A 121,896-nucleotide genomic window follows, 5' to 3' on the forward strand; every position below is an offset into this window, starting at 1 on the left:
TACTTTGCATATTTAACTTTACAAAATTGAATATACTGCATGTGCACGTTAATTTTACATTCGTCTTTTTCCACTTAACATTATGCTAAACATTTTCGTATGTTTCCACAGTCTTCACATTTCATTTTTATAATGGCTGTGCAGTATTTTTACCTAAAATTCACCTAGTTTTGTCACCAGTAATGTCAACTGGATACCTTATCTATACTAAGACTATGCCACTAAGCTGCTTAACTTGATATACAATAAAAATAAATATATGAAAATATTAATAAATAGTCGCTCTAGGGGATGGGACACTAGGTAATTTTTCTTCTTTCTGCTTTTGTACTCCCTAAATTTTCTATAATGAACATGTATCTTTTTATTTTAAGACTTTATTTAATAATAATAACTACCACTTACCAAGTGTTTACTATATAGCAGGCACTCTTCTAAATCCTTTATACAATATTCCACCTTCTAACATTTAATCCTTATAACTACCCTAAAAAATAAATACTATTACTATCCTCATTTTATACATGAGGAAATTGTGGCACAGAGCAATTAAGGAAGTTACACAAAGTTACAGAGCCAATAAGTAGAGTAGCAAGGATTTTAACTCAGGCAGTGCAACTCAAAGTCTACGCTCTTGCCCTATATGCTATACTTTAAAAAAAAACACAGAGTGTGCTTTCTAAATATATTTAAGGTGTAACCATTTTAAAATAGTTCACTGGCTGGCTTCATGTTGCAATGGGACTTCGTTATGCTTTTTGGTATTTTGAGATTGCTACGTGCCCAGTGTAGCACCATCTGTTATCACCACCACCACCACGATCATCATCGTCATCATCATCACTATCAGTCGTAATACTACCATCACTTAAAACCCTTTATTGGGCTTTCCTGGTGGCGCAGTGGTTAAGAATCCGCCTGCCAATGCAGGGGACACGGGTTCAAGTCCTGGTCCAGGAAGATCCCACATGCCACAGAGCAACTAAGCCCGTGCGCCACAACTACTGAGCCTGTGCTCTAGAGCCCACAAGCCACAACTACTGAACCCACGTGCCACAGCTACTGAAGCCTGTGCGCCTAGAGCCTGTGCTCCACAACAAGAGAAGCCACTGCAATGAGAAGCCTGTGCACCTCAACAAAGAGTAGCTCCCGCTCGCTGCAACTAGAGAAACTAGAGAAAGCCCACAGCAACGAAGACCCAACACAGCCAAAAATAAATAAATAAATAAATAAATTTAAAAAACAGAAACAAAAACCCTTTATTAAGGTTTTAGCATGTGTAGAACACCGTACCAGGCACTTGGGGAAATACAAAGTATGTAAAATACATGTTCTTTACTCTTGAGAATACCAGAGCTAGTCTAAGAACAGCTTCAAAATGAAAAGGCAGTAAGTAAGTATCCATGAAATATGAACTGAAAATTTACATAAATATCTGGAAATTATAGGCAAAAAATAAAACTTCTTCTACCTAAAATACAAAAATAATTGCAGATAATGCAAAATGAAGGGCTTTTATTTATTTAGGATAATAGCTTCGGATCTCCTTTCCATCTTACATATATAAAGTTTTACAAAGAAAAAAAATGAAGATCAAAGTAAGCTGCCTAAAAATATACAAATCAATTTTCTCTGCAAAGTAAAGGAGCTGTTACAGTGGAGGATTACTGGACTGAATGTCAATATTATGACAGAGTATGAGTGTGTTTCGTGTTTGGTAATTGCAGTCATTGTTGCTTTTGTTGTGGTCATCCATTTACAATGCTTGGTGCCAGTTTATTTATCTCTTGTAAAAATAAAACAGAGTCTGTGTGTGTGAAAAAAAATGCAAAAAAAAAGTAAGCTGCCTATACTGCACCATTCTTTATGATATTTTCAGCCTGGATCACAATATTCCCTGGTTCTATGTCAAATTAAAAATAACTATTTTCATATGTAATATGTAATTGTGTACAACAAGCTTAATGAAATAAGATTCTGACCCTTTATCTTCCAAAATATTCTAAATACCATTAGCAAAAGGAAGTTTCTAGTTCTAATCAGTAGGTTGCAAGTCTAAAATTAAGTAATGGCTCTGCCAGTTTATTCAAATGAATGTGCTTGGCTCATATAACCTATCTTGCATTTTTGAAACCCACCTGATTTATATGATATAATACGCTAAAAGTATACATATATTTTGAAGAATAAAAAGCTTCTACTTTGTACTAATTAATACTTTTAAAGATTTTATATATGTACATTTACCTTCAAAATAAATACTAAAGCCAAACTAATAAAAATGAGGCTTAAGCTGCATGGCACAGGGAGATCAGCTAGGTGTTTTGCGACCACCTGGAGGGGTGGGATAAGGAGGGTGGGAGGGAGATGCAAGAGGGAGGGGATACGGGGATACACATATGCATGTAGCTGATTCACTTTGTTATACAGCAGAAACTAACACAACACCGTAAAGCAATTATACTCCAATAAAGATGTTAAAAAATTAATTAATTTATTAACTAATTAAAATGAGGCTTAGAAGATGGCCTTAGGAAACTATTTTAGCAGATAATAAAAATAATTTGTCTGTAGTATATAAATTGTATATAAAATGTTTTTCTGAAACACTTGAAGGTGCTTAATTATGATTTGTATTCTCAAGCACTTTAAATATCTTCATGGCATCTTGTTTAGACTATTAAATTATCTGGCAATCCTTTTTTTCATAGATACAAAAGTAAACTTCCATGAATTTGGAACCCATGGTGTCCAATTAATGAGAATGTCTTCAGATTAGAGTAAAATCCCAATCATATTAGACTTCTCCATCATTTCTCAACTCTGACTTTGGAGATATCCTTGACCCTGGTTCTAGTGAAACCTCCTTAAGTGGAGCAGATTTATTTTACTTTTATATCAGCTGAGTATTCCTTTTGATTTTTCCTGACAATTTGTTTTTTGCTGTGACTTTAATCTTCACCAATCCATACAGCCAGCTTCTCATTTATTCCATTTATAAATCCCAACAAAATAATCTTTCAGGTTTTATACATATTAAAATTTAGTGGTGCCCTTAATTTAACAAGTTTCCTTTCTGTGAAAAACTGGAAGTTTTTCGAGAAATATCCAACCTCACATACTCATTTTTTAAAATAATTTTTAAACTTTAAAGGCTGGTGAATATGATTTCTCATATGGGAATAAAGCTAAAAAAGAAAAACAAAAAAGTCCTGGGTTCACAATTACCCTTTAGATAAAGTCTTAGTATTTCACTTAGTATTCAAAGTCCATAACTTGGCCCCTGATCTGCCTTCCTAGTCTTACCTTCCACTCCATCTCAAAACTATTCTCTTTGATACTTAAGTTCAAGCTATTATTCCAGGGTCCTCAACTGTAAAATGGGTTAATAATCTTTATTTCTGCTAGTTGTAGAATTTAATGTAAATTAAGCACAAATGTACCTAGCATGGAGACTAGGACATGGTAATTGTTCAAAAAATGGGAGGAGGCATGGACGTCACACAGAGTTGGGCCTAAATCTCAGAGGACTGCTCATGGTAACACTACTCTTTCTGAGCCTCAGTTTCCTCATCTGTAAAATATAATTATACTATTAGATAGGGCTCAACATAAAGCACTTAGCACAGAAGCTGGCACAGGCTGAACGTAGACACACATCATGAGTGAATAAATGAATGCTACTATCCTCCAAGGAAAGCAAGAGAAACAGACATAGACTTCCAGAGATTCCCTTTAAATCCCCTGAGACCAGTTCTCCTCTCCAAGTCTGAGAACATGGGCCCTTGGAAGGCAGAGGCAAAGCAACTTCATTGGAATTGCCTTCCAAAATTTATTCTAGAGATTGGCTTTGCTCAGAATAGCTGATCTGAAATCTGGCTGCCTGTGAGTACTGAGTTTTGGCACAGTTAAAAACGAACAGTGAGATACCTTAGTCAAAGCTGGCCTAGACAATTACATGAAACAATAATCAGACAGATTAATCCACTTATAAAGTTTACAAGGGCAATTCTTATCTCTATCAGACCTTCTATCCTTGGCCACCTCTCCATGGAGAAGGAGAAATGACAAAGCTAAATAAAGTAAAAGGTACCTCCTTGTTTTTTGAAATAAATAAGAAACATTAAATTTGCCAGTTTTTAAGTTTAGGATCAAAAGCTTAAGAGTTTATGTAATAAACACAATGTACTCTTAAAATGGAAACTTCATTTCTCTATCAGAGTCCCAAGAGACAGACATTTGGTATCAAGAAGCAGGGGAAAGGGTAAGCAGCTAGTCAACTGAGGGCGAAGAGAGGAAAAGACAGCATCCGAGGGGAGGAGAAAGAGGGACTGAAGGAGGAAAAAGGGAAAAAGAAATGACCATGGAAGAAATAATAAATTCATCTAACAAAGAGGTGAAGTTCCGATGGTAAAGAATCAGATCCAACAGGGAAAGGAAAGAAAATGAAGTACCCGGGACCCAGAACTCAGTACTTTCACATTTGTAATTATGACTCTTATATTTCAGATGAGGAAAATAAACAGTGACTAAATCAACTTTACAGAGTGATTAGAACAAAAATTCAGCCAGTTCTCTCACAACGTAAGAAAAAAGAAGGCAAAGAAAACAAACCACTATATTATGTCATTTGACCCTCACTCATGGTCTTTATCTCAGCAGCAGTATGTCAATGAGAAGGGTTGTTTGAATCAAATACAGTTGTGGGAGAACATACCTCAGCTCTCCCATGTGTTGGCAAAGACAAGATCATTCTTTGTTCATCTTTGTTCTCTTGAACAGTGGCTTATACATAATAGCTACGTCATGAAAGTTAGCTGAATTTAACTGAATAGATTATATATTACTAAAGAGTGTCCATATTCAATTTTTCATAACAACAAACAAAGGCTTAAGGCTTTAGATATGGCGAACTCTCATCTTCCAAGCAAGGACCCCAGAAAATATCCAAACTCCTCTCCTGCCTCTGACTTCCTGCCATGAGTTGCTGATGCCATCAGGATGAATAAAGTTAACAGAATTCTTCTTATAAAAAATAGATGCAGGAAAACCACGCTCCTGGTGCATTTTATTATCTAAACCTTAATTGCATGTTAGTGTTTTATATCCTTGGTTATTTGCCTATGATTCTATGTCTGGTTCTTCAAAATGAATTGTGGCTTTTTAAGTCTTTTTCCTTCCATGTATCCCCCAGGCAGACCGGCACACTCTAGGGGTTCAAGAAATGCTTCTGGATAGTAACAGTCTAACACAGAATTTAGAAAAGTCCTTCCTCTTTCTGTCTGCTTTTTAAAAAATTATATTATGACCCTCATTCTGCAAGTGTTTCTGGCAATCAACCTTTTTTAAACTAAAGGGAAGAATTGAGTAGATTAGGTTAATAAAATAGTCTCGAGTCCCTTTTGTTGTCCTTGTTTAGGCTCTTCTTATCTCTTGTTTGGATAAGCTCCTTACCTGGTTTCTCTGCCCTCGACTTCTTCCCTTCCACTCATCCTTTACATTGCTGCCAGGACAGTGTTTGTAAAACACAACTTAGTTCAGGTCGCTGTCCTCCTCAGAAAACTTTAACAGCTCTCTCTTACCTGCAGAATAAAAGTTCAGATGTCCTTGGTATAGTATTCAAGACCTTCCAAAGTTCAACACCAGCCTTCTTTTCCTACCTCAATACCTTAACTCTATCCATCTGCCCCATATTCCAAGTTCAACTGACCGTTAGCTGAATATGCTATATTTTCAAGCCTCAGTATCATGTTCATTTCATTTCTTCAACCTAGATTGCCCTTCTCTATTCTTCATCTACCAAAGTCCAACTCGTCCTCTAAGACTCAAGTTAAGTTTCACCTCTCTATAAGACCACCACAGAGATCCCCAAGTAGAATGAATTATTCCTTTTCTGGGTTCCCACTGTATTATATGCCACAAATAAATACTGATTTCCTATGTATTTCTATAATGGTTGGTTGTGTAATGGTTGTCCCTGCTCCTACTCTAGAAGTTCCTTTGAAAGCTGGCATCAGGAATTTATTATTTTCATGTGTTTCCTTCACAGTGGTGAGCCCAAGGTCTTGCACAGAGATTGATAAATGAAAATGAATGAATGAGTGAATGACATAATGTAGTCAGGGAACCATCAGCAGTTCCTTAAGCAATGGAGTGAGACATTGGAAGTTTCTGATGGAACACTCGCCTCAGCCCTTTCAGAGACAAGAGAGCAAATCGGTGAGCTTAACTGATAATACACATTTGGCTCAAAATGACGGAAAGGCGTCCCCTGGTGAAGATGATGGCTCATCTTTAGGGCTGGTCTCCTTAAATATTAAATGAAAGAAGGCTGTTTTCCCCTCCTTTTGCCTCCACCTTGTGCTGTGGTTGCCCTTGGCCCAATTTGCTCAGTGCCCAGCAAATGGGAGGTGCTTAGTAAACACTTGCCCTAGCTTCTGCCTGGGCCTGAAGCCCAGTTGGCAGTGATGCTCAGACCAAGAGGTTCTGTGTTTTCCTCTGCAGGTCAGGATCCCAGTGCCAGGCACTGACACAGCTGCCACATACCAGAAGAAATGCTGGACAGAAATGAAGGAGTCAGGAAGGTAGTGGAGAGTGTGGAGAAGACCAGGACAGGGGGCAGCAGATAGCAAAAGCTAACGGAGATTCCTTGCTGAGGGCTGACGGGCTGTGGAACTTTCCACTTGGAGGCTGACTCCTATGGCTGGCTCCTGAGCACACTCCCTGTGGCCTCTGGTGACTCTTGGCAAGCCAAGGACTTGGATCCCAGCTTAAGCGAAGCCTTCCCTTGCTAGAACCAAACGTATTCGACACCATGTGGGAAATTAAGTTTGTTTTCAACCACTCACCATACCTTGTTGTTGTGAGCCTTGGTGAGCAAAAAGCGGGTTGAGGGGAAGGTTGGAGAAATGGGGTGTCTTTAACTCTCTTACTGTGTCAATACAGCGTGGTGTTTTTAAGAGTATTTATTTTAGCAATCTTAAAATTGATGTGACTTTAGAGAGGATTTCCAACAGGACAGTGCCAAGCGAAATCATGATCATATTAAGATCAGGATGGTCAGGGGATTCACAACAATATGGCACCATGGATAAGAAGCTTAGGCCCTCTGCCCCATTAACCCAATCTGAGTGTAAAAGGGAAAGAGTAACTCCTGTTCTAGATTGTAGAATTTTGACTGTAAGTAATTAAATGTACAAGAAACAAACATCCTATTAAACAGCCCCATGACTCCCTGATTATGGGGGAGTGGCTGCTCCTGCTTCCTCCAAACAGACCTGGAAAATAGATCCTCATGAGGCAACAGAAAGGAAGACGCTTAACAGAACTCATGATCAAAGTATCTAGCTGCCTGTTTGGGGAAGCTCTCCAGGCTGTGTTTACCAACTCCTTGACTCCCTTCCTCCTAAACACAGAAGAAAAACAAAGTGGAATCCTGAAGTGCATTTCAGAAAACTGTGCAAATTTCAGGATTAAAATCAGGGACAGTCAGAGCTATAGAAACCATCAAGTGACTAGGTCAAGATGGATGCTGACACAGAGGCACAGGAAATGTGGGAGACAAGATCCGCCATGTAAGCGGAAAAAAAAAATAGGCTTCTTAAAGCCTATTTTTGACTGATATTTCCCCAAAACCTTTGGGAGCTGTAGTTATCTATTTAGATGAGTGTTTTCCCTCTCATTAAGGAAGACAAGTCATCTATAAAAATAACCAACAGGGGGAGGTAAGTTCTCTAAGATTTATATGTAATTTGTGTTTGATGCACAGAGGGAGAGACTTTCCTAGCTGGGGGAGTGAAGATGACTTCGTGGCAGGGGTAAGGGGGCACATGGACTGTATCTTCAATGATTTTGACAAGCAGAGGTGAGGAAGGGCATTCAAGGAGAAGAGAATGTGAATAAAGGCATAGAGACAGTTCAGATTGGCTGATGGGTAAGGTTTGTGATTTATGAGAGTAATGCAGAATGAGAATGGAAAGGTGAGCTGGGACCAAATCATGAAAAGGCCTTTAGCACAATAAGCCTTGAGCACAAGAAGCTTGGGCTGTACTCAGGAAGCAATATGGAGTCATTGAAGGTTCATGGGCAGTAAAACCATGAGTTTTTGATTGGTTGATTATTTGCTTATTTTCCAGGTGAGAAGGCAGGGGATAGATTGGACCAGGGAGGAGAAGGAGGCAGAAAGACCATTTGGGAGACTATTGCAATAATCTGGTGAAAGGGGATGATGGTTTGAACTAGAGAAATAGAAACATCTGATGATGCTACTGACACTGATGGTCTGGAATAAGCAAAGAGACCTTTAAAGTGATTAAATCAAGCAGAACTGTCAGTATGAGCATCTCAGTGGGACCCAAAATGCTTTTGCAGTTCATGGAACTAAAAGACAAAGTCCACAGTGATTGGTTTTCTGAAAGGCTAACATGGCTATTCATGGGACAGCCAAATATCCACTCTCTATTGGGAAAACAGGCATTCTGGAAGCCACAGGAGTACAGGAGCATCTTTGAACATAAAACACAATAAACGTATTAAGAAACAGATGGTTAAATAAAGAACTGTCCTAGAATTCACAAAAGGAGAAGTACCAGTGACCTATAATATTTTTTAAAAATATAAACCTCATTGCCACCAACTCTGATTCCTCACTGCCTTCCAGAAGAGACCCAGGAATAGTGGTTTCCCAGCTCTGACCACAGTGGGTGGGTAGAGGAATAAGTAAAAGAAGAAGGGAGGAAAGGAGAATGTCCAGGGGGAAAGGGGGCTAAAGCTGACTCAGGTAGGCTAAAAGAGCACAATGAGAATAGTAAAAAAAAAAAAAGAAAAGAAAAAAGAAGTTTGCATCATAATCTGGACTCTGAGAGTGTTTGCAGTCAGCTACTAGTAAGACTGTATTTTTTTCCTGGCAATGGACTGTGCACGCATGCCTCCTCAGACGTTACAGACTGTAACACAAGATTACAGGTAGAACGTGAAATAAACTGCTAAATGTTCAGAAAATAAAATCTCCTATTTTACACAGAGCAAAAAATATACATATATGTATATAAACCTCACTAACAACAAAGCAAAATAAATAAATATATAATATTTCTTACCTATCACTTTTTCAAAGATTTAAAAAACTCTTTAATACTCGGGTTAGTGAGAGTGCAGAGTCATTGGGCAAGAGTCTTGAAATTGTTCATACTCTTTGGTTCAACAATTCTATCTCTAGGAAATGACGCTAAGGAAATAGTAACTGTGATTTGTAAATATTTTTGTTTATATTATTGAAAATTGGAAGTAACGCAAAAGTCCATAATTGGGGATTTCTTAAATAACTTTTAGTTCATCCATACAATGAAATACTATGTAGCCATTTAAAAGTATGCTGCAAAACATTATGTAGTGGCTTGGAAATTAGTCTGTTATACATTAATTGGAAAATTTGTGAGCAAAACAATATATGAAATACAATATCATTTTGAAAAATATATATGATTGAAAAACTATACGATATACCATGGCTAAAGTTAACCATGCATACCTCTGAAGGGTAAAGTAATGAGTGATAGTTATTTCTTTCTATCTTTTTAAGTAAAGTTTCTATAACAAACATTAACTACCATAATAAGAAAAAGGGATATTTTAAAAATAGAACTGGTCAATAGGCCTCATCACTATGATTATTGTAACAAATATTTGTTGAGCACCTCCTATGGGCCAGGCACTGACCTTGATGATCGGAAATCAGGCAATATCCCTGCTCTTGTGGGACTTACCATTTAGAAGATTTCATTTTTATTGCTTAGTCAGTTAAAGTGGGGAAGGTTAAGTGCCTTTATATCAAGACTCCATTCGTTGCAAAAAACAACATCCAGTTCAAATTGGCTTTAGCAAAAAGGAAAATTCAGGAGTTCACAAAACTGAAGTCCATGGGTAACTGACTTCACACATTGCTAAATCATTTGGAATCTTCAGAACTTTATATCTCATGAAATTTCAGCCTGCCTTTCTTTGTGATCACTCCATTATCAGTAAGGCTTTCCTGATAGTGTTACGATGGCTGCCTACCACTCCAGACTTGTATCCAATGTCCCCAACAACCACAACAGAAATACAGATACTAGCTTTCCAACAGTTAAAAAAAAAAAAAAAGGATTGAGTCCAGTTGGTTCTAACAATATCACGTGGCAGCCCTTGAACCACTCACTGTGGCCCGAGGAGCGTAATGCCCTGATCAGCCAGTCCTAGGTTCATATAACCTCCGCTGGAAATGGACCGAGAGTAGAAGAGACATTGTCCCCAAAGAAAATCACAAGGCTGTTACCAGAACAAAATATGGATGCTGAGATGGTAAAACAACTGAGATGTCCACTATGGCCTTGTGGTAGAAGCCCAGAGGCAAGATGAACAGATCAGAGTCCTGGCTTCAAAGGATGAAACTACCTCCGAAACGCCAAGCTGCCTTTTGACACTGTATCTGATGCAAGCAGATGATGTGAATGTCACCAGGAAAACTTACTTTTAGACTGACATCAACCTGATTGTAGATGTATTTTGAAAACATATGTATATTTTGCTGTAAGAATTCTGATCTCATATACATTACAGATAAACAGAGAATCAAGCATATTAGAAATCTGCTCGTTTGACAGATGATGTGAGGGGAACCCAAAGTCTTGTTGCTACTTAACAGCAAGGCCAGGCTAGAAGCCTAACTCTTCTCTTTACTCCCAGTGTTTCTGCTGCACCTTGAGGACTCTACCCCACATAACTCCAGCCAACGATAACTCCTCAGACTTTTAAGATTTCACTGTGAATGAAGCACACTTAAACCTTTAATAGATCAGCTCGTAGACACCTCATTTTTGTTCTGGCTGAAGATTAAACAGTGCCTATCCATAGGGATAACTGGCTAAGTGGCAACATATGTCCCCCGTTTATTCCCAAAGCTCACTTTAAGTAAGTTCTTCCTTTATTAATTATTTTTCATAAGTATTTTAACATTTCAAATCTCGCACTTAATACTAAGAAACCAGGCTTGCCAAATACACTCACAGTAGAAGATCTGTCACTCTATACCTAGCTCTGCCCTCTGCTAAACTCGTCTCTCCGTAACTGGGAACAAGACTAATATTCAAATCTAAGACTTGGTTACATGGAAGGCACTGGGTTTTGGGAAAAAGATCAAGATCCAGCAACTAGGATTGGGCACAAGATCAGAACTGGTCCGATAGAAAGTCTGATTTGATGCTGAGCGAGTGAATCTAAGTCACTGCCCTTAATAGCTTCCTTTCCACCTGTGCACTTGGGCAAAGATCCTATAAGCAGCTGTATCTACGATTCCACGGTTCAGGAACTTCCTCCAGCTTCCACCTCCCATTCTTTACTTTGAACCCTATTGTTTTGGTCTGGTTTCCCTTGTTCCTTCCTGTTTCCTTGAACCTGGATTTTCCCTCTTTGCCTATTCTCTTTGGGTTGATAACTGAGTTGCCTGGCTTGCCTTGCTCCATCTTGGACCTCCATTGATATGCTCTGTAGCCCTTGGCAAGTCCTTCCTACCCTTCCCTGAATGTGGCCATGGTGATTCCAGCTGGGCCGGAGCAGCCTGTGTCCAGTGACCTGGCCTCTTGCTTGGCTGGGAAGAGAGACTGGACACTGAATTCTCTTGGATGGAGTTCCTGGTGTCCCTTTAGTCTAAGATGAGGACTGAATACATCTTCATCAGGGGAACTCAGTGACAAATACTAATTGAGCACCTCCTATGTGCCAGGCACTACCCTATGTGCTGAGAATACAGCAGAGAATCAAACAAGGTCTCTGATCTCAGGGAGTTTAGAATCTAGATAGAGGGTGGGAAAGACAAATGTATGAACAATTAAGACAAAATAATAATTACAAGTCGGGTTAGGATTATGCTCTAATGAAAATAAAACAGGGTGGCATAGACAGATTCTGGGGTGATTAGGGAAGATCTCTTGAGGGGAAATATGAGTGACAATAAGGAGGAAGCCTTGGGAAGATTTGGAAGAAGAGAGTTTTGTAGAAGAGGGAGCAACAGATATAAAGGCTTTGAGGCAGGAATGAGCTTGGCATCTTCCAGGGATGGAAAAAAGACCAGCGAGGTTGGAGTCACAATTGACAAATAAATAATTTGCTTTAAACATGAAAGTGGGCTCAGAAAGTCAGCTTAAAAACATGCCAATTTTTCCTCCCAATTCAACCAGATTTGCTACATAAATATGATGCATAATTGTACACGTTTGTATGGGCACAAATCTTATTGGCAGTTCTGGTAAATAAATGTAGGATCAGTTGAGTCTCCTTGACGCCTATCACAACTGTGAACACGGCCTCTGATAACATTGTTTTGTCACTTTTCACTCCCACCAGCAAAGAAGACAGATAAATGGCTTCCTGAGACAAACGGTCCCACTTTCCAAGGCCTGGGGCTCTGAAGGAAGGAGACGTGAGCCTTGGAACATTTCTCAGGGTGCCTCCTTGAAAAGTTCATGGCCACAACCTCTCTGAGTCTGCTTCAGAAGGAGCTGCTGCGTTAAGTCTTCTGAAAAATTATATTTTGTTTGCAGTCCATTAAAATTTCAAAAGACTTATGAAATGAATTCCAGACTATGCGCCATTGCAATCTGCAACAGAAAATACCTGATTATAGCAGTAATAGGAATTTAAAGTGAAAAATACCTTATGTTTTGCCTGTATCTCACCACAGTGCCCTAGAAAAGACAAAAATGTACCCTTTCTGGGAGTGGATTCTTATGCAGTAATATTCTTTCCAGGTATAACAGCTGTGGAGGGTTGAATCGTAGTCCCCGCAAAATTCATGTCCAATCAAAACCTCAGAATGGGATCTTATTTAGACATAGGGTCTTTGCCGAGGAAATTATTTAAGATGAAGTCACACTGGATCAGGGCGGGGCCTAAATTCAATGACTGGTGTCTTTATAAAAGAAAAGAGAGGGAGATTCACACACACATACACACATGGAGGCAGGCCATGTGAAACCAGAGGCAGAGATTGTAGTGATGCAGTTATAAACCAAGAAACACCAAGGATTGCCGGGTAAGCATCAGAAGCTAGCAGAGGCAAGGAAGGATTCATTCCTACAGACTTCAGAAGGAGCAAGGCCCCCTAACACCTTGCTTTCAGACTTCTAGCCTCCAGAACTGTGAGAGAACAAATGTCTGTAGTTTTAAGCCACCCAGTTTGTGGTAATCTGTTACGGCAGCCCTAGGACACTAATATGCCAGTCATGGGCGCCTTTGCCCCAGCACTGGAAGAGAGGGAAACTACCAGGTATTGGGAAATTAACTGAATCTACATTAGCAAAGTAGAAAATTGAGTACGTATTTGATGAATTTGACCACCAACAATTTGGGAAAAGTGACTTAAATTGAACAGGGGTTAAAAGTTGGGGCTTTGGGGCTTCCCTGGTGGCACAGTGGTTGAGAGTCCGCCTGCCGATGCAGGGGACGCGGGTTCGTGCCCTGGTCCGGGAAGATCCCACATGCTGCGGAGCTGCTGGGCCTGTGAGCCATGGCCGCTGGGCCTGCGCGTCCGGAGCCTGTGCTCCGTAATGGGAGAGGCCACAACAGTGAGAGGCCCGCGTACCGCAAAAAAAAAAAAAAAAAAAAGTTGCGGCTTTGGAATCAGAAAGTCTGGATTGGGCCTTAACTGTATCCTTCACCTTGTTCAAGTTACTAAACTCTAAGCCCCAGCTTTTCATACGTAAAATGGGAACTTACCCCATAAGGTGGCTGTGAGATTTAGAGGGGACACCTCTGTGTTGAGTTTGGCAAGTGCCCATCCCATAGTAAGCCCCCACTAAAACGTAACTGCTCTATCATTATTATATTGTTATCACTCTTCCATATTCAGAAACACCTCCTATCCCTTTTTTTTTTTTTTTTTTTTTTTTGCGGTACGTGGGCCTCTCACTGTTGTGGCCTCTCGCGTTGCGGAGCACAGCCTCCGGACGCGCAGGCTCAGTGGCCATGGCTCACGGGCCTAGTCACTCCGTGGCATGTGGGATCTTCCCAGACTGGGGCATGAACCCGTGTCTCCTGCATCAGCAGGCAGACTCTCAACCACTGCGCCACCAGGGAAGCCCACACCTCCTATCCTTGAAGGAAGGAATGAGTGGTTATAGTCAGATGTGCTTTTAGAGTCCAGTCCTCTTCTGTCCTTTGTTCAGCTACTACTCAGCAGGACCCATCTACAAACTAAAAGCACTCAGTGTTCACCAGCTCTGAATGAGAGACAGCCTTGCTATGTGCACGGTGAACCCAGACTCCCCCAAAACATATTTTTAAACAATTTCTTGCCTGTCTTAAGATATAAATATTTTTCAAAAACATGGGTTCTCAGGACCACAATATATTCAACAACAATATTTATTGAAAGCTCATCATTTGCCAGGCATTTCCTAAAGGTCACCTCATGTAGACCTTACCACAGCTCTGCAAACCAGGTGATAATCATCTGGTTTTACAGATGAGGAGGCTGAGACTCAGAAACTTCTGAGGATTCCAGACTGACTTGAAATTAAAGCAAGAAATAGAAGAAATGTTGGAGAAGAAGTGGGGAGGTGGGCAGGGGTGCTGTCGCAAACACTCATCTTTCCAAAAGGCAGAAGGAAGTACAGACAGAAGAGCCAGAGCTAGGCACCGCCTGGGCTCTGGTCTGGGCTCCGGTCTGGGCTCCACCCTCACCCGGCGGAGTGAAGCACTGTTTCTCTCTGGGCCTCAGTTTCCCTACCTGTGAAATAAGGAAAGTGAACTAGATGGTCTCTAATAACACATTCTGCTGTTAACCAAAATCAAGATTTTTTTAAAAAAATCAAAATCATAAAATAAAAATCTTCTGATATGCAGCCTCACGAATCTTAGGCAATTTTTTTTTAAGGGACGTAACGTGGAAAAAAGATGAAAGATGCTGAGGTTGAAGTTTTCCAAATGAATTCATAATATTTACAATATGGTATTGTAATTTTAGTTTTCATAACACTGATCCTACTCCTTTATTTCTGTAGTTAGCTCATATCAAAACAAAAGCTGGGGCATTTTTCACTAAAATCCTATTTTTTTTCTTTTTTGGTAGGAAATTCTGAGTAATAGAAAAAATAAAAATAATAATTCTTCACATTTAAATAGTATCTTTGATCTGAGGCCTTCCTGTATGGTATTTTTATAAGCCATATGTGTTATTATTTTTTTTGGTAGGTCACATTAAAGTCCTAGGATGTCTAGACCACTGATACTATGGGAGCTCTTCAAAGTAACACAATGACATTTAATAATAAACTCAGCTTTTTCTTCAGTTGTACCTTACATCCAGGAAGTGCTGAACCTTTTAGTTTTAAACAATGTTTCATCACCCTATGTATTTTAGTTTTTCAGCTAGAAAAACTGAATCCAGGCAAATTCTAAAGAAGAATCCATATATTTGTGATGTTTATTAGTAGCAGTAGCAAGTAATTATGAGGTGTCTACTCTGTTCTGGTCATTGTTCCAAGTGTATTACAAGTGTTAACCCATTTAAGCCCCTCAACCCTATGAGGTAGGTTATGATGCCCCCATTTTACAGATGAGGAAACTAAGGCAGAGAGAAGAGAGTAACCTGGTTCAAGAGCTGACCACTGGTTACTCACAGAGTTGGGACTTGACTCCAGCAGTCTGGCTCCAGAGCCCACAATCATCACCTCCACCCTCATGTGGGGAAACTGAGGCTCATTAAAGGTTAGTAACTAGAACATTTTCCAAAAATTCCCATATACTCACTCCCCCATGGTAACATTCCATCAGCATGCCCACTCAAGAAGGAAATAAAAAGCTCTCTCCATCAGTATTGTTGACTGGCTCCACTAACTTGCATTGGTCTTCATTTTTAGTGAATACCAAGCTGGAGATTCCACTAGACCACATTACTCTTTTGTACCTGATAATAAATGCTTCAGCTGTCAGATACTGGATCCTCACATATATTAAAACACACAGCAAGAAAGAGCAAAGTGTATGCTAGTCTTGATTTCTGAGCAGATTGAGTTTCACATCAAATATTTCATCTTCTTCCAATATATAATCCAATTACTTCCAAATCCCCATTATTATTTTCATTGTATATTCATGCATTGCAAGAAATTAAAAACAAAAACAAAAACACCTGAAAAAACCTTCAGGAATGGGTCAAATCCATTTCTGAACCACTTATTGCTATTTTTTATTGGATTACTTGAGGTCACATTGGTTAAAACTGCTATCATCTGTGAAACATTTTAAATCCCTTGACTCAGAAGCACACTGGTCAAACTTGATTTTTAGTGAGTTCTTTTACCAGACATTACCTTACCCCTACGATGTCAACTCTAGCTCAGGGAAACAGACTTCTTTTCTCCCCCAGAGGAAGATGGAATGACCTCTGAAGCTGATGTAACCGCAACTTAGGAGCAGTGATAATGACTGCTCTAGAATCATTCTTTATGAAACTTGTAAGGACACAGAGTTTAGCAGCAAAGCAAGCTTCTGGGGTATTTAATTATTTTAAATTTATTTGATCACTTATTTCTTTATTTCATGCCTTGCTCCACCAAGGATTCAAAGTTCATCTTTTTTTTTTTTTAAGGTATGCTGCTTAAGAATTTTTATCTTCCAAGTGACAGATTTATTCATAACTATAGGCAATGCTTCCCTTATTTTTCTGACGTTCTTCCACTCTTATGACAGGTAAGATCTTAGATCCCCCAAAATATGAATGTTCCTCCCAACAGAATCCCTCTCCAACCCTGCCTCCCCACCACCAATTTCCTAGGCATCTCTTTAAAGGAGTCCAGAAATTAAATTTAGAACTATTACGCCAAGCACAATAAAACAACAAAAAAGCTTATTTAGTGTGTGGAAATTGGCTTTATCTCTCATGCATTTGCTTCTTTTATTAAGGAATCCATGAGGCCTACCTTCTCCCCATCTGCCAAAAAGGCCTGACATCAGTTTGAGGCATTCAAAGTTATCAAGGGGTGTGAGGGGAGGAGGGGCGCCAGGAGGAGGGGGCGGACCGGCGGGCTTGCAGAGCCCGGCCATGTCATAAGCATTCTTTCCAAAGGAAACCAAGCTAAAAGGCTGATAAACCCCAATCTCTCTTCACAGCTTGCCTTCGGAGCCCCTTAATGCAACTCCCTCATTTGTTCATCAGCACTTTATGAGAAAATAAACAAAAACACGGCCTGTTTCCTCATTGTCAGCACATCAGAACACTTCCTGCTCAGAGAGGCCACCAACCCACCCAAAGAGTCAGGGGACCACTCTCTATTTTGCCTCAACTTTTTAACAGCTCGTTTTCTAAGCTGAATTCCAAGGGCCTAATCAAATCTGAAGCCCCCTCTGGGTGGATTAGATGTCCTAGATTCCAATGCTCTGAAGGACAGGAGGCTCCCCTGGAAGGATCAGTGGGTGAGCTACGCTGAAACCACGAGGTTGCTTCCTGTTTCTCCAATCTTATTTTACCTTAAAAAAAAATTTTAAAGTGGGCTAAGGAAAAGGAGAAACGCTTAAAATAATTAACTTTTCACCGAATCACCAGTTCTATAAGGTACGGTAAATTCTATAGCTGTTTTAACATTCTCCAATAAATTCAATCCTTCCAGATTTTTCACTCAATCTGACGGAAAAAAAGCAAGCAGGAAAGAAAGGGAAAGGAAGGAGAGGAGAGGAGAGGGGAGGGGAGGGGAGGGGAGGGGAGGGAAGGGGAGGGGAGGGAAGGGGAGGGGAGGGAAGGGGAAGGAAGAGAAAGGATAGTCACTGAAAATATAAGAGCTGTTGGGTTATGACTCTTACGTTTAAATTCCCAACGGGATAAACAGTGCCTGAGATAGTCCTAGCACTGATATCTCCTTCTTGAAAAGATGTGAACATTTGAAAAGGAGAAGCACAGACAGTCTAGCTGGAGGGTGCAGCCAAGATTCCAGATGGATGTTGGAATGCTCCAGTGGCTCGGAGGTGTGGTGGGTTCCCACCATGCCAACTTTTAGGGGTCTGGCATTTAAAATGCACGAGTACTGTGGAGCTGCAGTTCAGGCCACGGGCTCTGGAGCCTGACTTCTTGGGTTCACACTGTAACCCCAGCACATGCTATCTCTGAGAACTTAGATGAGTTTCTTAAACTCTCTAAGCCTCCCTGTCTGCCTCATAGGGTGATTATGACGATTAAGTGAGGTGGTGGATGGAAAGAGCAGGGGCCTGGGCCACTGGGCTCAAGAAATGTTTACTGTTAAATATCAGATGACATGCATGACTTCCAACATTTCTTACACTGTGCAGATTATGGGCATAATCCTAAGGGGCTGTTTTTCTTTAAGAAAGAAAGAAAATACAGACACAGTGGAAACTAACTTTAATATATTTGCTAAGGAGTAGAATTCAGGGTAAGTTGCATCTATCTTAGAACCCACGCAATAGGGGCTTTATTATCACAAAACAAAGCCTTCGTTTAGAAACAAAGCAAACTCTTGGCATGAGCCTGGGGCCCTAGCATACTTTGGAACCAAAATCCTAGAGAAATAAGTGAAGATTGCCACTGACTGTGTAATCATGTGCTCTTGGACAAGACACTTAACCTCTTGGTGTTCTCATCTAAAAAAAAATGAGCTGGATGAAAAGGTATCAAAACTCCTGAGAGGTCTCATTTCACCCTAACGTTCTATAATTCTACTTAATGCTATGAACTGTCTGAAGTGGAATAAAACCAGATGATGAGAGTAATAGCCCCCAAGCTCTCACACCCTAGGATAAACAATTTAGCATTATATCATTTAGACTATATCATTTAGACTCCCGTGAATATGCTATTGTTGAAAGTCTTTTAGTCCTGTCTCCCCATCTAGGTTAAAAACTTTGAAGACAGAGATCATGCATCATTCTTCTCATTCCTCATTGTCCTCTGCCCAGCATTAAATACGCAGTAGCCATCAGGAATGTGCATAAGTAGAGCCTAATTCCAAAAGCCACCCATGATATGACTTCATAGGCATAATTCCATAATCCATCCATGTTATAACTTCACAGTCATGCTGGATACCTGTTGCTCAATCACAGCAACTTAACCCAAAACAGGCATCAGTGAGAACAGCCAGGCATGTGACGCAGTAAATCATATTTCTAGCCTTTTATTTGTTCACAAATATTTATTTAATAACCGTGATTATCAGGCACTGTGCTAGACATCAGGAACGCTCTACACCCCCATCACAACCCTGAAGGTTCTCACGTAGACAATGCAGAAATCACAAATGTGCACCAGTGGAGCATAACTAGAAACCAAACTGGGTCAACAACGCTTTTTTCTCAAACTATGCCCCCCGCCCCGTGCAGATGAAGGGGCTTCCCAGTTCATCCCTGGAGTTTTATTAGTATTTACTATGTCAACAGGTACCGTATTCCTAAGTTTAAAGAAAAACAAGCATGCATCTACAGGGCTTTGTACAGGTCTAAAACCTAGTGTTTATCAACAATATTTTGATCTTTCTTAAAGCGGAAATGTAATACTGCAGACTGGCGACTCTTATTCCTAGAAGCCTTCTGAACTTAGCATTTCCTGCTGCTGTGTTTCTGGTCTTAAGTACATCAGCAAAATACTCTGTGGTCTGTAGATTATCTGTAAACCAACTGACAGGTATCCAATGCAGACCATGCAAGGACATTACTTCACCCCTATCGCTGCCCTCAGATGATGTTGTGAAAAGTAAAAGTTCATCAGATGCGACTGGGTTCACGATAGGCCCGCACTGTGAATTCCTAAGGCTGAAAGGCCGATTGCAATTTATCACTCCTCCTGCTTATCAGCCATAGAGTGACTTTCCTCCATTTAAATAGCAGCCGGCTTCCCTCCTATGGCTCCATCCCTGTTGCCAAGGTTCTCTAAATGCTAATGAGGAGATAGAGAACACTCTGTGATCTTGTAAAGTGCTCACCCAGCAATTTGGCAAAAACAGAGTGTAAACATCATGCCTGGATACCTGCATTTGTTGGTCAAGGATCAATGCAGAAATGACCACCACAGAGGCTGTGTTTGCCACCACAAAAAGAAACAATATTCAAATGTTTTTCTAGAAGTTTCAGATGTGTTGAACATAATACTAGGAAAACCAATATACTTATATCGATGATTATTTGTGGCAATAAACAAGGACAGGGGATTGAAATTATAATTCTCACAAACTTAAGCATATTATATAAAGACATAACTTGGTTCTATGGAAAATATTTGAGATAGGAATATGTGAACGGATCCAAATGATGTGAATAATAGCATCTGGATGCTTAGTTAGCAAATAAGGGAATCAGCAATACTATGTTTGACAGCTGCTGTGGCTTCCTGGATAGGAAAATCAACTGGAATTGAGAAGTCTCTGTTTGATTCAATAAATGTTCATTGAGAGCATTCCCAGCTTCATCACAAATACAATGAGTGAACATTATAAAGTCATACCTAATCCCTAAAGTCTTCAGTGAAAGGATCCAGGCTGAATAGGTTTCTTAAGGCTCTGAGTCATCAGCAGTATTTATAAGAAGTATGCAAGATAATCAACCAACAGATTATTCACTTGAAAGCTAGAACAGAATTCTGTGTGATGACTTCTTTGAAAACTCACCTGCAAATTTTAGATATACCTCAAGTGTCGCAGAATCTCAGAGCTGGAAGCATCCTCAAGAGGTCACAAAATGAAGTAACACTTGACATATAGCCATATATAAGTAAATCCACCTAGACAGAACAATTAGGAAATCATAAGGGACCCGAAACTGTGCAGAAATCAAGATGAGATGATTCCCAGAAGGAAGCAACAAAGATAAAATGCTGAGCTAGGATTACAAAATCAAAGTTAACCTCAAAACCATCAGAGAAATATGTCCTCTTGGGAATGCTTGTAATTTCAATTCAGCATAACTTCTTTTGAATTTTTATTCATTAATGTCAAGCCTGGTTTTAAACTTAATGGCTAAGGGTCAAGTTCAGACACAAAAAGCATAGGCGTGCAAGTAGATACAACCTGACGTGTTTATCTTTTCAGCGCACACTTTCTGCTGCAGGCGTGTGCCAGATGTAGCAGCAGCTGTAGGAAGTTGTTTATCTACCCTCTTGACCTTTGTGAAGTGTTAGGAGATGGTAAAAATCATGTTTTTAAATTATAGGCGTCTCCTTTTAAACCAGCATCTTCTTAGCATCAGTCAAAACACATCAATAAAGGCATAAGAAGGTCAAGAAGATACGATTGCATCCCAATGATATCTGTAAAAACATACTTCTGCAATGATTTACAATGCAACAAGGGCTCTCTGCTTATTTCCAAATTCAGTTCATTTATTCAACATTCAGTAAATATTTATTGCACTCCTACTGTCTGCGAGGCACAATTAAAAACTGCAAATCAAATGAATTCTAATACCTGTAATATTTGTGTCTTGCCTGAATTTTTACAAATGTCATTTGTGCTTTGCAAATTTATCCTTTAAAATTTTCAAAATCTATTCATATTCCAAGGATGAAAGATGCCTCAAAATCTTTAGGTGTACTTATTAAGAAAACATTATTGGGGGGCGGGGGCAGTTCACAGCCAAATGTAAAGATTTCAGAGGCAAATGCCACATCCTTCTTACAGAGAAGAGCGCTTTGGCCAAGCTTCAGGGCCACACAGCTTCTGTACTGATGGGTCACCACTCAGGTCTGGAGGGATTACACTAAATGCAAGTGGGACTGATCTATCAACCTAATCACTCATGAGAAATAATAACAATGTCATTAGCTAAGTTTCCAAAACAACCTAGTTCCTGCTTGAAAGTCAATCCCTCAGAAGCATGCTAAGACTTACTTTTGTTATGACATTTGGATGAAGTCACAAAAGTTCCTTTGGTCTTTCTCTGTCAACGTCAACGTCCTCTGGGGAAACCAGTGTGGTGATATCAAAAAACAAAAGGAAACAAATCAGAGTCTCCAAAGAGAAAGACGCAAACAATAATTATTTTTAAGAAACCCAGTTAGTTTTTCATTTTGGCCAAGGAATAATTAGAAAATATACTGCTTTCCCCAAAAGGTTAGCTTACAACCAAAATCAAAATGTATTCTCATACTTCTTTCAATCACGGTTATTTATTTGCCAGAATTCTCCTAACCCAATAAAATATTTGTGAACATGGACATTCACATTAAACTATATTTAGACATATTTAGTATGTGTATATAATTTAATTATATAGGTACAGATAAATTCTTTGGGACTCTAAGTTAGAGAACTGACACAAAATTTTATTTGTCTTTGAGATGTGTACACATACGTGTGTCTATGCATGGCTGCGTGTGTGTGTTGGCAAGGATTGACAGATATGGCCCTTGCCTTCAAGGAGCTCTTAATCTAGTAGTTGCATGTTAAAGCTGGTTCACTTGACATGATTTTCTCTGACAATCTTTGTTTATACAGTAAAAGGCCATTCATTCACTGAGCAGTGATAGGGTGTAAGATTTTGAATTTTCATCTTTCACAATGGGCTGTCTTGTTTTCCATTCAGTTAGCCTTAAACTGAAATCAGCCTTAAAACTCTCTGAGACTCAACTTTTTGCTATCACTTCAACTTGCCTTAGAGAGATGACATAAGTCTTTCAAAACAACAATTTTTAAGCATTCTGTGGCAATGACAACCTGTTGGACTGAATTTTCAGTTGTGCAAATCGTAGCTGCTCCATCTGAGGGAATGACTGTGGTAGAACTAAAAGAAACATGAAATAAATTCTGAAAATATTTTCAGATGCCAAAGAATGAGACTATCATTCGATCATTCAATAAATATGGCCTAGATATCTACTTGGTGCTAGTTGTTGCACCAGAAAATTGCTTCCAAATGTCCTCTTCACTCACTTCAGAGCCACAGTAAATCATGATGACCAAGTCTTGGCCATGGTCATAGAAAAACAGCCCAAATTGCTGTCCTGTGAATTTTTTCTTAGGATTCCTATGAGTGTGTTGATGGGGACAATGTTGAGTGTTACTGAAGGCAAAAAATATGTGTATGACTGGAGTGATATATAGACTATTCATATGGTGTGATTTATATAAATATGGTGTGATTTTAGAAAAAAGTTAATGGTCCCTATGACACCAAAAGCACAGACAACAAAAGAAGAAAATAAATAAACAGGACTATATCAAAAGTCCAAACATCTGTGCCAAAAGACACAATCAACAGAGTGAAAAGTCAAACCATGGAACAGAAGAAAATACCTGCAAATCATAGATCTGATAAGAGGTCATTATCTAGAATATACAAATAAATCCTACAACTCAACAACAAAAAACAAACAACCCAATTTAAAAATGGGCAAAGAATTTGAATAGGCATTTCTCCAAAGGTGATGTACAAATGGCCAATAAGCATACGAAAAGATGCTCAGCCTCACTAACCGTTAGAGAAATAGAAATCAAAACCACAATGAGATACCACTTTATACCCATTAGGATGGCTATCAAATAAACAGAAAATAACAAGTGTTGAAAAGGATATGGAGAAATTGGAATCTTTGTGCACCACTGATGGGAATGTAAAGTGGTCCATCCCTTACAGAAAATAATATGGTAGTTTTTCCAAAAAATGAAAAATAGAACTATCGTATGATCCAGCAATTCTACTTCTGGGTATATATTCAAAAGAATTGAGAGCAGGGTCTCAAATATTTTTATACCCACAACCATAGCAGCATTATGCACAGTAGCCAAAATGTAGAAGCAACCCAAATGTCCATCAATGAATGAATGGATAAATAAAATGTGGTATATACATACAATAGAATAGTATTTAACCTGAAAAAGGAAGAAAATTCTGACAGATGTTATAACATGGATGAACCTTGAGGACATTATGCCAAGTGAAATACACTAGTCACAAAAAACAAATACCATATGATTCTACTTATGTGAGGTATCTAGAGTCATAGAGACAGAAAGCAGAATGGTGGTCTTCAGGAGCTGTGGGGTAGAGAGAAAAGGCAAGCTGTTGTTTAATGGGTATAGAGTTTCAGATCAGCAAGAATAAAGGAGTTCTGGAGATCTGTTTCACAATAATGTGAATATATTGAACACTACTGAACTGTACACTTAAAATGTTAAGACGGTAAATTTTATGCTACATGTATTTTATCACAATTAAAAATAATGATAATAAGTGAATGATCCCAATGCAATTTTAGAAAGTTGATTTCTTTAAACAAATACTGTTCTCAATGTTTTTAAAATCTGCTATGTATCAACTGGAGTCAACAGAGGGCCATCAACCCAAAGGGAATATGGAGTCCTAAATCTAAGACAAAGTCAGCAAGCATCTCTCCTCACAATTGATAATAGTAAAAATACCACACGACAGAAGGGATCTGGGAACAACTGATAATTGAATTATTCAGGGTTCACCAGAGAAGCAAAACCAATAGGATACATAAAGAGAGATTTATTTTAAGGAGATGGCTCACAACTGGCTCATAATTGTGAGGCTGGCAGGTCCAGAATCTATAGGGCAGGCTGCAGGCAGGAAATTCTGGCAAGAGTTGATGTTGTAGTCTTGAGTCCAAAGGCCAGAAACTTGGGCAGGGTTTCTATGTTACAGTCTCAAGGCAGAATTCCTTCCTCTTTAGGGGACCTCCACCTTTGGCTTTAAGACCTTTGACAGATTAGACGAGGCCCACCCCATCACAGAGGATAATCTGCTTATTCAACTTCTACTGATATAAAATGTTAATCTCACTTAATAAGAATAATCTCATTTAAATGTTAATCAGTTAAAACTTAATGTTAATCTTATCTAAAAAATACCTGTCACAGCAACATCTACACTGGTACTGGACCAAACAACTGGTACTGTAACCTAGCTAAGCTCACAAATAAAATTAACCAACACAGTTATGACATAGATTTTCTTTTAAATGAACCTATCTGTATTTGTATAAGTGAATTTTTAATTCCAAGTAGTGAACTTGGGAAATTATACACTATTTCACTGATGCTTTCTTTGTTCTCTTTTGCTAAGTCTCTGTACAAGGCAGGGCCAAACCCAAGCAAAAAAAGAAAATTAATCTCTTTGCTTATAGTAATTTTTAAAAATAGCCAAAATGCTATTATTCAGTTTATTTAATTATTTCGTTAAAACAACTTTGTTCCAAAGAAGTTGGGACCATTTTTAAAAATCAAATTCACTTTCAAAGTTGAAAATTTACCACCCTTGAGAATTTTTAAAAGCATGTGTCACTAGAAACCACTGCACAGGTGGCATTTAAAAAACTGATTCAAATATCAGCATCACTGGATTTAGTGTAGTGCTCCCAAAGGTAAAATCTTCCAAAAGCTGCCCTCACTCTTCCAGATGTATAAGCTCTGGTCATTTATACTTAAACCTTTGAGCTAAATTGTAACTATGAAGTTGCAGTATTGGGAATTGTGATGTGAAAGAATATCATAATAACAAATATAAAAGATCTCAATCACCCTGTTCATGATAGGGAAAACTATCTACAGGAATGTGATTAAACAAATGATAGTACTAACTTAAACTGGATAGAATACTGTGTAGCTGTCTAGAATGGGATAGGCAGGGACAGGGAATGTACAGTCTCTATTCAGGCAGTGAAACTTCTAAGATTTATATGCAACTTTTGCATGCATGTTCACTTTTCTAGGGCAAGAGAGCCTAACTCTGAATCAATGTGTTATAACCTCCCAAAAAAGTTAGGAAACAGTGTAGCAGAAGAATATTTAATGCAATGGTAAAATGTTCAAGTTATATTGCTAAGTGAAAAGGCAAAATATTAAAGAGCTCATACAGTGAGCTCATACAGTACTTAAAACATTTTGATGTATGCTTTATAAGTAATAATGGAAAAATATACACCAAAATGTTAGTAGGAATAATCTCTGAGTAGTGGGATTACGTATAATTTTTGTTGTGATTGTCTTATTTTGTTTTGCTGTTGGCTTGTCTGTATTTTCTCAATTTTCTACAATGATATGTATTGCTTTTATAAAGAAGAAAAAGTAAAAATTTAAGTTGGAAATGGAAAGTTGGAGAATGATTTGTCAGTATGTCATCAACACAGATCAGACTACATGAGTTCTAGTAGTCAACTGATCCTTGTCAACTGATCCTTGTTGATATTAATAGTAGCTGTAATAATAATAAAGTAGCAATTATAATGATAATAATAACAAACCATTTTATAACAACCTCTGTAAATGATCCCCCTGTTACTTGATTGGGCCTGGTATGTGTATAAATATAAATCAATTCGCTGGCATTTGGGTTTATAAATTAGTTTAGTGTGAATGTAGTTGACACAAATCAATCTCCCCTGGTCAGTTCATCCATGTGTCGAAGAAAATCAAATTTCTGAACTTGCAAAATTAAAATACCCATATAGTTGTACCTGTGATTCTCTTGTGATCCCTCAAGTTTGAAAAAGGTATAAGATACAGAAAATAATGGCAGTCTCTCTCAAAAGAATCAGATTCATGAATAGATTAACTCCATTGCTTTTTTTTTTTTTTAGTTTCTGCTTTATAACAAAGTGAATCACTCATACATATACATCTGTTCCCACATCCCTTCCCTCCTGCGTCTCCCTCCCTCCCACCCTCCCCATCCCAACCCTCCAGGTGGTCACAAAGCACCGAGCTCATCTCCCTGTGCTATGCGGCTGCTTCCCACAATCTATCTACCTTACGTTTGGTAGTGTATATATGTCCATGCCTCTCTTTCGCTTTGTCACAGCTTACCCTTCCCCCTCCCCATATCCTCAAGTCCATTCTCAGGTAGGTCTGTGTCTTTATTCCTGTTTTACCCCTAGGTTCTTCATGACAGTTTTTCTTCTTAAATTCCATATATATGTGTTAGCATATGGTATTTCTCTTTCTCTTTCTGACTTACTTCACTCTGTATGACAGACTCTAGGTCTATCCACCTCATTACAAATAGCTCAGTTTCGTTTCTTTTTATGGCTGAGTAATATTCCATTGTATATATGTGCCACATCTTCTTTATCCATTCATCCGATGATGGACACTTAGGTTGTTTCCATCTCTGGGCTATTGTGAATAGAGCTGCTATGAACATTTTGGTACATGACTCTTTTTGAATTATGGTTTTCTCAGGGTATATGCCTAGTAGTGGGATTGCTGGGTCATATGGTAGTTCTATTTGTAGTTTTTTAAGGAACCTCCATACCGTTCTCCATAGTGGCTGTACCAATTCACATTCCCACCAGCAGTGCAAGAGGGTTCCCTTTTCTCCACACCCTCTCCAGCATTTATTGTTTCTAGATTTCTTGATGATGGCCATTCTGACTGGTGTGAGATGATATGTCATTGTAGTTTTGATTTGCATTTCTCTAATGATTAATGATGTTGAGCATTCTTTCATGTGTTTGTTGGTAGTCTGTATATCTTCTTTGGAGAAATGCCTATTTAAGTCTTCTGCCCATTTTTGGATTGGGTTGTTTGTTTTTTTGCTATTGAGCTGCATGAGCTGCTTATAAATTCTGGAGATTAATCCTTTGTCCGTTGCTTCATTTGCAAATATGTTCTCCCATTCTGAGGGTTGTCTTTTGGTCTTGTTTATGGTTTCCTTTGCTGTGCAAAAGCTTTGAAGTTTCATTAGGTCCCATTTCCATTACTCTAGGAGGTGGGTCCAAAAGGATCTTGCTGTGATTTATGTCATAGAGTGTTCTGCCTATGTTTTCCTCTAAGAGTTTGATAGTTTCTGGCCTTACATTTAGGTCTTTAATCCATTTTGAGCTTATTTTTGTGTATGGTGTCAGGGAATGATCTAATCTCATACTTTCACATGTCCCTGTCCAGTTTTCCCAGCACCACTTATTGAAGAGGCTGTCCTTTCTCCACTGTACATTCCTGCCTCCTTTATCAAAGATAAGGTGACCATATGTGCGTGGGTTTATCTCTGGGCTTTCTATCCTGTTCCATTGATCTATCTTTCTGTTTTTGTGCCAGTACCACACTGTCTTGATTACTGTAGCTTTGTAGTATAGTCTGAAGTCAGGGAGCCTGATTCCTCCAGCTCCGTTTTTCGTTCTCAAGATTGCTTTGGCTATTTGGGATCTTTTGTATTTCCATACAAATTTTGAAATTTTTTGTTCTAGTTCTGTGAAAAATGCCAGTGGTAGTTTGATAGGGATTGCATTGAATCTGTAGATTGCTTTGGGTAGTAGAGTCATTTTCACAATATTGATTCTTCCAATCCAGGAGCATGGTATATCTCTCCATCTATTTGTATCATCTTTAATTTCTTTCATCAGTGTCTTTTAATTTTCTGCATACAGGTCTTTTATCTCCTTAGGTAGGTTTATTCCTAGATATTTTATTCTTTTTGTTGCAATGGTAAATGGGAGGGTTTTCTTGATTTCACTTTCAGATTTTTCATCATTAGTGTACAGGAATGCCAGAGATTTCTGGGCATTAATTTTGTATCCTGCTACTTTACCAAATTCAGTGATTAGCTCTAGTAGTTTTCTGGTAGCATCTTTAGGATTCTCTATGTATAGTATCATGTCATCTGCAAACAATGACAGCTTTACTTCTTCTTTTCCAATTTGGATTCCTTTTATTTCCTTTTCTTCTCTGATTGCTGTGGCTAAAACTTCCAAAACTAAGTTGAATAAGAGTGGTGAGAGTGGGCAACCTTGTCTTGTTCCTGATCTTAGTGGAAACGATTTCAGTTTTTCACCATTGAGGATGATGTTGGCTGTGGTTTTGTCATATATGGCCTTTATTATGTTGAGGAAAGTTCCCTCTATGCCTACTTTCTGCAGGGTTTTTATCATAAATGGGTGTTGAATTTTGTCGAAAGCTTTCTCTGCATCTATTGAGATTATCATATGGTTTTTCTCCTTCAATTTGTTAATATGGTGTATCACGTTGATTGATTTGCATATATTGAAGAATCCTTGCATTCCTGGAATAAACCCCACTTGATCATGGTGTACGATCCTTTTAATGTGCTGTTGGATTCTGTTTGCTAGTATTTTGTTGAGGATTTTTGCATCTATGTTCATCAGTGATATTGGCCTGTAGTTTTCTTTCTTTGTGACATCCTTGTCTGGTTTTGGTATCAAGGTGATGGTAGCCTCATAGAATGAGTTTGGGAGTGTTCCTCCCTCTGCTATATTTTGGAAGAGTTTGAGAAGGACAGGTGTTAGCTCTTCTCTAAATGTTTGATAGAATTCACCTGTGAAGCCATCTGGTCCTGGGCTTTTGTTTGTTGGAAGATTTTTAATCACAGTTTCAATTTCAGTGCTTGTGATTGGTGTATTCATATTTTCTATTTCTCCCTGATTCAGTCTCGGAAGGTTGTGCATTCCTAAGAATTTGTCCATTTCTTCCAGGTTGTCCATTTTATTGGCATAGAGTTGCTTGTAGTAATCTCTCATGATCTTTTGTATTTCTGCAGTGTCAGTTGTTACTTCTCCTTTTTCATTTCTAATTCTATTGATTTGTGTCTTCTCCCTTTTTTCTTGATGAGTCTGGCTAACGGTTTATCAATTTTGTTTATCTTCTCAAAGAACCAACTTTTAGTTTTATTGATCTTTGCTATCGTTTCCTTCATTTCTTTTTCATTTATTTCTGATCTGATCTTTATGATTTCTTTCCTTCTGCTAACTTTGGGGGTTTTTTGTTCTTCTTTCTCTAATTGCTTTTGGTGCAGGGTCAGGTTGTTTATTCGAGATGTTTCCTGTTTCTTAAGGTGGGATTGTATTGCTATAAACTTCCCTCAGAACTGCTTTTGCTGCGTCCCATAGGTTTTGGGTCGTCGTGTCTCCATTGTCATTTGTTTCTAGGTATTTTTTGATTTCCTCTTTGATTTCTTCAGTGATCACTTCGTTAGTAAGTAGTGTATTGTTTAGCCTCCATGTGTTTGTATTTTTTACAGATCTTTTCCTGTAATTGATGTCTAGTCTTATAGCATTGTGGTCGGAAAAGATACTTGATACAATTTCAATTTTCTTAAATTTACCAAGGCTTGATTTGTGGCTCAAGATATGATCTATCCTGGAGAATGTTCCATGAGCACTTGAGAAAAATGTGTATTCTGTTGTTTTTGGATGGAATGTCCTATAAATATCAATTAAGTCCATCTTGTTTAATGTATCATTTAAAGCTTGTGTTTCCTTATTTATTTTCATTTTGGATGATCTGTCCATTGGTGAAAGTGGGGTGTTACAGTCCCCTACTATGAGTGTGTTACTGTCGATTTCCCCTTTTATGGCTGTTAGTATTTGCCTTATGTATTGAGGTGCTCCTATGTTGGGTGCATAAATATTTACAATTGTTATATCTTCTTCTTGGATCGATCCCTTGATCATTATGTAGTGTCCTTCTTTGTCTCTTGTAATAGTCTTTATTTTAAAGTCTATTTTGTCTGATATAAGAATTACTACTCCAGGTTTCTTTTGATTTCCATTTGCATGGAATATCTTTTTCCATCCCCTTACTTTCAATCTGTATGTGTCTCTAGGTCTGAAGTGGGTCTCTTGTAGACAGCATATATATGGGTCTTGTTTTTGTATCCATTCAGCCAGTCTATGTCTTTTGGTGGGAGCATTTAATCCATTTACATTTAAGGTAATTATTATTATGTATGTTCCTATTCCCATTTCCTTAATTGCTTTGGGTTCGTTATTGTAGGTATATTCCTTCTGTTGTGTTTCTTGCCTAGAGAAGTTCCTTTAGCATTTGTTGTAAAGCTGGTTTGGTGGTTCTGAACTCTCTCAGCTTTTGCTTGTCTGTAAAGGTTTTAATTTCTCTATCAAATCTGAATGAGATCCTTGCTGGGTAGAGTAATCTTGGTTCCAGGTTTCTGTCCTTCATCGCTTCAAGTGTGTCCTACCACTCCCTTCTGGCTTGTAGAGTTTCTGCTGAGAGATCAGCTGTTATCCTCATGGGGATTCCCTTGTGTGTTATTTGTTGTTTTTCCCTTGCTGCTTTTAATATGATTTCTTTGTGTTTAATTTTTGACAGTTTGATTAATATGTGTATTGGCGTATTTCTCCTTGGATTTATTCTGTATGGGACTCTCTGTGCCTCCTGGACTTGATTAACTATTTCCTTTCCTATATTAGGGAACTTTTCAACTATAATCTCTTCAAATATTTTCTCAGTCCCTTTCTTTTTCTCTTCTTCTTCTGGAACCCCTATAATTCGAATGTTGGTGTGTTTAATGTGGTCCCAGAGGTCTCTGAGACTGTCCTCTGTTCTTTTCATTCTTTTTTCTTTATTTTGCTCTGCAGCAGTTATTTCCACTATTTTATCTTCCACCTCACTTATCCGTTCTTCTGCCTCAGTTATTCTGCTATTGATCCCATCTAGAGTACTTTTTGTTTCATTTACTGTGTTTTTAATCGATGCTTGATTCATCTTTAGTTCTTGTAGGTCCTTGTGAACTGTTTCTTGCATTTTGTCTATTCTATTTCCAAGATTATGGATCTTGGAAATAGAATCTTGGATCAGCTTTACTATCATTATTCTGAATTCTTTTTCAGGTAGACTGCCTAGTACCTCTTCATTTGTTAGGTCTGGTAGGTTTTTATCTTGCTCCTTCACCTGCTGTGTGTTTTTCTGTCTTCTCATTTTGCTTATCTTACTGTGTTTGGGGTCTCCTTTTTGCAGGCTGCAGATTCGTAGTTCCCGTTGTTTTTGGTGTCTGTCCCCAGTGGCTAAGGTTGTTTCAATAGGTTGTGTAGGCTTCCTGGTGGGGGGGACTAGTGCCTGTGTTCTGGTGGTTGAGGCTCGATCTTGTCTTTCTGGTGGACAGGTCCACATCTGGTGGTGTGTTTTGGGGTGCCTGTGGCCTTATTATGTTTTTAGGCAGCCTCTCTGCTAATGGGTGGGGTTGTGTTCCTGTCTTGCTAGTTGCTTGGCATAGGGTGACCCGCACTGTAGCTTGCTGGTCGTTGACTGAAGCTGTGTGCTGGTGTTGAGATGGAGATCTCTGGGAGATTTTCTCCGCTTGATATTATGTGTAGCTGGGAGGTCTCTTGTGGACCCGTGTCCTGATATTGGCTCTCCCACTTCAGAGGCACAGCACTGACTCCTGGCTGCAGCACCAAGAGCCTTTCATCTGCTATATATCAGGCATTGTCCGTGACACCTGAGATCCAACAGCAATCCAAAGAGACAGTGATGCTCCCCCAAGTGGCCTGGTATTCTCTCCAGGGTCTGAAGCTCTGGAGTAAGGTTGGAGATCGCCGCTAGCCTGCTGGCCTGTAAACCGGGGCTCCCAGCCTTCGCTTTGCCTCACCTCGCCTCGCCTCCCCCGGACTGTGTAGCTTAAACCCTTAACTCCATTTTTAAACTGTGTATCTCTTTCTAACTTTTTCTTAAAATGTTGGTATTATCACCTATCTGCTAGCAAATATTAGCAGCTAACAAAACAAATGATAAAATGGCAAATAAATATTAATAAATAATACCTAGTTCAATAGCTCATTGTTATTTTTTCACAGACAATAATGTTTTAGGTTCTGCATCAGTTTGGGACCTCCAGGAAATGGGACTTACAGGAAACGGGACTTCCAGGAAACAGAAACATAACAGATTTACTGGGGGAAATGTTTATGAAGGACAAAGGGGAGTGGGGGCAGGAGTAGCCCAAGAGCGACTCAGACCGTGTTTCTAGAGAGGGAGGGAAGGAGGACATGGTACAAGAGCCTCAGACTGCAGTGACCTTTGTGAAGGTCTCAGCCAGACTTGTGGGCGCCTCAGAGAGACTACTGCCCATTAAGAAGTTTCACATTGAACAAAAATAGCCCAGCTCTAGTACCTCCATTATGCCCAGCCATTAGCTGGGGAGAACGTGGCCTCAGGGTGAAGGCCAGAGCAGACCCCAAAGGTGCAAGAGCTGACAGCTCACCGTTTCTCTGCAGCAGGCTCTCTCTCGAAGGGAGAGCTGAGTGTCATATTTAGGTCGTTGCCACAGGTTGATTTGTTTTATAATCATACATGTAGATTTATTTTTTGCTACTGAAATTGTTCTTTGTTCTTGTGTTGGAATTAAATATACCATTCTGCCCCCATGTCCCAAAAAAGAGCATGATATTTCCTAATTGAAGTCTACAACAACTATGATTTCCAGGTGTGTTAGCACTTTAACAATTTTCAGACTCTATTCTGATTTCAAGTCAGAAGATTTGGACTCAAATCCTAGCTTCATCACTTTCTACCTATAATGTCTTGAGCAAGACACCTGACCTTGCTGAACCTCAGTTTCCTTATCTCTAAGGTGGGAATATCCATGCCTTACTCCAGAGGATTGTTTTAAAGACTAAATATAATAACATATGTGAAATCCCCTGGCATATAGAAAGTGCTCAATAAATGTTTGTTTTTAGAATGGAAAACAACAACACTAACAGGTACTATTGCATGTAGCTTGTCAACATTACCTTACTTTACCTGGACAAGTTACCTAACTCTTACAAGCCTCAGTTTCCTCATCTATAAAATAGAATAATAGTTCTCCCTATGGCACTGAGTTACTGAAATGATTAGATGAAATAATGTAAAGAGAGGATTTATCACATTACCTGACACACAAGAAGTCCTCAGCAAATGGGATTAGTAAATAATTAGGATTACTTACTATCAGTAATTCATTTTCATTTTGAAGTTCAGAAAAATTCGATTTATTATATTATAAATTACATGACAATCTTAGTCTCATAGGAACTAATAATATCTCAATTGTTATTCTCAGACTTGACATTTCCTTTGAAGTAAGTGCACACAAATACCCCTACTGTCGGCCCTTGGTATCTGTGGGTTTCATGGATTGACTGAATCCACAGATCAGAGGGCTGACTGTATTAATTGTATGACACTATTTTATATGTAAGGGACCTGAACATCTGAGGATTCTGGTATCCACAGGGACCCCTGGAACCAATCCCCCACAGATACTGAGGGACACTGTACTTGCCAAAGATGACCCAGTGCTGTAAGATAATAACTAGACAGAGATAACAAGCAGCCTTCCTTTCTTGATCATCTGTTTTCAAATTCACTCCTCTGACAGAAAGACATGCTTGGTTTTTTCCACATAGATTTTGACATCTGTTAGTCATGGATTGTTATTATTACCATTAAAAATAATAACAACAATGATATATTTTTTTACCTGAAAGCCTCAATTTCTTTTAGGTATTTTTCTCTAGTTTTGGAGCTTCAGCTGGACGTTTAAAACATAAATTGGATCTATTTTTCCTTCTATTCATCTATCAATTTTCCCCTGCCAGTTTATCACTTGAAACTTCAGAGAGTTAGGGACAGGGGAATATTGGGGGATAGGGGACAGAATGGTTTAAAATAAAGACTATAGAAACATATATTCTATAATCACTTGAAAGTAGGATGAGGATAGAACAGGAAATAGCAATGGAAGCTTCCAAAGCCAGAACTACAAACTTTCACGTTAACCACTGAGTCCTGGAAAATGAAAGATGGTTATAGATAAGTCATGTTTTTTTCCATGTATTTCACAGATTGACAGTTCCAGACTTCACATGGCTAGTAGACCAGACGAGGCTAGTCTCTAGACTCCAGGGGGGAAGCCTTTCTTTCAAAATTGGAAAAAAACAAAAAACAAAAACAAAGGAAATCTCATTATGTTCAGTCTTTAAGCTCTTGGGTAAAATTGTCAATAAAACATGCTTGTTCCTGATAAGGAAATCAATTTGATTAAAAGTGCACTAAGACCATAAGTTTTTCCCTCCTAGAGCCAGTAAGCCATCACCCCTTAGTGAGTAATGATTTTCCACACTAATCAACAGAGCTTAAATACAGCAACTAACTCAGACATAAGCCTTTTATTAAATTAGTTATTGATTCAAAAATCTATTACTCAAAATCTAGATTTTCAAATTTTTATTCCAAGTGTATAATTTTCCACCATCACACACACCAAGAATTCAGAAATATGGGTCACCGTTGACAAACATGCAACAGAATTATACCATTACAAAGCATAGATAATTTTTCATGAAGTAAGAGTCAGGACTCATCTTTCATTCCACACCACAGTCTATGAAATGCAATTACCTGGCCCTCTGTCTCAGATAGATAATAAGAATGTGGGCTTTGTCTCCAGACATAAAAAAGAAAAGGAAGCAGCTAGAACTACAGAGGTTGATGCAAGTTTAAAAACACAAGCACAACTCATGATAGAAGTCGACCTGATGAGCAGAAGAAGCCACAGTTGGTTTGAGTGACTGCCAGATGTGTATCATTCCTTCATTCTATTATCAGACATTTATGGTATGCCAACTGTATGCCAAGCTCATGTGGAGCCGGACAGTGTTAACCACAGTGCAGAGTTTCAGGCAACCCCAAAAAACTATCATTCAAGTAACCAGTGTGCTGCTGATAAGTAGTTTGATTCATGGTAACTGGTCCCTGGGATTTTTCTGCTGTAAAGTGTCAAAAAATAGGTCACTGCCCCCCCAGCCCCCCCATATCTCAGATGATAAAATTTACTTCAAGATTTCTGTGGTTTAGATTTCTTTCAGGTACAAATTGAAGATCTAAACCAGATGTTTTTCTATCAAGGACAAAGAAACAAAGCTAAATGAAATATAGCAATCTTTCTCCTTATCTATCTCACCCCTACATGCAGATTCCTAGTGTGCATAAAATTCCCAACATAAGTCACTTGACCCTCTCTTCTAAGTCATGTCCTGACTGTAAAGAAAAAAAAAAAAAAGAGCAAATCTAGTGAGAGGTAGGAGGTAGGTTAGGTACAGAGCACACCACTCAGAGAGCTAAGGATTCAATGCAATTTTGTGGTTGAAGCTTGGCATCTACAGTACAGGCATGGGAGGAGGTAGGATTCCTGGTGGTCATGGTGCACCCCCAGGTCCCAGCATGAACATAATTACAGGAGCTGTAAAGTCACAGGAAAACGCTTGCTATTCTGGAAAGCCTCGCTCATCTTGGCATTTCAACAAACCCTAGTATATGTTTGCTTCCCTTTTATGGAAACAGCATAATGCTCTTAGCCACAAGTCATTAAGAGACCACAGAGGACAATTTTAGTGTCAGTTTTCATTTTCATCCCAATGACCCTCATTCTTGTCATCTTTATACATCAATTACCCACTCAATTCCTTCTGCTCCTCAGATCAGGAAAAGCAATTCCCTGGAGGAAACTGAAGGGAAAGCAAAACTGATAGGACATTTGAAGAAGAGATGAGATCAAAATGGGTGAAGAGAAGGTTCATATTCCCTCAACCCAAGAAATAATCAGGTCAACTCAGAAAATCCGCCCTTCAGTTAAAATCTGTGGCAAAAATAGTTCAAGGCAGCTTTGCCACAAAGTTTGCATGACTGGCTTCCAGGGGATCTGGTAGGTTAGGACTGGTAGAAAAAAGACTAAGATAAAAATAAAGAAAAATGTAATTAATGACTGTGTTTAGAAGAAGTTTTCCATAAAACCACTAATTTCAATAATTATTTAGTCCGTGCTTAGTAAAAGCCAGGTACCACATTAAGTCCTTTACACAGATCGTCACATTTAATTCTCACAGAAATCCTATGAGGAATGTACTATTATTGTCTCCATTTTACAGATGAGCACACTGATATACACAGAAGGGAAGGAACTTGCACGAGGTCAAGACGCTAATAAGTTCCAGATTCTAACTCCCAAGCTCCAATGGTCAACTCGAGCCTAGGAGTCTGGCCTCTCCCCAGAGGAATTGTTCCAGTTATCTTCTGCTATGTAATAAACCACCTTAAACATAACAGCTTAAAACTCTATAATTTATTCTTCTCTCTCATTGTTCTGTGGGTTAAGTGAGCTCAGTGAGGCAGTCTTTGCTTAAAGTCTCTCATATAGTTACAGTCGTATGTGATGGTTGGGCCAGAAGTTATCTGACTGCATTGGCCATTTAAATGATGGAGCTGGGCTGCATATCCAAGATGGTGCACTCACATGGCTGCCAGGTGATGCTGGCTGTCAGCTGGGAGGCCAGGGAGGGCTATTGGCAGAGCACCAATATATGACCATACACGTAACTTAGGTCTTTCATGGCAGGTGGGTTCCAACAGGGAGAGTTCTGAAAAGGGAGCATCCTAAGAACAAGGATTCCAAAAAAACCAAGCAGAGGTTGCAAAGTTTCTTATGATCTAGTCTCAGAAGTTCTGAAGCATCATTTCCACCAAATTCTATTGGTCAACAGTGAGTACAAGGCAGAGCCAGATTCAAGGGGAGAATACTACAAAGGATATGAATTCTAAGAGCTGTTGGGTTGATCTTTGGAGACTAACTACTATTGTCATATCTGTGAAGCACAAATCTTTATGTTGCCCTCTTGGGAAGAAGCAAAAGAAGGGAGTCTGGCCCCCATGAGGCTCTGGGAATGGGGACGTTCTTACAAAGATGTTAAGCCAACTACATTACTAAGAAGCAGACACGAAAACAATAACAAGAAAAGCAAACACCAATTATAGACACAAATTTTAAATCACACAAATAATGAACTCCTCAGTATCTTCCCCAAAGCACTGCCATAAGGATAGTCTTCTGAAGGCCTCATATGTTTTGTGGAATACATGTAATTTCGTCTTTTTTAACTTATCCTCCCTTTACGTATCCTACTGACTTAGAGGCATTATGGTGTGAGTAAAAAGGTAGGCTTTAGAATCAAACAGCCCTGAATTCAAATTCAGACTCTTACCAGTACTCTGAGTCCTTAGGTAAGACTTAACCCCTCTGACATTCTGTTTCCTCATCTAAATAACAGGAATAATAATATCTGCATCTATAGCTGAGTATATGTATATCTCTCTATGTCACTGATACACACAGTCATTGTATAATTCAGATCCTTTTCTCTAAAGCTCACAATTACCAAATAGAAAAAAATCTGAATTACATTTATATCTCATTTTATAAATTAAAAAAACAAAGAGGAATTAAATTACTTATTAAGAACTTCAGGAGCTCAGCAGCCTCAAAACTCTAGCCCCTAGGGATCTTCCCTGGTCCACTTTGCTCAGTAATGGGGCCTCTGCCCGGCAACGTATCTAGGAACACATGGTCCTAATAGTTCTATACCTAGACAGGAAGATCATATGAGGCAGGATAGAAGGAGAGAAAAGTCATAGCACAAAGATTATTTTCATTAGTAATGAAAATAATTAAGTACCTGTCTCAGAGTAGACATATAATAACACCGGTTGGGTGGATGGGTGGGTAGATGGATGCACAGACAGTTGGAAGGGTTTTAGTTGTAAATGTTTTTCCTCCTGTGGTGTCAGAAGATGGAATCTCACTTCCACCTCAGGAAGCTCCCAGCCATTCCATACTCCTTAAGCAGAGAGAGCAGCAGACCATCTCTTTCTTCCCCGCAAATGGTCTCTCTACCTCGATTTGTTCTCTCAACACATATTTTCTTCTTTCCTTCTCCACCTGCCATAGAATATTTAAAAGGAGAGACCAACAGCCAACGGAGATAATTGTGGGCTCTTAGGCTATGGAGGGGGAGCTTTCCTTTCCTCTTTGTTTACTTCTGAGAATGTGGTCCTATCCTCCAGTTTCTACATCTGGCATCAGGCCTAGTGTCAAAACTCTGGAACTTTTCCCCTAGCAGGCTGTTCTTATATCAGAAGACGTTGAGTAGGACTTTTCCTGTTGCCCTGGAATAGGGACAGGGTTCATGGCCGAGGACAAAAAAGGACCTAAATACACCACCCGTTAAAGTGAGCTGACAAAGGGCTTTCTGAAAATCGCCAGAACTACTAATTTTCTACTACCATTACCAACATCACCCCAACCTCCTCACCCCCTGCATGCACAGAACCTTTTTCAAGGTAATCTAAAAGAAAGAGAGGGGATACAGAGTTGGAATTGAGGTCTACCAACCTCATGGGTTCTTAGGGAGAAACATTTTTAGACTATACTGGAGAGGTGTGCTTCCTCATAAAGCCAAGAGATGGGCAGGTTGCAAGATAATCACGTTTAGAGACTGAGGGTATATGAAAAAGGGGAAGCTGGCACCTCACCCTTACAATCTTAAGTCCCATACTGGGATTGCCATCCAAGTAGAGTGATGTAAGGTGTCTCCTGGGAGAGCTTGATGTACCTGACATGCTTCCCCTAGAGTTTGGAGACATCCATGAAAGTAGAGCTTGGTGTCTCATGCTCTTCTGGAGATTTATGAAGGCAAAATCCTTGCTAGGAAGAAGATGGAGACAACCTATGAGAGGTTTCTCAAGCGTGCTCTAGAGGTTCCCACGGCTACTGCACAGGACATAGAGTTACAGGAGCATGGAGTTAGATGGAGGAGCAGAATTTGGGGGCTGCTCAAAGGGCTTTCAGGCGAAGGGAAGTGAACCCATTTACCCTAGGGCTACCCCTTCCCCTGAGAAAGTGCTGGAAGCATGGATCACTTTGCTGGGAGCAAAGGAAGACACAGCTACCCTCTCTAAGTTCATCCTCAACAATAGAAAGGTCCAAAAGAAGAAGAACAACAGCCTTAGATTTTCAATCACAGCGTCTTTTACAGAGACTGACGCACAGAAGCAGAAAGATCCATATGAAGCCAGACCCAACCAGAAGACAAGCAAGATTCCTTCCCACCCCTGACTCAGGCCCAGGAATCTAAGATCTTGTTCCTCCGTCTCTTCTCCTTGGCCCCAACCCAAGAAGGTTCCAGTGGTTCTCAACCAGGGCAGAATGGCTCCTGTAGGAGGTGTTTGGGAAAGTGTTGTATGTCATAAAGACTGAAGGGTGCTATGGGAATTTGTGTGGAGGTCAAGGGGGAAAGTGTTAAGTATTCTGAAATGTACAGAACAGTTCTATGCTACGAATTGTCCCACCCCCAAATGACAAGACGACTCCCTATAGAAAAGCATACTGGTAGACCCAGGAAAGGGTCAGACTGTAGACTGTAGACTGTAGACTGTTTCTCCTCCATTGCCCCCCTACTCCTGCCTATCAGCCCCCTCTCTATTCCAAAGTGCTGGATTTGTGGGGAAGTGAAAAGACAGTTTATACACTCCTGCCCCAGATCTCTCAAGCCTCAGCTCAAACCCGTGTTTGGGACGAGGGAGGAGATTAGACTTAAACTGAGTCTGAGATTCTGAGATTGACACTTTAAACCACAATGGACTGAAATTTTTATTACCGAAAGAGAGCAGAGAGTTATGGAATCTGCCAAAGATGCTAAAGGGTGGGGAATGGGAATTCAGCTGAACACTTCAGAAATCAGTCACTAGAAGAAACACAAACACTTCATGTTTATACCCCACTTTGTTACAACTCCTCAGTTGCCTCCTCCATAAAGGGGGGTAGGGTCCTGGTTTTCAAACACGCAAAGGAAGGAAGGTCACAGAGAATGTTTCTGTCTGCCTCACTGACCACTGCAGATAAGCCATTGCTGCTCACCCCACTTGGAAGCATTACATCCTGTTTCCGCCACGGGCTCTGGGTGGAGCCCAGGGGTTGCCATCTAGGGCTGTGGCAGTTGGATGGAAAGCACATCGGAAGCCTGGTAGGGGTGCCGGCCCACGGCACAGATGCTGCACTCCTGCTAAGGTAACAATGGGTAAGGAATAATCATGAGATGGGTTTTCCTCTCCCCCTGCCATGGCAGGTGCTTGATGTCAGAGCCCACTGCCAAATGACCCAAGAGGGAAATGCCCAGGTCAGGAGAGGCTGGGCTGGGATGAGGAGGCCTGGGGAGCATGTGCCTCTCATACACATCAGACATTGCTCTGTCAGGGCTGTCTCAGCTCACACAAAATGTACGGCTCAAATCCCATCTTTCCTTAGGATTCTTCCTAACTCCCTTCCTCTCACTCCCTTTCATCCACATTTAGAGAAACAAATAATTGGAAAGTGCCCCTATTAATACCACATCAAAAATACCTCACCTAATAAAAAATACCAGTTGGTATAGACATTTTCAGGACAATTTAGCAATATCTATTAAATTTTAGTTGTGCTTACCCTCTGACCCAATGCTTCTTCTAGGTATTTATCCTGTGGGCGTGTCATTCTATATAGCTGTATTCCCTGTGCTTAGAGCCCTAGAACTCTACCAGGTATATATATGTTGAGGAGTGGATGCTCCATTAAAATGTGTTAAATATTAAACAAATGAACATACAATTAAAAAAAATTGGCAAGCAGAACAATACATAAGTTATGTTTCACCTAGGCTTATAAAAAGCACAAATTATATTTTCCCTGCTGTTTAAGAAAAAATGTTGTAAACTTCTTCAGTTCACAGCACATCATCAGAGGTACAGAAGTTGGCATGCTCTCTGAGCACCATTGTCTCTTACCTTATTCTATTGTGCCTCTTCTTCCCCATCACATCCTCACTCCCATTCCCTGCCCACTCTAATGTGTATAGTAAATCTTTGCATCTGTATGTATTCCTGAAAGGTAATGTTTTTACATATGTATTCTTATTTTTCATATTGCAAGTGATATTGCATAAATCTTATTCACTTTCTTCCCTTTTTCACTATGTTTTAAAGTTCAATCCATGTTAAACCATAGGTACATCTAGTTCATTGAATTGTGACTGATATATAGTATATATCCCATACTAGATGTCCACCTTGGTTTACTTACTCATTCTCATTGCAATAGACAAAGTCCCTTCCAACTGCCTACCACCACAAACGACTGCAAAAAAAAAAATAATTCTCCTATGCCGTCTCCATAGACCTGTGCAAGAGTCTCTCTGGGGCATATGACTAGAAAGGGAATCGTGTAGTAGAGAATATGTATTCTTCTCAGTTTCACTACGGAGCCATAGACTGGTTTTCAGAATGGCTGTGACAGCTCACCTTCCCGTCAGAAGCACATAAAAGCTTATCTTTCCCCGTGTGAAACTGTCTGACCAACACTTGGAATTACCAAGCCTTGCAATTTTTTGTTCATTTTATCACTGTAAAGTGGTATCTCATTGCTCAATTTGCAGTTCTCATTTCAAGATTCATGTTCCTTTGTATGTGATCTGCTTTCTCTTTCTGGAAGATCTTAGAATTTTTTATCCTAGTCTCAGAGGAGCTTTACTTTCACTCTTTTTTTTCCTTTGGCCACGCCCTGCATGCTTTCGGGATCTTAGTTTCCTGACCAGGGATCGAACCCACGCCCTCGGCAGTGAAAGCACGGAGTCCTAACCTCTGGACCACCAGGGAATTCCCTTTTTTTCTTTTTTTAATTTTCACTTTAATATATCTGATTGATGGGTGTCCTATTCTCAATGATCTTGAAGAGTGATAAGTGGCCGAGATTATCCACACATTTATTAACGGTGAACAGATAGATCTGAGAAGGCATTCATCTTCCATGCAAACTGCTTGCCTTATGTTGAAATTCCTTCTACAAGACCTTAGTCCAGCACTAACGGGGTCTCTGTTTGGTATGTCCAGTTGCCCACTCTGAGAGAATTCCTACCATAATGATGGACATTTCAGCTTTTTGCCCATCTTCCTTAGGTTGAGTTCAAATACTTGTCCCAGCGCAGCGGCTGGTACACAGTAGGTCTCAGTAAATAAGTGCTTCCTTCCCTTCCTATTTTTCGATCCACTGTCTTGGGTTACAAATCCTTTACATATCTGAAAACAGCCACCATGTATCTCTTAGTGTTCTCTTCCTCCAGCTTAATATCTGCTGCCCACAATACACCTCGCGCATCAGATTTTTTAAACCACCAGCTTCCTATTGGTTCTTTTAGCAAACACACTGATTTGAAAGTCTCCTAGTATCACTTGAAATACGGTGACCTGGACCTCCAGGTAAATTCTAAACAGAACAAAGCACAGTAAGTCTATGACCTCCTACAATTCCCCTGTAATTCTATTCTGCCAAGTAAGAACACTTTCCCTTCTTAGTAGCAGCAGCCGCCTGATGACTCGCTGAACTTGAGGTCAGCTCAATTCCCCAGGCCTTTTTCACATGAACGGTTGCTTATACCCATGGAATTTAGTTTGGGGACTGCTTAGATGGCTCAGAGTGCAAAATGGAATCAAAATCTGTGGCAAGTGTTCTCCTCCAATTTAATTAATTTAACATCTGACTTTTCTCCCTTCTTTCCTCCTTTCAGCTGCTGTATGGTTGATCAAACTATAGAACTAAATAGACCAGGGTTCAAATCCTGCCTCTGCCTCTTCCTAATCCTGTAGCCTTCGAAAAATGCTTTATTCTCTCTGAATTTTTGTTGCTTTGATTGCCTTGGAAATAATAACCTTTACTTCATAGTAGTGTGAAGTGCTATAAAAGTTAAATGAGATCTAATATTATAAAACATCAGACACATAGAAGCCCCTCAGCATTCTAGTTCCCTTCTTCACACTCCTTGCCTTTCCTGCCTGGATCTCAAAAGGGAAGAGAAAGCACCCAATTCCTCCCAGATAGTCTCGACTCCTGATTCCCACAACAAAACATACCCATCTGCTTTCATACTCCCTCAACTCTGTGCACTCTGGTACAAAACATATTAACTGACCCCAGAGGATGCAGGAAGAAGTCCCAGTGGATCGAGGTGTTCCTCTTCCAGGTGACATTTGCAGCTTCACAGAAGTTTCCCAGATTCTCAATGCCTTAATGCTTTTAGGATCAAAGTCAGAGTGTTAGGGTACAAAGTCAGGCAGACGGGATTCTTCCTAACCTTGGTGGTTTGATGTTGGCATAGTGTGGCCGTGATATGGCTCAGTGGGAGACGGCAGAGATGGGGGCAGCAGACTGGAGAGCCACACTGGGCCAGTGGCCACCACAGATGTGAGGAGCTCTGTGGGGCTCTCCCATCAGCTACTACTGCACAGGCCTCTGGCCACATGTTTGCAATCACACATGAGGTTGCCCTGCACATTATCAGAAACTCCTGAGGGGGAGATGGAGGTCTGCAGCAAATTGTTTCTGCAGTCCTTGACACTCCCTTCAGCCCACCAGATTCTGTACAGTTCCGTGCAACGCCAGATTCCAACTCAAGCTCCTACCAAAGCATCCCCAGCTTTTCTGCCAGGGATTTTCTCCAAAACCAAGGAAGATGACTGAGCCTGCATGTAGCCATAGCCCAGAAGAGAAAGAGAAATAACACCTCTCAAAGCAACCCTCAACAGTTGGGGCCCCAGGGTCAGTGGATAAATGCCCCAGCTTCCTGACCATTAAAAAATTATTCTGAGGTGCTTTCTACAAATTTCTTCAGAGCCCCAGTTGCCCACAGCAGCAATCAGCTCAATAAAATACCTGTACTAGATTTTCTTCCTTTCCTGTCTCATCCTCCCTACTTCCTCACTGTGCTTCCTGGGATCATCTCTCCCAAACTACCTGTACCATGGTTTGTGTCTCACTCTGCCATTGGAGCTACTCAACCGAGGTCTTACATCAGCTAGAGCAGGGGTCCCCAACCCCCACCCCCCTGGCCGCGGGCCGGTAGCAGTCCACGGTCTGTTAGGAACCGGACTGCCCATTAGGAGGTGAGCGGCGGGCAAGCGGGCAAAGCTTCATCTGCCACTTCCCATCGCTCCCCATCGCTCGCATTACCTCCTGAACCATCCCTCTCTGCCCCCTCCCCCCCGCTCCCATCAGTGGAAAAATTGTCTTCCACGAAACCGGTCCCTGGTGCCAAAAAGGTTGGGGACAGCTGAGCTAGAGAAATGGTGACTTTTTTGTTCCTGATAATATGATGCCACTTTGTCTTCAGACTGCTGTGGCCTGAAAGATATAGAAACTTCTTAAATGGTATACTTGGTTATTCTGTAACCTCCCTTCTACTGCCGACAGAATTAACTGTTCTTCCTTCTGCGATCTTCATCATCTTGTATGTGCTTTTATTACTCCCTTTCAACACTGCAACACACAGTTACTTGTTAAACATCTGTCTCCTTCTAGATCTAGAAACACTAGATCTATATCTGAAAAACTATATCTGATTCCAATTTGTACCTCTGGTGCCTAAGCCAGCACCTGGTATATAGTATATGTTCAACAAGTATTGGTGAATTAATAAACTCCAAAAGAGAGTGAGCTTCCAGTTCAAGACAATAGGTTAAGAAAAGTTATTTCCTCTCCTTTCTGGACTCCATTAAAATGAAAAGAAAAAAGTATTAAAATGATATAAACTCGCAATAACCAAAGAACACTGCAAAAATCATGAGCACTCAAGAGAGTTCAGCAAAAGTCTAGAAGATGGAAAATACACGAAAGTCTGGTGATTGAAGAAGGAGAGAAAAGAAGCCACAGTTTGGGATTTATGCTACAGGTGGGGTGGGAGCAACCCACCCAGCAGAGCCCCAAGGAGACTCTGGATTTAAAGAAGGCAGGTACCAGGATGATGGAAGTGAGAAGTGCCACTAAAAACAGCTATGACGAAAGATCTATATAGAGAACAATTCACACATCCCCACTTTTTTCCTGCCCCTTCACAAAGAACTGCCCATAGCTAAACCCAGGCAAAAATCAGAACGTTCTCCTTCAAGGAAATCGGACAAACTGTCCCGGGAGAATTAAGTTGACTAGTTCAAGCATTAGTGCTCCAAAATAAAGGCCTCCCAGAGCTGGCATTTACTCTCCACCCCTGTACTGGCTAGCTCCCTAGGGACTTGCTAGAGCAAAGCATGACAGTCAAAAAGCCGTACTGATATAAAAGGAGCCTTTCTGTCCCCCAATTTGAGAAAAGTCTGTACCATGACAGAAAAATATTACGACAGACAGAGGGAAAAAAGAGAGGGGGAGGGAGAGAAAGAAAGAGAAGGAGGGAGGGAGGGAAGGAGGGAGAAAGCGGGTAGGGGAAGAGGAGGAGAGAAAACTCAGAGCTAATAAAAGAGACCTTTTTTTTGTTTGTTTGTTTTTGCAGTATGCGGGCCTCTCACTGTTGTGGCCTCTCCCGTTGCGGAGCACAGGCTCCGGACGCGCAGTCTCAGCAGCCATGGCTCATGAGCCCAGCCGCTCCGGGGCATGTGGGATCTTCCCGGACCGGGGCACGAACCCATGTCCCCTGCATCGGCAGGTGGACTCTCAACCACTGCGCCACCAGGGAAGCCCCGAAGAGACCTTTTTTTAAACGTTGGCACCTTTTCAGATTTTAGAAGAGGCTGTATCTTTATAAAAAGAACAAGATGCTATTTTTCAAAGTATAACTAAAGAATTAGTAGAAGCCAGCGTTTAAAATATAATTGCCGGGGCTTCCCTGGTGGTGCAGTGGTTGAGAGTCCACCTGCTATGCAGGGGACACGGGTTCGTGCCCCGGTCCGGGAAGATCCCACATGCCGCGGAGCGGCTGGGCCCGTGAGCCATGGCCGCTGAGCCTGCGCGTCCTGGAGCCTGTGCTCCGCAACGGGAGAGGCCACAACAGTGAGAGGCCCGCGTACCGCAAAAAAAAAAAAAAAAAAAAAATATAATTGCCAATATAGAAAGTTCAATAGAAGAGTTGGTAGGTGAAGTTGAAGAAAATTCTCAGAAGGTAGAGAAATACAGACATGTACAATACACATAAAATATGAATACATATGGAAGAAAATATGAGATGGAGACCAAACAAGAATGTCCATTACCCAACTAATACAAGTTCCAGAAAAAGAGAACAAAGAATACAAAAAGGATATAATTATTAAAGAAAATCTTCTGTAAGTCAAAAAATACACAAGTCTTCAGACTGAAAGGAGTACCACATTCTCAGAAGGATGACTGAAAATAGACTGATTAACTAGACATATCCACATAAAATTTTTAAACACTAAAAATAAATATATATTTATATAAGATAAATAGATTTATACATTTATATAAAGATATTTTATATAAATATATAAAGATAAATATATTTTTATATACATAAATTTCAGAGAGAAAAAGCAGGTCACTTACAAAGAAATGAGAATAAACATAGTATCAGATTTCTCATCAGCAATACTGGATGCCAGAAAACACTAGGGTAAAGCCTTCCAATTTCTGAGGAAAGATGATTTTCAACCGAAAATTTTATGCCCCACCAAATAATCAATCAGAAAAGAAAAATAAAAGCCATATTCAGTCATGCAATGATACATCAAAGAAAGGAGCACCTTTACTTAAGAAGTTACTTGAGAATATACTCCCATAAAAGAAGGGAATAAAAAAGAAATGAAGGTTTTGCTTTTGAAGTTGAATATAGATATACAACTATATTGAGAGGAGACGAGGCATGCATGAGGTAGGTGGTGTAAATGAGTTAAATTATCAACAATAGAAAATACTAAATTGGAATTAAGAACTATTTCTAGGAGTACATTTTCTAGGTTCATGAACACACTGCCCAAAAGAATCCAAAACATAAACTGTTGAAAGCGATTGCTTCTGGAGAGTGAGAATGGAGTAGGGAGAAGTAGACAAGAGAAGTACAAGTAGACTTTTTATTATAAGCTCCTAGTTCTATATTAATTATTTAGCAAGTGCATTGAACACTTTGATGAAGTTATTTTTAAATACTTTCAAGATTTAACAGTACCTCAACTATGAACACCATTCATCAATATGCTGATAAATGGTTGAAGTACAAGTTAATGAGTCATTCCAACAATTATATTGCCTCAGTTTCTACGTCTCTAAAATGAGGATAATAATGCCTACTTCACGGGGATGCTGCAATAATGTTTGAACTGCACGTAGCATGATGCCCGGCACATTATCAGCTCTTCATTGAATGGTAGTTACTAGAAGACACATGATACAGTTGTTGATACTAATCCCATCTCTGCCACTAACTACAAGCTGTGCAGGCTTCTATAAGTCTTATTTTCCTTATCTGTAACTTGAGAATATGGTAGCCCTGCCTCGAGTCAAAGCATGTAAAACGCTTATCACAGTACCTGTACTAAATAGATACTCAATAAATGGTGGATTATTATTATTAAATAAATCTTTATTGCGATTATTTCATTTTGATAGTTTTCCTCATTAGGTGCGTCTTAAATGACAGGGCATCTCCAGATGCCTTCAGATCCACAAGAAAGTGCCTCCTCTGTTAATTCCCTTACACTCAATATACTCTACTCTGCTTCTTGGACTAATCACCAAACTTAATATTCTGTTTATCAGTCTTTCCCATCCCAAATTTAACAACGAACCAGGAAGAAAACCAAGTAAATTATCTTCCGTGTATTCCCGTGGGCCCCCAGTGTAAGGAGGAAGAGGAGTAAAGGGGAGGAAAACTTGATAATGCCCCAACTTCCGTTATCAAGGATGGGAATGGGGATAAGTAAAAAGTGATTAAAAACATGCATTACTGGGCTTCCCTGGTGGCTCAGTGGTTGAGAGTCCACCTGCCGATGCAGGGGACACGGGTTCGTTCCCCGGTCTGGGAAGATCCCACATGCCGCGGAGCGGCTGGGCCCGTGAGCCATGGCCGCTGAGCCTGCATGTCCAGAGCCTGTGCTCTGCAACGGGAGAGGCCACAACAGTGAGAGGCCCGTGTACCGCAAAAAAAAAAAAAAAAATGCATTACTGCTTAGTGGGAAACCTTGCTCTAGTATATGTGATACAGGTATTTCATAAATAATGCCATAGAATATATTACTTAAAAAGCCCACGAGAGCATGCAACAACAATTAGTTGGACATTTTCCCTTAGCTCCTGAGCAGGATTTTTTTCTGAGTGCTCAGAATGAGAAAGATTCATCCTCTGTCAGAGAGGCATACATGTGATAACTAACCAGAAACAGGAGGAAGAGGGCACCAACAGTTCATGTGTGCTCCATGCTGGACACTTACAATTACCTCATTTAATGCTCACAAATAACCCCCTGATGGGCGTATGTTGGACCAATGAGGTAAGCAAGGCTTAGAGATATCAAATAACTCATCCAAGTTCATGCAGCTAGTAAGGGGTAGAACAGAGACTTGAACCCATAACTCCAGAGTCTATACTCTTTTCACCAGGCCTCCCAAGATGTCAACCAGACCTCCGCCACCTCTCAGGGTGCCCTGGTGAGGGAATCTGGAGACAAGGGTTTAATTCCTGGCTTGACCAACCAAGTAATTTAGGCCAATATATCCTTTTAAGGGTTTTTCTGACTCCACTCAAAATATAATTGTACTCTGCATAGCATCATAAGAACTCAGAAAGAATGAATTCATGTTTATAAAGTACTATGTAAAGCCTAAATATACTCTTATTTTTAAAATATTCTTATATACAGATAAAAATTATACTCTCAAACAGACATTCTAGCACCCCAAACTAAGATTAGATTTCAGTGTCTCCATTTCTTGACTAACCAGACACCAAATAATGTCGTTCCAAACAGCATAGATAATGGTTTCTTGGAGCCTAGAAAATAAATGTCAATACTTGCGGTAGTTTCTGAGAATTTAAAAGTGCTAACCCCAAAATAAATATATATGAGGGGGAGAGGTAATACAACCCAGGCCAATAAATATTCATCAAAAATGCTCACATAGAAAACGTGTAGGAATCTAAGTGTGTTGATTCAAAAGAAAGAAAATAACTTGATGCTAAGATTGAGCTGTGATAGGACTTTAACTTAAGGCCGTCCCGACTGCCTGTGATGACACTGTTCATCTTTGCTCAGAAAGTCAGGGCCAGGCAGGAAACTCACACGTTCGTAGGGAGATGGAAATGCACTCCCCATGTCTGAAACAGCCTTCTTTTTACGATCATGATAAATTGGAGGTGGGTTGCACTCATATAGGTGCTACAACCACAGTCGTGTCATTCTATATTCCCAGAAACATTAAATATGCCTGGAAACTATAGCTAATCCATAATCTTCCTTATAAAAATTAGGCAGAGTCAAACCACCACTAGAGGTCTGGTTCTAAAGGTCCTAAGTGTTGGTAATCCAAGCCTAGAATGTTCCAAATTCGCCAAGCGCTGAGTCACACTTCCTCCCGTGTCAGCAAGGCTACCTGCAGTGTATGCTGAGAACCTGCCACAGTCCTTATTTTCTGAGCCTTAGTGTGATGGTTAGTTTTAGGTGTCAACTTGGTGAGGCCATGGTAGCAAGATATTTGATCAAACAGTACGCTAGATGTCTCTGTGAAGACATTTTTAAAGCAGAGATTAACAGTTAAACCAGGAGACTTTGAGGAAAGCAGGTTGGCCTCCACAATGTGGGTGGGCCTCATCCAATCAGTTGAAGGCCTCAATAGAAAAAGACTGCCCTCCCCAGAAGAACAGGGAATCTACCAGCAGACTCAAATATACCAGTCCCAGACTTGAGTTTGGATTCAAACTGCAACTCTTCCCTGAGTCTCCAGCCTGCCAGACTACCCTGCAGATTTTGGACTTGCCAAACTCATGTTGAGCCAGTTCTTTAAAATGAATCTTGATACGATGATAGACGGATGGATGGATGGATAGATAGATAGATAGATAGATAGACAGACACACATCCTATTGGTTCTGTTTCTCTGAAGAACCCTGACTAACACATTGGTTAGAATCACAGAACAGACTGTGACACTAAAAGGGCCTGAAGAGCATTTGCAAAGTGGCTTGTCTTCCAACACCTGCAGGATTTGGCCACACGTATCTCACAGATATCTCAAAGGTAATAGGTCCCAAACCAAGAGGCAAGGTTCAAATTCTGGCTGTGCCATTTCTTAGCTGTGTTACTTGAGGATATTACCTGACATCCCTGTGTCTCAGTGTCCTCTTCTGCCAAAGAATAATAGTACTTACTGTGTAAGGCCATCATAGGGACAAAATAAGTTATACATGAAGCATTTAGAAGCACACCTGGCATAGTATAAGGGCTCATTAGATGTTGTCATAATCCCCTCTCAAACACCACTGGGCAATGCTCATTATTGCCCAAAAAGTCAGGGCCAGGCAGAAAACTCACTTACTCCTAGGAGGATGGGAACGCACTCCACAGATCTGAAAGAGCCTTCCTGTTACCTTCCCTTGTACTCCTGCCCTAGTAGGAGCATCCCAACCATACAGACACAACACCTAACTCCTCATCTTATCTTCACCTTCTCCCTTTCTCTCACCAAAGTCCGCTCAGCCTCAGAACTTATTGAGTCTATGTCCCCAAGATCTTTTCTGTCTGTGCTGTGTTTATTCATTCTACAATCATCTACTGACCACTATTTCTGAGCCTGATACTGGTTGTGAATACAAAGATAAGTAACCAAAGGCTGAGTACTGTACAGTGGAGGGGACTTTGCATCCCCATTGCCCCTGCCTTTGGTCATTCTCAACCCTCCTCTCCCTTGGATTATCAATAGAGCTTCTTCCTAAGCAGGTTTCCAGTCTCTCTCCCTACAAGCCATCCTTCACTGTAACACTTCCCAAAACTCAAGTCAGTTGCTTCTCTTGGCCTCGAGAATAAAGTCCATGACTGTCCCCAAACAATCTTTCTTTCATCATCTCCCAAGATTATTCTCCACAGTGGGCTCTGACCACTGTCCCAGAACACTGTGCTCCTAGGTGCCTTGTGACCTGCTCCTGCAGCTGGCCCTCACTCTGATCACCTGCCCAATGCCTTCCTTGACTCTCCCAGTCAGAAGCCCCTGCATTTAACATTCCAGCTGTCAGTTATGTAGCTGAGGCCTGGCTTGAACCCAGGCCATCTTCACTCCAGGATAAAGACAGGGCCTGGGCAAGTCTGGAGGGCCCCTGGGATAGGTCTGCCAAGGTTCTAGTACATGAGGGTCTGGGGAGCCTCCTGGGAAATGAACTCATCCTCATGGGAGAGAGGCCAAGTCACACAAATCCGTTCCAAGGACAGTCAGCCAGTGTCCGAGGAGGGGCTCAATCTGAGTACAGCAGGGTGTCTGCCACTCAGCTTGCCCTTGGCCAAGATCACAGGGACGCATGCCTGAGTCATGCAGTAATCCATTTGCACTTAACAAACATTTAGTGAGTTCCTACTCTGAGTCAGGCGCTGGACTGGGCACTGGGAATACACAAGTGAGCAAGACAGACCCATTTCCGACCTTAGGGAACTTAAAGCCTAGTGGGAGTTCTAAATAAAGGGGAGCTTCAATGTCAGAAGTGGGTGGTTTTTGTTTGTTGTTGTTGTTTTTTTTTACAGTTTTTTATAATTTTGATTTTTATTTGTAATTTGAATTCCTGTAGGACTCGGAGAATAGAAGGCACCTCTGATTTGTGGTCTATCCGTGAGAGTGTAACAGAATTAGGGATAAAGGATGATTTTCCCTCTTGATGTGAAAGTTGGGGAAGGCTGAGGCAAGAAATGGCTCAATGGTGTGAGACTGGAGCTGGACCAGCCAGAGGAGAAACAGGAAATGGCATTATCGTCCGCAGCATCCAAGCATCTGGGGTGACCAGCAGCCCACCTCCACAGCAGGAGCAGAGGAAGCAGCATTGGGAAGGGGTGTGTCTGGAAGCTCTGTGATCCTCTGCAGGTCAGGACCCTATTTCCCCCTCAAGAGCACGTCTTAGGGAAATCAGCATTTTTTTCACTTCTCATCCACCAATTTGTCATTTCTATAAGGGCAGGTACTGTATCCTATTGTTTGAAGAATCAAATCAGTAACTAGCCAAAGTAGGTATGGAACAAAGTTTTGTTGAATTAAAATGAATGTGAAGGATGTTCGTAGCAGCACAATTTACAGTAGCCAAGATACGTAAGCAACCCAAGTGCCCATCAACAGATGATTAGATTAAGAAGATGTATTGTATACAGAGAATGGAATATTACTCAGCCATGAAAAAGAATGAAATAATGCCATCTGCGGTAACGTGAATGGACCTAGGGATTATTAGGCTTAGCAAAATAAGTCAGACAGAGAAAGACATATACTTCAAATACTCTACAATATCACTTATATGTAGAATCTAAAAAATAATACAAATGGATCTATATGCAAAACCGAAACAGACTCACAGATACAGAAAAAAAAAACCTAGTGGTTACCAAAGGGTAGAGGGAAGTGGGGAGGGCCAAATTAGGGGTATGGGATTAACAAATACAAGCTACTATATATAAAATAGATAAGCAACAAGGATATACTGTAGAGCACAGGGAGCTATGCCCAGTATCTTAAAATAACCTATAATGGAATACAATCTGTAAAAACACTGAATCACTATGCTGTACACCTACAACTAACACAATATTGTAAATCAACTATACTTCAATTTTAAAAAAGGAAAATAAAATGAATACAAAGAACTTTCATTTAAATAAAATAGCCAAGACTATACAAACATGTAGAGGAAGAAATGTAGAGAATAATTAGAATTACGTGGGGTTTTCCACCCATTATATCATAAAGCAAATTTTGCACTCATTCTTCATTCCACTTTGGAGGCTCAAGTCAGAATTAAAATAGAGTCAATTTGTTGCTGGCCATTTTACATTAGCTCTTTGTTGTTACTATAAGAATAATACATTCTCATGAGGAAAAAATTAAAAGTCTGGTGAAGGATGGAGTGGGGACGGTAAAAGTGGATGCCACACAAATCCAGGGTAGAATATTCAGTGGTGGGATTGAATAGAATTATATCATTTGGAAGCCCCAGAACAACATTTCTCCTACTTCTCTATACTTCAGGTACAGTAATCCACCCCCATCACCTGGGACAGAGACGGAAATAGGAACAAAGTGATAAGGTGACTTTCTCACAGTCTCACAGTTGGCTTCAAAAAGTGTAAGACTAGTGCAAGAGTCAGCTTGATTTCCAGACAAAAGGATTTGAACATCCCCGGTTTAGCACCCAAAGCCTTGGCCCTTCTGAAGTCACTCATCACAAATTCCAGACATAACCTGCTGGAATTTGTCAGTGAGAATGAAGGTTGCAACAAGAGCCAAGCTAGTCAACGGGGATGCCAAGTTCATTTTCGTTCATTGTTTCCTGAGGAAGTAACAAAACAAAAACAAATTATTAAGATGGAACATGGTCTTTTTTTTTTTTTTTTTTGCGGTACGCAGGCCTCTCACTGTTGTGGCCTCTCCCGTTGCGGAGCACAGGCTCTGGACGCGCAGGCCCAGCGGCCATGGCTCACAGGCCCAGCCGCTCTGCGGCATGTGGGATCTTCCCGGACCGGGGCACGAACTCGCGTCCCCTGCATCGGCAGGCGGACTCTCAACCACTGCGCCACCAGGGAAGCCCGGAACATGGTCATTTTTAACCATTCTCTTCTTGTACAATGATAGAGAAAAAGGGTGCTATAGTGAAAATAGAACAAGGAGACAGAAATACTAGACCTGCTTCACTGCTTAGTAGCTGGGTGACCTACAGCAAGTGGTTTAACTTTCTAAGCTGCTGTCTTCTCTTTGGCAAAAAAAGAAGCACTAAGTCCTACCCGGCCTAGCTCATTCATGAAGCTGCTGTAAAGACAGATGGCTTTCTGTTTTTGAACACTCTAAAGAGTGGTAGAAATGGAAGGTATGAAGCCTCCATCACTCTGCAATATTATACCAAAGGGTCTTAGACCTTTTTCCCCTGTATTTTCCCTTAGAGGCTCCCCAACATGCTCCACCCTAAACTTAACCCCCACTGCTTCCTACTATCACAGCATCCTCCCTCTGGCAGGATTCTCTTATTGCTGGAAAAAGCGCTCAATACCCAAGGATCACTCAACACAAGGTCAAGAGCTGACTATCAGCAAAAAAGAAAGGCAGACCAAAGGAACGAAGACCGCATGAAAAGAAAACATTTTGCTTTCAAGACTTTGCCTATACAGTCCACAGGAAGGTGAGTATAACATTAAAAACTCTGGCTGCTAGAGTTAGGATGGTGGGGGGGTGCAGGATATTTGCTAGTGTGACACAGAGTCCAGAGGGGAAGTTGTCCCAAGAAAAATCCAGGCAGGTGTAATGCATTGGCCCTAGAGCCAGACTACAAGGGTCATTTAACACTATGTGACCTTTTGCAAATCAGAGTCCTTCCATGCCTTAAAAGGAAGATTATAGGGCTTCCCTGGTGGTGCAGTGGCTGAGAGTCCACCTGCTGATGCAGGGGACACGGGTTCGTGCCCCAGTCCGGGAAGATCCCACATGCCACAGAGCAGCTGGGCCCGTGAGCCATGGCCGCTGAGCCTGCGCGTCCGGAGCCTGTGCTCCACAACGGGAGAGGCCACAACAGTGAGAGGCCCGTGTACCACAAAAAAAAAGAAAGAAAGGAAGATTATAATAACGGCACCTACTCCTTACGGCTTCTGTGAGGATTCAGTGAATGAACATGGATGGGATACTTAGCACTGCAGCTGAGCAAGTTAAGTGACATGTGTTGATGGTGCTGATGGTGGTGGTGGTGGTAATGGCGTTGGTGGTGGTTTTGACCACACTGGCCCTGCTCCCATGTAAAGCTAAGAGACAGAGTGGAGCAGAGAAAGGAGTGCCCCAGGAAGAGGAAACCAGCCTCTGCTTTCTGCAGAGGGCACACTGAAGGAAACCACATGTCTTAGTCCATTCAGGCTGCTATAATAAAAATACCGTAAACTGGGTGCTTAAACAACAAGTATTTGTTTCTCACAGCTCCAGAGGCTGAAAGTCCAAGATTAAGATGCCATCAGATTCAGTGTCTGGTGAGAACTTGCTTCCTCGTTCATAGATGGCTATCTTCTCATGTGATGCAAGGGGCCCATATGTGTTCTCATAGGTACAAGGGTGAGGGAGCTCTCCAGAGTCTCTTTTATAGGGCACTGATCTCACTCATGAGGACTCTGCCCTCATCGCCTAATCACCTACCAAAGGCCCCTCCTAACACCATCGCCTTAGGAGTTAGGGATTCAGCATATGAATTGGGGGGAGGGGAGGACAGAAACATTGAGTATAGCACCAGGCTTCCTCAAGATTAGGGCAGGCAGAGGTCTTTTTTTTTTTTTTTTGGCTGCACTGGGTCTTCGTTGCTGCGTGCTGACTTTCTCTAGTTGCAGCAAGCGGGGGCTACTCTTCATTGTGGTGCGTGGGCTTCTCACTGCCGTGGCTTCTCTTGTTGCGGAGCATGGGCTCTAGGCACAGGGGCTTCAGTAGTTGCAGGACGCAGGCTCAGTAGTTGTGGCACACAGGCCCCAGAGCGTGCGGGCTTCAGTAGTTGCAGCACATGGGCTCAGTAGTTGCAGCACACGGGCTCTAGAGTGTGTGGGCTTCAGTAGTTGCGGCTCGTGGGCTCTACAGCACAGGCTCAGTAGCTGTGGCACACGGGCTTAGTTGCTCCGTGGCATGTGGGATCTTCCCAGACCAGGGATCGAACCCGTGTCCCCTGCATTGGCAGGCGATTCTTAACCACTGCGCCACCAGGGAAGTCCCCGGCAGAGGTCTTAAAATAACAAATTAGAAACAACAAGAATCCAGGTTATAGAAATAGGGTCTTTTTAGACTGTGAGCTTTGCACAACTTCATTCAGACAGACTGAGAAGTCCTGGTGATTTCCACTGAAACCCTGATAAAGGGAAGAGCCCATTCCGATGCACACAAGCACAGGGTACAGAGGAGTCTGGCTCAGAGAAGAGCCTCTGGGACAAGGAAAAGCCAAAGCCAAGAAAGAAAATAAACCAAGGCACATGGAACCAGGGAGAATGATTCGCCTGACTTCTCTCCACTGAAGGGGTTCCTGCATTCACAGTGAGGAGAGACAAGTTAATACCAGGCCCATACTCTTCACATACTTAATATTGTTCTTTTGTTTTATTAGGACATTTATTTAAGCTAACTGTTTAGTAAAGTGTTTACAGCTTATCCCATAGTTTGGGTTCTTTCATGAATTGCTTTCATTCGTTCATTCAGCTGGTATTTATGGATTGCTACAGAATTCCATACCCTGTGCTCAGGAATGGGAGTACAGAGCCTACAGCTTAGCAGGGGAGATAGAATGGTAAACAACATTTACAATGCAGACTCAAGTTCTACATGGGTACTAAGTACCCGGCTAGGGAAGCACTGGAATGCTTAGAAGGGTACATCATGAAGGGCCCTGAAGCCTGATTAAGGAGCTTACACTTTATTCTGGTTAAGGGAGCCATTGAAAGATATATTAATTAAATGTTGCACCAATGTAACATTCTCACATTGGGTGAACCCCAAATACCTCACCTAGATTCTGGCACTCAGAATGAACTAAATTAAAACCTCCCCCTTGAAAAATCACTACCACCCAAAGATTATGCCTTTTGGGGATAAGTTACATTATCCTCACCCAACAACAGTACAGAGCCAGGCAACGGCTACCCTGAGATCCCTGAAACAGGTAAAACTTCACTCAGGTAGACTGAAACCCAGAAAAATTATCTTTTTTAAAAAAACAAGAATCATATTCAGGCAAGAAAAGCCTTCATTTACTGTAAGATTCCCAAGATTACCCAAATCATAAGATCAGAGATGCCCAAGGCCAGGGCTTTGAATAAAAAAAAAAAAAAAAAAAAAATTGACTACTAAAATTTTGAAGGCAAAAGGAAGGAATTTGAGTCATTTTAGTAGTAAAAATAGAGTATGCTGGATGGAGGCCAGCCACCCATTGTAATAATCAAGACATTACTCTTTCAGTGTTTGAGGGATCATGTCAAAATTCATGCTAGAAATGTTTATTTTCTAAAATCCTATGAAGGAGTCTTTCTCAACTACAGAGTTTCTACAAAGAAGGGGCTTAAGGCCAATAACCTGCTTGGAAGAGATTTGTCCTGAAGCTACATCTGTGCAGCTAGGACACTGTTTTTATTCAGATTGTATGTTTATTTGTAATGGCTTGGAGATTAAATAAAGGCAGCTAGAATACTCCTAAACTACCCTCTTGTGATGTCACCACCACTCAGTAAATGTGGTATCTCCCACTGAGGGTAATTAACCTGTGAGGCTAATAAATATGACTGATGGGGAAATTAAGGCTGTTCCTGGAAGAACACGTGACCATACTGAAGTCATTTTGTCCATTGATACCTTCTTCCCATTCTATGGGGATAATCTCTGCATCTAGGAATGAAATGAAAGAACAAATGCCATTAGCTGTGGGTGAGACATTCAGTGTGAAGTAAATGTGAGCAGCACTGGGAGAATTCACTTCATCTCATTCCACCCTCTAAGGTCTGCCTGGTGCTGAAAATTCCCACATTTTTAAAAACTTTTTTGAGTGAAGGTATTAAAAGCTACTATGGAAATGCACATTTTATCTGGGAGGGGTGGCACATTGAGTCATTAGTAATAACAATTACTCAAATGACTTCATCAAGTTAAACTACCGTCCAATTACTGGGCAGTTTCCAGGGTAACAGTAAAGATGCCTTTTGATCCTGGGGAGAAGGCCAGAGGATGTCTGTCTGAAAGACAGACTCTGGGTGTGGGTCCAGGAACACATGAAAAAGAACCTTACTGCTTCCCCATTTTGCTGGGACTGGCCCAGTCTCATTGTTTGAGTGGTTTGGGCTGAGATCATGAGAATAATTCTGGCTAGAGCTAATTGCTTTATTGTAAACTTCAGGCCGCGTGAAGAGACTGGATTAAGAAGTGCCTGGGTTACACATCCACCAACTATGTGAATTTATATGTTTTACTTAAAGTCTTAGAGCCTCAGTTTTGCATAAAAAGTGGGAATAATAATACAGGCCTCACAACTTCAGAGAGCTCCTGTGAAAATCAAGTCAATTAATGAATGTGAGAGTACTGTGCAAATAAAAGAGGGTTAGTCAAAAGGCCATGTTTGATCCGGCAATCACCTTCCTTGGTATTTAACCCAAGTGAGTGGAAAACTTATGTCCACCCAAAAACCTGTGCACAAATTGGCAATCATGAAATTGCCAATATTAGGAAGCAACAAAGACGTCCTTCAATAGGTGAATGGATAAACAAAATTTGGTACATCCATACAGTAGGATATTGTTCAGCAACAATATCCTACTGTATGAGCTATCAAGGAATGAGCTATCAAGCCACGTAAAGGCAGGGAGGAACCTTAAATGCATATTGCTAAGTGCAAGAAGTCAATCTAAAAAGGGTACATACTATACGATTCCAACTATCTGACATTCTGGAAAAGGTAAAACTAGGGAGACGGTAGAAAGGCCAGTGGTTGCCAGGGGTTTAGAGGGAGGAACGGATGAATATGTGTAGCACAGAGGATTTTCAGGGCAGTGAAACTATTTTGTATGACACTGTAATGCTGGATACATGTCATTATGCATTTGTCAGAACCCACAGAATGTACAACACAAAGAATGAACCTTAATGTAAGCTACGAACTTCAGTTACTAATAATGTATCAAAGGACCATGTTACTCCTGATTAAAACCCTTCAGTGGTACCCCATTGCCCACCTAAGAAAGCCCATGCTCTGCACAAGAGCATCCAAAGACCTCCATCATCTGGTCCCTTGCTCTACCCATCCAGGATTACTAGTTCCCTAAATAAACTCTCATGTTCATCTGATGTTTTTGCCTGCCTGCCCAACATCCACTTTTTCTTCTTCTGCTAACATCACCCATTTTCCTTCAGGAAACAGCACTCAATCCATCCTCAGTTTATGTGGTTTGCTAGGAGATGCACCACCACACTCATATTCTGCGTTGGACATATGTCCAATCAGAGGTCATCTAGACATTTTAACTGGAACCATTAGGGAAAACAAGCTATCTTTTCATGCGGCATCTCAGAAACTAGATTGAAACCTGAATTTTTGTTGCCATCTCTGCCAGGATCTGGGAAGATCCTGCCTAAATGAAGCCAACAGAAAGAATGAATCCTGGAGAAAGCAAGAACCTCAGGCATAATGGCATCCAATGAGTGCCTGGATCCAGCTGCTTCTGAAGCTGGCCCTGCATTTCCCACCCCTTTAGACTTTTCAATTGTGCAAGCCAACAAATACGCTCTTTATGTTTAAACCCATTTGAATTGGTCTTCTATTATCTTACAACCATGAGTCACACAAGGAGGATGCTTTTCTGTGTTTCATTCTGTTTCTTCTCCTCATCACACCCTTGTGGTCTGATAAACACCTTTTCACTCTTCAAGATTAAGTTCTAGGGAATTCCCTGGCAGTCCAGTGGTTAGGACTTGGTGCTTTCACAGACGTGGCCCAGGTTCAATCCCTGGTCAGGGAACTTAGATCCCACAAGCCGCACAGTGTGGCCAAAAAAAAAAAAAAAAAAAAAGATTCAGTTCCAGCACCACCTCTCTATGAATCCTTCTAAACCAGTCCTCATTTCCACTCTAGTTAGAAAAAGCTCCTCAATCCCTGGAGCTTCCACAGTACCCTGTGCTGACTTCCAGCAGAGTATGCTATCTCTTATTTACACTAATCATGCTTCATTGTCTATGTGACTGTAAGCCCCTCAGTCCTTCAAAGGGAGGTGTCATAGTTTGGCATCCCCAGCACTTTCTGAATGCTTATTGAACGGAAAAGACATCATCAAAACAGGAGTTTGTGGGAAGAAGGGCAACAAAAAGGAGTGAAAAAGAACCAGCAGGAGAAATTGTGTCCAATCATCTAGTTTAGAAGAGAAACTGAATCTAAATGAGATGGAGGAGGGGTGATATACAGGCAAATGTGATTTACACCCCTAAGACTTTCATTGCTCTGGCAGCAGTACTTACTCTCGTTTTGCCCCATTATCACCCACACCTGGGATCGTTTCAAGTTTACTTTTTGTATTAAAAAGAGACAGCTTTTTAATGTGGCAGAGATAGCTAGTTCTCCTTCAATATCAGTTCTCCTCTTCTTCTATAGAAATAGAACCCCTGATATTTTTCTGGGTACAAGGATGCCCAGAATTAGAACTACATACCCCAGACTCCCTAGCAGCTATGTGTGGCCCTATGATTATTTTCTGGCCAATGGAATATGAGCTGAAGTGGTGCATGCAACTTCCTAAAGAGTAAACAGTTGCTTTCTTCCCCATTTTTGCACTCCCACAAGCTGGATGCATGAGCCATTCTGGACTCTGAGGATGAGAATAAGATGAAAAGAGGATGGGTCCCTAAAGCCACCACATCAGTCCTGGACCATGAACGTGAGAGAGAACCAGAACCATTACGTGAGAGAGAAAACAAACTTCTAACTTATTTAAGCCTATGATTAGAGGGTCTCTATTTCAACTGGCAAGTTCATATCGTTATACAACTTCTTGGTCTCTCCTGTGTTTTTTTCCTTTTGCTTTGTTTGTTTGTTTGTTTTTTAATAAATTTATTTATATATTTATTTTTGGCTGTGTTGGGTCTTCACTGCTGCACGCAGGCTTTCTCTAGTTGTGGCGAGCGGGGGCTACTCTTCATTGCCTTGCGCGGGCTTCTCATTTCTCATTGCGGTGGCTTCTCTTGTCGCGGATCACAGGCTCCAGGCACGAGGGCTTCAGTAGTTGTGGCTCACGGGCTCAGTAGTTGTGGCTCTTGGGCTCTAGAGAGCAGGCTCAGTAGTTGTGGCACACAGGCTTAGTTGCTCCACGGCATGTGGGCTCTTCCCGGACCAGGGACTGAACCCGTGTCCCCTACATTGTCAGGCAGATTATTAACCACTGTGCCACCAGAGAAGTCCCCTTCCTTTTGCTTTGAATTGAAACTATTAGAATTCAAAGTTCCCAGTGGCCAGAAGGAGCCGTCACAAGTGAAATCCATGATGGTTCTCCATCTCCCAGTCTTTCAACTGTCTTCCAGCAATCACATATATCCTCTGAAAAAAGCCCCAGTGCTCTTCATGATCAGATTGGTTTCAAAAGTGCATTTGCCTAAAATACATTCATAGGACCATCAGACTTGGATACGAGGAAACCTACAAATACTAACAAGTTGTTCATGACGATATACTTTTATAGTAGTTAAAGATCAAAAACACCCCCAATATCCAACAACGGGGAAATTGTCAAGTAAATGTAAGTACAGGCAATTCCTATCTTACGATGTTTCGACTTTACAACGGTGCAAAAATAGGCAGTCAGTAGAAACTGCTCTTCGAATTTTGAATTTTGATATTTTCCCAGGCAAGTGATTATGCTGTACCATCCTCTCTACAAATCACTATGCTGGGCAGGGCAGCAGCTCCCGTCAGCACACGATCACGGGGTTGAACAACTGATTCACTTACAACCACTCTGTACCATTACGACCATTCTGTTTTTCACTTTCAGTACAGTATTCAGTAAATTACACAAGATAGTCAACACTTTATTATAGAATAGGCTTTGTGTGAGATGATTTTGCCCAACTGTAGGCTAACGTTAAGTGACCTGAGCACATTTAAGGCAGACTAGGCTCAACGACGATGTCTGGTCGGTTAGGGGTATTAAATGTGTTTTCAACTTACAATATTTTTAACTTAAGATGGGTTTATGGGGACATAACCCCATTGTAAGTCAAAGAATGTCTGTATATTTCCTGTGTTTAATACAATGTAGCCATTAAAACTAACATTTACAAAGAGTGTGTAATGGTACAATGAAAAGAGATAAAAGACAGGATATGAAACTGTAAACACAGTATGATCTCAAATATGTAAAAAAGACTGAAAAGAAAATAATAGTCACAACAGAATACTATCATGTGTTAAGCACTTACTGCCTTCCAGGCACTCTGCTAAGCACTTTACATGCATTTTCTCATGTAATCCCCAAGGACCTATGAGGTAAGTACAATTATTATTTCAATTTTATTAATGAGAAGACAGACTTGATGAGATTAAGCAACTCTCCCCGAATTTCACAGAACACAAACTCCAGTGTATCTGACACCAAAGGCCATGCTCATTATCCCTCTTGCCTGCAAACTTCTTCACGAGGTTTTAAAATAATTTTTAAAGCATCTTTCTGCTTTTCTTTCGTTTCTGAATTCTCTAAAAGCAGTATTATCTTTCTAACTGCAAACATACATACGAAATGCTTAATTTTTTCAAAAAAGGAACAAGCACCCAAACACAAACAAAACGTTTTGCTTCTTCCTAAAATGGACTGTTTGAGTGGCACTGCAGAGCCTCAGAGAAGAGCCAGGATAAGTGAGCTGAAAACTGAGTGGGGTCAGAATTCTCAAGTTTCTTCATTCACCTTTCACCAAAGTCCCATTACCATAAACAAGGAGAGTCAATAGTACTCCACCTTTGAGGGGTCATGACTCCTCTGAGAATCTGCTGAAAGCTGTGGACCCTCTTCCCAGGACAATGTGAAAACCATGTGCATGCCTCTGCACACACCAGGGCTTCCCTGGTGGTGCAGTGGTTAAGAATCTGCCTGTCAATGTAGGAGCCCTGGTCCGGGAAGGTCCCACATGCCACGGAGCAACTAAGCCTGTGTGCCACAACTACTGAGCTTGAGCTCTAGAGCCCAGGAGCCACAACTACTGAGCCCATGTGCCACAACTACTGAAGTCCGTGCGCCTAGAGCCTGTGCTCCGCAACAAAAGAAGCCACCGCAATGAGAAGCCCTCGCACTGCAACGAAGAGTAGCCCCCGCTCGCCGCAGCTAGAGAAAGCCGCGTGCAGCAACAAAGACCCAATGGAACCAAATAAATAAATAAAATATGGAAACACTGAAAAAAGTCCTAGCATTTCAAAACAGCCACTGGTTACATTTTTTTAAAAAAAATTGTGTGCACACATTCTGCACACAATTTTAGTAGATCGACAGATGCAACATGCCTATGGGTGTGTCCCAGGTAAAGGGTCCCTAACGTAAGGTAACATAAGAAGTCCACTTTGTTGAAACTCTGCTCCAACCCTTGCATCGTTGTCCACACAATAAACTGTGGATGGCGGTGTTGATTACCAAGATGCCTTACCATCAGTAGAGATGTGCTCTGAGGTCTTTTGTTGGTGGGAAGAGGAATTTCAGCAGATATATCTACATTCTTGACTGATTCCCTGATAAGTGCCTGGGCGTGATGCAGAGGAAAACTAACAGGCCTACACGGATATGAACTCATGAGGAAAGTCATGAGAACACCACAAGGGTACCTCTTAGGGGTATATCCCTTTACAGTTAGAAAGTCTTTTCATACCCTAGATCTCAACTGACGCCCAACAGTCCTATGAAGATAAGGTCATTAGCTCTGTTTTATATATAATGGTGGTCTCTACTCTCAACTTCATCTACAAGAGCTGACTATACTTTGGCCAAACCCCAAGCTTGATACAAACACAATTCCTTCACCATTCCAAACAGAAATCCAGTTGATTTAACCAAACATATCATATTTCTAGAATTATCAGATTCATGAAGCCCCTCAAGGGTCATCTTACACAGTACACAGCTCTGCAAAATCTCAATTAGACCTCTCCTGAGTCTCACCTCATGCTCCACTCATCAGATCTTCCCCCTGGAAACTTTCCTTTCCCTCCTGTATTACATAGAATAGCTTCCTTCTTTTACATGAATAACAGGCTTATTAAAGCAACTTATCAACAAAGCTAAAGTAGTAGATATTTGTGGAGTTTTAAAATTTGTTTTGTTTTGTTTCCTTATCTTGCCACCCAGCATCCACTTCCCTTTCTTGTGGGACTAGCCTTTATTTTAATTTGGGGAGCCATTTCTCCCCAATTCCCAGTGCATGTGGTCCCAGAAGAGCTGACACCATAATCATATGACTCAGGCCAAACCAATTAGAGCCTCACATTCCCCTGGTCACAGTGACAGGTTTGGGAACAGATGAGTGACTCCTCAGATACAAGGATGCCCCATGAGACTTTCACTGACACTTCTGGGAGAAAGGATTTGATTTCAACAGATATGAAGCAGAGAGGATATAAAATCTACAGCTGCTGCCATCATCTTGCAATAAATGGAGCCTGAGACCGAAGCCACACACCAAAGATAGCTGAACGATGGTACGAAACCAAGTCTTGATGATGTAATTTGGGCCTGATGTCAGCAATGTCTGAAGCCAACTCCAATGGGCTGAATGGTGGCCACAAAGATATATCCACCTTCTATTCTCTGGAACATGTAAATTATACCTTATATGGCAAAAAATTAATATTACTTTATGAGGCAAAAAAACCCTGTCGTTAAGTTAAGAATCTTGCAAGGAGTTTATCCTGGATTATCCAGGCCCTAAGTGTAAGCCCACGCATTATTGTAAGAGAGAGAGAGAGTAAATGCAGACAGAAAAAGAGAAAGCAGACACAAAGAGGCGAAGCTGGTATGAAGATGAAGGCAGAGATTGGAGTGACACCGCCATAATCACTCCAACTGTGGTTCTAGTTGTGGTTCCAAGGAACACCAAGGAATGCCAGGTAGCCATCAGAGGCTAGAAGAGGTAAGGTCTCCCAGCGTGTCTGGAAGGAGTGCAGCCCTGCCAACACCTTAATTTGGGCTTCTGCCCTCCAGAACTATGAGACAATAAACTTCTGTTATTTTAAACCATCAAGGTTGCAGCAATTAGGAAACTAATTCATGAGCCATATCACTGGACTTTTCATTTACTGAGTCAAAAGAACCCTCCCTTTTTTCCTTAGGCTTTTTTTTTTTTTTTTTTTTTTTTTGCAGTACGCGGGCCTCTCACCGTTGTGGCCTCTCCCGTTGCGGAGCACAGGCTCCGGACGCGCAGGTTCAGCGGCCATGGCTCACGGGCCCAGCCGCTCCGCAGCATGTGGGATCTTCCCGGACAGGGGCACGAAACCGTGTCCCCTGCATCGGCAGGCGGACTCTCAACCACTGTGCTACCAGGGAAGCCCTATTGTATTTATTTTTTTTATACAGCAGGTTCTTACTAGTCATCAGTTTTATACACATCAGGGTATACATGTCAATCCCAATCTCCCAATTCATCCCACCACCACCACCACCACCCCACGGCTTTCCCCCATTGGTGTCCACACGTTTGTTCTCTACATCTGTGTCTCTATTTCTGCCCTGCAAACCAGTTCATCTGTACCATTTTTCTAGGTTCCACATATATGCGTTAATATACAATACTTGTTTTTCTCTTTCTGACTTACTTCACTCTGTATGACAGCCTCTAGATCCATCCACATCTCAACAAATGACCCAGTTTTGTTTCTTTTTATGACTGAGTAATATTCCATTGTATATATGTACTACATCTTCTTTATCCATTCGTCTGTCGATGGGCATTTAGGTTGCTTCCATGATCTGGCTATGGTAAATAGTGCTGCAATGAACACTGGGGTGCATACCACATAGTTTTGATGTCGGCTGCTAGCCACATCTCTTTAAAGATGATTCCTTCCAAAAGAATTAATATTTACATAGCACTTTACACTTGACAAAGCTTCCATACCCTCAAACTTTATTTTAATCCTCACATTTTCCATTTTCAAGCAAGGAAAACGAGGCTCAGAAAGTTCAAGGAATACTCCCAGCCCCCTCAACTAAAAAACATCAGCTCTGGAGTCTGAACCAAAATCTTCTGAAGCCAAAAGATCCTTGGACTGGTTGGAGGAAGTACTGATCCAAGAGAACAGAATGTGATCCTTACCTTTTAAGGGAGCCCCTTGATACCACCTCAAGTATAACAACCCTCAATTCGAGTATTACATGTGCTTGCATAACTGCCCGTAACAGAAAATAATAAGATCTTTGAACCTCTGGTCACTTTCTGGTTCCACAAAGGAGCTCAGCAATGAAGCCAAGGGGCCTTCATTGCTCATCCCTCCAGGGCCACACTAGCGTAAATGGAACTTTCCTGAGAATTAGGAAGGCTCTCAGGGACTTGAGGTGCCCTGTGTACTGGTCTACTTAGCTGGTGAGTAAAAGCAGGGTGACCTCAGGCCCCATGTGCCCCAGCCAGAAGTCTTTGCTAGTGCTAGGCAGCCTTGACATTGAACTTCACCACCCTGAGCCCCTTTCATTCTCTTCCTCCTTCCTTTCATATTCTTTCCCTTTCTCCTCTCTCATTGTTTCCCTTCCTACTCCCCCATCTACTTTAGGGTGGTCCTTCCAAGGCCACAGCTACACGTGACATCCAGTTGTCTCTCTGACCTTTATCTACTATGCTCACCCTGGAATTTAGAGCTTTCTTCTGAGGGTGGTAATCCCAGCACAAGCATCTTAGTCTCAAACATTGAGTCCTCCCTTGAGAATGCTGCCAAAATTATAAGCAAAATAAGAATCTTCACCGGCTCTCCTAAAAGCTAGCCCCTGGCCTGTACAATCCACCTCCATTCTTGATGCACTGATTGGGAACCACTGCTTTCAGCCAACTGATCCAAAGATATAATGGCACTTTTAAGTGCCAACAAATATTGGGAAATAAGTCTTAATTGTTAAAATAATTGCTGCCAGGAATCACAGCGCCAGTTCATAAAGCTGGAGCTTTCAGAACACTTTCTATATAATAGCATGAAACCATCTGTTCTGAAGCAAACCATTTCAATCATCGCTGTGTGTTCAGAGTCAATTAAATAAACCAAGGATCAAGAAAGGAAATAAGTAGCAGCCAACAAATAATTTTCACAATAGAACTGAAATGAATCAGAGCATTTAATTCAACATTCCTCCTATCCAACTGTGAAAAATTATGCAGCCTCGTGCATTTACCTTAGCCATAATATGAAGAATAAGCTTCTGTGTTTATGGAAGAAGAACTCTCCCCAAGAATTCGGTGTGCATAATTAACAGCCAGTTGACTCTCCCTTTGGCTGCACTGGGGAGTGGGGGGCAAGAAGGAGTCTTTGTCTCCCCAGCTGGCACAGTCTGGGAGCTCAGCAGAAGGGCTGGGACACCGGGCAGGCTCCGGCTCCTGTGAAACTTGGAGACACTGCTCTCCTACATCCCATCTGGCCACATGCTAGACTTCTTCCCAGGGCCTCGGGCTTCTGCTTAGGTCATGCTCTCCAACACCAGTTGTGGAAAGGGTTTGCGTTCTTGCCAGTTGGGGTTCTCGGCCCTTGTGCAAATTAGGTGTTGTCCCTGAGCAAACTGTGAGATAGTAATGAAGTTACCTTATCACTCAGGGTAGTTTAAGAGGCCTGTCTACCCTGAGGACACACACAGACCCTCAGGATCTGAAGTCCCACTCAACCAAGAGAGCCTCATAAGATTGATGAGCTTTCAGTAGACATATGAGAGGAGTAATCACCTCATGCCAGCTTTAAATGGTAAGTATAAAGATATATTCCAGGGGGCTTCCCTGGTGGTGCAGTGGTTAAGAATCCATCTGCCAATGCAGGGGACACGGGTTCAAGCCCTGGTCCAGGAAGATCCCACATGCCACAGAGCAACTAAGCCCGTGCACCACAACTATTGAGCCTGCACTCTAGAGCCTGCGAGCCACAACTACGGAGCCCACGTGCCACAACTACTGAAGCCCGTGCGCCCTAGAGCCCGTGCTCCACAGCAAAGGGAAGCTACCACAGTGCGAAGCCCGCGCACCACAACAAAGAGTAGCCCCCGCTCGCCGCAACTAGAGAAAGCCTGCATAGAGCAATGAAGACCCAACACAGCCAAAAGTAAGTGAGTAAAATAAATCGTTTTTAAAAAGATATATTCCAAATGAGCGACACAGGAATACACTCATAAACAAAATAACAGAGGAAATAAAGAGAAAACGACCTCTCTGAGTGGTGAAAAAAATGAGTATAGGAGACACTTGTAAAATCTGGATAGAAGACTGATATGCTTCTATCTGAAAACTTATTTTCTTCAAAACATGTATTTTCACCTTAACCATCGTTGCCTTTGAGTGAAAGATAGTTTTATACTTCTTTATACTTCTTTAAAACTTTTTCAGGTGTTAAATAATGCACATGCAGTATTTTCATAATCAGAAAATATATGCGTACTGTTAAAATGCCACAGTGCATGTCCCCATGTTTAAAAACAACTGACGTATTAGGTATAAAATATAACACCTACAATAGGTAAACAAACAACACAGAGAAACTGAGCATGTGATCATCTTACAGCATCTCTGAAGAACTTCTAAACACAGCCTAATAGTCCAGAGCTGGACTGGGATGCTATGAGAATTTCCAATATAGAATCCAGAGCCCTGGGAGAGAGGAGGTTGTGTGTGGAACTCTGGACCTCACCACTGCTCCAGGCACTTTCTCTAGCCCATACCTAGGGGTGCTGGGATGGAACAGATCTAGGGAAGGGACTCCCCACTGCTTAATGAGGATGTAAGAATTCCCTAAGGAGGACATTTCTGCCATACAAGAAAATTAGGTCAAAAATGCAAATTAAAACAATAATAAAATGTCATTTTCACCCATCCCATTAGATTGGCAAAATGTTTAATGTTTGAAAATATCAGGTGTTGGTGAAGATTTAGGAAATGGGTTTTCTTGGACAGTGCTAGCAGGAGCATAAGTTAATTATAGCCATTTGAGAGAGCAATTTGGATGACACTATTAATTCCTTAACTGCACACACATAAACACACACACAACTCAACCATGTCAAGTGCAGAGCTGATTATTGTAAGAATGATGCAAACAACAGTTTCCAGTCAGTCTGTTATATCACAAAAGCACAAAAATAAAGATCATGAAAATTATATCATACGAAACTGACAATCTGCTGAAATGAGAAAATGCAAAGTGATCATCGTTAAGAGGTTTTTAGTTGACTGCCTTTTGAGAACAGGAGTTAGATGGAGGATGGAAGCCAATCAACCAATTTCATTATATTCAGATTCACATTATAGTATCTACCCTAGAGCAACACTCACATATGAGTACAAGATTGCTCATTGGAACACTGTTTGCAATAGAATGGAAACCACCTAAAAGTCCATCAGTAGGGGAATATTTAAATTACCAAGGCTTCATACTATGAAGCAGTAAAGAAACAAGGCAATTCCTGAAACTAACACAATATTGAAGTATAAATTAATTATACTTCAATAAAAGAAAGAGGTAAATACATATGCCAGACATAGGTTATCTCCAAGATATGTTATTGAATAAAAATTTTTAAAACAAGCCACAAGATGATAAGTACAACTGATGCCACACATGTAAAAATAAAATACATAAATATTTGTGGCTAAATATGCATAAGTTAATTTTTAATTTAATTTTAGAAAATATAATTTAAAATTATATATATAAGATATAAAATATAAAATTAATTTTTATAAAATTAAGAAAAATAATTCAATTTAAATATAATTTTTATATACAATTAATTTTTATCAGTTTTAGAAAAATATATACTAAAATGATAGTAATAGTTACATCTGGGATAGGAAATAGGATAAAAGGCATCAAAAGAGAGTTTAACTTGATCCGTAATGTTCAACTTTTTAAATTTACAATAAAAATGTTCCTGTGTAATTAATAGGAACAATTTTTTTAAATGTAGTTATGTTTGATTTGGTCTGTTTTTTTTTATATCTTTATTGGAGTATAATTGCTTTACGATGTTATGTTAGTTTCTGCTGTACAACAAAGTGAATCAGCTATATGTATACATATATCCCCATATCCCCTCCCTCTTGAGCCTCCCTATCCCACCCTCCCTATTCCACCCCTCTAGGTCGTCACAAATCACCAAGCTGAGCTCCCTGTGCTATGCAGCAGCTTCCCACTAGACATCCAGTTTACATTTGGTAGTGTATATATGTCAATGATACTCTCTCACTCTGTCCAGCTTCCCCTTCCCCCCCCGTGTCCTCAAGTCCATTCTCTACATCTGCATCTTTATTCCTGCCCTGCCACTAGGTTCATCAGTACCGATTTTTTAGATTCCATATATGTGCATTAGCATGTGGTATTTGTCTATCACTTTCTGACTTACTTCACTCTGTATGACAGACTCTAGGTCCATCCACCTCATTACAAATAACTCAGTTTTGTTCCTTTTAATGGCTGAGTAATATTCCATTGTATATATGTGCCACATCTTCTTTATCCATTCATCTGTCGATGGACATTTAGACCGCTTCCATGTCCTGGCTACTGTAAATAGAACTGCAGTGAACATTGTGGTACATGACTCTTTTTGAATTATGGTTTTCTCAGGGTATGTGCCCAGTAGTGGGATGGCTGGGCTGTATGGTAGTTCTATTTTTAGTTTTTTAAGGAATCTCCATACTGTTCTCCATAGTGGCTGTATCAATTTACATTCCCACCAACAGTGCAGGAGGGATCCCTAGGAACGATACTTTTAAAGCAAGAAGCTCTTACAGAGACAGGCATACACCCATGTAGGCTGTACACACCACAGAAACTCCATGTATTCAAGAGTTTACTTCTTTGGCTCTTTCCCTGAGGACTCTGGAAAAAGCCACATTTAGCAGAGTTTCTACTCCTGCTCACCTGTATTTTCATTCCTTTTTAAATTTCCTGTGTTTATTTAGTAAAGAAAGCTTCATACCTCAAGAAGGAGAAGACATGGGGAAAAGGAAGAGAGGGAGGAGAGAGGAGGATGATAAGGAGGAGAGGGAAGATAAGATGGGGAAAACTAGGGAAAACCACACTTGTCCCTGTGCTCTGTGGGGAGAAAAGAGCTCCTGCCTTAGAATCCTGGCCCTCCCACTTAACAGCTGTGTCAACTTGAGCAAGTGTCTTCATTACTGGATCCTCCATTTTCTCTTCCGCAAACCAGAGTTAGTAACAAAGCCTAGGTAAGTTGTCTGGCTTGGGGTCTGGTACACAGTAGGCAGTACGGAAACATGCTTCTGGTCAGGGCTCTAGGGCAAGAGAGCCTAAGGGCAAAGTGTTGGCTGGCTCTTCCACGTTGGAATATGATTAATTCCATCTGATGGAGGCTGACCAAGTCCTCCCACCTGTTATTTGACAAAGATAAGGGAAGGAGATTTCATCAGCGAACCTGAACCTCAGATCTGCAGAAACCCACAGACATGAGATTCATCAGTTCTGTGGGTTGTTGTTATCACTAGACTACATTTGCAGCACTTGATAATTTGCACAGCACTTTCCTCTCCATTACCTAATGCGATTCTCACAACAACTTGGTTAGGTTATTGGGAAAGATATTATTTGCATTTCCAGAGGAGGAAATTGAGGCTCTGAGAGCTGAGTGACTTGTCAGGCTCAGGAGTAGAGCTGGGGTTCACACTCACTTTCTTGTGCTGACAACGCCTGCACTATTGATACTGCGCTGCACCTCTGCACCGTACCCTTGGCCGTTCAATAATGCAAGGTTGGGGGTGGGGTAGAGGCTAAGGGAGACCATTTCTGGATTGTCTCCCACCACCAGTTCATCACACGTCACTATCTACTTCAGAGCTGCTCCACAGAAAGGACAGCAGATCCCAGCTTCCTTTGTGGGAAAATTCTCTCTCAGTTCAACCTTGTATACAATTCTAATCACCATGCTTGAATCTTCCTTATCCATTTTAAGATATCATTCACGTCTGGCCATTGTCTGCCTTTCTCCTTGATAAAGTTTTCCTTCTTTCTCCAACTCTCCACTCCTTTCCCAAACACATGACACAGGGAAACTTTTATACTCCATATTTGTTTGGGCACCTTCTGAGTCCTTGGAGGATATTCTGAGATCATCCGTTCTATCCGTGAATCGTTTTTTCCAAGATCCCCTTCTAGTGTAAGAAGTAGATTGTCTCTGAATCTTCAGGGGATTAAAACAGATTTTTCTTCTCCTTATGTGTGAAGTGAACTGTGACCACTTGGCTTAGGTGGCTTTGTTCCTGACCAGCAACAGAAGAGGGTATTTAAGGAGGAAAATCATTTGAGCCTGTTTTCAAGAATCCAGTGTAATGTTTCAAGATTTGTATGTTCTTAGATGCAGTCATACACACGAAGGAGGAGGAGGAAGAAGAAAGAGAATAAAGAAAAGAAAAAAAAAAGAAAATAATTCCTTTTATAAAAGGAAATGCTGACTTTTTAAAACAATGTATTTTTTCCACCTGTGAACTTTAAGCACTGCATCCAAATCAGAACCTAAAAAGTCAGCCCAGAGTAACGTTTCTGTAGTGTCTCTTTGCTTCAATAATATGCTAAAGTAGTTATAAATCCTTTGTCTGAAAGATGGGAAGGAAAGACCAATTTTTCATCCAGGCAACTTGGATAAGATAGGGAGCCAAATACCATAATGTCTTCATAAGCCCTTCAACAAGATGACTTAAGAGAGTGGTTTTCATTGCCAAGGCAATGTAAAGAACTAAAGCAGTTTGCTGCATAAATTAGATGAACTTGGCCCAATTTCATAAAAAGTTGAGAATTGGGGGAATTGTGGGGAGTAGATTTTCTTTGCCTGGGGAGTAGCCTCACTGTGCTGCTCCATTTGTTAGCAGATATCAAGTTCCTCTAAAAAGTAAAGTAAGCAGGTATGGATGTAGCTTGCCAATATTTCTATCTCATCATTCTATAAAATTAACATTGTTGAGTATTAACTAGACTATATGCTATACATGCTATATGCTATATATGCTAGAGACTTTGCATATACCATCTCACTTAATTCTCATGACGCATCCTCAGAAAAAAAAAATACATCAACCCTGATTTTCAGTTGGGGAAACTGATGTTCCAAGAGAGCTTCACTAAGTTGCCCAAGACAACAGAGCCAGAGGGTGGCAAAGAAAGGTTTGAACTCAATTATGATCTCTCTCTCTCTCACACACACACACACACACGAGCGTGTGCACACATGCCATTTTGTATTATATGCATCAAAAAGAAAGCACAGGGCTTCCCTGGTGGCACAGTGGTTGAGAGTCCGCCTGCCGATGCAGGGGACACGGGTTCATGCCCCATCCAGGAAGATCCCACATGCTGCGGAGCGGCTGGGCGCGTGAGCCATGGCCACTGAGCCTGTGCGTCCGGAGCCTGTGCTCCGCAGTGGGAGAGGCCACAACAGAGAGAGGCCCGCGTACCGCAAAAAAAAAAAAAAAAAAAAAAAAGCACATAACTGTTGGGAAATCTATGTATGAAACAATATAATGAGTATATTTTTACAATGGTTAAGTGGGAGGAGTTTATATTTGTGACATGAGTTGTCATGAAATCATGTAATGAATTCAACCTATATATCCGTGAAAGAGACTCGCCATTCATTCTGTCTTATAGAAAATAGAGTTTAGGTGACGTGGTATAGAGAATCACAAGTCAAATGAGAACTAAGACCAAAGATACCTGAGCTTTTGGCTCTCTGACCTTGTTTTAAACTTTTATGGCTTATCATTATAAAACACAACCTCATTATAAAAGACAACCTCTCAGATATTATAGATTTGGATATTGTAGACTGTACTTTTTATTGACTGATCAGCAAACTCAGCTTAAGACAGAGGAAGAGAGCCTCCCCAATAAGTATGGTAGGCAAGGGAATGAACTTGAGGGTCCAACAGACCGGATGTGAGTTCACACTCTGTCTCTTCTTAATGGTCATGTGCCCAGGACAGATTATTTAATCTCTAGAGCATCCATTTCCTCACTTGAAATGTGGGGGTAATAAAAGTATCTACCTCATTAGTTTACTGTGAGGATGGGTTAACACATTTACACTACTTGTTTGTGATATACCTGACATTTTAGTTATTAGAGCCACAAGCAGACAAAAGAAATAATACCAAGCTTTTAAAAAACTTGGGCTTTGGACATACCTTCTTAAAACTAAGTCTGAGTGTTAAAATTATTCTTCTAGAAAATGTAATCTCTAAGTATATAGTATGCCTGGAGTATAGGCAAAATTAGAGTTGAAATAGAGATTTTTGTATTCATCATTTCCCTTCCAGAAAATTAAACACCTAAATCACCGTACAGAGCACGAGTCATCCTGTATTAGGTAAAACTGAAGGAGGAGAAAGATTTTCCTCCTCTTCATAAAACAACCATGTCACAAAGTTATTATTTAAAGCTTTTGTATACTAGTCAGCAATTTTCCTGTTTCTACGTTTGCTCTGTTAAATAGCTGGTCACCACCCTGTGTCTAAAAATATTATATAATCAGGGATCAACTTTATATAGCACCTCCCCCCAAGAATGGATCACATTCCTAAAAATGACTTTAAGCATTCCTTCTGTAATTTACTTTGGCATAATTAATGATAATTTATTGCACTTTATTGGACAAAGTTATTGGACAAAGTTACAGAGAATATAATATACTAACCATTAGTACAGCCTGTAAATATATATTATAGGATGAATGAATTAAGAGAAGGGACTAGATGAGTAAATAAGTAAATATATTAAGTGACCTTTTGTAGAGCTCTCACCCAAGTGGAAAAAAATAATTTTTTCCCCAGGGATGAAACAAAGAACGTTAGCGCCACCTGGAGGCAAGAGTCAATTTGAAACGTAAGGAACATAACTTTATCAGCACTTAGACTGGCAGCAGAGATGGTCTAGCCTTGCATGGTCCTAAACGGTAGCACATGTGTGGCTATTGAGCAGTTGAACTGTGGCTAGTCCAAATTGAGATGTGCCATAAGTGTAAAATACACACCTGATATTAAAGACAATATGGAAAAAATAATGCAAAATATCTTGTTCATAAATTTTATATTGATGACATGTTAAAATATTTTTTATTATATGAGATTAAATAAAATGTTATTAAAACTAATCTCACCTATTTATTTTTACCTTTCTAATGTGGCTTCTAGATGTTTAAAATTACATACATAGCTCACTTTATCTTTGTATTGGACGATGCTGCTCTCACCCTTACCACTCAGTATGTGGGCCATGGACCAGCAGCAGGGGTGTTCATTACCTGAGAGCTTGTTAGAAATGCAGAATCTCAGGCCCCATCCCAACGTGCTGAATAGGAATCTGCATTTTAGCAAAATCCCCAGGTGACTGTTATTTATATTAACTTTGAGACTTGCTGCTGTAATCCAACTGGGCAAACTGAGACCCACAGTGGCTTGTTCATGGTTACCTAGCTGGTTACCTAAAGCCTGATTCTCCAGCGGTATTGAAACTGCCAAATACCGCACCCCACACTGCATCATCCTGAAGACCCTTCTATCTTGTAGAGTAAAAATAAAACAGACTGCTGCTTCACTAGCAAAAAACAAAACATATTATTGCAAATATATAAAAAACAGATGGTGATCTCAGGAATATTCTAGGGTATTCAGTCCTTGAGCAAGTCAGTCACTGTAAGTCACTACATAAGATTGTAGAAAACCTGTGCTTTCTTAACTATTCCTACAAATAACATCCATGACCGTGAAAAGGGGTCAGAGTTTAAAATCAATAATGTGCATTCCAATCACTGAGTCAGTTTTGTAACCCACCTCCTTGCAGGAGGGTCTTATTCATTCTTTGAATGTCCAGCTCCTCACAATATGTTTAGCTCATAGCTTTGAATAAATGTGTTGAAGGAACACATTCATTTCTGTTGCTTAGGTTCTATACCTCAGGAAATGTTCCTTTCTTTACATTGTCTAACAACAATGTAAAGAAATTTAGGAAAACACTTAAGTTGGAACTGTAGCTAAAATCAGTCGTGCTTTTATGCCAAAATCCCTTTGTAATTAAGCACATTGTTAAGAAAAAATTCAAATAGATACTAACTTTGGTCATGAAAATGTAATTCATCGTATAGAAAGAGGAGGTTCCAGGTAAAACAAGATAATATTGGTAAGGAATTCCAAGGAGCAGAAGTTGTTAAAATATTTTCACTCATTTTCGTAAAGATTTTTGTAAGACAGATTAATCAGACCTAATCAATTTCCAGTGTACCGTGTGTATGACCAAAATGTTTTCTCTCATAAGAAATTACTTTTTGTGTATGCCAACTGGAAACTGTAGATTTAACTAAGGAAATGAACTTCGGTGCTATACGAATTGACTATACTAACTAGAATAGGAAGCACATTAATGAAATGATTTTTTTAATGATGTAAGTCATATAGGAAGGAAAGTTTAACTCCCACTCTCTTCCTTTCAATTGTCCCATTTCCTCATGTTTTATCCATTACTCATGTCAGGTTTTGTTATTAACCTAAATAAAATAATAGGACATCAATCTTGCCTGTTATATATAATAATGAACAGATGACTGTTGCATATAATTATTGGAATGGTAATAACAATAAAAATAATAGGCAATTTGCAGCAACATGGATGGACCTAGAGATGATCATACTAAATGAAGTCAGACAGAGAAAGACAAATACCATATGATATCACTTATATGTGGAACCTAAAGAAATGATACAAATGAACTTATTTACAAAACATAAACAGACTCACAGACATAGAAAACAAACATGGTTACCAGAGGGGAAACTGGGGGAGGGATAAACTAGGAGCTTGGGAATAACAGATACACACTTATTTATATAAAATAAACAACAAGGTCCTACTGTATATAGGTCAGTATATACCCACAGAGAGCTATATTCAATGTCTTGTAATGACCTATAATGGAAAAGAATCTGAAAAAGAATATATATATAATAATAGGCAAAAATAGTATATAAACCATTAAATTACATATCATTAATATCCAAAAAATGTATATATCATTTATTTGGCACTGCGATGTGCACTGCCTTACAACATTTCTTTTACTGAAGTCTTGAACAGATATAGAATGATTCATTCATTCAACAATATACACAGGGAATAAAATAATCATTGCCCTCCTGGAGCATTTGTTCTCAAACACACAAGTAATGAAATACATGGTACATCATACTGTAATGAGTGATGCGGGGATCATTAAGGGTGGTCTCTCTTAATTTTGGGTGGGAACCTGTAAGAAGCAAGGGAGGAGGTCATGCAGATATCTGGGGGAGAGCTGCCTGATCAAACGGAACGAAGTACAAAGGCCATAAGGCAGGAGCATGCTTAGTGGGTTGAGGAGCAACGTGGAGGCCAATGTGAGGGGAGAGGAGTGGACATGAGCAAGACTAGGAGGAGATGAAGTCAGAGAGGGAGCAAGGGCCAAATCAGGTAGGACACTGTACACCAACGTAAGCACTCTGGATATTCCTCTAAGTATGAGGAAAAACAACTAGAGGGTTTATCATGACATGACATGATCTGACTTAACCTTTAGAAGGACTCACTCTAGCTGCTGTGTTGGAAATAGACCTTAGGGGTCAAGGTAGAAGCGGGAATTAGAAGATTATAATAATAATCCAGGCAAGAGATGATGATGACTTGGTCCAGGATGATAGTGAAATGGTATAAAATTCTAGACATATTTTGAAGGTAAAACTAGCAGGATTTTCAGGTGGATTAGACATGGTGCATGAAAAGACAAGATAAGACCTCAAGTTTTTTGACCAATGGAGATACCAGTTCCTGGGAAAACTGAGAAGTGAGCAAATTTGGTTGGGGAGAGGCGGAGGGAGGGAGATCAGAGATTGATTTTAGAGATGAATTTAAGATGACTTTTAAATATTCATTTTTAAAAATTAGACAGACTAGAACAGAATTCAAGGGAAAGGTTGAGGCTGGAGTCCTTGGCATTATTTCAGTCCCAAGATATGGGATCAACAAAGAAGAGAGCGGAAATGGAGCCAACAAGAATTTCAGAACTGAGCTTTGGAATGTCCAATACTGAAAGGGGCTGACTGCTGCTTAACTGTTCAGATGTTTAGTGTTGTCATCCCCCAAACAAAATGCTAGCTCCCTGAGGCTGCAGCCCAGTCTTTACATTTTTCATTATGTACTTTGCCTATGGTGGGTGCTCAATAAATACCTGGTGAATGAATGAATAAATGAATGTACCATGCAATGTTTAGAGGGGTTGCCAAGACAAAGGAAGAAAAAGTATAGGAGGACCATATCTGGCATATTTCTCCAGTCCCCATCACTCACTCCTCCCCATGGGGGAAAGAATGACTTACCTACTTGATGAATCTGGGAAAGGAAATTGAGACTGGGAGGCTCAGAAGTTTCTGGGCTCTTACTTTTCCAGGGAGAGTTCTCAAGTTGTAAGATTACCATTTGGGGGCTAGGAGAGGGAGAGGGGAATGATAAATTATCCCCTCTTCAAATCTCAGTGTATTGCTATATGGTCTTTTGTGATTGGTTTCTTTCACTTAGCATACATACTTTTTTCAAGGCCCATCCATACTGTAGCATGTATCAGTCTTTCATTCCTTCTTATGGCCAAACATTATCCCATTGTAAGGATGTACTGAATTTTGTTTATCCATTCATAAGCTGACAGACATGTGGATTGTTTCCACCTTTGGCAATTATGAATAATGCTGCTATGAACATTCGTGTACAAGTTTTTGTGTAGATATATATTTTCAATTCTTTTGGGCATATTCCTAGGAGTAAAATTGCTAGATCAAAGAGTACCTCTATGTTTAACTTTTTGAGGAGCTTCCAGAGTGTTTTTCAAGCTACATGCTCACTTGTACATTCCCACCAGTAGTGTATGAGGGTTCTGATCTCTCCCCAACACTTGTTACTTGATCACAGTGGTCCCACTGGGTATGAAGTGGTATCTCATTGAGGTTTGGATTTGCATTTCCCTGATGGATCACAATGTTGAGCATCTCTTGATGTGCTTATTGGCCATCTGTATATTCTTCTTTATTCTTTCCTCACCACACAGACTGGTTTGGATCCTATTTCTATTGTACTGGTTAACCTTACTTTTTTTTTTCTTTTTGAGCCTTTAAGTCAAATATAACAGCTCTTATCCTTCTCCCAAACACAAAGACCTTAAAAAAATTTACCACTTCATCCCATTTTCACTGTTATATAGTACCTTACTCCAACTTTATTTCTTATACCTTACAAATTTGTCATTATTATTATTTTACAAAGTCAGTGCTTACTTGGTAATCTAACTAAACACTCAAATTTGCTAATTACATTGTTTACCATTGTTTACTGCATCTCACTCTTTCCTTCTGGGTTCAATTTCCTTCTTCCTAAAGGACATGCTCAAGTAATTTTTTCAAAAAGACTCTATGAGTATTAAATTATATTTCTTCAGTTTTTTTATTTTCTTATTTTTAGATAATAGTTTATTTTGTATAGTTTCTAATTGACAGCTACTTTGCTTTAATATTTTAAAATACGATTCCATTGATTTCTAGATTCTATAATTGCTGTTGTTGGTCTAGTTATTACTCCTCTAGATAAATGTCTTCCTTCTGTCTATGGAAATAATCAATAAACCAATCTATAATAGGAATAGAAAAGAATTTTATTTGAGCCAAACTGAGAACTATAGCCTAGGAGACACAGATTCAAGAAGCATGTGAATTATGTTCCACTGGACTACCAAATGGGGGAGGCTTATACAGGCAAAACCCACAAAATTACATAATGTGTTGGTCAAGAATTATAACTGTAGCTGGCAAAAAATAAGGGTGCTTGTTAAGTAAGGATCAATTGGGTGCAAAATGGTTGCATAGTTACAAGCGGAGACCTTCAGACCATAAGGGTGCAGCTGGCAGCTGCTAGCAGATATTGTTTTGAGAATAGTTGGTGGTGTCCTTGAGTCTGATACAGTTCAGAAAATTCAGGTTCTTGGTGACACAGAACATGTCTGAAACCACATCCACAATGGCCACCCAGCTCCATCCTGAATGCCTGAACCACAGTTACTCCATTTTGATTTTCTTAATGCATTCTTTTCTTTAATGGTTAAAGCAGATGAGCAATGCATACCTGACAAGCCACAAAACAGCCTGTTGAGGTTACCATAAAGTTTAAGTGAAATCACATATAGACCAGAGTGACTTCCCCATACCTCAATATGTGAAAATTTCTTCCATCACTTCTCTAATTGCATTTAAGATTCTGTGTGTGTGTGGTTTGCCTCTGATATTCATTTTTACCTGTGTCTAAATGTCTATTTTTATTTATTCTGCTCAAGTTTCATTATGTTTCTTAAATATAAAGATGCAAAATTTTAATCAAATTGGAAATTTTTTCAAACACTACCTTTTCAAACTTTATCTCTTCTGCATTTCCTCTTTTCTTTCCTTCTGGCATCCTTGGTTATATGTTGGCTCTCTTTCTTCTGCCTTGTTCTTTTCTTTCATTTCCCATCTCTATCAATTTTTGCTGCTTTCTGAGTATCTACCCTAGATTTACCTTCCAGGTTTCTTGTCAGCTATCTCTAACTAGCTATTTATCACTTTTCTTTCCTTTTCTAGAAGTTCTATTTGGTTCTATAAAACTTGCCTGGTCTTTCCCTAACAGTGCATTCTTTTCTAGGATTTAAGCCCTTCTATTGTGTCTTTGACCACTGCAAACATATTTATTTTATATCTTTCAGACTGCAGTTCAATTATCTCAATTTCTTATTGTTCTGTATTCCTGACTTTTGCCACTCATAGTAGATTGCTTCCAAATGAGCTCTGTCTTCTTTTAGGACATCTTTAGTGTGAGTTCTTTTTCTCTGACAATTTCTTCCAAGTGTTTTGGCATTTGTTATGCCAGGCAGAAGTATCAAAAGCTTAGACCAATTTTTATATTACTTGCTCACCTAAGAAAGACAGCTAAAGGTAAGACAGAACACCTAGAAAGCAGACAGGTTGACATTTTTCCTCCCATCCAAAACCCAAACTACTACATACAAGCTTTTTTTCATCTATTTCTGCCAGTGGGTAGATTTTTTTGTCTAATTCATCTTTATACATTTTCACCATAGAAAGCTACAGAGAAACTTTATAAGCTACTTGTTGTTGGTTAGGTTGTAAACGATAGCAGCAGGCTATTACTCCTGCCACAACAAATAGAAAAAATGGAAACAAAACAAATATCTCATTTTAGACATATTTCAGACACTGAAAGGTTGTAGAAACAAAGTTTAGATGAGTTTAATTCCAGAGAAGGAAAAGTCCATCCAGGCAGTTGTTTCTCTCCTGTCATGATCGAATAAAGGGCAGGGTTTCTCTGAGGGAAAACACTGACTTCAATATCTATGGTCCTTTTATAGGCACACCCAGGTCACCCACTCTGCCAAGGACAAGCCAGGCATCCTAAGGAGTTGCTCTCTCATACACAGGATGGGTGCTAACACCACTTCATAGAGTCATGGTGCTGATTAAACCAGAATGCACTTTTAAAAAAAGTCTGATATATAATTAAAAATTGTAAAGTGTGAAGCACATAAAATGTGAACTACAATCAAAAGAAAAATACACAATAGAAGCAGACACACAGACGATTCAGTTAAATAGAAAGACACAATAATCCTTAATGGGTACATACCTAATAACATAGCTTTAAAATACAGAAAGAAAATTGACTAAAAATAAAGAAATAAAGGGAAATACAGGCAAATCCATAAATGCCCCTATATATTAACACATCTCCTTCAGGAAATGATAGAGCAAGTAGACAAGGACATATAAAATATTCAAATACTGCCAACCAATTTGATCTAATTGATATTTATAAAATACTATGCTCAACTACTACAGAACACACTTTCTTCTCAAGTACACTTAAACATTTACAAAATACCATGTACTGGAACATAAAGTAAGCCTCAACACATTCCAAAAATTGAAACCACACAACAATGTTCACTAGCCACAGCAGAATTAAACTAGAAATAAATGACAGAGAGATAACTAAAGAATTGAGGGAAGAAGTCATAATGGAAATCGGAAAATATTTTTAACTAAACAATAATAAATAATAATGTATCAAAATTTGTGGGATGCAGCTAAAGCAGTGTGTAGAGGCAAAGTGACAGTTTAAATGCTCATTAGGAAAAAAAAATTTTAATTAAGATCTAAGTTTCCATCTCAAAAAGCCAAAAAAAAAATTAGCAGTTGCATCCAAGAAATTAGAAAGAAGGGAATAAAGATAAGAACAAAAAATCAATGAAATAGGCCTGCCGAAGATGCAGAAGAGTAAGACGCGGAGATCACCTTTCTCCCCACAAATACATCAGAAATACATCTACATGTGGAACTCCTACAGAACCCCTACTGAACGCTGGCAGAAGACCTCAGACCTCTCAAAAGGCAAGAAACTCCCCCACATACCTGGGTAGGGCAAAAGAAAAAAGAAAACACAGAGACAAAAGACTAGGGACGGTACCTGCACCAGTGGGAGGGAGCCGTGAAGGAGGAAAAGTTTCCACACACTAGGAAGCCCCTTCGCGGGCAGAGACTGCAGGTGGCAGAGCGGGGAAGCTTCGGAGCCGCGGAGGAGAGCGCAGCAACACGGGTGCGGAGGGCAAAGCGGAGAGATTCCCGCACAGAGGATTGGTGCCAACCGGCACTCACCAGCCCAAGAGGCTTGTCTGCTCACCCGCTGGGATGGGCGGGGGCTGGGAGCTGAGGCTCGGGCTTCGGTCGGATCACAGGGAGAGGACTGGCGGCGTGAACACAGCCTGAAGGGGTTAGTGTGACAACGCTAGCCGGGAGGGAGTCCGGGGAAAAGTCTGGAGCTGCCGAAGAGGCAAGAGACTTTTTCTTCCCTCTTTGTTACCTGGTGCTCGAGGAGAAGGGATTAAGAGCACTGCTTAAATTTAGGAGGTCCAGAGACGGGCGTGAGCCGCGGCTAACAGGGTGGACTCCAGAGACGGGCATGAGACGCTAAGGCTGCTGCTGCCGCCACCAAGAAGCCGGTGTGCGAGCACAGGTCACTATCCACATCTCCCCTCCCGGGAGTCTGTGCAGCCAGCCACTGCCAGGGTCCCGTGATCCAGGGACAACTTCCTCGGGAGAACGCACAGCGCGCCTCAGGCTGGTGCAACGTCACGCTGGCCTCTGCCGCGCAGGCTTGACCCGCACTCCGTACCCATCCCTCTCCCTGGCCTGAGTGAGCCAGAGCCCCCGAATTGGCGGCTCCTTTAACCCCGTCCTGTCTGAGCGAAGAACAGACGCCCTCCGGCGACCTACACACAGAGGCGGGAACCAAATCCAAAGCTGAAACCCGGGAGCTGTGCAAACAAAGAAGAGAAAGGGAAATCTCTCCCAGCAGCCTCAGGAGCAGCGGATTAAATCTCCACAATCAACTTCATGTACCCTGCATCTGTGGAATACCTGAATAGACAACGAATCATCCCAAATTGAGGAGATGGACTTTGAAAGCAAGATTTATTATTTTTTTCCCCTTTTCCTCTTTTTTTGAGTGTGTATGTGTATGCTTCTGTGTCAGATTTTCTCTATATAGCTTTGCTTTCACCATATGTCCTAGGGTTCTGTCCGTCTGTTCTTTTTTTTTTTTTTTTACTTAAAAAATTTTTTTTTCTTAGTAATTATTTTTTATTTTAATAACTTTATTTTATTTTATCTTACTTTATTTTATTTTATTTTATACTCTTTCTTGCCTTCTTTCTACTTTTTCTCTCTTTTATTCTGAGCCATGTGGATGAAAGGCTCTTGGTGCTGCAGCCAGGAGTCAGTGCTGTGCCTCTGACGTGGGAGAGCCAACTTCAGGACACTGGTCCACAAGAGACCTCCCAGCTCCACATAATATAAAATGGCTAAAATCTCCCAGAGATCTCCATCTCAACACCAACACCCAGCTTCACTCAACGACCAGCAAGCTACAGTGCTGGACACCCTATGCCAAACAACTAGCAAGACAGGAACACAACCCCACCCATTAGCAGAGAGGCTGCCTAAAATCATAAGGCCACAGACATCCCAAAACACACCACCAGACGTGGACCTGCCCACCAGAAAGACAAGATCCAGCCTCATCCACCAGAACACAGGCACTAGTCCCGTTCACCAGGAAGCCTATACAACCCACTGAACCAACTTTAGCCACTGGGGACAGACACCAAAAACAACGGGAACTACGAACCTGCAGCCTGCAAAAAGGAGACCCCAAACACAGTAACATAAGCAAAATGAGAAGACAGAAAAACACAGCAGATGAAGGAGCAAGATAAAAACCCACCAGACCTAACAAATGAGGAGGAAATAGGCAGTCTACCTGAAAAAGAATTCAGAATAATGATAGTAAAGATGATCCAAAATCTTGGAAATAGAATAGAGAAAATGCAAGAAACATTTAACAAGGACCTAGAAGAACTAAAGAGGAAACAAGCAACAATGAACAACACAATAAATGAAATTAAAGATAGAAGGGATCAATAGCAGAATAACTGAGGCAGAAGAACGGATAAGTGACCTGGAAGATAAAATAGTGGAAATAACTACTGCAAAACAGAATAAAGAAAAAAGAATGAAAAGAATTGAGGACAGTCTCAGAGACCTCTGGGACAACATTAAACGCACCAACATTCGAATTATAGGGGTCCCAGAAGAAGAAGAGAAAAAGAAAGGGACTGAGAAAATATTTGAAGAGATTATAGTTGAAAACTTCCTTAATATGGGAAAGGAAATAGTTAATCAAGTCCAGGAAGCACAGAGAGTCCCATACAGGATAAATCCAAGGAGAAACACGCCAAGACACATATTAATCAAACTGTCAAAAATTAAATACAAAGAAAACATATTAAAAGCAGCAAGGTGGGCTTCCCTGGTGGCGCAGTGGTTGAGAGTCCGCCTGCCGATGCAGGGGACACGGGTTCGAGCCCCGGTCTGGGAGGATCCCACATGCCGCAGAGCGGCTGGGCCCGTGAGCCATGGCCGCTGAGCCTGCGCGTCCGGAGCCTGTGCTCCACAACGGGAGAGGCCACAACAGTGAGAGGCCCGCCTACGCCCAAAAAATAAAAAAATAAAAAATAAAAATAAAAAATAAATAAAAGCAGCAAGGGAAAAACAACAAATAACACACAAGGGAATCCCCATAAGGTTAAAAGCTGATCTTTCAGCAGAAACTCTGCAAGCCAGAAGGGACTGGCAGGATATATTTAAAGTGATGAAGGGGAAAAACCTACAACCAAGATTACTCTACCCAGCAAGGATCTCATTCAGATTTGATGGAGAAATTAAAACCTTTACAGACAAGCAAAAGCTGAGAGAGTTCACCACCACGAAACCAGCTTTACAACAAATGCTAAAGGAACTTCTCTAGGCAAGAAACACAACAGAAGGAAAAGATCTACAATAACAAACCCAAAACACTTAAGAAAATGGGGACAGGAACATACATATCGATAATTACCTTAAATGTAAATGGATTAAATGCTCCCACCAAAAGACACAGACTGGCTGAATGGATACAAAAACAAGATCCATATATATGCTGTCTACAAGAGACCCACTTCAGACCTAGGGACACATACAGACTGAAAGTGAGGGGATGGAAAAAGATATTCCATGCAAATGGAAACCAAAAGAAAGCTGGAGTAGCAATTCTCATATCAGACAAAATAGACTTTAAAATAAAGACTATTACAAGAGACAAAGAAGGACACTACATAATGATCAAGGGATCGATCCAAGAAGAAGATATAACAATTGTAAATATTAATGCACCCAATATAGGAGCACCTCAATACATAAGGCAAATACTAACAGCCATAAAAGGGGAAATTGACAGTAACACATTTATACTAGGGGACGTTAACACTCCACTTTGACCAATGGACAGATCATCCAAAATGAAAATAAATAAGGAAACACAAGCTTTAAATGATACATTAAACAAGATGGACTTAATTGATATTTATAGGACATTCCATCCAAAAACAACAGAATACACACTTTTCTCAAGTGCTCATGGAACATTCTCCAGGATAGATCATATCTTGGGTCACAAATCAAGCCTTAGTAAATTTAAGAAAATTGAAATTGTATCAAGTATCTTTGCCGACCACAACGCTATAAGACTAGATATCAATTACAGGAAAAGATCTGTAAAAAATACAAACACATGGAGGCTAAACAAAACACTACTTAATAACGAAGTGATCACTGAAGAAATCAAAGAGGAAATCAAAAAATACCTAGAAACAAATGACAATGGAGACATGACGACCCAAAACCTATGGGATGGAACAAAAGCAGTTCTAAGAGGGAAGTTTATAGCAATACAATCCTACCTTAAGAAACAGGAAACATCTCGAATAAACAACCTAACCTTGCACCTAAAGCAATTAGAGAAAGAAGAACAAAAAACCCCCAAAGTTAGCAGAAGGAAAGAAATCATAAAGATCAGATCAGAAATAAATGAAAAAGAAATGAAGGAAACGATAGCAAAGATCAATAAAACTAAAAGCTGGTTCTTTGAGAAGATCCACAAAATTGATAAGCCATTAGCCATACACATCAAGAAAAAGAGGGAGAAGACTCAAATCAATAGAATTAGAAATGAAAAAGAAGAAGTAACAACTGACACTGCAGAAATACAAAAGACCATGAGAGATTACTACAAGCAACTCTATGCCGATAAAATGGACAACCTGGAAGAAATGGACAAATTCTTAGAAAAGCACAACGTGCCAAGACTGAATCAGGAAGAAACAGAAAATATGAACAGACCAATCACAAGCACTGAAATTGAAACTGTGATTAAAAATCTTCCAACAAACAAAAGCCCAGGACCAGATGGCTTCACAGGCAAATTCTAACAAACATTTAGAGAAGAGTTAACACCTATCCTTCTCAAACTCTTCCAAAATATAGCAGAGGGAGGAACACTCCCAAACTCATTCTACGAGGCCACCATCACCTTGATACCAAAACCAGACAAGGATGTCACAAAGAAGAAAACTACAGGCCAATATCACTGATGAACATAGATGCAAAAATCCTCAACAAAATACTAGCAAACAGAATCCAACAGCACATTAAAAGGATCATACACCATGATCAAGTGGGGTTTATTCCAGGAATGCAAGGATTCTTCAATATACGCAAATCAATCAACGTGATACACCATATTAACAAATTGAAGGAGAAAAACCATATGATCATCTCAATAGATGCAGAGAAAGCTTTCGACAAAATTCAACACCCATTTATGATAAAAACCCTGCAGAAAGTAGGCATAGAGGGAACTTTCCTCAACATAATAAAGGCCATATATGACAAACCCACAGCTAACATCGTCCTCAATGGTGAAAAACTGAAACCATTTCCACTAAGATCAGGAAGAAGACAAGGTTGCCCACTCTCACCACTCTTATTCAACATAGTTTTGGAAGTTTCAGCCACAGCAATCAGAGAAGAAAAGGAAATAAAAGGAATACAAATCGAAAAGAAGAAGTAAAGCTGTCACTGTTTGCAGACGACATACTATACATAGAGAATCCTAAAGATGCTACCAGAAAACTACTAGAGCTAATCAATGAATTTGGTTAAGTAGCAGGATACAAAATTAATGCACAGAAATCTCTGGCATTCCTATACACTAATGATGAAAAATCTGAAAGTGAAATTAAGAAAACTCTCCCATTTACCACTGCAACAAAAAGAATAAAATATCTAGGAGTAAACCTACCTAAGGAGACAAAAGACCTGTATGCAGAAAATTATAAGACACTGATGAAAGAAATAAAAGATGATACAAATAGATGGAGAGATGTACCATGTTCTTAGATTGGAAGAATCAACATTGTGAAAATGACTCTACTACCCAAAGCAATCTACAGGTTCAATGCAATCCCTATCAAACTACCACTGGCATTTTTCACAGAACTAGAACAAAAAATTTCACAATTTGTATGGAAACACAAAAGACCCCGAATAGTCAAAGCAATCTTGGAAACGAAAAACGGAGCTGGAGGAATCAGGCTCCCTGACTTCAGACTATACTACAAGGCTACAGTAATCAAGACAGTATGGTACTGGCACAAGAACAGAAATATAGATCAATGGAACAGGATAGAAAGCCCAGAGATAAACCCATGCACATATGGTCACCTTATCTTTGATAAAGGAGGCAGGAATGTACAGTGGAGAAAGGACAGCCTCTTCAATAAGTGGTGCTGGGAAAACTGGACAGGGACATGTAAAAGTATGAGATTAGAACACTCCCTAACACCATACACAAAAATAAACTCAAAATGGATTAGAGACCTAAATGTAAGATCGGACACTATAAAACTCTTAGCGGAAAACACAGGAAGAACACCCTTTGACATAAATCACAGCAAGATCTTTTTTGATCCACCTCCTAGAGTAATGGAAATAAAAACAAAAATAAACAAATGGGACCTAACAAAACTTAAAAGCTTTTGCACAGCAAAGGAAACCATAAACAAGACCAAAAGACAACCCTCAGAATGGGAGAAAATATTTGCAAATGAAGCAACTGACAAAGGATTAATCTCCAAAATTTATAAGCAGCTCATGCAGCTCAGTATCAGAAAAACAAACAACCCAATCCAAAAATGGGCAGAGGACCTAAATAGACAGTTCTCCAAAGAAGATATACAGATGGCCAACAAACACATGAAAGAATGCTCAACATCACTAAACATTAGAGAAATGCAAATCAAAACTACAATGAGATATCATCTCACACCAGTCAGAATGGCCATCATCAAAAAATCTAGAAACAATAAATGCTGGAGAGTGTGTGGAGAAAAGGGAACCCTCTTGCACTGCTGGTGGGAATGTGAATTGGTACAGCCACTATGGAGAACACTATGGAGGTTCCTTAAAAAACTACAAATAGAACTACCATATGACCCAGCAATCCCACTACTGGGCATATACCCTGAGAAAACCATAATTCAAAAAGAGTTATGTACCAAAATGTTCATTGCAGCTCTATTTACAGTAGCCAGGAGATGGAAGCAACCGAAGTGTCCATCATCGGATGAATGGATAAAGAAGATGTGGCACATATATACAATGGAATATTACTCAGCCATAAAAAGAAACGAAATTGAGTTATTTGTAGTGAGGTGGATGGAACTAGAGTCTGTCATACAGAGTGAAGTAAGTCAGAAGGAGAAAGACAAATACTGTATGCTAACACTTATATATGGAATCTAAGAAAAAAAAATGTCATGAAGAACCTAGGGGTAAGATGGGAATAAAGACACAGACCTACTAGAGAATGGACTTAAGGATATGGGGAGGGGGAAGGGGAAGCTGGGACAAAGTGAGAGAGTGGCATGGACATATATACACTACCAAATGTAAAATAGATAGCTAGTGGGAAGCAGCCGCATAGCACAGGGAGATCAGCTTGGTGCTTTGTGACCACCTAGAGGGGTGGGATAGGGAGGGTGGGAGGGAGGGAGATGCAAGAGGGAAGAGATATGGGAACATATGCATATGTATAACTGATTCACTTTGTTATAAAGCAGAAACTAACACACCATTGTAAAGCAATTATACTCCAATAAAGATGTAAAAAAAAATCAATGAAATAGAAGACAAGCATGAAATAGGGAAAATCAACAAACCCAACAGTTCATTCTTTGAAAACATTACTAAAATTGATAAAACTCTAACAAGACTGGTAAAGAAGGAAAATACAAATTATCAATATTAGAAAAGAAAAAGAGGACATCACTATAGATCCCTATTGATGTTAAAAAGGATACAAGATTATTATAAATAATTATAATTAGTAAATATAATTATTCTGAATAACTATTCAACTTAGAAGACATGGACAAATTTATTTCCTAAACTGATAGAAAAATAAACATAATTCTCAGTCCCAAGGAAAACTCCAGGCCCAGATGGTGTCACTGGTAAATTCTGTTAACATTTAATGAAAAAATAAACCATTCCTATACAAATTCTTTTAGAGAAAAGAGGAAGAAGGAACGATTTACAACTTGTTTTATGAACTAACAGGACACTGGTACTAAAATTTGGCAAGGACATTACAAGAAAAGAAATTTGTGGACTAGTATCCCTCATGAGAAAAGACATCAAAAAAATCCTTTTCAAAATATTAACAAATCAAACCCAATTAAATATAAAAGTATGCCAAATTGTAACCAAGCAAGATTTATCCCAAGTATGTGAAGTTGCTATATTTTTCGTAAATCAGTGACATTAATTACATTAAGAGAATACAGTTGACCTTCAAACATGGGTTTGAACTGCAAGGGTCCACTTATACTCAGATAGTTTTCAACAGCAAACAGTACAGTACTATACAATCCGCGATTGGTTGAATCCTCTGATATGGAGGAATAGCAGATACAGAGGAACCCTGAATACAGATGGGTTGACTATAAATTATACGTGGATTTTCAACCTCACAGAGGGTTGGCATCCCTAATCCCCCGTGTTGTTCAAGGGTCAAAACTGTAAATGGAAAAAACATATGATTATCTCAATAAGTGCTTAAAAATTATATAATATTCAGCACCTTTCATGACTTAAAAAAATTCTAATAAAACTTGAAATAAAAGGAACTTTTTCAACCTAACAAAAGGTATTTATGTAAAACCTACTACTAACATCATGTTTAATGATGCAAGGCTGAATCCTTTGCCCTTAAAGTCAGGAATAAGGCAAGAATGTCTGGCAACAAGACAAAGATGTTTCCTCTCACCACTTCTATTCAACATACTGGAGGCTTCACCCAGTGCATAAGGCAATAAAAATAAATAAAAGCATCCAGATGAGAAAGGAAGAAGTAAAACTCTCCTCATTCACAGATAACACAAATGGAAAATTCTAAGGTAGCTACAAACTCTTGAATAACTAAGTTTTGCAAGAACAAAAGTTTTCATTTTACCTTCGCTTAATCCTTTTTAGATGCTCTTCACTTCTTTATGTAGATCCAAGTTTCTGACTTACATTGTTTTCCTTCTTTTTAAAGAATTTTTTTAACATTTCTTGCCAGGTAGGTCTACTGGTGGCAAATTCTCACCATTTTTGTTTGTCCCAGAAAGTCTTTATTTCCCCTTACTCTTGAACAATAAGTCCATGAATCATTTGAATGAAATTTTGTGTATGGTTATTAGGTAAAGGTCAAGAGTATATGTTTTCCTATGTGGATGGCCAATTGCTCCAGCACCATTTACTGAAAAGACCTTTTTCTTCACTGTATTGCAAGCGGCCTTCATCATAAATCAAGTAACCAATATATGTTGGTCTATTTATGGAATAATTTTTATTACATAAATCTATGTATCCTTACACCAATACTACACTATCTTAATTACTATAGCTTTATATTAAGTCTTGAAATATGATCACTTAAATCCTCTACCTTTTTTCTTCTTTGATCTTATCTTGGACTATTTTAGATCCTTTGTTTTCCATATACATTTTATTTTTTTTTCTTTTTTTTTTTTTTTTTGCGGTATGCGGGCCTCTCACTGTTGTGGCCTCCCCCGTTGCGGAGCACAGGCTCCGGATGCGCAGGCCCAGCGGCCATGGCTCACGGGCCCAGCCGCTCCGCGGCATATGGGATCCTCCCAGACTGGGGCACGAACCCGTATCCCCTGCATCGGCAGGCGGACTCTCAACCACTGCGCCACCAGGGAGGCCCTCCATATACATTTTAGATTCATCTTGTCAGTTTCCACAAAATTCTTGCTGGGATTTCAATTGTAGTTATGTTGAATAATTAGATCAATAAAGGAGGAATTAACATCTTAACAACACTGAATCTTCAAAAACAGGAACATGATCTATATCTCCATTTATCATGTCATATTTGTTTATCTCAAGCTCACATGGAACATTCACTAAAATAAACTGCATTCTGGGCCATAAAACACCCCTTAACAAATTTTTAAAAATAGGAATTATATAATGTCTGCTCTCAGATCACAATGGAATTAAGCTAGCAGTCAATAACAGAAAGAAAACTGGAAAATTTCAAAATACATGGATATTAAACAACACACTTCTAAATAATACATGGGTCAAACATGAAATCTCAAGGGAAGTTTAAAAATATTTTGAACTAAACAAAAATGAAAACACAACTTATCAAAATTTGTTGGAAGCAGCAAAAGCAGTACTTAGAAGGAAATTTATAGCATTGAATGCATATATTAGAAAAAAAGAAAGATCTAAAATCAATAATCAGGACTCCCCTCGTGGTGCAGTGGTTAAGAATCCACCTGCCAATGCAGGGGACATGGGTTTGAGCCCTGGTCTGGGAAGATCCCACATGCTGTGGAGCAACTAAACCCATGCGCCACAACTACTGAGCTTGCACTCTAGAGCCAGCGAGCCACAACTACTGAAGCCCGTGCACTTAGAGCCCATGTTCTGCAACAAGAGAAGCCACCACAATGAGAAGCCCACACACCGCGACGATGAGTAGCCCCTGCTCTCGGCAACTAGAGAAAGCTCCCGTGCAGCAATGAAGACCCAGTGCAGCCAAAATTAAATAAATAAATTTATTAAAAAATTAAAAAATTAAATCAATAATCTAAGTTACAACCTTAGAAAACTAGAAAAAGAATAGCAAATGAAGCCCAAAGTAAGCAGAAGAAAAGAAATAATAAGAATTAGAGCAGAAATCAATGAAATTGAAAACAGGAAATCAATAGAGAAAATTAACAAAATCGAAAGCTGGTTCTTTGAAAAAATTAATAAAACTGATAAGCCTCTATCCAGGCTAACTAAGAAAAGAAGAAAGAGAACACAAATTACTAATATCAGAAATTAAAGAGGGGACATCACTACAGATCCCATGGACATTAAAAGGATAATAAAGGAGTATACGGGAGTTGTCTATACTTTGCTCATTACTCTATAAACCTAAAACTGCTCTAAAGTCAAGTCTATTAATTAAGAAAAAAACCCCTGAGGCATGTCCCATCAGCAGGGTTGAGCACGGAAGGGTGGGGAGAAGAAGATTATTCTTAATGGATGGGGAAGAGGGCATATGGTAACAAAAAGTGCTTGTGCTTGAAAAATATATTGAATGAATAAATATGATCTCCAAATAATGTTACATTCTGAGGTACTGAAGGCTAGGACTTCAACATACAAATTTTTTGTGGGACACAATTCAACCCATAACATGGGATGGAATGGAAGGCATAAGACAAAACTGGACATTAGGGCAGGAAAGGCATTGACCTAGAACAGCTGAGAGCAAACAGGCTGAGGGAATGGGAAGCCATGGGCCCCAGGCTCAGTTACTGGGAAATAAAGCCAGAGACCTTCAAGACTCTGGCAGAATGCTGATAAGAGGTAAAGGAGCAAGCCCAGCAGCTGTGCCACGATTCAGGCAGTCAGATCATAGTCACCTGCTCAGGCCTGATTGGCAGAAAGGAGGTAAAGACAGGTGTGGCCATCAATATAACCACAGGTGCATAAAGTGCAACCCAAAGACCTTTTTTGTGAAGTAGGTATTCAGATAACCTTCTGAGAGTAAAGGGTGATACGGCAAAGTGCCAGGTGATTTGGATGGAGAAGGTTGTGAAGACAGTGCAGGATGATGGGCTTGGAATTTGACAAAAAGCAAATGAAAGGACCGTCAGGTGGCTCAGGTTGTCCCATGAGTTCAGGTCATAATCCTATAATGAGCCCATCCTGCTCAGTAGCTCTGATACAAAGTGGGTGATTGGGTCCACACAGGGTTGGGGATTTGCAGGGCCACTGCAAGAGAACAGGAATGAGAACTGATGTGTGTGTGTGTGTGTGTGTGTGTGTGTGTGTGTAATAGGAAGTAAAAAAAAAAGCACCAATAGGGGCTTCCCTGGTGGTGCAATGGTTAAGAATCCGCCTGCCAATGCAGGGGACACGGGGTTCAAGCCCTGGTCCGGGAGGATCCCACATGCCACGGAGCAGCCAAGTCCGTGCGCCACAGCTACTGAGCCTGAGCTCTAGAGCTCACGTGCCAGGACTGCTGAGGCCTGCGTGCCTGGAGCCCGGGCTCCGCAACGGGAGAGGCCACCATGGTGAGAGGCCCGCGCACCACAGCGAGTAGTCGTCCCCGCTCTGCGCAACTGGAGAGGGCCGTGTGCAGCAGTGAAGACCCAACACGGCCAAAAATAAACAAATAAAATAAATAAATTTATTTTTAAAAAAAGAAAAAAAGCACCAATAGAGCGTGAATTCAGGCTAGGAAGGAAAAGCAGCAAAGCATACATGTCTCAGAAGCATTCACTCCTCACACCCCACGGGCACAGTTTTCCTTTAGGCCACAACAAAACTTTTACAAAGGCTTCTACCTGCTCTCCTGCCTTTCATCTCACCCACCCTTGCCCCCAGCCTATCCCCATCCATTCTCCACCCTGCTGCCCGAATGAACTGAAAGGTCTAATCATGTAACTCCTTTGTTTAAAATTCAGTCACTGTCCGCTGACTAAATACAGCAGACATAGTGTGCTGTACACCTAGGTCTTCTGTTCAGCAGGGGAAGCCAAATCATGTAGTCAAAGAAGCGGTGGCACCAAATCAGAGACACTTGCAGCTGATGTCAACACTGCATCTGCTTGCAAAGGTTGAACAAAAAGGTAACTTTTTTCACTGGGATTTGATGTACCACCACCACCAAAACAGGACTTTGTTGATGCCATTTCCTTAGTCTAAAAGGTTCTCTTTCCCTTTTGGCTCTTCAATTATTAGGAACTCTCACCATTCTTCAAGATCTAGCTTCCTTCAGGAAGACTTCACTGACCACAGCAGCTATAAATGACCCCTCCACCCATTTAGCCCTTTTTCTCTTCTTCATTGTGGTTATTTTTTCAAATGTATGTGAAATTAGCATTTTTGAACATCTGTGTGACAGGTGGTACGTGGGGTGTTTTCATTTGGAAGAATCTTATTGCATCTCCTTAAGGAAGATTGAATCGTGCCCAATGTACAGATGAGGAGAATGCAGAGAGGTGTTAACGCTTGTTGAGGACCTATTCTGTGTACAAAGCTTTCCATACATAATTTCACTCAACCTGCACAACAACCCTGTGCTTCTATTTTAGAGGTGACTGTAAGTTACACAGCTGATTGTAAGTAATGGAGCAGTCAGTCTAATGCAAGTGTGTCTGCTCCAAAGCCCCCAGGTTTTCACTCTGATATGCTGTTCAAGGAGCCTATGATCATGGCCCTGTGGACCCCACCCCATAGTTTACTGTATAAAACGTTATGCATGGTGGAGGCTCAGTAAGTTTGTTCATTCATTCAATCATTCCACAGATAATTACTGAGCATACCCTATGTACCAAGAGGTACAAATGTGCTTCCTAAATTAAGAAATGAATGCATATGGCATGGCATGGCATGGCAAAAGCTATGGAGAAATATAAAGGGAGCGTGGGAAGCGGGGGGAGGTTCTGTTTCTGGACACTCCAATATGCTCCACTGTCTTTTTGTCTATCCCTGCTTCCACACCACACTGACATAATTACTACAACTCTGTATTAGTCTTGTTATCTCATGAAGCAAGTCCTCTTTTTATTTTCGAGAGTACCTTAGCTATCTTTAGCCCTTCCTACTTTCATGTAAATTTTAGAATCAACTTCTTAAGTTCCATAAAAAGCTGGGGTCTGATTGGTACTACATTTATTCCATAATCAGCTTGGGGAGAATTGTCATTTTAACTATATTGAGTTTTCTGATCTGTGAGTTTAGTATATCTCTCCCTTTAAATGTCTTCTTTAATACCAGTAACATTTTATTTTCTTTGAAGATTTACATACCTTTTATTAGATTTATTCCTAGACACATAAGTTTATGTCACTGAAAATGTTATCTTTAAAGCAATTATTTTCTGTTTGTTGCTCAGAAATAGAAATGATCAATATTTAGAAACTGATTTTTGTATCCAACCTTACCAAACTCTATTAGTTCTAATATGTTATCTGCAGACTCTCTTGGAGTTTCATATTACCTTCAAATAATAACAGCTCGTTTCTTACTTTGTAGTCTGTGGACCTGTTATTTCTTTCTCCTATTTATTGAGCTAGCTAGTGCCTTCAGGAAAGCACTGACTCCAAAGGTGATTGAATTTTGGTTTCATATTTTGAAGGTAGAGCCAACAGGATTTGCTGACAGATTGTATTTAGCAAGAGAGGAATCAAGGCTGAGTTCAAGGTTTTTGGCCTGAACAACTGGAAAAACGGCATTGTCATTTACTGCAGGCCAAGCCAGAGGTTTGTTGATTATACAGTGCAGGTAATTAAATGAAGAAAGACAAAAACTGATTGATACTTCTTGGCCATGATCTGTCTAACAGGCTTTAGCCTGGTTTTCCACTTTTGAAATAACTCACTCCAGTAAGGATTTAAACATTTACAAATGCTTACAGTCGGGTTTGACTTGTGGCTTCCTGTTCAGCCACTGCCCTCTACAGGGGGCTTGTCTGAATATGAGCTGTGAACTCTAACTAAAATTTAAGCCAGAAATTATGGGATAATTTTTCCGTCCAGCTTCAGTCTTTCCTGTTTCCACCACACACACACACACACACACACACACACACACACACACACACACACACACACACACACCACATCTTGTTTTGTGGTCCTTCCCCAGATCAGGTAACTAGAAGAGAACCTCCCACTCAGGAAGATCCCTGCAATGAACTTCCAGGTAGCTTGTCTGGAAAGATATTCTAGAAAGTCCAGCACCATTTCTATGGGGTTAACCTAAGAACAGCGAAGAGACAATGAAGAGGTGACCCCTGCAGATGAAACCCTGGGTCATACAAAGAGACCTCACTGTCCCAGCTGGAAGGCCAATTTGACTAACCTTTATCATGTGTTTCTCAAGTCACTGGTAAAGGCTGAAGTGTCCTTGAACAAAGAACCAAAAGTCTTAAGAAGCTGGCACATTTAACATTCCAAAGGACTGTTCAACCACAGTAACCTTCCCCCCCAGTTCCCTGTGGCTCATTCAACACAAATGTAGGGTATCACACTGGGGTAAGGACGGCCTCTCCCCTCTCCTACCCCTCACCTGCCACCCAACCTCAAGAACCCAAGCTCCAGAAGGGCAGGGACATTGTCCTGTAAACGTCTCTGTCCTCGGTGTGCAAAACAATGCCTATCATATAATAGGCATACAATATTTTCTGGCACTGACATTTTCAAGGCTTTAAAAAAATTACCTAAAAGAGTTAAATTTACATTTGTCCTAACTGAACACCAATGTTGTTTAAAATTGATGAGTCAATAAAAATAGCAGTCACTACACGGAGTAAATATCAAAGAAACGGCAGATGGTGTTAAAAACTTTGCCTCTAAGAAGTGGAACTCTAGTAGGGAGAGGACTGCAGTTTTTAAAATAGAATTCTTACCACTTTCATTTTTGTATGTGCAATTGCCTTGACTTTCTACTTTACGTGTTTAAATTATACACATTCCTAACATCCTAATACAACTATTCATTTTCTTGTATGACCCGCCTTCTTCATCCATATATTCATACATTCATATTAATATAGTTGTTCGCAATCATAGCTATATATTTTAGTCTTTTTTTCGCTTAACCTACAGTTTCAGTTATCATAAACAGTTTTCCGTGTTTCGACCGTCTTCATAATTATGTTAATGGATTCATGATACTCCAATGTTATTGTACCATAATTTAGCTAGATACCTTAACGTGGAACATTCTTGATTGTTTCCACTTTTCCAATGAAAACAGTGCTGCAGTGAAGACTTGCAGACGTGGTCTTGCTCGTTCCGCTGCTTTGAATCATACTGTTGAGTCGTATTTCTGGGGTTCCATATAGGAACCCCCGACCCAGACTAGTGATAGAGCGACCACCAAGCTCCAGTAAGACCCAGACCAAGAATCCCGCGCGGCGGGGCGGTGCCTCCTCCCGGGAGGCGTGTCCTGGGCGGGACCGAGCGCGTCCCAGCCCTGCGCTGTGTCACGCACGTCCCGCCCGGCTGAGCCCGGCGCGCCGCGCTCGAGCGGCCGTTCCTTCGCCAACGGGTGCCGAGGGCCCGGGGAGCGCGGACGCCGGGCGTGCCGGCCATGGCTCCCTGGGCGGGGGCCGAACTCTCGGCGCTGAATCCGCTGCGTGCCGTGTGGCTCACGCTGGCCGCGGCCTTCCTGCTGACCCTACTGCTGCAGCTCGTGCCGTCCGGCCTGCTTCCGGGCTGCGCGCTCTTCCAGGACCTGATCCGCTATGGAAAAACCAAAGAAGGGGGGCCGTCGCGACCGGCCGCCTGTCGGGCCTTTGATGTCCCCAAGAGGTAACTGCGCCCGGGCGCGAGTCCTGGCTGCCTAGGCGCGGAGAGCCGGGGGCGCCCCGCTCGTGCAGCCGGCAGGGGGCAGCAGAGGCGTGCGCGGGGCCGGCGGGGCCGGCGCGGACCGGCCCGGGAGGCCCAGGCGGGTTCCTCGACGCGGCGCAACGCCGGCCAGCCCTCCGGCTCTGCCCGCGTCCGCTGCGTGGCCCTGGGGGCTGAATGCCGCGAGTGTCCGCCGACACCGAGGGTGCTGAGCCTCGCGCACCTTCGGGGGCGCAGAAACGTGAACTTCTCGCCCCAGGAACGTGAACTTCTGGCCGCACGTAGCCTTTCCTTCGGGGGAAATGGAAGCGCTTCCCAGTTTAGGCCCGGTCACCAGGCGGTAAATTAAAGTTTCTTTTGTCCCCAAATTCTCCTCTTTACCCTCTCCTGCACTCTAGGTGCTCATAAGCTAACTTGAGGTCGCCGGAACTCCCTAGAAATGAAGGCAGGCCCTCCTTTCGCGCCTCTGTGTCCCCTATTTGTTTCCCAACTCTCAACAGTTAGGATGAAGGGTGAGACGCGGGTCACCAACTGGCGCCCACCTCCTTCGATCGCACTGACGCTCCTTACCCGCATCTCGGCAGGTGCCCCTGGAGAAATGTTGCCCAAGATGGCACATTTTAGGCAAGCTTGGTCCCTAGGCCCCATTTGACTTTCAGCAGATTTCATAACTAAGTTCAACGAGATATTAAATCGTTAGGACTTCAATAGAATTCTTTCAGAAATTGTAAGGCTTGTTATAGTTTCGGTTTTTTGTTTGCTTTTCTTTAAATTCAGAACATTACCGGGAAGAGTCAGCCAAACACTGCTAGACGGTAGGAATATAGCAGTGGCTTTTCTTGGAGATATAGCCTAAGTTGGCGTTTAGGAAGGAATCTGGAGAAATGTGATAGGGTTTCTGATGTATTAAAACACCTTGGTTCTCACTTAAACTTCGCATAGGCGGTGCCCCAGGTCTGCAGACAAGAAAGGGTCTAAATAAACTTGGCTTCCCACTTTTGACTGTTGGAGAAATATTCATCAGGTATTAACACTGAGAAGCGAGCACTAGGTCATTCTGAGGAGAGGTAACGGGAATGAGGCTCTGGGCAGAAGTAGACGGATTCACACACAGTGATTAAGCCTCCTATTTCTTAGAAGCTCTTTGTAAGCTAAAATTTCCGGTCATCCTATTTTTAATCAGGTTTTGAGTGTAGTACTTTTCTATTTCATAGCAGGGACATTCCTAGATTGTCTTTTTTTTTTTTTTTTTTGCGGTACACGGGCCTCTCACTGTTGTGGCCTCTCCCGTTGCGGAGCACAGGCTCCTGACGCGCAGGCTCAGCGGCCATGGCTCACGGGCCCAGCCGCTCCACGGCATGTGGGATCTTCCCGGACCGGGGCACGAACCCGTGTTCCCTGCATCGGCAGGCGGACTCTCAACCACTGCGCCACCAGGGAAGCCCCAGATTGTCATTTTTTTAGTGTTACAAGGTGAAGAAAAAAATTCTTTTGAGAGTGTGAGTTGTAACAATTTATTTTCTAAATTTTAAAAAAGGTACTACTGTTTCTGGAGTAGAGGGCACATTTCAAATCATTCCCTGCACTTACCTGTTTCTTTGGCTCCCATACACTAGCTGTTACTACTCCGGTCTGTCATTATATTTGACAGCCAAGAAACAGATTTTGTACCTTTCCCTTACTCTTTACTACAAAATTGGTACTCTTTGGGCTCCTTGTAATTTCTACTATACTATGAAAGAATTTATGTGTTTTTCTTCTTCCAGAATTCTAGAACGGACCCTCCCATGGTGTTTTGTTTGGTCTTTTTTCTAAATTTAAACTAAAATTTCTTTCCATACTAGAGAAGGTGCAGCAAATCCAGACCAGTCATGAAAGGCAAAAATGTCTAGATGCTATATTTAAATATTTTTCCTTGTTCAGAATTCAGTAGTACTCTTAAAGGCGAAAATAACCTGTAATTTTTACACTTAGAAATAGGCAGCTGTATATCACGTTTCTGCACCCAAGAGCTTAGGTGAATTTGTTTGGGATTATTTTTTCCTAAAGAGGAAAGAATTAAACCTTAATTGAGTTCATGGAGTGTTTGATTCCATTACCTCTGCCTGGTAGATTTCTTTTTTTTTTTAAATTAAGGTGATAGTTGCTTTTCTCGTTTTCTTTTGGTTCCTGGAGTTTTGGTTTTTGTTTTAATTTTTTTTTAAATTCATTTTTAAAATTATTTTTTGCTGCATTGGGTCTTCGTTGCTGTGGGCGGGCTTTCTCTAGTTGCGGCTACTCTTCGTTGAGGTGCACAGGCTTCTCACTGCGATGGCTTCTCGTTGCGGAGCACGGTCTCTAGGCCTGCAGGCTTCAGTAGTTGTGGCACGCGGGTTCAGTAGTTGTCGCTTGCAGGCTCTAGAGCACAGGCTCAGTAGTTGTGGCATACGGGCTTAGTTCCCCCGTGGCATGTGGAATCTTCCCGGACCAGGGCTCGAACCCATGTTCCCTGCATTGGCAGGCGGTTTCTTAACCCCTGTGCCAGCAGGGAAGCCCTTCCTGGAGTTTTGATTTCCCAGTAAGTCTGAATAAATACATGACCTCGAACGTGAGTCACAGTGCTCCTGACTTGCATAGTGTATATGGAAGTACTTCTGTTTCTAATATTTCAAAATGTTATAGAAACATTGCAATTGAATTGAGCTGTAGAGACAGAGAGAACCATCCAGACTTTCCCTACTAGGGTTCAGGGGTCCTAACCAGCAGTCCAGGGGATCTGTGGATAGAATTTGGGGCAAATTGGATTGGAAACGTCTTTATTTCACTAACCTCTAGCTGAAATTCGGCACTTTCTTAATGATGAATGTAATCAACAAACCACAGTAGAATTAGCAATTCCTTCAATTTTGTGGCAAGCTTTTTAATGTTATATTAAAAATATTGAGGAGACCTCAAAACATTATTTTCATCACTATAAGAATACTGTATTATCCTCCACTCTGTCTTGTTATTTAATACATTAATTAAGAAGCACATATATCACAAATGTTTCTTAGTGGTTGTGTTACCTATATTTCAGCATAATTGGTTTCGTTTATCCCTATGTCTTTTAGGCATGTAGCCTTCACCAGACTGCCAAAGGAATCCATGGAAGAAAAATGTTAGGAATTCCTGCTCTAGACTGTAAACTCCATATGTTTACATTTGTCTTGTTTGTTGCCATATCCTGGGCTCAATGCCTGATAATAATAAGGTCCTCGATCAATGTTTTGAATGAATCAAAAAAAAAAAAAAGGTTTTAGGTTTAATTGGTTTGTTGATTAACTTGACTGCTTTCTCTGAGAGTAACTTTGGACGTGGTACCTTCTCTTTCATTCATTTATTTAACCATTGTTTATAGAGTACTTACTATTGCCAGGAGCTATTCTAGGTTCCTTGGAGCCTTTGTTTTTGTAAAAAGATAAATATGTAAACAAATCTTGTAAAACAAGCAAAATAATTTCAGATGGTAATAAGTGCTTCAGAGGAAATCCAGCCTGGTTACTTGATCATGAGCAAGATGGGGTAGCCAATGACAACACTGGAAAGGATGAACAGAAAGGGGCAGGGCAGGAGATGAGTTCATTTTGGGAGGCCAGGACAGACAGCGGGCCTTACAGACCATAGTGGAGGTTAGATTTTATTCTGAGTGTATGGAAAGCAGCTTTAGGATGGGGAAGGGGGCATGGCATTATGTGATTTATGTTTGAGAGGATGACTAGCCATTGTGTGGAGAAGACTGGGTAAGAGGCCGCTAATGGTGCTCCAGGCAAGAGGTGGTGGTATGGATTAGAGTGTTAGCATAATAGCACCTGTTCCTCATACAGGTGGTGATGATATTAAAGCACTTGGCACAGGGCCAGGCCCCTCGTCAGAACTCAGGAACCATTGGTTTCCTTCCTTAGTTAAAACCTATAACTCCCCTTACTGGTCCTGGGATCAGTTCTTGCAATCAGCAAGTAGTGTTAGATCAGATATCTCCTGTCTCAGAACCATCTAGTGGCTTCCAGCTCACTCCCAGGAAGAGCCCAAGACCCTGTACAGTCTTGTCCCCACCACCTCACTGAGATCCTATCGTTTGCCCCCTTTGTGGCTCCAATCCAGTTTTCTGGGTCTCTCTGCTTGTTTTCTGTCCCCTCAGGGCCTTCGCCCTGTAGAGGCCTTTCCTCTACCTGGAAAGCTCTTCCCCCAAATAGCTAGATGGTTTATGCCCTCAGTTCCTATAATTCTGCTCAGGTATAACCTCCTCAACGAGGCCTGCCCTATCCACCCTGTTGAAAAGTATACTACTGCCATCCCCAGCACTCCTTCGTCTCTTCCCAGCTTTCGTTTTCTTGTTAGCAATTACCACCTACTGACATGGTGTAAATTTTACTTCTGTGTGTAACTGTGAGTATAAGCTCCATGAGGACAGGAACTGTTGTCTTTTGTGTTCATTGCTATATCCCCAGAGCCTAGAGCAGTCCCTGGCTTATACTAAGCACCAAAATGTTTGTTAAGTCAGAGGAGTGCTTGCTCGGTGCCCAGCCCTGAGCTACCATAAGGGTCCCCATATCCCTGCTCCCAGGGGTTCACTTCAGTTAAGCAAAGTGCCAAGGGAGGAAAAAGAGGGAGAGCGTCTAGAAGAGAAGGAAGTAGAGTTTTCAGATCTGCTTTTGAGGCTAGAGCTGGGTCTTTTCAAAAAACAGATGTAACCACGAATAAAGAGTAGGACACGTTTCCTGTAGCAGGAAATCAGGCAAGCAAAACAAGAGATAGAATGTGCAAAATGTAGGAATAAGAAAAACAATCTGCCTGTGAATCAAAACCCCATCGCACAGCAAAATGTGGCTTAGCATCTTATCTCAAACATTCTTGAGTAATTTGGTTGATTTATGTTTTGGTATAAATTGATACATGTAACATAGGGCTGGAAAAGCAGGTTCAGGCAAGTTTAGATCACATGAATAGGAGCACAGCCATGTGATTTAACTTCAGAGTCATCAGGGCTGAGTGTGGAGCCAAACACTACCACTTACTGCATGACCTTGGATAAGTAACTTAACCTTCTGAGCCTTAGTTTTCTCAGCTGCCGCATGTAAATATAATACAAACTTGACAGTATTGTTGGGATGATGAAATGAAATACTCTTTAACTGGTTTCCCCACAACTGGACGATTCTCTTTCCTTACCAGGGGGATTTTTTTTTAACTTAAAAAAGACCAAAATGAATGAATGAACAATGCGCTCTCTCTCTTTTTTTTTTTTGATTGTGATAAAATCAAATACATGACATACCATTTTCCACTTTAACCCTTTTTGCGTGTACAGCTCAGTGGCTTTAAGTACAGTCACATTGTTGTGCAACCATCACCACCGTCATCATCTCCAGAACTTTTCCATCAGCCAGAAGGATTTTTTTTTTTTTTTTTTTTTTTTTTTGCGGTATGTGGGCCTCGCGCTGTTGTGGCCTCTCCCGTTGTGGAGCACAGGCTCCGGACGCGCAGGCTCAGCGGCCATGGCTCACGGGCCCAGCCGCTCCGCGGCATGTGGGATCTTCCCGGACCGGGGCACAAACCCGTGTCCCCTTCATCGGCAGGCGGGCTCTCAACCACTGCGCCACCAGGGAAGCCCAGCCAGAAGGATTTTTAAAACATAAAGTATTACTTCAGGTTGCTGTGTTCAGATGCCTTCCCATCCCACTTAAAAGCCAGTGTCCTTACAGGGCCCTGTAGGGTCTGCCCTTCCTTTTCATGCCTTAGCACCCTCCACACACGTGTCCTTTGTTGTGCCTCAGGGCCTTCGTGGTGGTTGTTTGCTCTGCCTAGAACATTCTTTCCTCAGAAATTCACAAAGGTTACTCATTCTAGCCAAGTGTCACTTCCAGAGAGGCCATCCTTGACCACTCACCCAGAATGGCCTCCCCTCTGCACCGTCTCTGCCCCCTCACCCAGCACTGGGCTAGATGTCTACAGGTTCATTTGTTGACTGTCTGCCGAAAGATAAACTTCATCATGGCAGTCAGCTGCTCGGTTTGCTCCCTGCTGCGTCTCCAGCTCCAAGAACATCACCTAGCACGTTCTAAGTGCTCAGTAAATTTTTTTGAAAACATGAAGTAGGTAAAGCGGCTTAAAGTTGCTCCTCAGAAGCCGGCCCCTCCTCTTTCCATGGGAGCCTGCAGAGCACCTTGCAGCTGCCATTCTGCTCTGCTGGCTCAGACCAGAACTGGGCTCAGTTCTAGGAAGTGTGTCTTACGGAAGACCCTGGGAGGCAACCAAAGGCCAGGGGCCCGGGGGTGGGGACAAGGGGGTAGACTTGACACTCATGCATGAACTTTGTAGGAAACTAAGCTCTTGAGCCTAGAGAAGATGAATCCAGAATAACAGGACATCTCAGAGAGGACAGATCCGGTGATAGAATTTGTAACAGTAGTGGGGAGAATAAGTGGGTTGCTATGGAATGGTCAGCTTAGATCGGTGTTTGTCAGACGGGTTGTGGGCATAGTCTGGGGGACTGTGGGGTCTGGTACATACAAGCATATTTCTGAATCAACTGGAAGAGTCCCTGAATCTACGTGTAATCCTATTGACTCCAGGCTGTCTTACTGCATCACAGATTAATGAGACAAGGAGGGCTTAATATAGATGTGATGCATTGAAGACCAGGGAAGGCCAGGTGACCTCCAGGCACCCTGCAGAGTCAGAAAGATTTTGCATCGATTTGATTAGAGAAAAATAGTAGAGGTATAGGTAAAGAGACCTCAAAAAACATGTTAGGCCCTGGTGCCATATTAGGTGATTCCTTTGCAGCAAACCAGCATAATCTTTCACGTTAAATTGACATTGCTAATTGCTAATTTCAACTTTTATTGGTTTTGTGGTTTTATTTATTTCATCCATTACTATGTTGATTGCAAAATATGTATTGTATTTGTGTGAGAGCGGTAACCATCAGGAGTTGATAGCTAGTTTTATGAGTTAATATTTGTCATGTTATTATAAAAGTAATTTAGGTCAACATAATTTAAGAAAACACTGAATCAGAAGACCTTTAAGGTTTCTTGCAACCCTGAGAGCCTGTGACTGTACAAATCTTATGTAACAGTTGTATGGCTATTGCAGCAATATCAGTCGAGATTTAGAAATCTTCCACAGATTTGGCTAGTGTTAGCACAATCTAGGCTGTCTCTGCCAGGCCCTGGGGCCCCCTATTTTTGAGTTTGAGCCCAATCCTGTTACCTGGAGATAAGAGAGAGAGCTAATTAACCCTACATCTAAGTTTAACAAGGTCATTCATGTTCTTGTTAACCTTAGGAAGCCTCTTTTTCTTATTAGTTAACCAGTCCCATCATTTGAAAGGAAATTTCAAAAATCTGAACATCTGTAGGATTCAGGTTCTATTAAAAAAGCAAAGTTATACTTGCAGAATGGAGGAAAGAGGATAGGGAAACTAAAAATAGTCTTCCTGTATAAAGGCTTAAAGTGGATCCACTCTGATTATTACCTAACTTGTTTTCCCTTCGCAGGTATTTTTCTCACTTCTATATCATCTCAGTGCTGTGGAATGGCTTCCTGCTCTGGAGCCTTACTCAGTCTCTGTTTGTGGGAGCACCTTTTCCAAACTGGCTTCATCATTTACTCAGAATTCTTGGGGCTGCGCAATTCCGAGGTAACAACTCCTCTGGCTAATACCAACCATTGCATCCTGTTCCTGTCTGTCCTGCCTGCGGGAAGGTGTTCTCGGTATTTCATAGCCACTCTCAGCTTCTTGGCCGGACTGGGACGTGAAGGGTGGGGCAGAAAGGGTTCCGCGTGGATCACAGCCAGATGGCCAAGGGGAAGGCCCCAAGTCCTTCACTGAGATCATGGCAGAGCTGAGAGTCAGCTCTTCATCCCTGATTTCCCAGCAAGTGCTGTGCTGAACAGGACTGGCTGTTCTCCCTCTGATATTTTTAGTACTTTAGGATCCCTCAGGTTTGCCTTGAAACATTTATCGTATATATAGTTCCAACCACAATCATGCCTCTGGACTCCAGAAATTTGATAGAAAATTACTTTTTGATCACAGGTTAAAAATGTTTGTTATGCTGTGAGGCTTTGGTTATATAAAAAAATTGACTGTAAATAGTTGTTGATCAGATGATTACAAAATAGCATTTAAATTTGCCTTACTGTGCCTTGAATAAAGGATACATAGAACAATTTAAAAGGTAAGGAATTGAAGGTGAAACCCATAAAGTGGCCTCAATTAATGTCAGGCATCAGGAGAGGGGCAGAATTAGAAACAAATTGTTCTGGTGCTATCTCTGTCCTTCGTTCCAGCAGCCAAACCGCTGGCTTCCTAGGAACAATCCTTTTCTGTATAACCAGAGGAACTTGTTGCAAAAGATGACAGAAAGAAAAAGCTACGCAGATCCTACTTGGGAGGGGAAGATACCTCGGCGAATCCCACTTCACCCATTAAAGCTTTACCTCTTCATTTGCTTACTGGGGGGCTGGCTGGGGTTCTAATATTTGAAGGGTGGTTGTGAGGAGTTGTATTTGGTTGTTTGTTTTATCCTATTCCTGAAGAGTTAGAACTAGGTTTCACTATATTTAAAAGAGAAAAGCAGGCAAAGCCAATCTGTGTGATAGAAGTCTCCATAGAGCGTACCCGTGGGAGGGTGCGGGGAGGGGCAGTGCCTAGAGGGGAGCACGAGATGCTGGTTGTGCTCTGTTTCTTGATGTAGGGGCTGGTCGTACGGGTGGGATGGGCTGGTGTACTTTGCAAAAATTCATTAGGCTGTGTCCTTACTGTATTTTTATGATGTGTGTGATAACATTTTTAAAAAAATTCTAGATTTTATGTCATTTTAGAAACCAGCATTTCTTCTGACTTCTCTTGAGGCAGAGGGGTGAGAGGCAGATAGGAAGATAGATCTCAAGGCTCACAGTCCCCCAAAAGTATAATCTCTCTTTTTTTTTTAATATGGAAAGAAATGCATAACTCTTCCTGTCTCTGTTCCCATCCCCCTTTCTGCTTCTGTATATGCCTGTGTCTCTTCTCCCCTGCTGACCTCAGGGATCCCACCAGGAGTCCTTGCTCAGAGGTCATCCAGGAACTCTTCCTGACTATCTTCAAATGGGGATTAGTGCCAGGGACCAGCGACCATGGAGTTTGGGTTCTGAGAGCACGGATCCCTTCACAGCCACGTAACCCAGAAGGCTTCCACATCACAGAGTAGAGTCAGGAGGCCTGAGTCTGTCTCGGCTCTGTCACTAGCTTACTGTGTAACTTTGAGCCAAATGCCTTGACTTCACCTGGCTCACTCCCTCACTGCCAAAAAAAAAGGAGGCGTTAGACTGGATGATATCTACGGCCCTTTCCTAGCTCTGATCTTGTTTAATACCCTGTTTAACAGTAGGGGAAATCATAACTTTGGATTAGCCCTGGAGCGAGAGATGCTGAGTGTGTTCCATTCTGAATTGTAGGGGATGAGCTCGTGCTGTCTGCGTTCTTAGTACTAGTATTTCTGTGGCTACACAGCCTACGAAGACTCTTCGAGTGCTTCTATGTCAGTGTCTTCTCCAATGCCATGATTCACGTCGTGCAGTACTGTTTTGGACTTGTCTACTATGTCCTTGTTGGCCTAACTGTGTTGAGCCAAGTGCCAATGGACGGCAGGAATGGTGAGTGGTTGCTGGGGTCTGTCAGCTGCGTCACTGGGTATATGAGGGACTCTGGGTGAAGCATTCCACCAAGCATTATGGAAGTTAGGAAGTAGGAGGCCTGCCCAGTTCACTTTGCATTTGAGGAGTTTGGGCTCTGATTGTAGCTTTAAAAAGTCAACATGCCCAAGGGTGTCTAGGAGATGCACATCACATTAACCATAACTGCTAAAACCTGAGAGATACCAACGTAAGCAGCAGTGCCTTCAGTAAAGGGAATAAAGTGCAAAGTCTTCGGGAGGCCTGGTTTAGGGATGAAGAAGTGGGATGTGGGGTTTCCATCAATGGGATTGAAGTCAGTGAACTTCTGCGGAGTTAGTCTGGAAAGAAAGAGGCAGTGTGGTCAAGAGTAGAACAGGAAGCAGGGGAACATACTGGAACAGGAGAAAGGGTCAGCAAGCCAAGCTGCCTCACCAAAGCCTCATCATCCAGGGGTGGAGGGGTGAGGGATGAGGGAGGGGAAGGGAAAGTTGTTGTGCAGGGTGAAATCATGGAATACCAGAGGAGGAAAGGGTGGCCTGAGCTCATGGTGAGTAGTTGGGATTTGAAGAGGAGGTAGGGGGCCATTTTGTTGCTATTTTGTTCTTGTGACTGTTCCCGTTGTAACAAAGCTTATTTCAAGTGAGGCAGCCTGAGCGGAGAGGACAAAAGAGTACTGTGGTAAATCAAAATTGTGCCTTAACACTTCTGAGCTCTCACTAGCCAGGAAGAGGGAAGCAAAATCATGACTTTGTTTATGAGGAGGAAATGAAATGTGATTTGGGGGTTGGGGGAGAGGGAGGATTGGATATCTGACATATCTGACCATCGTTTTTGTAAAAACAGTGCATGCTTATCATAAAGAATTCAAGTCATTTTGGGTGATGGAAATGAGTTTTCTAGTGCTGAGCTTAACTTCATCTCGCACCCTTGGTATCCGTCAGCCCACACGCTCTAGAGTAGGTCCTTCACAGCTGTTTTCTCTAAGCCCAAGTCTTCCTGTTTCCTAAGACTGCCCTATCCCTCCTTGTAAATTGAGCCCATGGTCTGGATATTTCCAGTACTCAGTGAGTGAGCTGTCTCCTCAGGTTTGATTTCAGTGTCAAGTGCCCCTTGATTGGCCTGCCTCTCTGTTGCTGTAGGACAGCCCGTGGCCTCCATGGCGCAAGGAACGATTTTAAAGTATGACTTATTGACACTCTTTCTCAATTCCTGAGTTGTTTATTGGCTCCAGCCACTCGGTTAGCATCTCTCCATCTAATTTCTCTGAACGTAAGTCAGTTTTTCCTCCCTGAGCTTTCGGCTGTGGCATGCTTGTGCATCCCATGTCACGGTTTGAGCCGTCATTCCTGGAGAACAGTCCGAGGTTTTTACCCAAAGGAGCTTTCCAAAGCACTTTGGTAACCCATTAGCTTGCAGTCTGTTAGCATTACATATCTCTCCTGGAGTTTCCTCTGCTGGCTGGACCCCAACTTCCACCTTCCTTCCTGTATAAGAAGTCAAGGAAAGGCTGCTGAGACACCCACAAAATAGCTTCTGGACACTCCTTTCTGAAGTTTTCTGAAACTTGTGTTTCACCTACCTGTCCTTCAAGAGGTCATCTGGGACAGTATGGGGAGGACTTGTTTCAGGAATTCATTGGAAGAGAACACACTGGGGCATTTGCCAGCTGCAGAGTCTGATAGAAATGACAGGGGCTTTGGCGTCAGATGGGCCTGAGTCTGAATTCTGGCTTATTAACTTCTCAGAGCCTCAGAACCTTCATCTGGAATTAGGGACATATACTGATTTCAGAGGGTTCTTGTGAAAGTGGAAAGAAAGTGTATCTGTAAACTACCCAGATCTTCACATCTCCTTGCCTTCAGAATCTAGAGGGTCCACCCCCAGTCCCTCTCCATTACATTGTTCTGTTGTTTTTTCTTCAGAGTACCATCTGTACCTTAAATTATCTTGGTTATTGATTTTTTTACTTGTTTCATCTCTTGCTACTAGAGTGTGAGTTCATGAGGACTGGGATCTGACCTGACTTACCCACTGCTTTATCCCTCGTGAGAGATGCCACGCTCAGTAGACACTCAATAAGGAACGAATGAATAAATGAATAATTAAATACTACACAGATTAGACCCTCAGTAAAAAGCCTTCCTCCTGCCTCCCCTTTCCTGTATCATAACTTACTCTTAAAATTTTTTTTTCTCTGCCTTTAGAGTAGGTGACTTGGCTGTAACATGAACTCTCATACACTTGCTTCAACTTGTAATCCTGTGGTGACTTGCTCTTATAGCCCTCTGATTTAAAACTATTTTTCATATTCTGTTTATTTTTAACTTATAAAATTATAACTACTTAGTTAAATGGCTAAACTTAGTCAGCATTAAGAGACTACGGTAGATTATTTAGAGAAAGCAAGTTTTTAAAAGAAATTAACACAATTAGATTTTGGTGGACTGTCATTAGTCATTAGCTGTCATCAGCTGAGTCCTGCCTCCAGGTACCCATATGGAATAGCTTGATCCTTGGTTCTCCTACCTGAATCAAATTTGTAGGGGCTCCCTCTTGGCTGCAGAGCCTCCGGCTCTTCCCCGTTGTCAATGGACAGCTTTGTTTTTTCAGTCAAATCCCTGACTAGCCTCACTGCTTCCTGCTCAACATAGAGAAGTCCTTAATTTGTTTTTCTAATGCCAGTCCTTAGAAAACCTGCATTCTTCCCATCTTCTTGGTAGCTGGAGAAGAAAGAAGATGAAACTTTTGAGTGTTTCTACTCCTGAAACGAAATCTCTCTGACTAGGTTCTCTCTAATCAGAAAGGGATACTGTTTTGGTCTTTATCTTGCAGTTTCCATTTCTCCTCTTTTTGAGAAGTTCCACTGTTAGCCTTTACTTCCAGTGATTTTCTTCATTGGCCCGAGCCAGTCAAGTCAGCATTAAAGGTTTCCTTAGAAATGGCTCGGGATGAGATCCTTTAGGAAGTGTTTTTCTGACAGACTGTAAGAAAGAGGACATAAAACCAGGCTTAGAAATAAACATGTGAAGTAGTCTCACTACACAAGAGTACATCACCAGAGTGGGAGACAGGGCTGACCCCTGTGCTTGAAGCACTTGAAGAAGGAGCAAGAGAATGTGTTGATACGGAATTCTCTGCCAGGGGCCCCTGAATCTGCCCCTGGCTGAGGAGCACACCTCCCTCATCCACAGGGATGCTGTTCTCCCCTCTGTACTTGGGAAATTGTAGCAGGTTGCTTTTCTAGTCATGAAGAACAGAATAAGTAGGTAATGGTGTTCTACTGATTATAGGATTTTTTTTAATGCTCTGAGCCTCTGAAATTTTGCAGAGTTGGCTAATAAGATAATTCTTATTTCTGTAGTCTATGTGATAGGGAAAAATCTCTTGATGCAAGCTCGGTGGTTCCATATCCTCGGAATGATGATGTTCATCTGGTCATCTGTCCATCAGTATAAGTGTCATGTCATTCTCGGCAATCTCAGGAAAAATAAAGCAGGTGAGATATCTTTTAGAACCACTGCATGTGGATTTTAGCCCTCAGAAGTTAGGTGTACATATTCCTTCTCTCTTTTCTTTCCCGTCCTAATTAGTTGACTAATGTATCAAATGCTCTTTTTTTTTCTTTTTTTTTTTTCTTTTTTTTTTTCTTGCGGTACACGGGCCTCTCACCATTGTGGCCTCTCCCGTTGTGGAGCACAGGTTCTGGACGCACAGGGTCAGCGGCCATGGCTCACGGGCCTAGCCGCTCCACGGCATGTGGGATCTTCCCAGACCGGGGCACGAACCCGTGTGCCCTGCATCAGCAGGTGGACTCTCAACCACTGCGCCACCAGGGAAGCCCTCAAATGCTCATTTTTGACAAGACTCTCTGGGTCTTGATCTTCCCATCTGTAAAATGAGAGCATTTTACTGAAAGACCTCCCTGGCACCATCTAGCCCTGACATTCTATGACTCTATTCTGTGCCCACGTTTTGGGGCCTACACTGCATATATGTGTCTAACCAGTATGTGAGCCCTAGCATTACTGTGCCAAGTTAGTATCATTCCAGCTAAAGCAAAAAAACCTTGACTCTTTAGTTAACTTGTGTTGACTTATCACAGGTACAGTTTTTATTAGACTTTTTGAAATATTAAAAATGGAATAGTACTATGCACCATTTATCAAGTGCTTACTTTGTGCCGGCCCTGTTCTGAGTGCTTTATATGTAACTTCACAGTACTCGCTTTAGGCAGGTACAGTCTTATCCTCATTTTATAGTTGAGGAAAGAGAGGCACAGAGAGGTTAAGCAACTTATCTAAAGTTACACAGCTTGTAAGTGGCAGAGCTAGGATTTGAACTCATGCAGTCTGACTCTGGAGTCTGAGCTCTTAATAGCTTGGAGGATTGTTGGAGAAACTTACTTACAGTTGTTAGTATAACCTCAGCATGTGACTTTTTAATATGTAGTAGAATGACAATGGAGGTGTGACAGGATGGTGGTTTGTACAGGTCTGTGACACCTTTTCCTAAATAAGTTTTATAAATTATTTGGAGGGTGAAGTGGTAAAACTTTGTTTTGGCAACTTCAAATGTTCAGGGTATCTTCTTTTTCCATTTCAGGAATGGTCATTCACTGTAACCACCGAATCCCTTTTGGAGACTGGTTTGAATATGTTTCTTCCCCTAACTACTTGGCAGAGCTGATGATCTACATTTCCATGGCTGTCACCTTTGGTTTCCACAACTTAACTTGGTGGCTCGTGGTAACATACGTCTTCTTCAACCAGGCTCTGTCTGCTTTCCTCAGCCACAAATTCTACAAAAGCAAATTCGTCTCCTACCCGAAGCACAGGAAAGCTTTCCTTCCATTTCTGTTTTAAGATAATCTCAGTTATGAGGAATGCACACCAGGTGACAGTTCCAATTCCCAAGGACAATGAAGTCTAGAAACCAAAGTACAATTTCTGTAGAACTGTTTGAAACTCTCTGGTCCATTTCTGTTACCAGAAGTCTTCAGTGCATGAGCAAAGCAATACCGCTCAAGAAAATGAGTCTTGGGACTTCCCTGGCAGTCCAATGGTTAAGGCTCCGCACTTCCACTGTGGAGAGGCATGGGTTCGATCCCTGGTTGGGGAACTAAGATCTCACTTGCTGCTCAGCATGGCAAAATAAATAAAATTTTTTAAAACAATGGAAGAAATTGAGTCTTCAGAGAAGAAATACTTCCGGCAGACCTAGGAGTGCTATGTCTGCTTTCTAAGATGCTTTATAAAAGGAACCAAGTGCTAAAAAGTAGATGAGACTTTTCCAAGCTGCTTCAAAAACAAACTAATCAAGAATATACAAACAGCTTCAAACAAACACTTACACACACAGTGGAGGAGATAAGGTCATCTGTGGCTTTGTTTTTGCTACAGACAAATGAACTAGACTACACAATAAGCAACATAGCAGATGCTAAGTAACTGCTTGTTGCATATCAGTCCAAGCTGAATAGCCTCTGAAAATAACAACAATGTATAATTTCACACCAATGGATTCTGGGAAAAGTGAGTTTGTTGAAGTTAGCTTATACTTATTACCACAAAGATTTCCGGCTATGTAACCATCAATAGTCATTTCCCTCTCAAATCATAGCCTAACAAAGTTTGAAACCTCTTTTATTTAATATTTTTTGACATCCCTTTATAGGGAGTACCTTAAAAGTGTAAGCATCTGAAATAAAATATTTTTATATTTGTGCATAAAAAGCCTTCATGAATGGAACTGACTTACACTCGGTATTGGATAGTGCTGTAGGCCTCATTCATATGTAGTTATTCAAATTGGATTAATGTCTGCCTGAGTATATTTTAACTAATAGAATGAATCTGAAGATATTTAAAAATGAAGTTTACACTTAAGATAGCTTATGTTAAAGAAAATATCCATGATTAAATCAAGTGGATATAACTGCATGGTGTGAAAGTAGAAAAAAATACTATATAGCCTGAGCAATGCAGTAAAAAACTGCACATTCATGCAGCGTAAGATTTACTGGCTTATTGGCTGAGGTATTAACTTTTTTCCTTTTATACAGATATCTTCTTATAGTCTACTAGGTACTAAAGTTTTACACTAAGATGTACCATGCTATGGGGGAAAGCACCTCATTATTAACCAGACACGCATGGAAGGCACAGTCTAAGAATATCCTCCCCACCTGCATCTCTGGAGTAGTAAACCGAAGCTGGTAAACAGATTCTTTTTAACCCAACTTTCAATATATGTATATCAGCACATTTTCTAAAGTTCTTAGATTTCTGAAGTAGCATTTTCTCCCCAATAATCAAATACCACTTCCATCAGCTGTTCCATCTAATAAATGACATTCATTTCATTTATCATTTAGATTTGCCATCCTCAGGACCGGGACTCAGGAACAAAACTTTCTACACCAGAAATGTAAAGCATATTGCATTTTGGTCTTAATTTCCACACAAATGGCATAAATAATTTTAGCATATTATTTGGGGAGAAAAATGTATTTTGCTTTAGCATATGGTTTTATACTAGGTTAGACTAGGAATTTGTCTGCTGTTCTGAAATTTCATTGTACTTTAAAGTAAAATAATGAGTATTCCCTGTGAAGAAGCCTGTCAGGCCATGAGAGAGGGTTCCCAGTCAGCTCTGTGCTCCCCATGTTCTTGCCATCCTTCTCATGCTTCTCCTGTCTTCTACTCTCCCTCCCCCTTCCTTGCCCAAACATTGCATTTCTAGGTGAAGACAGAAAAGGAAGTACTGATGTCCTCAGAGGGGCTCCGAACAAAGTTGTGTGGTCTTTGAAGAAAGCTCAGCCGTGGAGAATAATTGAGAATTGTGCTTGCAAGATCACCGTCAACGTTGCTCTTTGTGCTGGTAAAAATAGCCCATGTGCCTAAAGGGAGAACACCAGAGAGAGTCTGCAGATTCTTCACATGGATAATCCAGAAATAGCTTGGGGCTGGAGATTCTTGATTTTCCTATTGGCTTAGTTGAATAGCTTTACCCTTTAATTTTCTGTTACTATTAAGTTCGGGAAAATGATACTGAACTACCTCATGACAGCATTCCCTGGATTAGCTACGGACTATAAAAGTGTGCTGAGGGCTTCCCTGGTGGCGCAGTGGTTGAGAGTCCACCTGCCGATGCAGGGGACGCGGGTTCGTGCTCTGGTCCGGGAAGATCCCACATGTCACAGAGCAGCTGGGCCCATGAGCCACGGCCACTAAGCCTGCGCGTCCAGAGCCTGTGCCCTGCAACGGGAGAGGCTACAATAGTGAGAGGCCTGCATACCGCAAAAAAAAAAAAAAAAAAAAAGTGTGCTGAAAATAGCCTTTATTTTTAAGTCTCCAAGTTGTAGCTCATCCTCTATACTACATTTGCTTTCAGTGGCATGGATTATTTTGTCTTCACAAAGCTTTGTTCTGTATTATGTTTTTAATTCAATGAGTGGTTATTGCTAGAATTCCTATCCCAAAAAAAAGCCTTTGCTGGTACTTTTATATGAAGCTTAATGGATAGTTTAAGGAGACTGTAAACATTTGCATAACTGAAGTTACCTGAAAATTCAAAGACCATTGATAAGTAACATATCTCAAAATGAACAGTTGTATTAAAGGTCTTAAAATAGTAAATGAGCAAGTAGAGGGCTTCCCTGGTGGCACAGTGGTTGAGAGTCCGCCTGCCGATGCAGGGGACACGGGTTCGTGCCCCGGTCCGGGAAGATCCCATATGCCGCAGAGCGGCTGGGCCCGTGAGCCATGGCTGCTGAGCCTGCGCGTCTGGAGCCTGTGCACCGCACCGGGAAAGGCCACAACAGTGAGAGGCCTGCGTACCGCGAAAAAAAAAAAAATAGAAAAATGGTAAATGAGCAAGTAGAAATTTTTTACACCTATCTAAGCAATTTCTGTCCACTTGCTTACATTGCTTATCAGAAAAAAAAATATTCAGCTGGTTTTTATCAGTGTCTTACATTAGTCTAACTTTCTAAGATTTTTCTGATAAATGGACAAGAAACAGTGGAGGTGGCAGTGACCCCTAAGTAATTCACGTGATGCATACTTCATCATTTTTCTCAAGTACCAATGATCTAGAAAGCCATATATTGGTTTTGGGGAAACAGAGAGCTACTCTATGCACATAATATCAGGTCTCTTCCTTCAAAAAGACTCTGAACACTTGAAATGCTTAGAGGACAAAAGAACACGAGATTTCTCTACAGAAAGACAAATCTGCCTCCTGAGCCTAGCCCTCTGGGTAAAGCCTCATAGCACATGTGCAGTTTTTATCAGGGCTCCTTGGTCTACATAGCATCTTCGTGTGAATTAGATAAGTCGTTACTCTAGAACATCCCCACAAGAGCAGAGCATGAACCTTTGTGGACACAAAAGGCAGCTGATGATAGGACTGCAGCTCAGTTAGCAGAGCTTGAGCTGGATCTCAGCCCACTCACCCTTCAGCCTGCGGTCCTTTGTGCAGTACACAGACTGCACAACCTTCCAGAGAGACCCTGCTCATTGTGCTGCCTGTCTGTCTGCAGATTCTGTTCACTCTTGAAGAAAACAAAACTTGATTTCATGGAATCATCTCACTGAGAAAGACCATAAGAATTAAACTAGGAGAAGGGGAAGTAAGCACTCCATGCAAAACATCTCTGCTTCCACACACTAAAAGAGGAGTCTGGTGGTTAACAGGTAAGTGACCCTCAAACAGTAGAATGTCCAGATGCTAGGATGCTGGCCCCAAGTAGAGAGAATATTTTGCTTCTCTGATTACCAGCTCCTGTCTTCCCAGCTTATTGTTCTAGTACAGCAGCTCCAAGTCTTTCCACCCCACTGGGACCTCCAGTCTGTCGATAGAACGTCGTCCTTCACCTTTTCTAAGTCATATCTCCTTACCCTGCTTAAGTGAATCACTCTAATCATTCTTTGTATATATTCCCAACTCTCTTGCTTCCCCACATTTTGCTTCTTCCTGGTGGTTTAACCAAGGCACACCCCTGGTTAAATTCAACCCTCCTTCCTTGGTGTGTGCACCTATGCAACCGAACTGTGGCTGGAGAAATACTGTCCACCAACATCCCCCTTCGAATTCATGGTCGTTAACCTCAAGTGGTGTTCACTGCTGCAGTCATACTAAACTTCCCCAGTCCATTCACTCTCCCACTCTGCTGACTGTCACATCCCTGTCCTCAGGAAAATGAAGCTGCTGGAAGACAGCTTCCACCATTACCACCACTACCTCCACCCACCTAAGCATTTGTGTATTTATGTTGTCTGCCCTCGTTACTATTGAAGGATACTTTCTTTTTAAAAGAGGATGTGTAATCATGATTCTCACACAAATATAAAATGAATGCGTGCCAAAGATTTTATTGAACTCATAATGAAGGAACTAGTAAGATGTTAGAACCAGTACCGAGAGTCTTACAAAGTTGACTTTGTAAGACTTTGCAACTTTGTTACAAAGTTGCAAAATAGCTCAAAGACGAGGTGCAGATAACCTGAGGAGTGTGCTAGACAGGGCACCAGTAATATTTTTTGCTCATTTCAAAGTCATTTACAGTTTTTTCCTGAGACTAAACAATCTCTCTGGGTTTCTACTCAAAGCTAGGCCCTCTACTTGGGCACTAGAGTCTACCTAAGGACATTGGTTAGCCATTCTTCCTCCTACTAAATCAGCAAAGTTTTGCCATTTCTCAATTTTCCCATCAGCAGAAAAATACCTTTTTAAAACCTAACCCCATTGCCCTCACCAGATACCACCTGATTTTTCTGGTGGCTTTGCAGCAAAACTAGAAAGAGTTACTTTGTTCTTACTAGCTCCAGTTCTTTTTCTCTCACTGCTAAACCCATTCCAGTCACTCTCCAGACCTCACGACTCAACTGACACTGCTCTTGAAAGTCCATGCTAAATCCAGCGGTCACTTCTCAGTATTCATACCAACACAGCAGTGGTGGTCTGCCACTTCACCTTGATACACTTCCTTTAATTGACTCCAAGACTCCACACACACTGAGTTTTCCCCCCTACCTCTCTGGCTAGGTTTCTCTACAATTCCTTCTCTCTATCCTGACTTCTGAATGTAGGAATATGCCAATTCCCAGTTCTTGGTCCCTTGGTGCCTCTATCTTTAGATGGTGATCTCATACAGTCTCATGACTTTAAATACTCTTTGTATACTGACAACTTCTAAATATATATATCCAGCCTAAACATCATTCCCCAACTCTAGACTCTCATGTCCAATTTCCTGCTTAATGTCTCTACTTGGTGTGTAGTAGATATCTTGATAGATGTGATTAAATGTGAATTTCTGATTTTCCTCATCCCCACACCTGATCCTCCTACAGTCTTCCCATTTCTTTATTACTCAGACTGAAAATGATGAGGTCTTCCTTGACTCTTCTCTTTCTCTCATGCCCCGCAGACCAATCAGTGGTTCTACATCCAGAAGTCATCCCTGTTACATTAACTCTATGAGCTACCATCTTGATTTTAGCCGCCATCATTTCTTGCCTGATTTACTGCCCAGACTCATAATTGGTGTCCTAGCTTTCTCCCTTATTCTCTATGGCTGCTTCTCAGCACAAGCCAGAGTGATCTTTCAAAAATGTAGATCATGCCACTACTCTCAAAACGCTGCAACAGCTCCTAATTTCTCTCAGATTAAGGCCCAAGTTACTCCGATAACCTACTAGCTTCCCATATGATCTGACCCCCAGTCATCTCCCTTACCTCATCTCCTATTCTTACCCTCATTCCCTCTTCCTACACACTGGCCTCCTTGCTGTTCGTATACATATCCGTCGTGCTCCTATTTTAGGGCCTTTGCGCTGGCCGTTTCTTCTGCCTAGAGTGCTTCTCCTCCAGAGAGCCACATGGCTGACTCCCGCACCTCCTTTAAGTTGTATCATCTACTGCTGTGTAATGACGTACTCCAAATCTTAGCAGCATAAAACAGCAAACACCTCTCGTAGTTTCTGTGGGTCAGGATTTCAGGTACAGCTTAGCTGGGTGCCTCTGCCTCAAGAATTCACTGCAGCCAAGATGTCACCAGGGCTGAGGTCCCATCAGTAAGTTTTATTGTTGTTCTTGTTTTATATAAGAGGGACATAGGCTTTTATTAACCCAGATGAATGTTATTTGTACTCCCTGGAGCGCATGCTCTGGAATGTGTGGTAATTCAGAATTGGAAGCGCCTGATAGTATCAGGGTGTGTCAGTATGAATAAGTAACATCTGAGTATGCCATTTTGGCATGCATACTAATAAATTTTGCTTATTCATAGAGTGTAGACTTATCAAGATCGACAGGAATTTTGTGCTGTGGATAGACCTTAACACTGGTTAGTAGAGATTGGCAAAGGGCCTGGCTGTCTGTAGACTGAGCACTTATTGCAACTGCCCTGCAGAATCCAGGCCTATCTTCCATTTTCATGCCTCAACGAAGTCTGTTTTTATTACCCTAAATTCAAACTTTTATACAGTAAGTGAAACAAGGAAGCCTCCAAGCCAAGTACTTGTGCTACTTGATGGAGCAGCACCCTGATTTGCCTACTATAGAAGACAGTTTTTAATAAAAAGTTACAGGCAGAGTTATAGACTTTGCTCCTTCCCTTCATCTCCCACTTGCTGATTAGGTTTCCCTAGTCAGCAGTCTTTCATCGTTAGGTGTAAGACAATATTTACAAAATCACCTTTGGAGACTCTGGGTAAAGAATAATGCCATCTTAATCTTGGGTCTGGAAAAGAATTAAGTCCCCTCAGGAAACAAAGGAGAAAAAAAGTGGAAATCAATTATGAGATTCTCTTTAAGTCCAGGGAAAGGCAGAAAGGTTCCCACCAAACTCAGGAAGTTTACATACAGGCACATTTAGAGAATCGGTACAGGAAACACAATGCTTACTAACAGTATTCCTCCTCCTGGATCAGACAATCAGATCAGAGTTTTTTTACACCGACTTTGATCAGTTTAGTGACTTACATAAAAAGATCATCTATCTGTGACCAGGTCTTTAGATGTTACCCCTCTGAAAACAGAAGAATAGCAATTTATCTATTCAACCAAATTCATTTAACATCTGCTATATCCAAAGCATGGAGGTAGGCTCTGTGGTGTGTACCGGGTTATATAAGACACAATTCTTGCTCTCAATAAGCACGCATTTCAGTATGAGGATGACAGATTTATCAACAACCTATTTCCTTAAGTTAAAGTCATGGAGGGAATCCGTCAGTTTCATCATTTCCCTACCACCTCATGTTCTCCTTCCAGTTCAAATCCTGACACTTGACAGACTATGCAACCATATGCAGCTTCATGAGCATATGAGCTGTGCAGTCTCACAGGGCCCTTCTCTCAGAAGGACCCCATGCATGGTTTAATCCTCTGCTGTTCCTGTCTTGAACTTCTTAATAATTTTATTTTTGAACTTGTGTTTGGTAATTGAAGTCTGATAGGACAATAGAACATGCACGTGAGCAGTGGAAACATGACCAGAGGTTATGCTTGCACGTGTGCAGAGAGCTGTGGCAACGCAGGCAACCCAGCATGCACACACACGCCTCCGAGCAGCTCGCTGCAGCCGGGCAGGTTCCTGGGCCTGCACGGCAGTGGGGATAGTGGCGGCAACAGCAGAAGCGGAGGCAACAGCTGTGGCAGCCCTGGCTCGAAGGGGAAGGGGCTTTGCACGGGGGCAGCACCAGGACTTGCAGTGGGAAGCCAGCTTGCAAATCCCTGTCATCCGCACAAATATGAACTCACCAGCCTGACCCTGGGACAGGAACTGCTGGCATTCAGGCAGCAGACTTTATCAGTAAATTAGTACAAAATACATGAACATTGCAATAAAGCCTATCAGGGAATTATTAGAATTCTTAAAGGATTTAGAATCTCTAGTTTTGAAAACTGCTGCAACATGGTGAAGCAAATAACCACACATGTAGAAATAGAAATTAAATATAAAGATCATCACGTTCTACAGAAAAGAACACTAGAAAGATGTGGTACATATATACTGGAATATTACTCAGCCATTAAAAAGTATGAAATTTTGCCATTTTAACAACATGGATGGACTTGGAGGGTATTATACTTAGTGGAATAAGTCAGAGAGACAAATACTGTGTGTTATCACTTGTATGTGGAAACTAAAAAAATAAATGAATATAACAAAACAAACAGACTTGCAGATACAGAGAACAAACTAGTGGTTACTGCTGGGGAGAGAGGTAGGAGGAAAGGCAATATAGGGGTAGGGGATTAAGAGGTACAAACTACTAGGTATAAAATAAGTAAGATACAAGGATGGAAAGTACAGCACAGGGAATATAGCCAGTATTTTACAATAACTTTATACAGACTATAACTATAAAGATATCGAATGACTATGTTGTACACCCAAAACTAATGTTATTGAAATCAACTGTACTTCAGTTTTTAAAAAACACTATTTTCATTTGAAGGTTTGAATGAACCAATTGTTAATGAGGAAG

General features: G+C 41.0%; 1 protein-coding gene and 1 long non-coding RNA gene across 3 annotated transcripts; one reads left to right on the plus strand and one right to left on the minus strand.

Annotated features, from left to right (window-relative positions):
* Positions 1 to 20,668: 20,668 nt before the first annotated feature.
* LOC309797050 lies at positions 20,669 to 98,186 on the minus strand. The gene is made up of 3 exons (XR_014292539.1): positions 98,070 to 98,186; positions 21,864 to 21,931; positions 20,669 to 20,758 (listed from the first exon to the last, which is right to left on the minus strand). It is a non-coding gene; the product is annotated as an uncharacterized lncRNA (long non-coding RNA).
* Positions 98,187 to 98,365: 179 nt separating this feature from the next.
* Positions 98,366 to 113,571, plus strand: SRD5A3 (steroid 5 alpha-reductase 3). Of its 2 annotated transcripts, none has more exons than XM_082630876.1 (5): positions 98,366 to 98,674; positions 106,234 to 106,376; positions 108,179 to 108,376; positions 111,759 to 111,893; positions 113,000 to 113,571. In XM_082630876.1, exons 1-5 carry the CDS (start codon positions 98,454 to 98,456, stop codon positions 113,257 to 113,259), a joined length of 957 nt encoding a protein of 318 aa, XP_082487002.1. In that variant the 5' UTR covers positions 98,366 to 98,453; the 3' UTR covers positions 113,260 to 113,571. The 2 variants fall into 2 exon arrangements, with proteins under 2 accessions (XP_082487002.1, XP_082487003.1); XM_082630877.1 differs by lacking the exon at positions 98,366 to 98,674 and adding an exon at positions 98,829 to 99,050.
* The last annotated feature ends 8,325 nt before the right edge of the window (positions 113,572 to 121,896 follow it).

Source organism: Mesoplodon mirus (assembly GCF_964341445.2).
Source record: "Mesoplodon mirus genome assembly, chromosome: 2".
In the NCBI taxonomy this organism is placed as follows: Eukaryota; Metazoa; Chordata; class Mammalia; order Artiodactyla; family Ziphiidae; genus Mesoplodon; species Mesoplodon mirus.

Bases quoted from the DNA above. Each gene is read 5' to 3' on its own strand.
- SRD5A3 (XM_082630876.1), top strand. From the start codon at position 98,454: ATGGCTCCCTGGGCGGGGGCCGAACTCTCGGCGCTGAATCCGCTGCGT. The intron at 98,675-106,233 runs GTAACTGCGCCC...TTCCCTTCGCAG, and splicing joins GCCTTTGATGTCCCCAAGAG to GTATTTTTCTCACTTCTATA. The intron at 108,377-111,758 runs GTGAGTGGTTGC...TTATTTCTGTAG, and splicing joins GCCAATGGACGGCAGGAATG to TCTATGTGATAGGGAAAAAT.